We start from the raw sequence: 118760 nt of genomic DNA on the forward strand, positions 1-118760 counted from the left end.
ATAGTAATCTTATGCATGCATGTGTTCATCAATGAAGAAGCAAAGGGTCGGCCGAAGAAGTATATTTCCCAGAAAAGTCGTTGATAAGCACATGATCTACTTCTCCTAAAACACCTCGTTCGCTTGCATAATACATATATATAGCTTCATATGTTCTTTGTTAGACCAAACTATATATAATACTGGTCATGTTGCCAAGTGCCAGCATATATAACGTAGAGATATGAAAAATCATATATATATATATATATAATATATATATTCTTCATTCTTCTATCAGAAGGAGTAGTACATGACATTAGGCCAATTATGCCTATATGCGACACATATGAGGCGACATATGTTGGGTTAAGTATAGTTAGGAGGATTGGAGTAACATATGTTTCTGTATATGTCATCTCAATAGAGTCATAAAGTCAAATTATTTTCGGATGAAGAAGGGGCAAGATTCATGTGACTTATATATGTTGTGAGAGTGTTGCTCTTATTAATTCAAGATAAATTCTAAAGTTGACAAACAAAAAAACACCAATCAGTCGACATTTATATGTCGTCTGATATACAGCCTTCTTTTGCCCAATTTTTGGAGGGATAATTTGACACTTCTCCCTCTCAAACTTGTTGCCTTAGAGTTTCTAGATAAGACGATATATATATCTGTCACTTAATCGTACAAAAAATGGCCCATTTTTTTAGAGGGATATTTCCCTCTCAAACTTGAGCTAATTAGTACAAATGCTTGTTTGTTAGATAGGACAACATATATATGTCACTTAATTGTATAGAAATTGGCCCTGTACGTTTTTTGGAGGGATATTTCCCTCCTAGAGCTTGGTGCCCTAGAGACAAGTTGTTTTAAATAAGTTGTATTAGATAGGACGACATATATATGTCACCTTAATTTGTCTGAAAATTTGACCTAATTTAAATGAAACTAAGGCGCCGCATTCGAATTCACTTTAGTATAAATAGAAAACGGTGAAAACTCTAACTTCATTCTCTTATTCTTCCTTGGCCACACACCTCTCTCTCTCTCTCTCTCTCTCTCTCTCTCTTCTTCCTTCTGCTAGTGCCAAGAACTCTCACTCCAGCCATCATCTCATCAGCTCACTACCATCACCTTATTCTCCATTCAAAACCGAGCCAAGCCCATAATGAATTGAAGACATGCTCCACCTATGAGCATCTCCTCCACACCAGTCCACGGGTTTCATCACCGCCTTCTTAACCTGGTCCCTTGAGCCCACCCCACTCTACCTCTACTCCTCCCACTCATTCTCAGGCCACCTTGCGAAGCTTAAAGACGTGCTCGATCTCTGTGTCACACCCCCAAATTTAAGACCACTATTATATGGAAATATGGTTCCCGAATTAGAAGTGTGATCTTAAAACCAATAAAATTTCCCCAATAAAACTGATAGAAATATATGTCTGAATAGTATTTTTATTAGGAAACAAAATCAGAGTTATTTTACAATACAGCGGATTTAGAACTACTGAAATTTAGCGAAGATACATGAGTCTCGCATTTATTGTCTTGAAATAATAATTGAAGAAAAACCATCATTTTATTAGTAGATTCATCTCATTCCCCAAGCATCTACTCATTACCTGAAAATAAAATTGTGTAGCATCATAAGTAACACATATCTAGTAAGTACATAATATATTCTTATAATAATTTGGCTAATGAGAAATTCAAATATGAATAACCAAGTAAAATGTATCAAGAACCAGATGTATTTGGTCAAACGAATTCTTACTTATGTATATAGATATACATATCAACATCAATATATTCAATCAATTGTGTGAATTTTCAAGAAAACTGGTAATTAATCACAAAGTCACATGTTAGGGTTCACGTTTACCTAAAACACGGATAAACCTCAGCATACCGAGGCCAATACCAAAGTATATGTACTAAAGGTCAATTCTTCTATGAGTATAATAGTGCACTATCTGTAGGGAGTATGGTCCAAGACTAACTCACAAAGCACAATACAATTTTACCAGTAATTCACTTAAGCACGGGGTAGTACTAATCACCCGGCTTCACACTTCCAACTCAATAATGTCAATAGAATATCACAAATTTTAGTAATCAAGACAATATTTAAATAAAAAATAATAATCTTACACCAAGATATAAATACTTATCAATAACTTAATGTATGCATGAAATGAACAGGTTAATAAACTTGAAAGTAAATGTGCAAATAAAATTAATGTACTTTAAATCAAAAGTAATTAGATAATGTTAGTTAGTAGTCAAAGGATTAGTAGTCATTTCTCTCATAATAAGGAAAGATTCTGTCCAAAGTAGCAATTGTCATTCAAATAATACTGTCAAAGTCCGTCAACTTTCCGTATCGATAACTCAATCAATAAACGTCCAAATTAGGCAAGTGAGGAGTCTATGTTCAAGAATTTTTCGTAAGGAATCCAATATGATAAGTCATATAATCCAGTTCAAAGTCATTGAGTCCAAAAAAGTTCAAACACAGTAGCAGTGCAGAAACCGATCATCAAGTTATCATATTCGATGTCTACATATTCTACTTGTAACAAATTTTTTATCATTTCTTCTGAAAACTTTTCATATTAAAAGTAGAGGTCTTATACTTTAATTTGATATAAAGTTTGTGGAAATTGTTAAGAAATGAGTGAGATATGAGTTTTTAAAGTCGTGAGTGCTACAAGAGATTTTCAGTGAGTTTATTAACTCTAACTTTGATTAGTCATAACTTCTCTATTTCTAAACATTTTTGAGTGATTCAAAAGTCTAAATTGAAGCAGTTTTCATTAGGAATTTAATGCTATTGTTACCTTGGATAAACTTAGATATTATAAAATACGAAAATATAGCTCTTACCAAAACATGGTCTTTTCCATTTTATCCTTAGTTATGCACTTTGATAAATCTTAAAAGACAAAAGATTATAAGGATGTAAGATGTACTTACTTTAAAGTTTCAGGGATGAAATAAAGGTTTTGATATGGATCTAAAGTTGGATTATTTTAGTAAAGAATAAACTTGTTTAAGAGAGAAAGAGTGAATGCTAGAATTTTAGGTTGAGAAACATTGGATGGTTGAGTTTTCTATCAACTAAGGAAACTCTAGACTTGCATGATTTCTGATTTTTGAAGTGTGAATAAAATTTGAGGTAGCTCACAAGTATAAATAGGCCAAGAAGTAACACAAAAAATTCAATTCTCACATACCATTCTCAATAATTAATATTGAGTGATGGTCTAGCTAGTTAGTGGGGTTGTTGAAAGAAAAAAGAAAAAAAACAAATAGTGTGATGGAACACAAAAATTCAATTCTCACATACTCTTCTCAATAATTAATATTGAATGATGGTCTAGCTAGTTAGTGTAGTTGTTGACAAAGAAAAAAATATATAGTGTGATAGGGTAAAACATAAAAATAAATCAGCTAACGTACTCAAATTGTGGTCGAATACTTACAAAAAGAAAATTTCTATGTTTGAAAGTATGAACCTTAGCATCATTGGTTTCTAAAGAGAAATATTAGAAGAAAAATAGAATTAATTCTAAATTAATACAACCTTAGAGTACTAAATAGTCAATACTAAATTTCGGGGTATTACACTCTGTACATCTGCGGCTTCACCTCGTCAACCGTCGTGGTTGATAATTTTAGGGCGTATATGCAGATCATAGATGTGGCTTCGATTCTGGGATTGGATTATGATATTTTTTTTTGTTACAAACGGGGCTTAAAAAACCCAAACAAAAAGGAAAAAGAAACTAACTAGAAGAACAAACTCTCCTAGCTCTTGTGACAGCAACAAGATCATCAATGAAGCATTGGGCAGCATGAACAAGGGGGACTCTCAAAGGTGACCAACCCTTTGTCATGGTTAATACTCATTCTAGCCATAGTATCAACAGTCATGTTGGCTTCTCTAAAAATATGGACCAAAGAAACAAACTCCATGGAATTCATGAAATTTTTGCAGCCCTGCAACAATGATCCAAGAGGATGCAAGGAGAACTCATTTTTCTGCACAAGCTGCACAAGAATTGCAGAGTCTGACTCTATTTCCAATCTGTTGATATGCAAACTTGAGGCAATTTTGAGACCAAAAAATAAACCCCAGGCCTCAGCATCTAAAATTTCACCAATGCCAAGGTTAATTTGAAAACCAATGGTCCAGTTACCAAAATGACTGCTGATATTTCAGACCACGTGTTTCAGTTATTTAGTGATTGTTGCTCCACTACTTGCTTGAGAAATTGCAGCGTTTAAGCCCAAGCTACTGCTGCTTTGGTCATAAGGGAGGCCCAAGAGTCCATAACCCTTTAGGTAACTTGATTCTCTTCTTTATTTTTCAGTTATTGTAATTATTGAAGTGATAACTATGTCTGGAATTGTAATTGAGGTTCAATGTGCTATTGTCTTTGTTATTGATTGTGTTGTTATGGATGAATTGCGATTTGTGGTTGCTGGTTAGTGATGAATTGGCGGTTTGAATTTGTAATGTAGGATATTTCAATTGCGTCTAATGTAGCGCAGAAGGAGATTAGTAAGTACATCAAGATACTTGGAGAAACTTTTCAGCTAAGTCAGCCTATTAACAATAATTCCAGATCGGTTCATATGCGGCAGTTCTACACTCCTCCACCTCAATACGTCTACTCAAGTACTTATGTTTTTGTTGATGATTTGGTATTTGAACTATTGGCTGGTTATACATTACTTGAGTTGAGGCTTCTGGCATGAGGCTAGATGTTATTTGGTTAGATGGTTGTTGAAGGAAAGATATATGACATTGATTACGAGTTTCTATATATTTTGCAGACTTAATGAGTATTTTGGGAACTTTTTTTTCGCAAAGTAAAACTATAATTACAATTGCTCAGGCATATTGTTTGCTATATTCTAATCATGATCTGTTACTTCATCTTATTGAAACCAAAATTTAAGTGCAGTTTCTCTTGGTTAAGAAAGAAAGCACAATCTTTAAAAACAATTCAGATACTAGTTTATAAACCACCTTGAGGATGTGTTTGATGAGTCTCTTATTGCCTTATTGTCTTTACTGATATACGCCATCTTTCAATGTATTGGATGAGATTTTAGTCTCCACTTATTGAAGTAGCCTCCAGAATCACTGCATCGGAATCAAAGTCCATTAATAGTAAAAGCTAGTGTATAATTACAATTGCTTCATGTTTCATTAGATTTTTTTTTTGTAAATTTCAAGTTAGTTCTAAGGCTGCATAACCATTCTTCAACAGGCCAGATAAATAATATGTCTGAGGAAGTTCAGAAACAAAAGGAGCCCAAGAAAACTTTACAAATGAGGTGTTGGGATATTGTTGTGAAGCTGGAAAAGTTGCAGCACCAATCCAAAGGCACAGTTTCAATCATGATCTTCTAGCCATGAGGTGATCTTCTAGTTTATCTTTACTTTTCTAATTTTTTAGTATGATAATTTATGGTTTAAAGTGGCAGGTTGCTAGCTAATTGAAATCATATAGCTTGGAAGTTGGGGGGTTTATAATTATAACTGCAAATTCTATGTCTTCTATGGACTGACTTATCTGTACTGCAAAGTAAAAATTTGTATTTCCTCTTTAAAATTTTATATCTTCTCTTTTGCAGGTTTACCCCTAATTTTGTATGGAGCTTGCACGTGCAGAACATGTCATTAACAAAGCTCCAGTCACTACAAGGAAGAAGTCATTAGCCCAGCTCTTTTATATACTTAGTTAATTATGCTTAGACGATGTTGCAACTGCTTTGGCACTATATTTTTTTTTATAGTATTCTAGGTGAAGTCAAGTTTCTTAATGTGTTGATCATGCTTCTTTAGAACAGTTACAAATGTATTTTGCAATGACAGAGCTGATGTTGGTTTTTATATTTATATGAATGAGCAAATTAGATTCTGGCCTTCTAAAATGTGTGATTTTAAAATTTGTGTTTTATGAAACAAGTTGAGACAATAAATATGCGTTGTCTGAAATTGCATAGCATAACCACACCAAAATGTGTGGTATAGACTGCAAAGAAACGATACAAAATCTTGTCTTTCTAAATTTAGGCAAACATATATATGTTGCTTAAATGCCCAAACAACAACATATATATGTCTTTAACTAGCCCAAAAAAAGATTTCTTATAACCTATGCTCTTATGTCACCTCATATTGAAATTCGTTTATGTCGCCCAATAGCCTATCGTCGTTATGGATATTAGGCGACACATATTATATGAAATCCGGCGACATAAAAAAAAAGTCTTATGTCACATGATTGAATTTTGATGACACATAATATGTGTCATCTGATGCCCATAACAGCGACATGCTACTAAGCGACATATTTGATTTTTAATTAACGACACAAGAAATATGCGTTTGAAGGCATAAATGGAGAAGACTGATTTCAATGAGGCAAAGTGGGACCACATTTTATTGGATAGATTTTATCGCGATCTATATGAAAAAAAAACACTTCAGCTCTCCTGTAGAAAGGACACTTAGATCGAATTTGAGACGTACAAATTACAAAATCCAAACAAGAAATTTAAGAAATTGCGCAAACCCGAAAGGATATTGGATTTGTCAGAAATAGATCGTGAGGTGTATATTGTCCATATTAAGATTTAACTTTGAATCTCTTTGCTCATATATAATTTCCGATCGTCATATATTCCATACGTCCAGAGACTCTAGCTACATACAAGCAGCGATTTTAACTTTCTAGTTATTGGCGCCATAAGGGGCACAAGGCCGTTATCAATTTCTTCTTGTCTTTAATGTATATATAGTTCAGTGTACCGACCTGCCAAAAGAAAAGAAACGAATTCGAAAGAATGAATTGATATGAAAGTACTTATGCATGCACTATGTTACAAACATAACAGTTCAATAAAAACTTGCAACTCGATCAAGTTAGTCACATTCCTCAGTTCCATGACTTCCATTTCATCAGAATTATTATTATTTTTGACGGAGTCATCAATATTAATTTTATGCATGCATTCATCCGTTTTAAAAACTAATTATTTAATTAGCAGGAAAATTAAAACATGTATAAAATCAGTCTTCAAAGTAGTCATATTAGTCCTGAAAAGTGACGACATGCATACGTCCTTAAAGTAACTCCTAGTAACTCATAAAAAATTCGGAAATCCGATCAACTCACTTATATTATGGGTAATAAATTACTAACCTCCAATAACTCATAATAATAAAATACTTACTCTCAATAATTATGTTACTGACCCCATTAATTATGTTAATACTCTCTGGTAATAAGTTTATTACCATCTAACAATTCAATGAAGAGGAAGAGTAGTGTGGACCAACATAAACCATGAAGCTATACAATACTCCATGTAAATATCTCTTCGAAAACTACAAGTTATTTAACAATGGTGTTCTAAACTTCTACCATTCCTTACCGTATTTCACCGATCCTAACATGTATGTTTTGGTGCAGGGATCTTTACGCCGAGTACATACTACACACCTTAAGGCGGTAAACATATTTGTATACAGACTATATGCCACCACTTACAATTTCACGCAAAAGCATAGTTTACTAATAATTTACTTTTAACACAAACAAAATAAGCGTTTGCGAGTATCATAACAAGTACCTATCAATCAATACGAAGTGTCCAGTTCCAAATATGCAATAATCTTAGAGAAAGCATATTACATAATGCACATTTCAAGCTATCTAATACAGAACTTGTTCCAATACAGAACGATTCACGTCCTCGCTTACATCAGCGGCTACCTAATTGAAACCGATTCAAAATCATAATTATCAAAAACCAACGGATTCTGATTCACAATCTCCTAATGAACTTGACCAAAACAAACAGAATCAAAACAGAAGTAGGCAATTAAGCTGAGGCTGACAATGAGATTAAGCATAAGAACAAAAATGAAGGAGAGGAAATTTAGACCAGAAAATGAGCGAGGTGGATGATGGTCCAAGCCATGCTGGGAGAGCAAGAGAAGAGGCAGAGGATGATGAGCCAAGAGAAGAAGACGATGAGAATGTAGGTGGTCCAAATGCCAGGGTAGGTGAACCACTCCGTGTTCCGATTCAGATCTGTTGGTCGCGCCGCCGTGACGTACATCTCTTCTTCCGCCGGGGACTGTTTGATTCAGTTTTGATGTGCGGCGGAGATTGGACGAGGAGGAGGAGGAGACCAGAACCCCAAGAACCTAGGCATCCTTCAATGCTCAAAAGGCATACCCATATGTCCCAGCAAAACGAAATTGCTCTCGGTTTCGCTCGTACTCGTATTTCGTTGAATTTAGAGTCTACTGATTGTCCATCTTTGGTATTCTGCAAGTTTGATGCTTGGAGATTCAAAAGTGCACCGCCGAATTCAATCACGCCGGAGATTCGAGATCCGACCAGAAAATACCATACTAATCTCCTCAATGACGGCGACGACGAATTTGGATCCCGTCAGTGACGGCTGGTTCAGAGAGAGAGTGTGTGTGAGAGTGAGAGAGTGAGCTACGATCGGGATGCAGACCTCATTGCCTTCGGAGTTTGGATCTCGCCGGCGTCGGGGTTCAGACCTCGTCAGAGTTGGCATGCGGATCTTGGCGACGTTGCTTAAGGGGAGAGAGAGAGAGAGAGAGGAAAGTGGACAAATTTTTGACTGTTTCTGTTCAAATAGTCAATTACCCTATTTAATTACCTTAGGACATATGCACAGAGTAAGGTAAAAACATTAGCTCGGCGTATATAGCAAATTTATGCATGTGTTAAAATATGATATGATCCAGTTCTCTTTTAAACATCAATGATGTAATTTTTTTTCAAAGTAATTTTTATCTCCATGGGATTCGATCAGGTTGTTTAATTTGCTCTCTATTTTATTCAGAACATTTGTGTAACGTGCCTAACCTAACTCAATTGATCAAATTCTAAACCCCAACCGATTCAAAAAAAGAAAAGAATAAAGAGCGAAATGCAAAAGGCAAAAACACAAATATATGTGTGTCCTAAGAAGGTTACAGTGTTCTAAATATCGGATATATTTATGATATTTAGAAAATGATATGATATCACCCATATCGGTTGAATATATTGGTTAACAATCAAATATCGGTCAAACTCCGATATATCGGTTAAATATCGGTCAAAATTTTATTTAATTTTTTAATTTTTGTTTGATATTTTAATATTCATTTTCTCTCTTTTTTTGAAAAACTTATTTTTTTTTTATTTTTTCATATATATAATTTTTAAATATATAGGATGAATTTCAAGCCTAAATAATCATTCTTAAATACTTATTTTTATTATTAGGTGTCGTTCGTGTATTTTAATTGTCACAAAATCAAGTATTTATTTTCTTTAGTTTATTTAGTACCGTTTTTTAAGTTTATTTGGTATATATTGAAGTATAATTTTATAAATTTTATTAAAAATAAGCAAATTCGATAAAACCGATATATATCGATATATCCCCGATATATGTCTGATATATCGTTTTACTCCTCGACCAATACGATACCGATAAGCGATATATAGACTATTGGTTTTGGGTCAAACCATGAATACTATATATATATATATATATATATATACATTCCCTATCCAGAGTGAAGCTTCACTCTGAAATTACAGAGTGAAGTTCCAATTTTGACACACTTTTCGGTCAAATTTTTTCACTATAAGCGATTCAATATTTAGGTATGTTATTCAAGATCATCTCCACAAAGTTTCATCCAATTTGATAATGGTTTGAGCTTTCAAAAGTGAGATTTGCACGAACGGTTCACGTTGAACAATTTTAATTCATTCATTCATTTAATATAATTTCAATACCTTAGCGATGTCCGAATTGGATGAAATTTTGTAGAGATGATCTTGAATAGAATACCTAAATATTGAATCACTTATGGTGAAAAAATTTGACCGAAAAGTGTGCCAAAATTGGAACTTCATTCTGTAATTTCAGAGTGAAGCTTCACTCTGGATAGGGACTGTATATATATATATATACACACACGTGTGTCCTAATTAATTGATTAATCACCCCTTTTACGGTTCTCATATATTCCAAAATTCAACGTACTAGAAACAAAGAGTCATGATAGCTAGCGATTAAACAAATTAAACAAATCAATATTCAAGAATCCATATGTTTAAGATGTCTAAAGTGAGATCTCGGTTGATACTGAATTGTTCCAGATGTCTCTTCACTGTATACTTGAGATATAATTGAGTAATGTCTTGATCTGTATTTTAGCAATATATAAATTCATCAATCTTTGATTACAGGGGTACGTGTCTAGTCGAATGTATAAGAAATTACTCCATTTCGGCCATGTGGATCAACAATATTCATAGATGATAGAACCTTAATTCATTACCAACCGTGAGCCCATAATTAACCATGAACCTTAATGCACGCTTCTCCGATCTTAATTTTAATTGTTATTTTTGAAAAACTTTCAATTAGTACATGATCGAGTGCCTGCAGCTAGCTTCCACTAGCTAATACAATTTTTTTTTAGAAGTCCACTGATACAATTTTGCTTGCTATTAATTTGACATGTACACGTTTTTGTATTCTTGTTAATTATTTTGGTTTATTCCCTTTCTTCTGGACGGGCGGATTGTGCGACTGAAAATTCTTTGTTTTCTTTCTACTACCGAAGCATAATAAGGCTAGGGCAGAGCGCGCTGAGGTTTTCTTTATCTGAGATTCATTATTCAAGTAGCTAGGCCATGTCATGATTGTCATCCCATAATGTGATCGAGGGATCTTCAGGGAAGTCGATCTAGCCTAATTTTTTTACTTAATTAAACAATAAAATAGTTCATTAGTTGATGTTGTTGATTATGCATGCATGTCTTGCTGTATTCCAAATGATGAAAGTACCTACTGTACGTAAACGTACATTGAGATGATGAAATATGTTCTGAATTAGTTTATAAATTATATTCTCATCATTCTTTGTTTCAATTGCCAAAAGAATTCAAGAATCTGAATTAAACGTACAGAAAAGAAAATGAAAAATTGTTTATGCGTAGTTGCATAGGCCGAATGCACAAAAGCCACCAGCTTCGCACCTATTGTTGCATCCGCCACAGTGACTTCTGTTGAAAGATGGATTCACACATTTTCCTTTGCAACAAACCTCACTGTACTTGCATTTCTTCCCACATTTCCCACAGTTAAGCTTGTCCGTTAAAACATTAACACACTTCTTCTTGCAGCAATGAGGTCCTGGGCTTCCCCTAGTATAACATATCCCGGGGAATTTGTTACAGGTCAACTGCCCCCTATGCGTTCTCATCTTTTGCCTGAGAGAGCGGTCATTTATGTTCAAGAATGAGGAGTTTGATTCAGTTTCATTGTCTGAAGAGCCCAGAGAGTCATCGAGAGCGACTTCTTGATGATCATCTTTATCTTCCTCTACAGTGGGATTTGCTTCAATGTTTATTAGGAGAAGACTAAAGAGGAGAATCAAAATAAGGAAACCATGAGTAATGATGAGCTTCATGGTAAAGAACGAGAGAGCTACTGCTAATATGTTATGTGTAATTTTCTGGGAGGGAAGAAGCTATGAGAATGGTTTGATTAAGGGTGACAAATGGAGGTCGGTTTTTATAGTGAAGTTTACATGCAGATTTTCTCTTTGATGAGTTAGTGGAGTGGTCTACATAGTACATACCAATAAATAATCAACTTTGAATTATGAAAAGTGCAGCTAAGTTAGGTCCTCATTAGTCAATTCTAATGTCAAACATGTTCGATTATATATAATGAGAAGGAACATGTCAAACAATATATTTCGAAAGGAATTGAATATTATGCTGACTTATTCATTATGTGTAAATTAAATTACAGAACCCAGATGCATGACTTGCATGAGTTGCATCTATAACGTGCCTTTTATCAAAAGGCTCTAAATGATCAACAATGATATAATTGTACATAATACAAAACTGACATGCCTAAGACATTAGACCATGAATGACATCATAAGATTAAGCATGATGTGATATATCATATATGAAATATAGATGTTAAAGTCATTGAAGGATTTCGAACTAATTTCGAACTATAGGCACCAGACCGGATAAACTACCTCGGATTTCTTGAAATCCAATTTCGTACCAGATAGTACTAGCTAGAAGCCTAGAAGTTTGGGATATATTCATGTGAACAATGAAGGATTTCGGATATTGACTAGACTTTCTTCTAAACCTTGGCCGCAATCCACACAAATAGAGTCATCCACTATGTTCAATCAACATCTAGCTAGAACTTTATAGAGTTTAGACGATGTAGATTTTCCGCGTTAATCCGAATGAAAGCTTTGACATAACAATCGATCTTCCTCAAGATTTGTTTTACACTTGGCGCCCTGGACCCACATACCGAACCCACCCTTCACAGTTACATGTGCGGCCGAGAATCTCGATCACACTACTCTTATATATGTAATATTGTAGATTTAGGGTTTGATATGCAACTTTTGTGAGAAAATGTTCGAGATAAGGAGGCACCGAATTGACGGGTAGTGTTAGAAAAGAGACCGTGTAAAAAACTGGAGAAAGAAAAGATGCATCTCAACGTGTTGCGAGGCTATGGCGCGCTAGTTAGGTTAAGAATATACTGGGAAGATGAATCTCACATGAAACACGAGCTCTTTTTCTTGCATATATGTATTTTCCTTTCTTCCCTAGTTCCCTACACCACGAGCCAGGAGCTCCTCTATTGCTTCAGTTACATGTTTACACCTGGACCCAAGTTTTGATAAATGTTAGGACTAGGAAACTAGGTGCCCCTTAACCTTTATATATTAATTTCTTCTTTTCCTTACTAGTACGTCGCATTAGCTTTCACCTTTGAGCAGCCATTTTCAATTAGAATTGATATTGTTAAATGTTTATGTATAACACAATGTAACACAATCAAACTATACAACACTAGCCGTTTTCATTAATCATCCATTTGTCTTTGTGTAAATGGATGATGGAGCTTTGAAACCGTCAATCATCCATTTTTGTTTTATCATTACAATTGCTAATATGCTACAAGGAGTATTGTGAGCTGAATTCATGATTTTTTATTTACGAGGAGAGACTAAATTCACTCAACCATATAATACTTGGCGTCACTCATTCATTTGATCATACAATTTGACTTCATTTATAATAAAATATCTTATTAGCTCGGTGAAATGTTAGTAAATTTAATCATAAAAGAGTCATGTATAGAGATACTCTGAAGTAAACATGCTTAAATTATGCTATCAGCTAAGATCGTCTCTAAGAGTTAATTAAACACGTATATTATGCACAATTTGAATTTTCATAAGACTGGCGATAAAACACTTAACAAAACTTGACTGCCAAGTAGATTTAAAAAGGGACAGTATGACCAAGATCGATAGACATAGGCCTCAAGACCGCACAGCGAATTAATAATACTTCATAATGTCAAGACGTAAGGACCCAAGTCTCACTTTAATCGATTGGCTTCCTCATAACTTGATGCCAAAGCGCCAACATTCTCACATCTTGATCTCGAATGATCGGCGACCCTTGAACGCGTACGTCGTCAATGAAAATAACGTTCAGATCCGATCGACTATATATTTAGCGGCGCGGAGAGACTACTAGCTACTATATGAAGGCTAGCCTAGCCTAACTATTTAATTAGAAAGTGGGTACAATATATGAGATGCATCAGCATCACCATGTCAAGGAAGAAAGAAAGGACCGGATCGCGGACGCAGTGAAGACAAGCTGGTAGTCTAGGACTCTAGGGTTTCCTAGTTAATGAGAAAAAAAAAACATTCTAAATCACTTTTCTCGTTTCAAATTGTTCCTAGTTGTAACCCTAGCTTTACCTTCAAGACCTCGAAGGCACATTTCTTGAAGCGTTTTACAAGCATCAACAACCTGATGAGATGGAAGCATAAAGGTGGTCATTTCCACTTTAATATATGTACGTACAGTCCCCTTTTTTTACAGCTAGCAAAAGTGATTGGGGCAATTGCGAAGCTAGCAAATATTCCAATCAAGTAGATCGATTAAAGTACCTGTACGATTGTGACCCAACATGCTGTTAAAAGAGAGTGATTATAGATCAAGAACAACTAGTTCTGGCTTTCTGCTAACTTGTTCCTCAATCTAACTCAATTCGAAGCTAGACCAAAAGGAACAAATATATCTACTCTTCTTATATCAAAGACAAGCATATATCTTAGTATACATACCAAACATAGCTAGCACTCCTAGCAGCTTTGGTTTTTGCAGGTATCTCCTCCAACATGTGGTGTGTATTAATTTTCATATTGATCCTCTTCTCCTCTTCCTTTGACTCCACCACTGCTCATAAGAGAACCAATGCTTGTACTCCCATCAACCCAATGAACATGTCTAACTGCAAGAAACTAATCACTTTAGGAGCTGAACTCGGCTGGAACGTCAACATTAACAACAAATCCCACATTGATATCTTGTTCACCATTCCAATCTCTACAGACGACTCACCAAAATGGGTCGCCTGGGGAGTGCATCCAGGTCGGAAAAGGCCTCATATGGTCGGAACCAGGGCCATCATCGCCATTGCACAGTCGAACGGGACTTTGAAGGTCAGCAAGTACAACATCACCAGTGACACCAAGCGGGGGTGTCGTCTGCAGCCTCTGCAGCCTTCCGAAGATTTCGAGGATGTCGTCGTCCAAAACATGTCAGGTGACGTGAAACCTAACAGATACATGTCAATTTTTGCGACGCTAATTCTGCGTCTAGATTGTCTAGATTCAGATGCGTACGATATTGAAAGGTTCAACCATGTGTGGCAAGTTGGCTATGAAGCTGATGAGGTTCATTTGGAGCCTAAGATGCACCCGACGGCTCTACAGAACGTGGATAGTACAGAGACTACAAACTTGCGCACTCGGAAAGGTATCAGCGTTGGACATCGTCGGCATCATCTTAGAACGGTAACATGCTTTTTTGCATATGTAGTCTTGTCACGAAAGCTTCTTTATGTCCTAATTGACCGGCCAGCAATGCGAAAGATACGCACTAAGATCGAATTAACTTGCATAAATCTAAGATCTTTAACATAACTCGATTCAGTAGATTGACATACATAAATTTGTGTCGACTAGCTAGCATTTTGTGTTGAAGACATTTGGAACATTTCTCTTTCAACAAAATATTTGTAAAAATCAGATATAAACCCATATTACAGTATATAGTAAGCATTCATGAATCCATAGCAGGTAAAATTCCCCAAGAATAGATAGATGCATAACAAGTGCCGTTTCAACCTTTTTCTTTCTAACTTTACAAATTATGACAAACGTTGATGATGATTTGTAATCAGATCCACGTACTAGTGTACTACGGATACTTGCTAACTTGCCTTCTTTCCTTGTCAAATTAATATCTTTGCTTTTCTAACAGGTGCATGGGATTCTGAATATTGTGGGATGGGGAATACTGTTGCCCTTTGGAGTGATTATGGCGAGATACTTCAGAAAATTCCCCTTTCCAATTACAAGATGGTTTTGTTGTCATGTCTCCTGTCAGATCATTGGTTACGTTCTCGGCACAGCTGGTTGGGCAACCGGAATATGGCTCGGACAAGCTTCCAAAGAATATCACTTCCACACCCACAATATTCTCGCCATGAACATCTTTGCATTCACCACGTTACAAGTAATTCACTCTACTCTTCCGATATGCATATATGGTTTTCCATTTGCTTCCAATTGTTATAAACAGTGTTGATTTTACTATGTTGTCCAGATGATTGCTCTGCGTTTAAGGCCCTTGCCGACCGATGATTACCGGAAATACTGGGACATGTACCATCATTTTCTGGGCTATGCACTTCTGGCACTGATCATAGTGAATATATTCCACGGCATTGCCATTTTGAAACCAAACAGAACCTGGCATTGGGCTTATATTGGAATCCTTGCAGTACTTGCTTCGGTCGCTTTGGGATTGGAGGTTTATACTTGGTGTACATACATCAAAGAAAAAGAAAAAGAAGAAAAAGAAGAAAAAGAAAAACTCGAAAAGGAAAAAAAAGAAAAACTCGAAAAAGAAAAAGAAAAAGCAAACACTCCAGTAGAAAATCAACCTAGTAGTACTCAACCAGCTCATACCTCTTGAGGAAGTGAATTTGATATAGCCGACCAGCTAAATTCGGTAAATTTTCGACTTTCGCGACATTATCTACATAGCTCTATAGTATCGCTGCTAATTTATCTTCTTTATTTTCCGAATTATTATTTCACTCTATGTATGTACTTGAAACCTTTCAATAGAACACGATTGTTTATTGTACTTTCAACGATCAATTGTTCAGACGCGATGATATGATATGTACATTGATGATATTAATATTGAAGTAAACATTGACCTACGTACTTACATTAAAATGTATGCGTTCTTAGTTCTTTGTTAATCTGTTGTTTGCACTAATACTACTGTTAGAGGGCGAGTGAAAATAAGTAGACCTATGCAAGTAATGCATGCAATCAATATTCTCACAATATACACTGAGCATTATGGTTTGTTTTAGTCACTCATGTGCTAATAATTTTGTTGGTTTCTCTTCTTGGTCAACATATGTGAATCATTAGCTCGTAAGTCCGTTCATAGAGTTCACTACTACATAAAAGGAATTTGATACTTCGATAATCAAGGTGTTAGCTAGCCAGAGTAATCCGTGCCAACTATAACCGGCCACCAATTCATTATTCATATGAGCTGCTTCAAACCAGAAGTTACAACTTACAAGTACTATTCTTTAACAAATCCAAGGTGTGAGGAAACATGAAAAATAAAATCATGAACTCGATTTCATCGGATGTAACCAAAAAAAGAAAAAGATATCAGAGGTTTCAGCTTATGCATATATAAATTAATGACTTGTTTTTCTATTTATTTTGAGAGTTGGTTGATCGGGAGATTTGAGCTATGAACAAAAAATGTGGTTAGTTTCGTTATCCGCAATGGTGCTAGTGCATGCAAGTAACTAGTAAGTTAAAGCTAGAGAATTATGCATATGGATAGCAAGACAAAGTGATTAGTGATTACAAACAAAACACTACCTTATAGCCAAACGTATATTGTAACATCCATAAATTCAGAACAGTAAAATTTCGAATTTGTGGATGCTAGCACTCTGATATAACTTTAATAAATGAAATTACGTTACAGCAGCTGAATATCTTATCCAAGTTTAACAAAACACTTAGATTTCAAACTGTAACAAAACGTAAATACACTTGTAAGTTGTACAGTAGTCAACTCTCACAAGTCCTCACCAAAATAGGAAAATGAACGGAAGTAGAAACAGCACCCTGCTGTTACACTGCTCACTCCTGCCTCCTCTACTACTGCGAAGTACCTGTAATACTACCTCCTGCACCATTAATGGTACACCAGGATTGTAAACACAAACCTGGTCAGCTACAAAGCTGGTATGAGTAAACTAAAAGAATTACTCAAGGATAATGTAACATATTTCTAAACTCCGAAATATATATAAAACAACATTATCATCACAACACTAACAACGTCAACTCGCAACCAATGCCACAACAACGCCACATATTGTCACACAAGTATAATCACAACTCACAATCACATCGCAACACATGCAGAACATTCTGGGTTAATGCGACCCTCAAGTCGCACCCAGAAGATTGGCAGTAATACTAGAGCTCTAGATGTTCATCCCCACAACCAGCCAAGGAGTGGTTCTGACATATGCCTACGCCACTAAGGCCGCCACACATGCAGAACATTGAAATTCATTTTGCCACTTGGGCCGCCACTAAGGCTAAATCATATGTATTCATTTTCTTTCGCCAAACTGGCCGCCACTAAGGCAGAACTATTCACACAAAGTCTTTTGTCTAAAAAGGCCGCCACAAAGTCAACACCACAACCCACAAAGCTACACACGCAATAATCATACCGGAAGGTACATTTTCTTCCCTTCCGGTAACAACAAAATAATCACAACACAATAACGCCGGAAGGTACATTTTCTTCCCTTCCGGTCACACAACATATAAGCACTTCGACTATACAAATATTCCATCCAAAAACCTCCAATTTACCGAGAGGTACATTTTATTCCCCATCGGTCCCATCCTCCACAATTCAGTGAAAACCAACTAAAAATACACAATATATTTCACAAATATAGTAGTTTTATATACTTAGTGATAAATATATACATATCCTATTACCATTTAGATATACGTATATAATCACTAAATATATATACATTTATATTCAATCACACAACATGTAAAAATATGTAAAATGTAAGTTCACACGTCTAGTTACCGCCAAGGTAACTAGACCAAACGTGAGGTTTACTCACCTTTTCGCTCCCGCAAACAACTTGTAATCCTCAAGTGAGATCACTCGCTTGCTCCTTCAATTACCTAAGTGACAAAACATCACTTAGTAAAAACAGAACTAAAACCACTCAACACAACAAACCCTCTTTTAACATAAGGAAACTCCACACCTTCTTCCTTATGTAACTCTCGGTCTCTCTCTCTTCTTCTCAACTATCCCAAAATAGCAACAAAAATCATAATCAATTAAACCACTTCACAACTAACCACTTAACCAAAACTTCACCCAAAATACAGACACAACTAACTAGCCAAACCAGCAACAAACCCACTGTCCACACCCTCTTAACTTCCCTCAACTCAACCTAACTCAACCTCACTGCCCCAAACACAACCTCACAGCAAAATAAGTCAAGGTAAGAAACTCCTTACCACAAAATATTGACAACAAGGTTGAGGGACTACTAGAGGGCAGTGGCAATTCTCCTCCTCTCCAAACTACTGCTGTGGAACTGAGTTGCTGCCTAATACCACTCCAAAGCCTATGCAGCTGTGAAGTTAACCCCTGAAGTGACCCAAGGCTCTATGCCAACAATGATGCCGCAGCTTGCAGTGGCAATGTCCCCAGATGCAGGTATGTTACTGCTGGAGTTCCTTGGACATGCATGGAGGGGTGTGAATGTTCAGTTGGGTGCAAGGTTGAGTCAGTACAGCTCTAGGATGACTGGTGGTGAAAGATTGGTGGCGGAATGGAGAGTTTGGAGTGAGGGAAGATTTTTCTGAAACAAGGAAGAAATGGAGTCGGTTGATGAAGAAGAGAAATGAGGAGGAAAGAAGAAGAAATGGAAGTCTTGGGCTAGAGAGAGAGAATGAGAAGATGAAACTAAATAGATATTTTCCAATACCTCCTCTCCCTATTTTACTCTTCCCACAACAACTTCCGTAATTAAAATCTCGCTCCTCCAACTTCCGATTACTACGTGTCACATGTCTACAAACTCGTTTTGACGAGCTCTACGACTTTTGTGAAGGAACTTTTCGGAAACGAGCGACGGATCAAAAGTCAACTCTTAAGTCAACCGAATTAAATCGAAAAAAACGACTTAATGGTTCTCGAACCGATTTTTCTACTTCGAATGAAGGTTCTTTAAAAGACGTAGAATATGGATATAACCAAAATATCATTTCATTAATCTTCATGAAATTACAAGACATTAGTAACGAAATTCGGGTTATTACATATATCTTCATTTATTGATTTGTATTTTGTAATGCTACAGGAAATCAAGAATTAATTCGTACCATATTAATGCATGAGAGCAATGGTTAATCATATAAACACTTTGTACTGTTACACTCCAATTCTCCAAAGTCCAAACTTAATTGATTATAAAACGCAAGTCTCTATCTTATTAGAAACCCCGTTCACTAAAAATTAACTAAATAGAATGGTCGACTGCCCCGTTTTCCGGTAAAAATACCATTTTAATTTTCTTTAAAAAGCCAAATAAAATGGAGGGATATTGTATATAGAATTATATTTACAAAGAAATGAGGATAAAATGAAATATTTGAAGTCATGATTGGTCCAAAACTGCAGATAGAGACCAAACACAAAGGAAGGCTAGAAAAGAAAAGAGACAAGAACTGAGAAAGTGAAGAAACAACCGAACTTGGAAAACCAAACGGTCCACATTTTCCCCAAATTTTCCACTGAATGGCTGCTGCAGCGGCCGAAAACGTAGCCGTATCGGCGCTCCGGTCCGTCGTTCTCCGAGTCAGGCAGGCTGCGGAGCGATCGGGCCGGGATCCGAGTCAGGTCAGGCTGGTAGCGGTGTCGAAGACGAAGCCCGTTTCTCTCATCCGGCAAGTTTACGACTTCGGCCACCGTCGTTTCGGCGAGAATTACGTCCAGGAAATCATGGAGAAAGCTCCTCAGGTCTTATCTTTGTCTCCGTTTTAAGTATTGTGGGACTGAAACGCGGTGTTTTGATTGGGGCTCTGTGTGTGTCTGCAGCTTCCTGAAGATATAGAGTGGCATTTTATTGGTCATTTGCAGAGCAACAAAGTCAAGTCGCTTCTGGGTATCACTCTCTTTCTTCGTTCGACTCTTGGGTTTTGATGGTTCATCAAAATATGATATGGGTTCTGTAAAGAAATGATTTTTTTTTGCATCCTGATTATGTTGTAGTAGTCTTGACTCTTGAGAATGTTCACAGCTGCAACAAATCTGTCTAGTAATGAGAGTTAATGAATGTTTTGTGTTTCATCATGTGAGAGTTTGGTGTCTTGTGTGCGGATTCTTAGGTTAGTGATCATGTTGTGAGCTCTAAAAAGTGATTATAATGTTTCAATGCGAGTCTTGTGTAGTTGTGATTGGGTTTGGCTTTTAATTTAGTTACTCTATGCAGCTGGAGTGCCGAATCTGGCATTGGTTGAGGGTGTAGACAATGAGAAGGTACAGACAAGTTCAATATTGTAGTTTGCTAATGTTGGGTATTTATTGAGAATAATGTATACAAAGGAAAATCATATGAATTACTTTTTTAAAATTTCTGGTATCATGCACTGAAAAACTTAAAAAGAGGCTTTCAGTTACAGTCATTGAACTGAAGTTGTGCTTGTTTTGTGAATCACCAAGTTCGTTCATTACTTTCTTTTCATAATTGCAGTTAGCAAATCATCTTGATCGGGCAGTTTCCAATCTCGGAAGAAATCCTTTAAAAGTTCTGGTCCAAGTTAATACCAGTGGAGAAGAATGTAAGTAATTTTAAATCACTGCTTCTTCCTGTACTAATTGTCGCCAACATTAATATGGCCCCGGAGGCATTCAAGTTGAATGAGTCTTTCTGTTCCCTCCTTCACCTTTAATCACCTTTAATATGTGCATTGATCTTTCCCCTCAGTAATGCATCTGTGGTTTTCTTTGGTTACAAGGAAAATATTACCTAAACAAATTTACTCTATATTCTTATGTTTAGTCACCAAGTCATCTCAAATGTTATATCCCCATATCTTAATGTGTCTATAGACTGATCTAAGCAAATTTAAGATGACCTCAACAATTAAAAATAACTCAACTGCTTACTGCAGTAGCTGAAGCTGCTTGCAGCCAGCAAATTAGATATATAGTTTGTCACATGTGGAAAGTTGGTTTATTGGCTTTCTTATCACCAAATTGCCAGAATTGCTTTGCATTGCCAAGTCACCATGCTCATGTATTTTTCTGTCATACGTGCAGCTAAATCCGGTGTAGATCCTTCTGGTTGTGTGGAACTTGCGAAACATATCAAATTGCAGTGCCCAAATCTAGTGCTTTCTGGCCTAATGACAATAGGGATGCGTAACTATACATCAACTCCAGTGAACTTCAGGGTAAACTTATTACGTGCATTAGGTGACCATGGGGTGCTGGTGCGGGGAAAGAGATAGTATTAGTTTATTATTACCCGGGACATTCAGGATATCTGTCTGATTGCCATTATTTTTAGTGCCTCTTTTAGTAGCCATATATATTGATATTGATTCCGTTTCTGGCTTAGTTAGGAGGCAAAAATCTTCTCAATTTAATGTCGTGTTTAATTTACTGAGGTGTTTTGAGGGGCCTCTTCCCAGATATTTTCCTTATAAAGGGGAGGGGATACCAAAACCATCTTTGCGACAGGGGTTGGTGGTATATCCATTTAATAATGGAAGGCCTACTATTGTTGTTGTGTAATGTCATTAGTTTTTTTTTTGTTCTTTCTCTGCCCTTTTAGTTATTGACCCTATTTTATATCTTCTAATTCTACAGATGTTATCAAGGTGTAGAACTGAGGTATGCAAGGAACTTGGTATGGCAGAGGAGAACTTTGAGCTGTCAATGGGCATGTCTGGTGATTTTGAGCAATCGGTATGGAATGCCCCAAGACCCCAAGTCCTCATCTGCAATTTTAATCCCTTAATCTGTGCTTGATAGACATTAGACACCTAATGTTCAACTTGATCCCTGCAGATTGAAATGGGCAGCACCAATGTCAGAGTTGGATCCACCATATTTGGACCAAGGGAGTATCCAAAGAAGCAACCAAATTAGTATGTTGCATTGCATCCCCAACCATTGATGCTTTGTGCGTATCTTTGTAGATCCTGGCAAAGTTTGCTGCAGAACTGCAGAAATGGCCTCCTTTCAGTTGTATAGGATACCATATTGTTCACCATATGTAGCAACCAGGAAATGACTATTATAATTGGAAATTGATATGCTGATATACATGCAACTAAATCATGTACCCCAGAATCTTTGTTCCCAACAGAAAAAAGAATCATGTACCACAGAATCTTCCTGAAATTCAATACCATTTCATTTGTAAGTGTATGTTTGTCCTCCTCAAAGTCGTTCAGAAGTTTTGTTTTTGTTTTGAAAGGGAAGTTTTGCTTAGGGCTGGGCGCGGGTTCACCCGGGCTATTTTTTTCAGGGTCTGGGCTCGGCCCGGTTGTAGTATTACGGGCCGGGCTTTGTTCTTAACAAATCAGGGCCCGGGTCAGTTAATTGCAGGGCCCGGGTAAAACCCGGACCGGTATCATCCGAGCCGAGCCCGCCCGGTATTCCGGGCCTAATTCTGTTTTTTGTTATGTTCCAGTGTCATTGTATCTATTCTATAAGTTTAGGATCACTTACGAAAAGCCAATTACATAATGTCCCGGGTTTCCGGATTTTTTTGTTGTTTAAGGATTTGAAGGCCCAGACATAACAAAGCCCGGCACGTTTATCACATGACAACACACGAAGAAGAAAAAAACCCGACTCGCCCGGACGGGCCCGTCGGTCCGATCATGGTTTTTTTTTTCAAGCTTTTTGCCCGGCCCTAGTTTTGTTAAAAACATAAGCAGGTAGATTATGCGATGTTTACTTCATGGTGCAAGTTAAATATGTAAAATGAACTGTCCTCAGCTCCTAGTGTTCAAATCTATACTTAGTATAGCTCTACATCTAAAAACAATAAGCAGGTAGATTATGCCTTGTTTACTTTATTTTCATTCTATATGTTGCATCATATTTTTCAATTTCTGCTAATTTACCTCCCAGTCAAATTTTAGCAATCACATCAGAATCTTTCGGTCAGTTCCGATAGCATGTAGTGAGGAAATTCCACACAATTCATTCCAACTCGAAGTTTCATGTTCCTTCAACGTCAATAAAGTATTATAAAATCCTTTTTAATTTTCAAGTAACATAGGGTTGAACATCAGATACTCACATACAAGTCACTTTCTGATCATTTTTTCTAGTTATAAACATATAAAGCAATTTAATTGACAATTTGACATGAAAATGTTTAGTTTTGCTATACAATGGGCTACATTTGTTGCTAGAAAGTAGAGCGCATGAAGAGATTATAATTAGGAGAAAGAGGTATGTTAATTCATTCTTCACTAGTCCCCTATATAAAGGTATTGTACCGTCTATACGTTAGAAAAACTTTATGACCTTTTAAATTACTTGGCGATTACTTAAACTACAATAGAAGCACATTAAATTAATACTCGACTAATTAATAATCTCGCTAAAATAATATTGTTTACCGGTCTCGACTCAGGGCTAACGTGCTAAATTAATATTTCACTAAATTTGTAAGATAATATAAATGTGAGAATTCATATAGACCCCATTGAATATATAAATTAATAATGACATATAATAAATCGTACATTTATGAGGATTTCATTGAAGAATTTAGTTGATAAATTAATAAGTTATTAATTAATTGATAAACTAATAGATTATTAATTTATCGATATATTAAAATCTTGCTAAAATAGTAAATTTTCTCAGTCCTGAGCCTATTAATTTATAGAAGTTTTACTGCACTTACTACTTAGTGATCACTCACATGTTATTTTGAGAGCGTCATCAGCGTTAGCTTTCTTTTTACTCACAAGTTATGGTTTGATACTTACAAACATTCTTGATGTTAGCTAGTAAAATTGATCCCATTATACCCATATATATATATATATATATATATATATATATATATACACGCACAGTCAAAATAAAATCTAGGGCGGGGATATATTGGTTCGGTTCGGTTTTTGGTCTAAACTAAAATTAAACCACTTTGATCGGTTTTTCAGAAATTCAAACCATTTACTAAATTAAATTAGCATGAACCGAAACAATCAATTTTAACTGAAATCTGGTTCGGTTTCGGTTCACACCCCACATGCAAAAAATTTAAATTTTTCAAAAGGTGGGACTCGAATTCCTACCTAAAGGTGATGCCACAAATCATTACATCACACACACTTATTTATGTAAAGATTATATTTATTCCCATTTTAATAGATATTTTCAATAAAACATCAAAATGTCAATACTGAGATTCAAACTCCTGAACTAGAATATAACAACCATGCACTCTACCAACTGCGCTAGACAACTTTATATATTTTGTTTCGTTATTTTTTGTATTAATACCATTTTTTTAATCATTAAATTAAATTCGGTCGGTCCGTTTTTTTCATATTCCGAACTACATCTTTTCATTTCAGTTATCCATACCATATTTTCAGTTCAGTTCGGTCGGTTTTTCTTGTTTAATTCGGTTTATACCCATCACTAATTAAACTTTGGGGTAGAGGTGACAAATGGGCCCAAAAGCCTGAGCCCGGCCCGGACCCAACACGTTAAAAATCTGCCCGGCACGGCCTGAGCCCATTAGCAACCCGGCCCGAGCCCGTTATTGTAATGGACCGGGCCATGCCGAGATATTTTGGCTCATGGACCCGACAAGGCCCGAGCCTATTTTTAGCCCGACACGACCCGAACATGATTAATTCATGGGCCGGCCCGTTAAACACATAATTTTATATTACTTATACCAATATTTAAACAATTATCATTACTAAACCTGAATATTATATTTTTTAAATTGAAATATATTAATTATTTCATTATTTTAACTACAATATTTCACAAAAATTATCAAAATACTGAATAAAACGTCATTATTTTGAGATACGCGACGTTTTAAAAATAAGATTATGAAATGTGTTGTAGTATTTTATTTATTTTACTATTCTAAATAGTTATATAAAATAAATATTCAAAGTACATAATATTTTTTTTATTTTAATTGTGTCATATAATGCTAATAGGCCGGGCCGGGTCAATCAGCTTCTTAGCCCGGCACGAGCCCGAGCTTAATATTTTTGTAAATAGTCTGACCCGACACGATAAATAAATGGGGCGGCCGAACATAACACGAGCACACCCCGGCCGGTTTGCCACCTCTACCGCTTGGGGGCTAGGGTGTACAAACAGGAAATCCTGGTGGCCACATAAATCACACGCTTCATAATTCATAAACCTCTCTAATACCCTTGCTGAACTTTCACTGTACCCGCCTTCTTATCCCAACCCTTCTTCTATGCTCTCCCTCACTTGTCTCTTCAACTCTTCACCATCATGCCTTCTCTACTTTCACTCTCAACTCACTTCACTCCATACCCCAACCTCACATTTCTCCAATTTCACTACCCAAACAGACCCCAAAGACTCACCTTTCCCGTCAAGAAGCCAACCCAGATAGGCTGCTCCGCCACAGGTCAACCCCACCAACAACAGAGACCCCCCAAGAAGAAGAAACCCTTTCCCGACGAAAAAGGCGTCGACCCAGTTGGCTTCCTCTCCAAATTTGACATTTCCCACAAGCAATTCGCCCAGTTCCTCCGTGAAAGGTGACCCCTTTCTCACTTCATTGATCATACACGTAGTAAAGTTTGAAGCTTTGATTCAAGTTGATGAAGTCACTGTAGTAAAAGAGGTGCATTTATCTCGTGTTACTGAGAGTTACTGTGAGATGTTGTTTTGAAGTTTATTACATTGGTTTGTATTTGCAGACATAAAGCTATGAAGGACTTGACAGATGAGATATTCAATCGGCATATCAACCTTAGGGACATGTCATCTGGGTTTGTTCTTCCAAACCCAATTTTTCTTTCCGCTTTTTCCTTTCAAGTTTTAATTTTTTATGGTTGTTTTTGCTGACCTCTAGTTTTGATGTTTATTTAGTGCATTGCTCTGATGTTCTAGTTACCTTGTTTATTAAGTCTTTAAGTAAGTAAAGTTCACATTTTGAATGACCAGACGGATTAGTACCGATATATCATTGTGGACTTAGTTTGTCTTGTGTGAATACTGAATAGCTTTTGGTTACTGAAAAGAAAGAATAAAACATCAAATAATAGCTGAGACTGTCTTGCTTGTTTGAGACATGAATTAAAGAATCCAGGTTGTAATTGCTATTGTTATCTTTTTCCTATAGATATGAGATATTGGGTTTGCATCGACACCCAGAACATAGAGAGGATTATATGGAGTGGGCTCCAGGTTTGATATAAGCCTAAACCCTTTCTTGTTTCTTATTCATGGTCTGTGTGATTCTAAATGTTGGTTCCCTTGCCAATTATTTTGGTCAAAATAAAAATAAAAATCAAGAGGAAGCACTGCATTTTGTCTTAACTTTATTTTTCGTTCTACCTCCTTTTCTGTTACAGAATATTCTATTAATTAATATTGTTTCTTTTTCCTGTCTGAACTACATTCTGGCCCTGATGTCTTTGACCAGTCACATCGGGAAGATCATATGTCTAATATTAGCCTGCGAAATGCAGGTGCTCGCTACTGCGCACTGGTTGGTGATTTCAATGGATGGTCTCCCACAGAGAACTGTGCAAAAGAAGGTCATTTTGGACATGATGACTATGGATACTGGTTCATCATTCTTGAAGATAAGTTGAGGAATGGAGAGAAACCAGATGAACTGTACTTTCAACAGTATAACTATGTAGATGATTACGACAAAGGTGACAGTGGCGTTACCATTGAAGAAGTCTTTAAGAAAGCAAATGATGAGTATTGGGAGCCTGGAGAAGACCGGTATCTGAAAAACCGCTTAGAAGTACCCGCAAAGTTGTACGAGCAAATTTTTGGGCCTAATGGACCTCAAACATTGGAGGAACTTGAGGAAATACCAGATGCAGAAACGAGATATAAAGCGTGGAAAGAACAACATAAAGATGACCCACCTAGTAACTTACCTTCTTATGATGTGATTGACAATGGAAAAGAGTATGACATTTACAATATTGTGCTTGATCCAGTATCACAAGAGAAATTTAAAGCAAAGAAGCCTCCCTTGCCATATTGGTTTGAGACACGTAAAGGAAGAAAGGCATGGTTGAAAAAGTATCGGCCGTGCATTCCTCATGGGAGCAAGTACAGGGTCTATTTTAACACTCCTAGTGGGCCACTGGAACGAGTACCAGCTTGGGCAACTTATGTGGAACCAGGTAGTCATTGGTGCCCCCAGCATTGTAGAATTTTTAGAAATTCATATGTGAAATTCATATATATATAGGATATTTATTTCCACAGTATCCTGGCCTACGCCTTATTGTCATTACGAATATCTTGTCGATTAGATTATATATATTTCACTGGCATAGGCCAAGTATTTCTTTATCTGAACCTTGTTTAATACCTTCAGATGCAGACGGAGGACAAGCTTATGCAATCCACTGGGAACCACCCCCAGAACTGGCATACAAATGGAAGAATGCACGCCCTAAAAAGCCAAAGTCCCTGCGTATTTATGAATGCCATGTTGGCATAAGTGGATCACATCCTAAAGTATCTTCTTTCAGTGATTTCACAGAGAAGGCAAATCCTAGTCCTTGATTGTGTAATTAGGGACTTAATTCTAATGCTTATATGGCAGACAAATTTCACATTTTGCACTCTATATTGTTCAGGTTCTTCCTCATGTAAAGAAGGCTGGCTTTAATGCGATTCAGCTGTTTGGTGTTATTGAGCACAAAGATTATTTTACTGTTGGTTATAGAGTGAGTGGTTCCACTTCTCATTCTCAGATTACATATCTTCATAGTCTTTTTGAATTTCATCAGGTTGACACATCTATATCACTGTTATATGGCATTAAGCCAAGTAATTTTGTAATAAAGATTCATATGAAGGTTCCATAAATGTGATCAAGCGGTATTTCGGAATTTCAGGCCACAAATTTATATGCTGTTAGCAGCCGATTTGGCACTCCTGATGATTTTAAGCGGTTGGTTGATGAAGCACATGGTAATCTCTTTATTAATTTAATTTAATCCGTTCAGTAACCAACAAGTTTCTTACTTAATCATTTCTATGTGACTTTGGCAGTTTGGCTTGTGCAGATTATGAGAAAGCTATACTTTTTGTATTGCATCACATACTAAAATTGATCTTGAAAACATCATCACTAAGTTGTAAGGTGCTCATTACATAATACATGGATAATGGATTCATGTCTTGTTTGTATGTTCCGAATAGTTTGTGAAAGAGTGAATCAGAAAATATAGAGTTGTATGTCAATTCACAGCACATTTTGAGTCTGCAACTTTTATAGACAAGGAAAACAGTTAGCAGAACAGATGAAACAGCTTGATGACAGGTTGAAATAAGCCTTGACATAATAATTATTGTGCTTCCATACTCTTTTACTGAATTATGCTCTCTCCTGACTAGTTTGGCATCAATGATGTGTTTCTTCAACATTTTTTCTCATCATGCCCATTGGTTTAGTAAAGCTTATATACTGGACCTACCTTGTTTTGCTTTACAGGACAAGGACTGCTGGTCTTCTTGGAAATTGTTCATTCCTACTCAGCTGCAGATGAGATGGTTGGATTAGCACTTTTTGATGGAACAAATGATTGCTACTTCCACACAGGTATTCTTTACACTAGCTCCTCAGCTTTATTAGTAGAACAGCAACATTAGAACTGGACATTGGTCTGATTGGATATAGCGCCATACTCTGATATGATATGGAACCATATAGAGTCTATTACTCAACATCAAGACTGACTGCAATGGGATTTCGTCGATAGAGACTGAGTTGGATCTGACCAGGTGCTCTGCTGGGTACCAAGACCAGAATATTACCCTTATCTTTGAAATAAGTTCAGAAGATATTACTAGACTCACAAATAAAAGGTTTTAAAAAGGAATGACTACCAGTAGTCTACGAGGAAGATGGATCGCGTATCTTCTCAAGTAAAACTTAAATGGCTTTGGAATTTGGGAATCCATCTAATCAACTTAGTGGCTAATCTATTTCATCATCAGGCACGCCTTAACTTGAAAGTTGGCTCTATATTACATCTGTAACAATTAAATTTGCAGCCCAAATGCTCAACCCAATTGGTGGAATATAATTAGTATCACATATACTTACTACTAGGTGATCATGAACATCCTTAGTCAAGTCTAGGTCGGATAAACAAGTATAATATGGAAGGCTGTGCTTCCTTGATAGTAATGAGTCTGTTAGGGTAGATAAAACTTTACTTTGCTAATGCTCTTTGGAAGATGGCTTGTTGTCCACAATTTAATGTTTCTGCTTGTGACCATAAAGTTCAGTTTCTTTGTCTGATTATTCTTTTCAGTCAAATTACCCAATTAAGCAAGCAGTCAGCACTACCACAAGGCTTTAATATTTTTTTCCCCCCTAAATTCTTAAGCTTGTAACCAATAGAGGAAGCACCCCCTGGAAACCACGCAGCCTACATTCACCTCTCTGAAAAATTGAACACCAGCTAAGAAACATCAAACCTGCAAGCCTATATTATTAGCTGAGTGTTCATTTGATACTTGTACTGGTATTGATGGCAGTTGCTAATCAATTTGGAATTATTCTTGACAACGTTGACATTTGTTCTCATATTCATTTATCATGTGTGTGTGTGTACACACACACACACACATTATCTTCTGAAATAGGCAAAAGGGGACATCACAAGCACTGGGGTACCAGAATGTTTAAATACGGTGATCAGGATGTTTTGCATTTCCTTCTCTCGAATTTGAACTGGTAAGTGTGAAGCTTAATGAACGGTTCAAGTTTTGACATTAGAGGAGTTCTTTCTTTGAACCAATGATCATATACCTGCCTAATGCGGTAAACTAGTACATAACATATGTTTTTCTTTGCTAATTTGAAGTTAATTTTATTATTGAGGATGCTATCTTTGGTTTAATACCGCCAAGTTTTGAACAGGTGGATCACGGAGTACCAAGTTGATGGTTTTCAGTTCCATTCACTCTCATCAATGATGTATACACATAATGGCTTTGCAACGTTTACCGGTGACTTGGAGGAGTAAAGCATCAATCCATCAATTTAAAACTTCAATAATATCATACATAAAATCACATTCATAACTTTTAAAATTGCTAGATTGCTTGTCACTTAACAGAAACATCTTGGGTTCCACAAGTTGCTTAAATTCTTTTCTAATAAAGAATTTTTATAAATCAAACATGTACTTATAACAAGCTTATATAGAATGCGCAATTATATAATTCATTAATCTTGTTTTCTGTTATTTGTTTTTTATGGTTTATATGCATGGGTGGCAGTATTTCATTTGCAAGGAAACTTTTGAAATGATGGGCAGAGCTTAACTGATTTGAAACAAGATGGATTCTTAGAAAATAGAAAATCTGGTGTTTTATGACTAATTCATTGTCATCTTCATAAAAACTATTCTATTTCCACTGGTTTGAGTCTTTAGCACCATATCTCATGGTTAGGGTAACTGCTTTGAGCTTATGATTCTAAGAATCATCCTGCTCTTTTGTCAGGTACTGCAATCAATATGTTGATAGGGACGCGTTGCTATACCTCATGTTGGCAAATGAGATACTTCATGCTCTCCACCCAGATGTAATAACAATTGCTGAAGATGTAAGCAGTTGATATTTTAGTGTTTGTTTAGTAATGGAAACTTATCTTTTTAATTTTTTTTTCTGATTGTGAAATAACAGCATCATTTTGGGCTTGAGATTTCTGATTTCATTATGTTAACTCTAGACAATTAATATTTTTTTAGCATGTATCTATATATAGAGGAAGGTGTTATTTTTTGGATGCCCATATATCTACTAAACTTGCTTTGAAACTGTGCCACCTTACCAAACCCTAGTATCTTTATGATTCGGGAAACTCTAGCTAGCTAGGTAGAGTGAGGGGTTTTGAACCCCAAACAACATGGTAGAAAACTATGGGCTGCAGATGTATTGATACCAGCTAACACTTTGTAATAAAACTTTGGATCTATGTATATATATAAAGTCCCCTTTCATACTATTCATAAATGTATAATGTTATCAAGTTCTTAATTCATGGTGTTCATGATTCTCAGAGTTTATTTAGCATAGTGTATTGTATTTTCTGACTTCTACAAAGATTTAGAGTTTGATTTATTTTCCAGGCAACCTTCTATCCAGGTCTATGTGAACCAATCTCTCAAGGCGGATTGGGCTTTGATTATTGTGTCAATCTTCCTGTGTCAGAGATGTGGTCATCTTTCCTTGAGAATGTTCCAGACCATGATTGGAGCATGAAAAAGGTTGTATGATTTGATTGCATATGACTAATATCTTGAGTGCACATTCATAATGCGAATGTCTTTATTTCCTTGAATTACTCCTTTTCCATGCCATTAAGCGGACATTCATTATGTTCAACCCACCCTGCAGATTGTCAGTACATTAATGGGCAACAAAAACTATGCAGATAAGATGCTCATGTATGCTGAAAATCATAACCAGGTATCAGCCTTTCAGTGTCTTACCCATTTAGCATTCTATTAAAATACTCTAGGCTTACCTGATAAATCTGGCAATTTGGTTTATATTTTGTGTTTGATGTGACACTTGACTCTATGATCTTGGAATCAGTCAATCTCTGGAGGGAGATCCTTTGCTGAGATACTGTTTGGTGAAATCAGGGAGGCCGCTCCTGACAAAGAGAAATTATTGCTCAGAGGTTGTTCCTTGCACAAGGTATGCAATGTACCAACATTTATAAATATATTTCTGTTATCTTGGTAAGCAAATTCTAGTTCCAGAATTTCTCCATTGTTCTATTACACGTGTATATATGCTTGCTATACATTCAACATGTAGTGTATGCATATATGATTGTTGAGATGTACTTTTCAGGACTTTGTTCATTCTTGTCATTATTATTTTAATTTTTATCACTGAAACAGATGATCAGATTAATTACCATGACAACTGGTGGCCGTGCTTATCTCAACTTCATGGGCAATGAATTTGGGCATCCGGGGGTGCGTTTACTGGTCCCTAAAAGTTCAATAATTGTACACATAATCACATATGATTGATGATTGTCTCATTTTTTAGAGGGTTGAGTTCCCGATGCCAAGCAACAATTTCTCATATTCACTAGCCAACCGAAGGTGGGAACTTCTTGCCAATGAGGGGTTGCATCGCGACTTGTTTACCTTTGATAAGGTATCAACTACTAACAATTTCTTTGTATCTTAGTACCTTACATGCTTAATCTTGTGGTTCGGACTCTCTTACTGTGGCATCTGGCATTGTAATTGTTCTAGCTGCTGTTGAAAGTTGCTATGAGCTGTTTAAGTTTCTCATAATTTCTCATAATTGCAGTAATTCTAATAACTCTATCCTCTCTCGGTTGTAAAGTTAATATGTTACTTCAAGATCCTATATTCTAGGGCTTCAAAATATTCCTTGTTTATTTGTAGTGAAGAAACATTTGTTAACAACTTAACATTATTGTAAAATGATTTTCATCTTTCATTTTTCCTAGGACTTGATGAAACTGGATGAAAGTGAAAGAATACTTGCAAGATTTTTACCCAGTATTCACCATGTGAATGACAATAGCATGGTATGGTGACTCTTCCATTCACTTTATGTGATTCTATGCATTGGATAATTTTTTTTTTCATTTACTGATCACGATAGACTTCTGCTAATTACAGGTAATTGCTTACACGAGAGGGCCTTTTCTCTTCATATTTAACTTCCATCCAACAGATTCTTATGAAGGATACCAGATAGGTGTAGAAGAAGCTGGAGAGTATCAAGTGGGTTATGGCAAACAGTATTTAGTACTTAAATACAGTTCCAATATCTTAATTTTTATGTTTATGTTGGTGTGTTGCAAAATCATGGTTATGAATGAAGAAACTAGATAGTCTAGTCTTCACTCCAATGCTTAAATAAAAGGACTTTGTTTGAATTGTTTTTACCACAGCTTGTACTAAATACGGATGAAAGAAAGTACGGAGGTCAGGGGCTTATGAAGGATGACCAATATTCTTTGACAACTACTAGCCAAAGGTGATTACAAACTGTCTTCTCTACCCTGGCAATTTTTTTTTCTTTTTTGCGTTTTACATTTGCATACAGGGACAGAGCCAGAATTTCGAATCAGCCTGGGCTAAACTTCAATTGATAAATTTTTCGTTGATATATGAATGTAAATAAACTAATATTTTGTATACTGTACATTCATGATGAAAAAAAATCTCTAGTTAAAAGGTTCAAAATTATATAAGAACTAAAATTTTTGTTATGTATATCGATCTTTAATCAAGTAGCTGATAGTATCATACAATAGTTGGTTTAACTGTGTTAGGATTGGTGGACTTTACCAATTGAGTTACATAGGTCAACTACTCTTATTAAGTTAAATTTAAGGAAACAAATTTTCCATTGAGTACACCATATTAAGAATATTTTTAATGATTATTGCATGTTAATAAGCTTTTTCTTAATTTATAACCATACACAGATGGAGTTACATCATCAACTAATCAAAATTGATTGACTTTCATTTTGCTTGTTGCACCAGAGACCTGGGCTACCATATATAGGAATGCAAGATCTGTCTAATTAACCCTATTAAATTATTAGAAAATTGAAAAATTACATGGGCTACAGCCCAGGAGGTGTAATACTATCATATTGTTGGTTCCTTTGAACAAATATTTTTGTTTTCAAGTGTAAATTTAAGATCTTTGTGTTTGGTTTTTGCAGAAGTGATGGCCTCCGAAACAGCTTAGAAGTTCCTCTGCCTAGTAGGACTGCCCAGGTCTGTGAATTCTTTTAGTTTTTGTTTATCAAAAGGACCAAAATCTTTGACAAACGCTTGTGATCATGAAGTTATATACTTTGACGTATATTTTTCTTGATCTCTGCTGCAGGTTTACAAATTAAGTCGTATTTTAAGAATATAAGTACTGCACTGTGGAATTACTTGCATGCAGACTTTAAAGAATGAAAGTTAATACCTCACGAAGCTACAGTTACTAAGCGGCATTTCTAGGAAGCTCAAAAGTTGATAAGGAGATTCAGAGTTCAAATTGGAAGGTTGGTTGTTGCTTGATCTATCTAAGCTCTGTGATTGTCATGGTTGTTTTTTTTTTTTGGAAGATTGGGATGTTCTGATTTCGTCCAAACTGCACTAATGGAACTGAGGTATTACAATCAGCAAGATGTTTCGAGTAGGACTTTCAGAAGGAATGAGCACATGAAATGCCTTTGTTGAAGACTTGAAGTGAAATGCGATCTTCGCGAGACTGTTAATGTATGTTTTCAGCAGTAAAAGCAAATGATATGCAAATTGTAGAAATTAGGCAGCTGTTATTTTAAATTAGGCAAATAAATTAGGGAGGCATAAGAACATAGGCGTTGATCATTATGCCCTTCCCCCTTTTTGTATGAAACTGGAAACTGAACAGAAGCAAAATACAACTATGAACACTTATGACCAGCTTAATCAAAAGATTGATAAGTGACCAATTGCCTTTCGTCAATTTGCTCTCAATCCCAGTCGAAGTTTACCATAACCAGAGGTTGATTATTCCTGATAGAATATTGGTTCATTAATCAGTTATCACTATAAAAGAGAATTGAAATCCCTATACACCAGGGCCAAACCTTAGGTTAGGAGACCAGTGGTGAGTTCGAGCTCTCTAATGGTCATACGAATTCTGTGTAAAAAGAGAAGAAAAAAAATGGCTGAAGTGTATTGTTATTGATATTGCACAATGAGCTTTATAGCAGCAGTAGGAATATTGAGACAACTCATATACAACATATTACTACACATAAGAAAGCTTTACAACTCATACACAATCTATTACTACACATTAAGGAAACTTTACAACTCATACACAACCTGTTACAATCAATGACAGATTTGTTTCTCAACACTCCCCCTCAAGTTGGAGAGTGGATGTCTTGCACTCCTAACTTGCGAATCATAGGAATAAAAATGTCTTTCCCTAATGGTTTAGTGAGAACATCAGCTAGTTGATAGACATAACTTACATGTCTTGTGACCACAGAACCATCTAGGATTTTGTCTCGGATATAATGACAGTTAATCTCAATGTGTCTTGTTCGCTCGTGAAAAATAGGATTGGCTGCAATGTGGAGTGCAACCTTGTTGTCACAGAATAAAAAAGCTGACTCATGAAGCAACATGCCCAAATCATTGAGTAAGCAACATAACCAAGTCAACTCACAACATGTGCCTGTCATAGCTCGATATTCAGCCTCTGCTGAAGATAAAGACACTGTCTTTTGGCGCTTAGACTTCCAAGAGACCAAGGAAGATCCAAGAAAGAAAAAGTATCCGGTTGTAGATCTTCTTGTGACCGGACATCCTGCCCAATCAGAATTACAATAGGCTCTCAACCTTAATCACTGATGGAAGAAAAGAATAAACCTTGTCCTGGAGCACCTTTCAAGTAACGTACCACCCTTAATGCTGCTTCCCAATGCGTCTTCCTAGGTTGATTCATGAACCTACTAAGGACATGAACGACGTAGTAATATCAGGACGGGATACAATGAGATATATGAGCCGGCCAATCAACCTCCTGTATTTCTCAGGGTCTTTGAGCAGATCATTACGCTCCGACAATTTCAAACCTCATTCCATGGGAGTATCTGTCGGAACGGCCCCTAATAATCTTGCATCTTCAATAATCTCTAAGGCATATTTACGTTGACTGATAAAGATACCACAATTCGAAGTTGAAACCTTGATGCCAAGAAAATACTTTAAGTCTCCAAGATCCTTGAGATGAAATTGACTATGCAAGAAAGTCTTAAGTGCGGCAATTGTCTTCAAGTCATTCCCAATAATCAATATATCATCAACGTAAATCAAAAGTGCAGTAAATAAATTCAATTTCTTCTTAGTGAACAATGAATAATCAACTTTAGATTGAACATACCCGGCTGACTTTACTGCATCAGAAAACTTCTCAAACCACTGCCTTGAAGCCTGTTTCAAACCATACAGATACTTGTGCAATCGACATACCAGATTCTCCTCCCCCTGTCGCCGAAAACTTGGCGGAGGAGACATATATATTTCCTCCATGAAGAAAAAGCATTATTCACATCCAGTTGGTGTAATTTTCGACGACGAGCAGCTGTTAAAGGTAAGAGACAACGAACAGTAGTAATTTTAGCAGTAGGGGAAAAAGTCTCTTGATAATGCACACCTTCTAACTGAGTGCAACCCTTGGAAACCAACCAGGCTTTATAACGTTCAACAGAACCGTCTGCTTTGTGCTTGATCTTATATACCCTACGACAACCAATGAGAACTTTACCAGCCGGAAGTGTGGTAAGAGCCCATGTGCCATTAGCCTCGAGGGCTTGTAATTCAGAAAACATGGCTTGTTGCCATTCCGGATGAACAACTGCCTCAGAATAGGTATGTGGCTCAATAACATGACTGATCTGAGTCAAGAAAGCCTGATGACGGGGCACACACTGATGGTAAGAGAGATAGCTAGCCAACAGGTAATGAGTTCCTTTAGTCGGACTAGACAACAAGAAGGACGAAAAATCTGAGTGAATGGAGTGAACATTGTAAGTGAGGCAGTCCGGTGGGTGCGACTTGCGGCTGGAGCGACAGAGGGGGATGGGTTCGGTGGTGGGTGGGGCGACTGATGTGAGCGGATCAGATGGAGGCTGGGCAGAGGGTGGTGGACAGCAGGAGTATGTGCAGAACAAAGGTGGTGGAGGCAGAGGTGGTGGCGGGGAAGGTGAGGGAGAGGGCGGAGCTGTTGTGGATGGATAGGGAGGAGAGGGAGGTGGTGAAGGTTGTGGTTCAAGCATGACCATATCAAAAGTGAAGTCATCGATATTAGATGAAGGAAAGACCGGGCCGGGTTCGTGTATTGGAGCAAAACTTGGGCTGGGTTGGTGGCCCAAAGGGTCTAAGGCTGCATAAGGAAAGATATCTTCATGGAATTTAACATCCCGACTGGTAAAAACCTTTTTTGTAGACAAATCATATAGCTAAAGGCCTTTTTTGTATAATAAGCTGAGATTGATTGTTGCTCTTACTTATGGCAAGCTATATCTCGCTGAATCTCAAAAATTCGAGAGGCATTACCTTGTGAAAATCGTTCATGTAAGTCCTCACATACCTCTTGAGCCGAAGAGTAATAGGTGAGACTGTCAGCAATGTCTTGACTGACAGCGTTGGTGATCCATTGATGCACAAAGTCGTTGACCCGAGTCCATGTTTTGTAGCCATCTGGATCAGCCTTTTATGAAGGGGACTCAATTGTGCCATTGATAAAACCAAGCTTGTTTTTGGAATTCAAAGCTCAGAGCATATCCATTTTCCAACCATTGTAGTTGTTCACATCCAAGACTTTAGTAATTAGGACCATGCATGAGTGATTAGAGGGATAAGTATAAAAAGGATATGAGAAGGGAGATTTGGATTTTGATGATTCTGTGGAATTGAGGGGAACTGATTTGCTTGGTGAAAGAACATCATCATCACCAGGCATGACAAATGATAGGAGAGACTGCACGAGAAATTAAGATGCAGCGAGGAAGAAATTAAGATGCTGCCTGCTGCTGCTGAAAGGGTGTTGGTACTGCAGCTTCACAATATCAGAAGTGTTTCCAAACCGGGCATTGGACATATGAATGTAAGAAAAGCAAGAATAAAAATGGTTGAAGTGTATTGTTATTGATGTTGCACTATGAGTTTTATAATAACAGTGGGAATATGGAGACAACTCATATACATCATATTACTACACATAATAAAAGCTTTACAACTCATACACAACCTACTACACATAAGGAAACTTTACAACTCATAAACAACATATTAAAATCAATGACAGATTTGTTTCTCAACATTATGTAAGTATATGCGTTTTTTTTTCTGCAAAGAAAACTCATTCTTTGTGCAAAAATCAGAATAAGCATACTTGGTAGACCTAGTGATGCAGTTTTAATTAGTTCAGGTTCATTGAGTGATTTCCAGAAAGTTAATAAGCCGACTACAACAACATACTAGAAGATGTGAGATTAAAACAAACTTTAACCATGCTTCAATACATATTGCTTGTTGGTGTAATAGGCTTTGGAGTTACTGGGACCCCAAAAATCTAACTTCTAAGGAGGTGACTGCTTTAGGATGCGTTTGGTAAGGCTTATCACCTCGGATGATTATAAGCTAAGCTCCCCATCATGTTTGGTAAATTGGCTTCTCCCTTCCAGCTTCCAAAAGCTGTGCTTTTTTCTCATATAAGCAGAAGCTACTCCCCACCTCTTTTTAGAAACAGAAGCTGATCTTACACGCGGAATACTGTAGCGAAACTTAAATGAAAATTTTAAAATCTCATTGGGTACCCTCAACAAGATGATAGAATTCCATGATGTACCTAACCTCGAAACTCTCTCTCTCTCTTCCTCCACCAGAGTCGTATGTGATGAAACTCTGAAGCCATAACTAAGCGCCTCTCTCTGTATTTCTCTCTCGCTTGCCTCTGTGATTCGCCGCTCTGATGACGCATTTGCCGGAATCGAGGATCCGAAATCCCACTGGGATTAGATCCGTACCAAAAAACTAACAGTCCGGTCGACCTGATCAGATCCTGTTTGGTATACACCTCCCTCTCACCTTTCCAGATTTCTCTCCTCTCTCTTCTCCGTCACTCATCGGATTGTTTTTGTTTATGTTACGCAATTGCGCAGCCTTTGACCGGAGCACTCGTCGATTTCTGGCGTCTACATCCAAACAACCACAACTGCGTTTTTGATTCTAGGCTTCGGATAGTTGATCATTTATTGATATGGTGTCTTTGATAGTGGGTTGTTCTTGTATATTCATTTTGCTTTGACTCAGGGTTTTGAAAATTTGATTTTATTTCGTGTTGGATTATATGCTCATGTATGAATTTTTGTACAGAACCCAATTGGTCAGGCTTTTCTCAACTCAAGATGTATACGCTTGCAACCTCAAGATTGGCTCTTTGTTTCGAGCAGGTTAAATTGGAGATGCTCGCCAAGTGTTCGACCAAATGCCCCAAAGAGACGGGGTCACATGGAACGCTCTCATTACTGGGTACTGAAAAAATGGCCGCTTTTGAGAATCAAAGCGACTATTTGAAATGATGCCTTTTAGGAATGTGGTGTTATGGAACTCAATGGTAGCCGGGTGCATCAAAAATGGGATGGTTGATGAGGCTTTCGACTATTTTAAAGCCATGCCCAAGAGCAACATTGCTTCTTGGAATACTGTGATATCTGGGCTTTTGAAGTGTGATCAAGTGGAGGAAGCTAGTAGGCTTTTTGAGAAGATGCCTTGTAGGGATGTTGTTTCTTATACTGCAATGATTGATGGATATGGGAAGAGAGGAGAGATAGAGAAGGCTAGGGGGTTGTTTGATGTCATGCCGCATAGGAATTAGGTTTCGTGGACTGTGATGATTAGTGGGAATCTAGAGAATGAGAGGTTTGATGAAGCATTGGAATTGTACAAACAGATGCCGGAAAAAAATGTGGTTGTAATGACTTCTATGATAATTGGGTACTGTAATGAGGGTAGTGTGGAAGAAGCTAGAGATTTATTCGACGACATTCAGTTCAAGGATGATGCCTGTTGGAATGCTATGATAACATGTATGCTAGTCCATCAGGAAAACCATCATTCAGTAGTGTGTGTTCATGAGTCATGACGTAGTGATGTCTACTACTCTACTTTAACAAAGTGAACAACTTATAGATCGAGAAACACCAGTATCTAGTTATTGTACTGTTGTTGAGATTTGGATCGAGTACTTGAAAATGTAGTTCAACTATATCTCCAGTGGTTTGATGTATCAAGATATTTTCCATGATTTTGAAAGCATTTACCTAGCACCTTATATGCATACTTGGTTTGACTATAATCATACTCATTTGTCTTGCTCTTTTTATTTGCAGGCTATGCAAAAAAGTGGCAGGGGAGAGGAAGCATTGAAGCTACATTCACAAAAGCTAAAGATCGGTTTGCGTCAGAATAACTGGTCCCTTGTTTATGTTCTTATGGCCTGTTCTATTCTTGCGTCACTGAAGGATGGAAGACAAGATCATCTGCTCATTATAAAAAAACGGCCTCGAATTAAAAGTCTCCTTATGTAATGCTTTGATTACCATGTACTACAGATGTGGTGTGATTTTTGATTCTGAGTTGGCTTTTACAGAAATTGGAGAAAGCTTGCAAGTTGATCTGAGAGATGCCATTTGCAGCAGACTTTGGGATATGGGGTGCTCTTCTTTCAGGGTCTAGTGTTCATTCAAACGTTGTAATAGGGGAACTGGCTGCTAAGAACATGTTAGATTTGGATCCTCTAAATTCTGGGCCTTATGTCATATTGTCCAATATGTATGCAGCTGCCGGAAAGTGGAAAGATGTTGCTAGAGTGAGGAGTTTGATGAGAGAGCGTGGAGTCAAGAAGCAAAATGCATGTAGTTGGACAAAGATTGGGAATAAGTTGCACAATTTCGTTGGAGGGGATATTTCACATCCAGATGTCAATGAGATTCATTTGGTGCTCAAGAAGATCAGCCTGCATATGACTGTTGCTTATAATTTTGCTAACATCAGTGATTTTATGAACTTTTCTTGTTGGCCAATAGAACGACACAATCACAATTATTAAACGTATGAAGAGTACTGTTTGATATGTTGTGTGGACTAGTTGATGACTCGGAAAGGCTCAAACGAGCTTCAGACCAAGTCCAAGAGGCGTAACCAAAATTCAGTTTGGGATGTGTCCATGAATTTTCTTATAACAAAATGATGGTTAGAAGAAGCTTCATCGATAAGTAATATATATAGACTTTGCATTGATAAAGGGGGCACGTTCACTGATGTTTATGCTCAGATTCCGGGTCAGCCTGATGGTTGTGTTTTGAAACTTAATATTTCATTGATTTTCTTTTTGTTAAAATGTTTGTGGTTTTTATTTTAATATTTAGTGAGCATATGAATTGGCGGCTCAATTTGCAAGTTGCAATCAAAGACAATGAATATTTTATATTTTATGTGTTGGGAAAGAAATGACATTTGCGGCCTCTGGTGTTACAAATGTATATAGTAGTTTGAGACCAATGATTCATGTCCAGATTCATATTCACATTTATTTATTGAAAATATATACTAATCTTGAATCAATATCATTTATATATTTGAAAGTTAAAAGAGAATATCATATATGTATTCCTATGTTCTTCATTCTGGATAGGAGTATAATTAATGCAAGTTTGGAAAATTCTGAATATCTCTCTCTCTCATATATATGAGTCCCAAAACTCTTGTGACAAGATCAAAGTACACAAACCGATTATTATGTAGTTACATAATCAAAATCAATTTGTAATGTTAAGAATATATTGAATTAACAAATTTTAAAACTATTCAATATTAATCATATGAAACACTACTTTATAATAAATTCATTTATCTTACAAGTCTAAATTGGTTATTTGACAAATTAAAAGCATAAGCCCATTTGAATTTACCAAACGCTCTGATATGGCTTCTGCTACTAACAGTCACTTATATAAGTCAGTTTGCCAAACAGTTAGCTACTTCACTTATCAGCCACTTATTCCTAGAAATCAGCATAAACTAACTTTTTTTTATAAGCCCAGCTATACTAAACATAGCCTAGCCTCCGTTTATATTTGGGTCTGCCATTCACAACTAGAAATATGTCATAGTCATAACATATCACGTTATTTTAACCGGTTATATCTACTCGATGTCAAAGTATACATCAGATAACATCAATATTCGATAATCAAATCAATGACATTGTTGATTTTTGAAGTACCTCGGGTGCTCTAATGCATGCAATACACTCAAAATCCTGTACCCTGCCATTGCACGCGAGTGTGTTCAAACTTCAGAGACATATCAACTATATGATTTCGGTTCAAACTTCAGAGACATATCAACCATATGATTTCGGATTGCATAGCATGTATCGAAGTATCATAGACAAACTTATTAATTTTGACTAACGTCCAAACGTTAATTCCAAACTTTCAGACAACGCAGGAAAAAAAAAAGGTTAAAAAATATTAGATTATACATAAAAGTGATAAAACAAATAATCGAAACGACAATGGTCAAAATACTCTAGACCCCACCGGCTCACCGTAAGAAAAAATAGCTTTCCCAATCGCTGTCAGTGGCGCGTCGTCGGCACTTCCTCTAGCGGGTAAATGAGGTGTCCCACCTGAACCATCGCCACGCGCATGTTTAAATACGTGGCTCCACACGCGGTCCTACGCATCGTCTCTTTCTCCCTCTTCTCAGAAAACCAAAGAGCAGAGGAAGCAAAACTGGGTGAAAGCTTAAAACCCAGAACATTTTCTCCCTCCGAATTTTCAAAAATGGCGAGACTTCTTCTGCGCTAGTCACTTTCTGCATGTACGCGCCGTTTGGGGGTCCGATTGGTTCTAAACCTAGTGCAGCCGCCGGAGCCCAACCCGACCCGGAAATGGCATCAGCTGAGCACTTGGTTCTCGAGCTCAGCAACCCTGAGCTTCGAGAAAATGCTCTCGTTGAACTCTCCAAGGTATAGTTCCTTTGTCTACATTCAAGTTAGGGTTTTCACTTGCTTAGGGTTTTAATGTTTACATTGTTACTGCCCCAATATTTCTAAATCAAGATTGATACTTGTACTTTGTTGGTATTTGTTTTTATAAGGTATGTGTTTAGTTTACTAGTAACTAGTTTATGTGATCCTTTTTGAGAAACAACTCTCAAGGTTAGTGTGAAAGTGGAAAGCTGGAAAAGCTGTATTGTGTTTCAGGGTATTTGACATATGTCAGTGTAAATATAGCTACTTTTGGTCAGTATTCAATGTATTGGAGGTTAAGGAAATGGTTAATAGATAGAGCAAATGACATGTCGCAGCTATGTAGAAGTTTGAGGTGTCCCTCTTTGAACTGATACAAAGGGAGAGAGGTTATGAAAGGGGTATTAAACTGCAATTGCGGAGGGATCTATTTTTTTTTTTGGTCAGTTGAAGGGGGGACAGAGGGTTTATACAACTTTTTAATTTCACCAAAATTTACTGATGCACAAAACCGATGTCTCATCAATTGACTAACAAATTTTATGGATAGATAAAGGGTGTATTTTGTGACATTGTGAATTCTTCTCAAAGAAAATTAGAGCCTGAGGGATGCTAACCCCTCACTCTTTTTCGCACTGCCTCAGTAACACCTTTTATGATAGTTCTTGCCTTGTCTGATAAGGAATTTCCTGAAATGAAAGTGAAATACTTCTCTGACAATATTTAGAGCCATACCTTGTGAGCAGACAGATTTTATTGTTCTCACCTATGGTGGAACAGTCAGATGATGCCTTGGAGCATTTGATCCCAGATATTTGACTCAGTTTCTTAACTTGTTTTAAGGGGAAATTAAAATCTTCACTATATATAAAAAGAAGAGTTCTTCCCAGTACTTTATAGCTAAAGCTGTAATCTTTCACTACCTTTTTTGTATAAAATTTTAAGTTTTTCCTTCTTTCATTTTGAGAATGTATTGTATATGGCTATCGTTAATGCTCCCTCTGCTTCATTTTCTCACGTGCATTTTTCTAGTGTTCTTTTTGTTCAGTATTTTGTTTTTTTGGGAATGTTGTCTCAAAGTGGTCTTTATAATTGTACAACCGATATATCACACAGGTGTTATAGCTTGATTAAATTTGAAAGTCTAATTGTAAAATTCTGTTTGTGCTGTAAGAAGGACTTGTTTCTGTCATTGGTTTCAATTTAATTGTCATTTGGTAATTCACTGCTAATTTTTTTTTATGTAGCAAGAAAACATGCGTCTTTCATAAATTTGATCATCATATGGATCCTCTGTACATGTATTCCTAGTTAACCTTCTGTTGCCACTTTATTTCAATTTTCAGAAGAGAGAACTGTTTCAAGATTTGGCTCCATTGTTGTGGAATTCTTTCGGTACTGTTGCTGCTCTGTTGCAGGTATGTTGGTAGTACTGGCTATGTATGTTGCATTTTACTTGTTTTACAGATTTGTTTATCCACTTGGTTGACCGTTTGGCATGTGCTTTAACCATGTTTTCAATTAGTTTCTTGTGTGTGAAACATGGGCATTTGCATCTTCATGTAGACTACTGTTGCTTGAAAATCAGTATCAGTGACTCTTGTTTGTTTTGATCCCTGATGATTTGTTCTCACACTGGATTTCTCTGTATGTGCAGGAAATAGTTTCAATATACCCTGTTTTGTCCCCACCCAATCTAACTCCTGCCCAATCAAATCGAGTTTGCAATGCTCTTGCTCTTCTCCAGGTCCAGTGATGTCACCTCTTCAATTAATACCTCATTATTTATGCACTTGTATCATGAAGTAGAACTTATCTTCCATTCAATGGAATTTATCCTATATTTTATACATCCGTTTCCTAATTTATGCTTCATATTTTTTTCTTCTTCCTATAGTGCGTTGCGTCTCACCCAGACACGAGGACGTATTTCCTTAATGGTAAACAACCTTCAGTTTTTTGTACATTCAAATGGTTCAAATTTCTTCCTGGTGTGCTTGTATATAGATACACTTGTACAAGCAGTTCATTGAAGCTAATTCTTTATCGGTTTATTAGAATTCCTAGATAGGGTTCTTTTCTCTGAGATTTTGCCTTCCTTTTGCAGCTCATATACCATTATATTTGTACCCTTTTCTTAATACAACAAGCAAGTCAAGACCGTTTGAGTACTTGAGGCTTACCAGCTTAGGTGTCATTGGCGCCTTGGTGAAGGTAGTGCTACTCTTGATGACTGAATGGAACATATATCTGAGTTTTTCTTTGATAAAAGTGACATATGATGCATGTCATGTCGTTAGTTGAGAAGCTGATGTAGAAGTATAATTTATAGGCCGAATGACATAGACTTTGAGACTTGTAATCAACTTAAGTCCAAACAGAAAAGCCTTAGACCAAATCCTCTTCTGGTGTTTCTGCTTGGATAATTAGACTGGCGAATGAATACAATATGGAAAATTTTCTTTGCTATATGCATCACCAAGTAAAGATAGTGTACCAACCCATTTCAAAAGCCACCTAATACGAGATGCTTTCTAGTTCTTGCGACAGTTTTGAGCGAGTATCTAACACCCAAGGACGGACAAATTTGATGCCCCAGTGGCTCTGTATTTTGCTTGTATTGCATGCTTTTCCAGTATTTTTTCTTCTTAATTTGTTTCTTCATCACATGTGGCCTGCTCCATACACCATTGTCATCCCGCTCTTTCTCTCACTCTTTGTTACACATGCACATCCAATATATAGAGAGGAGAATACTGATATCTTTACTGAGCACACTTTGTAGCAGAAATTTTATGTTAAACTTTAGATTCTATCTAGAAAGTTAATGATTTTGGTTTCTTCCTCTTTTTGGCCAGGTTGATGACACAGAAGTGATTAGCTTCCTTCTCTCCACGGAAATAATTCCCCTGTGCCTGCGCACCATGGAAATGGGAAGTGAGCTGTCAAAAACAGTTGAGTGCGCTCTTTTATCCTATAACATTTTCATTCCTTTTGCTGTTTATTTTATATCTTAATGCATACAGGGATGTTGCATTTGCTCTATTTTTGTTATTACATATATAATTACTGACAAAAAAGATTTTCTTCTGGCAGGTCGCCACATTTATTGTTCAAAAGATTTTGTTGGATGATGTGGGCTTGGATTATATTTGTACTACAGCAGAACGGTTTTTCGCAGTAGGTCGAGTGTTGGGGAATATGGTTGCATCACTTGCTGAACAACATTCATCACGTTTATTGAAACATATTATTCGTTGCTACCTTCGACTATCTGAAAATCCAAGGTTGCTTTGATTGAAGAGTTTATATTTTTCTCTCCTGGAAACTCTCTTGTTGATGATCTTAATAGGGTTTTTTTTTTATGTTTGGTTGTCTTGCAGGGCTTGTGATGCTCTAAGAAGTTGTCTTCCTGACATGTTAAGAGATACTACCTTCAGTGTTTCCCTCCAGGTAAATGCTTCTTCAGTATCTATTTTGCTAATATCATGTTTGATCTTGGAGATGTGAGTAAACTTAGCCTGCTTCATACTCAGATGAGCCTTGATGGTTTGCACATTTTCTCTGGTGCTATGGTGTTTGTATTTCCCATAATAAGCAACTGGAATGTGATCAATCTTGGAAATCCTTGGAAATCCTTGTTTTTGTGCAAATGCGAGACTATTTGATTTTCAGTTATATATTTTTCTACTAGGTTATTGTGAAACGGCTACATGCCAAGGACCTTTGTCTTACTTATATGTGGAATCCGGGTGCAGTTGTTGGTGTCAACAAAAATGAGGGTCTATTATGCATCTGTTTTCCATGGACCAAATGTATAATTTGAAATGTAGGACAATGCCCCTTTTGATTTTTCATTTTTTATTTTTTAATTGGTGACAGTCATGCATAGCTTAGAGACTGTAGTCTTCTACTGAAAAATATATATGGTCTTCTGAGATCCAGTTGGATTTCTCTGGTCTTTTTTGTTTCTGTTTTGAAACTGTACTGGCTCCAGTTACATGCAACTCTTTGCTGTCTAAATCTACTAATTTACGTGGGTTGATTTTTTAACGGGATGGTTCTTCTAATGATTTCAGGAAGACCAAACGACAAGGAGATGGCTTCAGCAGTTGCTTCACAATGTTGGAGTTAGTCGGGTTCTTGGGCTTCAGGCTGGAGCAGGGTTTGATCATATGATGGTGACTCAACAGCATAATTATTAATTATTCGGAGTGCCATCTGATACTTATGCATCAGAAAGGCTACGTAGGTCTAGTTTATCAAGCTAAATGCTAATAGGCAAATTCTGTCGCTCTAATTAACTAATTACAAAATGTTACTTTTGTAACCTGGGCTTGTAAGCTTTGCTCTGCCGATCAGAATGATGAGTTCACAAAGCACATTTCTGGAAGTTGGTTTGCTCCTAACCTGGGCTTTGTAAGCTTTGCTATGCTGATATGTCTACTTTTTGCATTGTTCAGTTTTCTCGGTCTAGATTGTGCTATTATAAATGTGCAAGTACTCTTATGCCGTTCTGCAGTAAGATAAAAGATGGGCGGTGCAGTTGTAAAAGATGAAGACATTTATAGAGAAGATAGAAGCCACGGAGGAACCAGTGTTTTGGTTTCTCATGATCCAATCTATCCCTTTTGAATTATATTATCCGCTGACGATTTTTAAGCCGAGTAATAGCCCAAATCTGCAGAGGCCAGCAGAGTAACCACCACAGCTACAAATAGCACGGAGAGAGACAGAGGATCTGAACCCAAAAAAGAAAAGAAAAGAAAAGAAAAGAACTACTAGCTACTCCCGTGTTTTTCTTTTCCGAGAGATTAATGTGTTCCGGCCAACATTATAAGTTCTGTAGAAGAGTCTTACAGAATTCTCAGCGCGATGCAACTGCAGTCGTATGTGACTGTTGAATTCGAACCAGAAAGCCGCAGCTGATATTGGGCGTCCAGAATTACAGTCATTTAACAAAGGTTAGTTATCTTTACTTTACAAGATATATCATGGCTTATGAATTGTGTTTTTGCTTGAGCTAGTTCATTCACTTCCTTGTGTATAATTCTGGACTTCAAAAGTTTTAAGGGAAGCATAAGTAGCTTCCCTGTAGATTGGAATAAATTGTTATTGACATTGCTGTAGTGTAGACATTGCAGAACATCAGGTGGATCTTGTACGCGGATTTACCGTCGAGTCGAAACCTCAATCTAAGGGTTCATACTTCATACGCATATGAGGTCAGTTCCTTCTGTTGGCTCTGCAAATTTTCATGTTTTAACAAATTACAAGATCACTGCTAGATTTGCAATCAAGGGCAGTCGAAATGGATTACTTTGTCTCCCAAAGTCTAATATATGCCAAAATAAGTGCACCATCAACATTCACTTGATGCTTAGAAAATACTCTACCACTCCTCATTCATCAAAAACTGAATGCAAAGAAAAAGACAAAAAAATCATATACAGTACATGTTAGCATTATACTAGTACCTTGTTTATTTTATTGCTTGCTACATTTGTATAACTATCATATAGATACATCTATTTTATTGCTTGCTTCATTCATACAAGTATACAACATAGATAGAGAACAACAAAACACTAAGACACACTACATGTTGTATATTACAATATCATATGGTAACCATTCCCAATCAATATCTTCTTTGCAAATGAGCTACTTTCAATGCAATGACTAGTGCCACCTTTTCTTTAGTTTTGTCAAAGAATTGAAAATACTTGTACCTCCATGATTTGTTGAGAATCAACGTGCCGCAAACGCCCCAAAAGCCTATGATAAACCCAAGCACAGCGCTGGTATACAAACCAAACTTTTCATTATCTTCATGCTCTCTGCTGTCTTCTTCATGAACCGTGTCAACTTGAGGGCACTTATTCGGAGGGAACCCACATAGCAAGGCATTGCCTCCATAAATAGATGGATCATCGAGTGTTTGTAGTTGGTTGCCTGATGGAATTCTCCCGCTCAAGTTGTTGCTTGACAAATTCAAGTGAGACAGGAAGTTCAAAGAAGATATGCTCTGCGGAATAGCACCAGAAAGATGGTTGTTTGAGAGATCAAGAGATTCCAACTGGGTTAAGTTTCCCATTTCTGATGGAATCTTTCCTGATAGTTGATTCCTTGAGAGGTTCATGGTACTCAATGCAGTGAGACTGCATATTTCTGTAGGTATCCCGCCTTCTAAGTTATTTGATGAAAGATCAATGCTTGTCACATACGCTAGAATCCACTGATTATTAGCAATGCTATATTCGAGTTCTCTTCCTTTTGAGATAATTGTTGTCTCCTCATAGTAATAAGGATTCGCAACCCAACTTGTGGGACCAGTGACTATAGAAGTCAGATTGTTCAAACAAGTGGGAATAGTCCCTGAAAAGTTGTTGTGTCCAATATCAAGGATCCGAAGCTTCTGAAGATTGCACAATTGTCTGGGGATGTGTCCGCTTAAATAGTTGGATGGCAATTTCAGAATTCGCAAATTCAGTAGCTTTGATCCTATCCATATAGGCAGGTTTCCGGTGAGTTTGTTTCCCCCAAGATCAATGTCTGTCAGATAAGAGCAATTTTGCAATGATAAAGGAATTTCACCGACAAAATTGTTGTTGTTCATCTTCAATATACCAAGAGAGCCTGGGATGCTCGGTATATAACCAGACAGACTGTTGTATGAGACATCTACAACCAAGCAATTGTTCCATGAATTCCACCCTGGAGGAAATTCTCCAACTAACTGATTATGTCTTAGGGAAAGGACACTCATATGTTGCATATCACGTATAGTAGGTGGAATAGTACCTTGCACATGATTATCAGAAAGAATCAAGTATGTTAATTCTGGTGCATTACCAGGCAAGAGCTCTAGTGTCCCCTCGAAATGGTTGTGACTAAAATCTAATTCAGTCAGCCGTGGAAACCTGAATTGGAACGGAAGCTTTCCCCGGATTTGGTTGTAAGACAAATCTAAATGCTGGACATGGGGAGATATCTGCATTAACCAAACCTCCGGTATTGGGCTCCGGATTCCGGTATTTGAAGGGTGACATCGACCAGTTGAGTTTGAGATTGAAGCCATAAGGGAAAGGAAGGGCCAACTCGACAATGTTTGATGTAAACTGTGTGGAGCTTGAAAGGAGGAACCCAGTCGTAAGACATGTTGAAAATGAGAGACAGAGGTTGTTCTGTGCCTATTTTGAATGACTAAACTTGTGAGGTTTATGAAATGTGCTTCAGATAAAACTCCTTGCAATCTGTTAGAGTGTTCTTCGGACATTGGCTCGGCATACAAATGAAGGTCAATTAGCTGAGATAGTTGCCCCATACTCTTCGGAATGGAACCGTTCAAATGGTTTTCAGAGAGATCTAGGGTTTTCAAGGATGACAAGTTTCCAATGGAGTCCGGAATTGAGCCACTAAGAGAATTCCAGCTGAGGTCAAGATGTTGCAGGCCTTTTAATCTTCCTACGGAAACGGGTAATTCACTTACGAGCTGACACGAGGAAAAATCTAGCGACTTCATTCTACAATATGAGCAATTTGAGAAATCACTCCAAATTTCTGGACTCGTGGCGGCATCAAAGTCGTTGCTTCTAAGACTCAACGATTTTAACTTGCACAAATTGCGGACAAATTTTGTAAGCCGACCTCTGAGATTACATTGAGATAAATCAAGGTGTTCCAGAGACATGAGGTTTGTGATATTCAAAAGCCAGTTGGGAGATTCAAGTCTTTCAACATGACCGTTAAAATTGTATGACATGTCCAGAACCATAAGTGATGTGAAATTAATAAATTGCAGGGAGTGTGGAATACGGTTTTGAATATGGCAACCAGACAAATGCAACTCTAAAAGTGAAGGAAGCATGTTGACATCATGTAGCCACCTTATTCCTGTCCTGTTAAGGTCCACACCTCCAAGATTGAGGTACTTTAGGGAAGAGAGATGAGAGACCATCATATATGTTAGCAGCATACAAGTACATTTTTTATTTATTGCTTGCAAGTACTCGTATAACAATATAACTAGCATAGATACATCTATTATTCATTCATACAAGTATACAACATAGATAGCGAACAACAAACACACACAACATGTATTTTACAATATCATATGATAACCATTCCCAATCAATATCTTCTTTGCAAATGAGCTACTTTCAATGCAATGCAATGCAATGAATAGTGCTATCTTATCTTCAGTTTTGTCAAAGAATTGAAATACATGTACCTCCATGACCTGTTTAGAATCAATGTGCTGAAAACGCCCCAAAAGCCGATGATAAACCCGACCACAGCGCTGGTATATATACAAACCAAACTTTTCGTAATCATCTTCATGATCTATGTTGTCTTCATCATGAACTGTGTCATCTTGATGGCACTTATTCAGAGGAAACCCACATAGCAAGAACTTGCAATCAAGTTGCTCATAGGTTTGCTAGTATTATGTTATGAGTATATGACAATACAAGAATGGTATGTTTTACCATCGTATATTAAGGATGTTTTCTAATATGATGGTAACCCTTGATTTGTTGAATGAAAGTACCTTTTGATGAAAAAAAAAGATTGAATAGTTTCAATTAATTAATTAATTAATATAGCTATGATATATTAACAATTACTAAATGAGGTGAAAAATGTATATGAGACTAGATGAAGAGTGATGGTTTGAAAAATATAGGTGACTCAATACACAATTGTTCTCCTAGAGAGATATCGAAAAAGGAGTGGTTCCCTGGTCCCGACAAAGAATATTTGTACAAGGGGTGAGGGTACGTTTCATATGTCTTGCGCAAAATATCACACTTTTATGGACTAACATGCATCTTATTTCCAAGCATATACATTTATTTCTAGTACTATATGAAGTTAATGTTCAAGGTTGGCCCTGGAGCTAGGCCCAATCAATGGCTGTTTAGAGCCCCCAACCCAGGTTGGCCCCCGAAAAAAACAATTAGGCCCGTATATATTTCAGATAATAATAATATTATTTTTATATATGTGAAATAGAGAGAAAAAATTTAGAAAACCCAGATTTTCTCTTTGCGACTTTGCGGTTGTGTTCTTTCAATGAAGTAGAGGGTTATATAGATTAGGTTTAGTTTCCAGCAGATTTGAGAATTGGACAATAGAGAAAGAACAATTTCAATTCAACTTGTGGTTAAGTCTTGTCTATTAGCAATTTTTTTAGTCAAGTCTGTTTATGGTTTTTCTTAATTTGTAGTGTATTTGTTGTTAATTGATCAACGATTTGCAGATTGTGTCTTTGTGTGATAGTATGAATCATCGTTATTCTTTAGTTGTCATATTTTCTTATCTGATTCATCATTTTATAATTTTTTTATTTGGATGAATTTGTGATTGCTATATATAGTTATGATACTAGTAGCTTTATGTTGTTGGCAGCTTTTATTCATACCTCCCAAAATGGTATTTACACCTCTTTTTTTCTTCAAATCAACCTAGACAAAGTCAACACATGTGAAAGGATAAAAAAGATTAAGAGTACAAATATAAAATAAAATAAAATAAATCTCAACTCTTTTTTCACGTACATATGACATAAATTTTAAACAAGAGAAAAATATCCAATCGATGATTAAGTAAAATTTTAATATCTAAGAACAATATATCCAGAACCATTCACAATTAATATTGAAGTAAAATTTTATGTCAATTTCAAAGGTTATGTAATCTGTAGATATTATCTTCTCGAAATATAATATGTACACTGTATTGATATTAATATTTTGATTTTTAGCTTCTGTTTACAATGACTTTATTTTTTGGTTCCAATGTAATTATCATAACCAATGATGATGTTAAAAAACTTATTAATAAATAAATTTGGTAATGTACTGTAACTTTGAACAAACAAGTTAGCTATGAATCTAGACAAAACTAAAAACTTATTGAACAAACAAAAAATATCAGTGTGATAGAGGTCTGATTAAATGAGGTATAATTAACAATTGTGGAACTATGGATAATATTTTATTAATTTAATTAGACAATGGGTATATTAGAAAAAAATATAGACGTCTAAATAGCATTTTGTTTTTTTGTAAAAGCACATCGGAGGTCAATTGATTAAAGAAGTGTATGTGTCATTTTGGAAGGTATGAATAGAAACTTCCTATATTGTTTAACACTTGCGTTCGTAGAAAAAATATTTGTGACTATTTTTTTTCAATAAGGAGGCCCCACTTTAATTTCTCCTATAACCCTGAAAATAAGGCTGGTCCTATTAATGTTTGTCTTAGCTTATATGCAAATTCAATAAAATAAATAAATATCCCCTTTACAAAAAAAAATTTATTGCTTGATATTCCATATACATATATGATATATCTAATATCTCACTTTTTAAAAAGTCCGATTAATGTAAGAATACTGATACTTCAAACCTTGGTCACCACCAGCAACTGTTCAATCAGAATCTCAGATACCACCGGCCTCTGTCCAACCAGTAATCCAGACATCACCATCGACACCATCTCTACCACTTGCAAGGCCAACACCATTTGGTTATTTGCTTCTAATGAATCTTTTGTCGCCTGTGGTTTGTCCGACTCCCGATCACTCACTACCACCATGATGAAAGAGCCCTCACGCCAAATGTAGCCATGGCACTCCTCAAGGTGCACATTCAGATCCACCAACACCAACTTCGAAAAATCAAAGATCTCGTTAACATCCGCCGTCGGACGTACCTCATGCGCAATTTGAATTTGTTAAACAACCTCCTTCCAAACAAAAAAGTACCATCCATGAAATAGATGTTCAATTTTTATGATTGTGGTAATTATTTTCATATACTAAATTACTTTGTCCAAATTTATCTGGGAATAAAAAAAGTTTGGAATCCTATATACAACAACCAAGCTACGCTTAAGTCAGGCGAGCTTTAATGGTAATACCTTAGTTCTTTGTTTTGCGCTAATATGAAAGCATAATTGTAAAGAAGCCTAGAAGGCATGTGTGAGCAGGTCCACGAAGGCTAGTGCTAAGAAAGAGAAAACATGCTTTTAGTAATCCTCATCCAACACAAACCGATAGAATCCGGGACCAAAAAGAACATCATGAGTTCATTACCCAAAAAAGGGCGGGTGATGCATAATTGAAGACAACCTTCATTTCTTGATATGACCAACAGACCAACAAAATGCAGGTGTTGGTTATATCACTTCTTTGAGTTTTTTCACTTCCCATTTTTCCTTCGTTGACAAAAACAATATATATACTTCTTTGAGTTTTTTCACTTCCCATTTTTACTTTGTTAACAAAAACAATATATATATATATATATATATTCTCGCACTTCCCAAAAGGCCCCAACTTAATTTGTAGTAGTTTTATACTAAACGTTTTCCAAATCACAAGTTTCAATCTTCTCGGATTCAAAACCTTCGAACTCATCAAACCCACCATTCTTTCCAGCATGAACATCTTCACCCCAACAACAGCACACGCTTCACCACCATCCTCGAAGGAAATGAACCAAGCAGTGGTGGACGTGGAGATGATTGTAGGCTATGCATTCAAGACCAAGAGGCTTCTTGAGGAGGCTCTCACCCACCCTTCACACTCCGACGCCGTGTCGTATCAGCGGCTCGAGTTCGTTGGCGATGCCGTTCTTAGCCTCGCTGTAAGCAACCACCTCTTTCTTGCTTACCCCAGAATAGACCAAGGCAACCTCTCTATGTTACGGTCCGCTAATGTCAGCACTGAGAAGCTCGCACGTGTCGCCGTACGACACGAGCTTTTTCGCTTCCTTCGCCACTCTGCACCTGTTCTCAATCATAAGGTCAATCTTGCAATTTGATTTGGATATATATTGTCTCTGTGTCTTCGACTCTTCATTGTGGTAAGAGTTCAGTTTTTTTTTTGGAAGAATCAAAGTGTTTAACATATGTCTTTGTTCGATGTCTCTATGATTAACAGGTTAGGGAGTTCACTGAAGTGGTCAGTAAAGAAGAGGACACGCCACTTGTATATAGAGGGTCTGTAAAAGCCCCTAAAGTTCTTGCAGATATTGTGGAGTCTATAGCTGCTGCTATATATGTCGACTTGAACTTTGATCTGGAAAAGCTTTGGATGGTATGTACACGAGCTTGTAGCTTCCCCTTGATATAAGAAGATTAAGAGTTTGTCATTGGTAAGTTTCAAAGTCCTTTGGATTATAATCTGTTAGTTGTATGTGTTCATGGAATGATGGACATTTGCAGATCTTTCGGCATGTTTTGGAGCCTATAGTTACTCCTGAAGACTTACAGCAACAACCTCAACCTGTGACAAAGTTGTTTGAGGTTTGCCAAAAGCACGGGAAGCATGTCGATATCAAGTATTGGAGAAACGAGATGAAAAGTATTGCGAGTGTGCATGTTGATGGAAAGTTTGTTGCTTCAGGTTCTTCTGAACAAAAAGAAGTTGCCAAGGTGAATGCTGTTGCGATTGCTCTACGGAAGTTGTCGAAATCGATGCGCCTGGATGATACTTCGTTTGAAGTTATTACTGGGTCATTTCATATTGAAGGAGCAAAAGATAAGTTGCATCAGTTATGTGGCAAGAAGAAGTGGCATAAACCAGTCTACAAGTATAAATCTTTACTTTGATGAATTAATTTTGTTATTTTTTTTTCCTTGCTATTTTTTTCGAACCTCATTAACAATAATCTTGCTTAGTCTTGAAAATAGATGGTGTAGCATTGTAGCCAATGCACTAGCTTTTATTGGTTTTTAAAGAGGTTAGAGTAGCAAACACAGGGGAGTAGTAGCTTGGTGGATAGAGAATTATTTCTGTATGGTTTTAGAAAACAGAGTGCAAAAGCAGAGTACTATTGCTGATCCTTCTTTCTTTTCGTAAGCTGAAGATATTCTTTTTGATGTGTCTTGGTTTTGCTCTTGTTGGGACCTTCAATTCATCCCTGGTTGAACCATCTGCGTCGTCAATTCATTTCTTCTAATCTTCACCCGTATAGGTCTGTGATATTCTAGGTATGTAGAAAGGGTTTTCTAGGTCGTGTTTGGGTTTGAGCTAGTGCATTTCTTCAGTGTGCTTGACTACTTGGACAGGATTTGTTTCACAACGTACTTAAATATTTTTACTGTAGTTTCTTTGGTTATGTAGAGACCTAACTTTGCTAAAGTAGTTCCCTTGTCTATTTTTCTATTGCAGCATCAAGCAAGATGAAGGCTCTTCACATGTGAAGAAGTTTGTATCAACGGTACAAATCGCAACCATCGATGGTGTGCTTTGTATGACCGGAGATGAAATGTCCAGAGTAAAAGATGCAGAGAATTCTGCAGCTTCTTTGATGATCCGTGCTTTGCAAGAGTCTGATTATATATGACACACTGTCATACACCCATGTGGGCGAAACACAACCATTTCCCATAGTTCATCGCCTTTTTAGTTTTTAGACTGCTACGTCTAAAGCCAGTCTCACAGTTCGATCAATCCAATCAGAAGGGTCTGCCGTTGAACATCAGCTCAACATGGAAGGAAAAAGATTTACCATCAGAAACCTTGACCTCTACTCACCACGGCCGTCACGGCCGGCATTACTTAAATTGGTGTTTCATTTCTGGTAATAATGTGGCAGTGGCACACTGCAGTTGATAACATCGTGAAATGATGGGGTGAATGTGATACTTACTCATGACGGGTGCTCTAACTTTAAATGTAAATCTAGACGAAATTTTTTACAAAGAACAGTGATGAAGTAATAGAGATTATGGTGGGAAATTGCTATGTCAATTTCATTAGTGAGTGCTAGGATTCGGGCGTGTCATGGCAAAAACTGTACGTAGTCCGGGACAGGAATTTCTCGCTATCTTCCTCGAAGCAGCCATGAAGGAACGTACAAGATTCACAAGAATACCTAACAATTTTAAGAAACAAAAGAGTGGGGCAGCTAGGAAGACCATCATTGTTGGATAAAATATGATCAGTCACTATTTGCTTTTGTTTTCTATATAGATATTTTAGAAGATCTCATCGACCAAAGTCGTTTTGCAATATGAGCCCCCGATCAAACACGAAATCTGTGGCTGGTGCTATTTTTGTTGACTTAAATTTTGATCTTGAAAACTTTGGATGGTAAATATGCTGTTGAGCTTTTATCGAGTTATTACATTTAGAGGTTGTTTTTGGATTGTAGCCCATGAGTGTTGGTCACTGATGTGCATTTGCAGATTTTAAGCATGTTTTGGAGCCTCTAGTTGCTCTAGAAGATTGCAGCAACAACCTCACCCGGTGACGGAGTTGAATAATCTCTGCCAGAAGCAAGGGAAGCATGTAAGTATTAAGTATGAGAGGCAGAACGGTAGTACTGCTATTGTGTGTGTTGATGGCGAGTTTGTTGCCTCGAGTTCGAGTGAACAGCAACAAATTGCTAAGGTCAGTGCTGCTGAGATGGCTCTGTGTAACTTGAGCCTAGTTGAAGTTGTTGATGGAATCGACGGCTCATTTCTTATTGAAAATGCAACAGAGGAGTTGCATAATCTTTGTGTCAAAAAGAAGTGGCCTAAACCAAAATACACGTATGGATCTTTACTTGAGCGCGAGTTTCAGTTTGTGATATTGTTACTTGCTCACTAATTTGTACATTTGTTGCATCTCCAATCAGATTAAATTTGACATATGTCCTCATATAACCTTTATATATAGCTTAGCTTACACTCAAAGATATATATGTTGTTTAGCTCATGCATACTAGAACTGTACCATACTGAAAACATAATTCGTCAGTAAGGATTCGGAGAATTATAGTTGGGTCTATGCTTCTGTAATGCTTGTTGGTACGTGATGACTGTTAATCTGTTATATAATAATATTGCATAATAGATTACGTACTTTGCTGATTCACAGATGTTTTGTTTAGTAAATCCTTCTCTCTTTTTCCTAATACAGCATTGAGCATGAAGAAGGTCCTCCACATGTGAAGAAGTTTGTATTCAATGTAACAATAGATGGTGTCCTATGTGTAACAGTAGACAAGAAGTCGAGGGCGAGACAGGCGAAGAATTCTGCTGCTACTGTGATGATCCACTGTCTGCAAAACTCTGATACATCTAAAGGTTGAGAAACACTGCGAACCCATCTGAGAGGCAAACCAATAAACACCACCAGTTCAACATGAAAGTTTCACTCTAACAGCTCTTGAGCTCTATGCACCACGGCCATCACCTGAATGAGTGTTTCATCTATGGTAATGGCGGTGATACACAGAGGGCGAGGATTGTTAAGTTGAAAATATTCATTTTGAATTGACGGTGTTTATTCAGTTGAAGACATTCACTCTTACTATCCTAATAGTATCCAAGAAAACTGCTGTTCTGTAAACCTTTTCTTTTTTTCCCTTTCTTTGTGTGTGTGTGCAACAGAGATTTTCCTCTGGCATCAAAGACTGCATCAAGCTATAGCATCGAGAGATGCAAGAAATGCGTTAAGAAGTTGCTCAACTTCTTAAATTTAAGATACAATAAATTTAAGATGTCAAACCACTTTACAAGCTGATAGAATTGCTGCACTCTAGAATGAGTTCTGTTTTTAGGTCTATATATATCATACCGCATTTTCGCAAACAATATTCAAGAGAACTTGAGGTGCTACTTGCCAAGAGATTCTGGTTGCATTTGCATAGTTCGACTCTTGATCTCCTCTTTCCTGCATCAAACAATTACCATGATAAATGGCAGGAACAAGGTACAATATGAATAGGACTAAAATCAGGAACACTGTTGAGTGTTGATATGTATACGACATTACATATAGCAAATACTGATAGCAGCAACATAAGTATAATTTGCTTCAAAACACCGAGATAGTAAACTTAACATTTTAAACCAAAACTTGGTTGTCTCATAACAAATAACCAAATCAATATGCCAAGACGAATGTTGGTTGCTTTTGTGGATTTACACTGTTTAATTCTATGATAATTTAGGCATTATTGAAACTGCATGCTAAGAAATGAAATTTAACTACAGTAGGCAAGGAGTCCATAAACACTTGTCTGTGTACTTCTGGTAAGTAACTCAAAAGCTTTTCAATGTTAAAATTCTTAACAGTATATATTTTAAAAATAAAATTCAAGTTTCTACTGATACACTGAACAAGCATGCGTTGACTTCATGTTAAAAAGCAACCACTTAAACAGAATGACGTCAAATGCAGCATATGACACAAGAGCAAAGACATCAGATTGATATGGTATTGAAGAACATTGCAAAGTGCAAACATATGTACTGCAGGTATCAATAGAAGGTAATTAGCATACAAGTCAAAGGACAAACATAGTTTTACCCAGATTTTTTAATGAGAGGATTCTTTCACTTGCCTTTTCCCAAATCTTATATCAAGGGAAATATGCTTTTATCATGCCAACTACCATTTCAAGCCTGTGAAGCCTAGCTTTGAGCTCTGACTCAGATGAAAAACTGCTGCCAGCACATTGAGAGTCCATGATGCTTAACACATCATTATCTGAAAAATTTCTTGAAGATGCTGTATGTTCAACTTGGCCAGACACTTTCTCACTGTACTGCCTCCCCCAATCTTCCCAAGATTTGCATCCTTTCTACTTCTTTCCAATATTTCTGTAATGGTAAAGTGGTCTTCTTCAGTATGATCGCCCACTTCCATCCTATTACATTCAGGAGGAAGTTCCGGAAGAAAATGGGAGTCATTAGTCATTACCATCATTTCTTCCTTCTGAATTTTGGACCAACTTCATTGAGTCCTTTAAGCCATCTAGTTTCTTTCTTCTTTTTGAACCCATTACAGCTTTCTCTGCTTTCGTTTTTCGTGGCACAGGAGCCTTACTTTCTTCTTTAAGGACTGATACTGATTCTTTCCACCACTCCATGTTTTTTGTACTGACATCTGCCTCAGAAAGCCTGAATGGAATATACAAACTTGCTTTCCCTATTTCCTTGATGTAATGATTCCAAGCTATATCAGAACTCTGATTGGATCGAGCGACGACACATGGAATGTTTTGATCAAATCCAAACTGCATTGATACTCTATGGGGAAGGTACTGCTCAATAGTACCAAATCCAGACAGCTCACTAGCCCTCAAGCATCTGAAAAATGAATGCAACTCGTTGTCTAAACCAGAACAATCTAGGAAATGCATTTCCTCTTCAGGATAATACTTGGGCAGTTGCCAGTTTTGCATGCTCAAGGTATAAGGACGCCACTTGAAATCATCTCCGGCAGAGTCTAAGAGCCTCCTCAAGTTTTTAACTTCCACACCATTTACTTTGTCCCATCGAGCCAATCTTGGCTGCCCAAAATTGATCGCTTCAGGGCAAGGACTCAGCGCCCCAAATCTCTCCCATGCCCACAGCTGAACATATTGAAATGGTGGCTGATGCTCACATTTATAGCACCATCACAACCTGTCTTTAATTTCCTCGAATCCACAATGGCACATTTCAATGAACTCAAGTCTTTGTAAATACTAGAAAGAACAGCGGGTGCGAGTGCAATACGGGTGCCCCTAGCTAAATGAATTGCAATGGAAAAAAACATGATTTTGTATTGTTGTATAAGTATCAGGAAAAACAAACTTGGACGACCACATCACATGAAATGTTTCAGGCTCCAATTTGCAGCCACTGTTCATGAACTTCTTCAACCATAAACTTGTGTAAGCTTTCTTAGACGCACTCTTGAGGATTTGTGATCGCATTTCATTTAGCTTGAGCTCTATTTCTTTCAGTTCTGTACTTTCAAGAAGGCTGAAAACAGGGTCTCCAAGAACAGAATAACCTCCTAAAACCATGCTCCTCTAATGTGATTGTTGCTTCACCCATTGAAGGATGAATGTATTGGTCTCAGAACACCATCTCTCTGCAACAGCATATACCAAATCATTGTTCCTTCTAATTTCATAAACTGAATTGAAGATCTTCATATATGCCAGCTTTCTTTCACATGGATTGGTGAAGTGAATGTTGGGGAATGCGAAAAATGAACTGTAGAATGAAAATCGAAATAACTCACAAGCACAAGCGGAAAATAAAAATAATAGAGAACACCGAGATTTAACGTGATTCGGTAAAGTGCCTACACTCACGGGTAGCAACAATAAAGAACTTTCACTATACGAATAAAGGTTACACCGAGAGAAACACAACTTCAATACTCACACTTAAAGGGATACACTCTCACACACTTTATTTTGTTACACACATAAAACTCTCTATTTGGAGTTTTCTCTCTATCTCTTACTTTTGATCACACACAAGATGATCTCTCTCTTATTGTTCTTTTCTATTTATTGCACCATTTCTCATGCCTTTATATAGGCAAACATCTTTGTGCAATTCATGTATTTGCATGTAACATGCATGGAAGCAAAATCAATCTTCTTTCTTAATTCATGCTCAATGTTGGCATGCTCAACAATGCATTCTTTTTTTTTTGTCAAACAAATCAGCCACATACCACCATAAGGTTGTAGATTTGTTTCTTACTTTCAACAAATGTTACTCCAAGTTTCAACAAAATTAACTCTATCAATTAATGAGTCACCAAAGTAATAGTTGTGCTTGCTTTACTCATGTGAACATCACATAGTTTTGATAATTCTCTGCTACGCCATTATGTTGCGGGGTGCCAGGAATTGTCTTCTTATGTCTGATGCCATGCTTTGCACAATAATCTCTAAATTCGTGCCCTATGTACTCTCCGCCATTATTATGACGAAGGCATTTCAATTTTCTTCCAATTTCCCTTTCCACCATTGCGTGGAAAATTGTAAATGTCTGGAATACCTGGTCTTTGAATTTCAACAAATAAACCCAAACCTTTCGTGAAACATCATCAATATAAGTAACAAAGTACTTATGCATACCTAATGATTCTTCTTCCATCGGGCCACACACATCTGAATGTACAAGATCTAGAATATTTCTTGCTTAGTGAAAGTCTTTGAAAAACAAATTTTCTTATGCTTACCAAAACAATAATCACAAAAGTCTAGTGAGTTACCTTTGGCAACATGAATTAGCGACTTCTTTGCCAACAACTGCAGTCCTTTCTCACTCATGTGGCCAAGACGTCTATGCCACAAACTTAAAGAAGATTCCTCGACCGCATTCAGCTCACTCTTGCATATCTTTCCATAGGTCTTGTAGAGTGTGCAACACATTTTTCCTCTGGCAACTACAAGAGATCCCTTGGTAAGTTTCCACTTTCCACTTTTCATCACCACCATGATGATGAAAGCCTTGTCAATCAAGTACACCAGTTGACATAAGATTGAGACGTAGACCAGGAACATGTCTCACATCTTTCAACAATAACTGACAGCTCACATCTGTTTGCAAGCAAATATCTCCAATCCCAGCAATATTGGAGTAGCTGTCATTGCTCATCTTCACTTTACCAAAGTCACATGCTTTGTACGTAGTGAAGAACTCTATGTGAGAGGTGGCATGAAATGAGGCTCTGGAATCAACGATCCATTGAACTCCAGGATTATCTACTAGTAGAAATTCATCTCTAAGTGACAGGAACTCACACTCATCATGAGAGACCGCAGCAACAACATTGTTTGTGTCCTCCTTTTGTTGATGAGTAGCGTCTTCTCTCGCTTCATTGAATTCTCGCTTCAATTTGTTACAATTTTTCTTCACGTGGCCTGGAAGACCACAATGATGACACTTTCCGTTGAACCTTGTTCTGGATTTGCTCATACTCCTTTCGTGACCTCTAGGTCCTTTGCTCTTAGTCCTTCCTCTCCTCTCCGTAACGAAGAATTGACCATTTTCTGAACTTGATGAAGAACTCCTTCTTGTTTATTCGTTCAACATATTATTTTTAATATTTTTCATAGATAATACACCATTAGGAGCAGAGTTACTTACAGTGACAACAAATGTCTCCCAGTTATCTGGTAACGACTCGAGCATCATCAACGCTTGTAACTCATCATCATTCTTCATGCTCATTGTGGCTAATTGATTGAGTATACTCTGAAAGTTGTTGAGGTGCTATGTCACTCGAACGCCTACCTAATACTTCATGTTGACGAGCTCTTTATTGAGAAAAGCTTTCTTGGCAGTAGTACTCTCTTTTCAGTTTCCATATAATATTCAGGAAAACTCCAATTCTCCGGCTGAGTTCATAACCCTCCTCAAGTCTACATCTTTTATTAGGGGTGGACACGGGTCCATCCGGTTCGATTTTGGACAAAACCCATAACCCAACCCAAATTTTAAATTCGGTTCGGTTCAGTTCAGTTTTTCTATTTTAGAGACTGTGACCCACAACCCAACCCAACCCGTACAGTTTGGTTCGGTATTTTTTCGGTTTTACCCGTATGTAAAATATGTAATATTATATATTAATTTTAAAAGTATAAAATTTAACATAAAGATGAAAAACTAATGGTCTAATGATTATTCCATACCTAATTGACTTATGCCTCATCATTTAGCCCGTGGATCTGAAAAGCTCGCCGAGTCTCGCAAGCCCGATAGGCTTTTACCCGAAAACAACACTAATATGTCATAAGGGAAGACCCATTACCAAAATGCGAACACCAAAAGCCGTTTGCATATATGAAATCACCTAATTTTTGTCACCGATTGTGTGCGGTCGCACCAAAAAAACCCATTTGGCAAAGCCCCAGTTAATGAGTATTTTAATATGTCAAAACGCCTATTTTTTGTTGACCAAAGGTACGAACAGTCAAACCATGTCCAAAACGAATGAAATTTTTACGGGGTCCCTAAATATATATACCAATCACATCTGCTGGTGTCGATCGATAATATTTCGAATTAGAGTTGACGATCACGTAAGTGTCAACTAATGTATTAATAAGCGCACTTTGTGCGACGTTCTTAACATATTTTTATCTCCATTTGTACTTTGCTTAGCTCTTATTATTGTAGTATAGAGTCATTGAGTCGAATTAGGAGTCTTTAGTGACGTTAGTTGCCTTTTGGTGCTAAAACGGGTGTAAAATGCAGAAATTGTCAAGAGTACATAGAGTAGTATTCCTTATCAAACTAGGAAACCTAGTTGGGTTAGGATTTTTATTATTCGACATTTCTGTAACATTTGTGATTTATATTTATTATTTTCTTTCTTTATTTCAGAATTAAATGAGAGATAATGGCTTGGAAATTATGGAAAGAAAGAGGAGAAGAAGGAAACAAAAGGAGAAAAAGGAAAGAAGTAATTTAGTTTCTGAATAAGATGAAAAGGAAGAAGTATGCAGCCTTAAAGGAGGGAAGGTTCATCCGGCCATTAAATGGAAAGAATAAGAAAAGAAGGAAACAAAAGAAGAAAAAGGAATGAGAGAACAAATAGATAATTCTGAAGAATGCATGTGGTCTAGAAGAAGGGAGAATGCATGTGACCAACAAAGATGATCATCATTCAATCGAGAAGGAAAGAAAAGAAAAAAAAGGAAATATATGGATCAGCCCATTCAAAACCCTAGCAGCCCCTCCTCTCTTCCTTCCTCTATAAAAGGCATGGCCTCCCTCACAATTCATCATCTCCATTCTCTCACAAAACAAGCCGAAATTCTGCCCAAATATCCAGAAAATTACAAGCCAAAAACTTCATCCATCTCCACCAAGCCGTGCTCATCTTCTTGCCTCTCCAAATCCGAAATCATCCTTGCATCATCCTTCAAGGTTTCTAATGTGTATTCATCCATGGCTTGTAATCTTTCTTTTTATTTTCTGCAATTTTCGAATTTATTGAATGAATTATTGGATGTTATTTTGGGTTTCATATATGAAGAATATAATTTCAGACTTCTTTGGTTTTATGTTTTGATTGTATGAACTCATGAGATTTGTATGTTTGGTGTGTATAATGACTTAGGGCAGTAGGGTTTCGAAATTAATTTAGGTTTTATTTCAATTAATTCCTTGAATTTGTACATCTAAATCAATACTTGAGGAAGCCAAGGCCATGGTTCTCCTAGGGTTGCAATTTAATTCACCAAAGTGTGCATTGATTGAATATGCGCTTCGTGTTTCAATTATGGATACTTATATAGGGCTGTGATAGTTCTAGGAATTTACATGTTTAATCAAGATGAGTGACGCCATGCTTGCTTACATGTCTCCAATTCGACTTAATGTGCTTATGTGCTACTTTGTTGTTCAATTAGTACGCTTCGTTATGTTGAACTCTCTTTAGCATATGTTTAGGATTGAACGCTTCGTTGATTCTAAATAATTAAGAAGTCTTAACGATTAGATGAACCGCTTCGGACTCTAATTAGAATTGGAATTGAAATGTACTTAGAAAGAATCGAAAATACTTGCTGCCTATATGTTGTTCTATGCGTGTCATACATGTTAAATGAATCGAATTTGTGTTTTGGTTATGTGATGAATGGTTGATCAATTGTATATAAGTAATTTAGGATTTATTTTAAGTTGTAGTTTTAGAATCCAAATCAAATCCCCCAATAACATGATAGGTGTTGAGGCCCTTTTGATTCCCCGGACTGAACGATCCCTGCTTATTCTATACTAACGATGATGTTTTTCAGGGTATTTTATAGACGTTCTAACCCAACGCTATATCATGTATCATAACCTTTATATTAGGTTTAAAATAAAACTATCGCATTATGAAGCGACTATATGAAGAAAAATTCTAGGGATCGATCGACACCAGCCAATGTGATCGGTATATATATTTAGTGACCCTATAAAAATTTCATCTAATTCAGACCTCATTTGACTGTTGGAATTTTCGGTAAATCAAAAACACCACTATTATGCCCTAAGGGAGGATCCATTACAAAGATGCGAACGCCGAAAGCCGAAAGCCATTTGCATATCTGAAGTCACCTAATTTTTGTTACCTATCGTGCGCGGTCACACTTAAGAAATATATTTGGTAAAACCCCGGTCAATGAGATTTTTTTTATGTGAAAACGCCTCTTTTTTTGTTGACCGTAGGTACGAACGGTCAAACCATGTCCAAAACGGACGAAATTTTTACGGGGTCCCTAAAGATATATATCGATCACATATGCTGGTGTCGATCGACCATATTTCGAATTAGAGTTGACGATCACCTAAGTGTCAACTAATGTCTCATAACCTTTATATTAGGTTTAAAATAAAACTATCGCATTATGAAGCGACTATATGAAGAAAACTTCTAGGGATCGATCGACACCAGCCGATGTGATCGGTATATATATTTAGTGACCCTATAAAAATTTCATCCAATTCAGACCTTATTTGACCGTCGGAATTTTCGGTAAATCGAAAACACCACTATTATGCCCTAAAGGAGGATCCATTATAAAGATGCGAACGCCGAAAGCCGTTTGCATATCTGAAGTCACCTAATTTTTGTTACCTATCATGCGCGGTCGCACTGAAGAAATATATTTGGCAAAACCCCGGTCAATGAGGTTTTATTATGTGAAAACGCCTCTTTTTTGTTTGACCGTAGGTACGAACGGTCAAACCATGTCCAAAACGGACGAAATTTTTACGGGGTCCCAAAATATATATGCCGATTACATCTGCTAGTGTCGATCGACCATATTTCGAATTAGAGTTGACGATCACCTAAGTGCCAACTAATGTATCATAACCTTTATATTAAGTTTAAAATAAAACTATCGCATTATGAAGCGACTATATGAGAAAACTTATAGCGATCGATCGACACCAGCAGATGTGATCGGTATATATATTTAGTGACCCTATAAAAATTTCATCCAATTCAGACCTCATTTGACCGTCGGAATTTTCGGTAAATCGAAACACCACTATTATGTCATAAGGGATGACCTATTACAAATATGCGAACGCTGAAAGCCGTTTGCATATCTGAAATCACCTAATTTTTGTTACCTATCGTGCGCGGTCGCACTGAAGAAATCTATTTGGCGAAACCCCGGTCAATGGGGTTTCAATATGTCAAAACGCCTCTTTTTTAGTTAACCGTAGGTACGAACGGTCAAACCATGTCCAAAACGGATGAAATTTTTACGTGGTCCCTAAATATATATACCGATCACATCTGCCGGTGTCGATCGACCATATTTCGAATTAGAGTTGGCGATTGCCTAAGTGTCAACTAATGTATCATAACTTTTATATTAGGTTTAAAATAAAACTATCGCATTATGAAGCGACTATATGAGGGAAGCAAGACGGCTAAATAATGCACCTCTTATACATTAGGTTAATTAGGTTAGAAATTAGGCGCGGCTGTGAGGCCGACTACATTATTATTTTTATTTAAAATAATAATAATAATGTAAAATTATAAATATGACAAAATGATGTCGTTTTGTAACGTTGATCATTGACTTCGGGTTTTTCAGGTCGGTTCGGTTTCTAAGGGACTGAACCCAGAACCCAACCCAAACAGAATCGGTTCGGTTCAATTTTTTTATTTTCGGTTCGGTTTTATTCGGATTTCGGTTTTTTCGGGTTCGGTTTGAGTTCGGGTCCGGTTTTTTCCGGTTTTCGGGTCAGTTTGTCCACCCCTATCTTTTTTACCATGCACTTTATTCCATCGAGACAATCTCGACTCAGAAATTTTCATACCATTTGGCCTTGGCCTAAGTTCCAGAAACCTCTCCCGATCCCAAACCTGAACTAACTGCAAAGGTGACTTGAGGTTGAGGTTTAGGTCACCATCTCCAAGCTTCAATTCATTTGAAGCTACAATTGCCTTCTTCAACAAACTCATATCAGCAAGAACGGGATGCGCAAGTGCGATTCGACTCTCCCTAGACAAATGGATTGCAATGGGGAAAACACGCTTTTGTATAGACCTCTCAAGATCATGAACGACATACCTTGACAACCAAAATGCAAGAAATGCTTCGTGCTCCAACTCACTCCTACTGTTCATGAACTTCTTTAACCACACACTCGGCTGAGCACGATCAACTTCTTTCCTTGCCTCCACCAATTTCTCGTCAACTTGTTTCAGATCAATGCTTTTAAGTGGGCTGAAAATGAAGTCACCCAAAACAGAGAAGCCTCCCAAAACCATTAGATCCTCCAACGTAAGAGTTGCTTCACCCCAATGAAAGATGAATGTCAGTCTCAGGACACCATTTCTCAGCAAGGCCAAATACAACATCACCAGTCTTTTTCCTGATTTGGTACTTGGTGCTGATGATGGCATCAAATACACCAGCTTTCTTCCATATAGAATAGTAAAGAGAGGCCAGGAAGTCGACCCAAGAACTCCAAACGTCTTGAAGTTCACACCAGCCATGGAATTGAACCTCTAGAGACCACTTGTTTGGCTCGAAACGGGAAGGGAGGGATGAAGAACAGAGAGGGAGCTTCAGATGAGGTTTAGTAATGGAGGAACTAGGGAGAGTTGGTTTAAGAAAATAGGTTTTTTTGCGAAATGGGTGTCCTCCCCCAGTTGGTGAGACCATGAGAGCATCGTCTTTCTCTTGAATGAGACTCTTCCATCAATAAAGAACAAGGTCATAGCACAAGACATGAGATTTTTAGAGAGAGAGAGAGAGAGAGAGAGAGAGAGAGAGAGAGAGAGAGAGAGAGAGAGAGAGAGAGAGTATTGAGATTTCGGAGTTGAGGAGGAAGGTTGACCACGGTCAAACTGTTTTCCAAAGCTGAGGTCATGCCAATTAAATCAATAATGGGCAATAAACGCTGAAGCAATGTCAATTATTCGGTGTACTCAGCTAATCATATTATATTATGGTATAATTAACATGCACGCGGTGAAAATAACAAAGTTTATTTACATATAATAACAAATCAGAAACAATCACAGTAAAAAATAGACCAATAACATAAAGGATGTACGTCACGTGTGATATGTGGCGGGTACATATAATAATTTCTTAGTCTACGAGTTTCATACTTTTCAGGAATTCATGTAGGTTGAACACTCAAATTGCCAAAATTTGTGATCAGATTTACGAGTTTAGGTAGTCAGAGGCCCAGAGTTGTACATGTTTAAATGCAAAGTTGTCACTATGTAGCCACAGAGATATTTGAAGGGGATCAGAGAAACTTTCATAATTGTTCTTTCACATGATTACTTTTTCCACTCTCTCATCTCATAAATTATCATGTAATTTTTGGGTGCAAGATCATATAAGTGAGCTTAATGTTCTAAGCCAATGGCACAATTGTCCCTAGTACGAATTAGGGACCATGTAATGTGACACTCTGGCATGAGCCCTATATGAATAAATGTCAGATCGATCATCTTCAACATAGAGAAAAGAATGCAATAATCCTCACCATGTCATATGTAATTAATCTTCAATTTTCAGGAGTAGAGTTGTTGAGAAGTTTCATGGCTTGGACAAGGGTTTTCCTGAACCATACCAAGTGTCACGACCCGGACCGCTCCGCCGTAACACGATATTGTCCGCTTTGGGCATAGCCCTCACGGTTTTGTTTTTGGGAGCTCAGAAGCACCTTCCCAGTGGGTCACCCATCCTGGGATTGCCCTGGGCCAAGCATGCTTAACTTCGGAGTTCTCCTCTCCTCCGAAGCCGTTGAGCCCCCAAAAGGCCTCGCGTTAGATAGAGGTGGGTATGTACATATAAGACGCATCACCCCCTCTCCGTTGGCCGATGTGGGATATTACAATCCACCCCCCTTGGGAGTCCGACGCCCTCGTCGGCACACTCGCACCACACGGCAGAGTGGCTCTGATACCAAATGTCACGACCCGGACCGCTCCGCCGTAACACGATATTGTCCGCTTTAGGCATAGCCCTCACGGTTTTGTTTTTGGGAGCTCAGAAGCACCTTCCCAGCGGGTCACCCATCCTGGGATTGCCTTGGGCCAATCATGCTTAACTTCGGAGTTCTCCTCTCCTCCGAAGCCATTGAGCCCCCAAAAGGCCTCGCGTTAGATAGAGGTGGGCATGTACATATAAGACGCATCACCCCCTCTCCGTTGGCCGATGTGAGATATTACAATACTGTAACGACCCTAAAATTTCGAGCTTCAAAACTCAAAATCTTAGAATCGTTAAACACAAAAATAATCTCAATGAAATCGAAATCATTTTAATGTCGCAGCGGATCACATCTGAGTTTAAAATATAACTCAGTCAAGCCGATTATTACAAACCCAAATGATAATTCAACATATAACAAATGGAATTGTATAATCCTCACAACAACCTCACAAATAAAATCACACCAAATCTCACACACAATCCACGCTGGAACCTCACCACGACTGGATGCGATCGACTTCGAGTTTTCGGAGTCGTCACTCAATCACCACTACTCAGCACCTGCGGAAGTATTCCCTACACCATTGAAATTGGTGCACCGGGATTGCAACACAAACCCGGTAAGCTTTACAGCTCGTATGAGTAAAATATTAAAATAACTCAAGTCTCATAAAAGACACAACTCCACATCAACACAGTATAATGAAAAATCATGAGAAAACGAGCAACCCATCTGGTTACTCTAATACTTTCACAAAATGGTATCTAATGAGCGCTGGTACACATCCGTTACCCCTCACTTAGTATACCGCTGATGTTGGGTAACCACCCGCCACCCAACATCCAAAACAAGCTGAGTACCCATGATCAGATAACCACCCGTTACCTCATGCAGTACTATGGCAGACAGACTAGAGCTCTAACTGTATCGTAACCTTCGCCCGGCCAAAGGCTAGGTTCCGACTTGCCTCACATGTACAATAATCTCACATCATATTGTACCACACATCACGTCCGAAGACAAATCACAATATTTCACATTTTCCGTGATAAATCATGTACAATAATCACACATCATATTGTACGTTTTAAAACTTTCACGATATATCCACAATAAAAATCATAACAGTATATTATATAGCAAACTATATATATTCGTACTTATTTACCATTTATACAATATATACATAGTCCACTATATCCTATACATGTCATATTTTATAAACACCTGAAAATTACGTACGATAATCTCACATCATATCGCACCATTTAAATCACACACATGCACAATTTTTCTGTCACTGAAATGACTATTTTTAATGAATTAATAACAGTATGTAATTTAATGAACTATATATATATATGTACTTATTACCATTATACTGTATATATGTAGTCCACAAAATTATATACATGTTGTAATTCATCTGATAAACACACTTGTAAAAATGTTGAATCACCACGAGGGTAGATTCGTAATTCAGTGAGATTTTACTCACCTTATTGACTTGAGCGTAATTCCACAATTCGCGATGCTAATTCCTTTCCTCGATTTAACGATCACCTTAAAAGAATAAGAAAAGAATTTAGAATCGTTTCGTAAACCTTTAAATGCCGAAACAGTAATAATCGGTTACTGTTCAGCAATTTTGGTTTATACGAAGTTACTGTTCACTGTTCACTATTCACGGTTACTGTACAATACTCAATTAATACGTATTTCTGTACGTATAATTATTAATACGTATTTCTGTACGTATAATTATTAATACGTATTTCTGTACGTATAAATATTAAATACGTATTACTGTACGTATAAATATTAATACGTATTTCTGTACGTATAAATATTAATACGTATTTCTGTACGTATAAATATTAAATACGTATTACTGTACGTATAAATATTAAATACGTATTTCTGTACGTATAAATATTAATACGTATTTCTGTACGTATAAATATTAATACGTATTTCTGTACGTATAAATATTAAATACGTATTTATGTACGTATAAATATTAATACGTATTTCTGTACGTATAAATATTAATACGTATTTCTGTACGTATACGTACGATTTAATGTAAATACAAATTCAGTAAATAAAAATTTACTAAATTACCCTTTTTACAATTTACTTTTTTTACATTTACTGAAAGTAAATTATAATTACATTTACCGTAGGTAAAACTTAATTACATTTACCATACGTAAATAAAATTTACATTTACATTTACCGTTACACAGTAAATTACCAAAATACCCTTTCAGTCGAAACTATTTACACCGCCTCACACGGCGGCGCGTGTGGCACACGCGCCACCTCCGGCCGGCCGCGCGTGGGGCCCACGCGCCGAGGCTAACCACGGAGCGTGTGACGCCACCGCCGTGCCTAAACTCTCCCCCTCCTCCCCCTCTTCCTTCCTACGGCCTTCAACCACCCCTAGGCTACCCCTAACACCCTCACGCGCCGCCTAGAGGCGGCGGTATCTCCTCCTTCTTCTCCTCCGTTTCCCCTCTCCGATCCATCACCACGCCTCACAATTCAACAAAACAACCACACAGATCGATCAACCATTCAAAACCCTTACCTCGACGAGCTGGAGCACCACCGGAGGTCGTTGGAGGCGGAGATCGACTGTGGCGACAGGCGCGGCCTCGGGTTGAAGCGTGAAGGCTCACGACGGCGCAAGGAGGTGCGTCGCTCCAGGGGTCGACTGCGGAGGGCCGTGCGGTGCTTCCTGGGCAGGCGGTGCAGGCCACGGAGAGGCGGAGCCGGAGATCGAGGAGAGAGAGTGAAGATCGGGGAAAGAGAGAGAGAGAGAGAGAAACGAGAGAAGGGGGAGGCGGGCCGAGTGAGGGGTTTCCAATTATGGAAACCCTAATCTCATAAATGCTCTATTTATACTAGTTTCCAAATCGGAAACTAACTTCCGACGTTAATAACTTTTACATCCGACGTCCGCTTCGAACGTGTCACATATTCCCGAACTCGTATCGACGAGCTCTACAACTTTCGTGAAGAAAGTTTTCGCAACCGATCGACGGAATAAAAGTCGATAATTACGTTCGGAAACGTAACGTTTTTCTTAATAAACGTTCCGAAAACGTTTCCGTTTTTCGTTTCGAAACATCGCAAACAATCACATTCATTTAAACTAAAATTCAAGTCTTTATAGAACTCAAATTAACTCAAATAATGTATTTGAAATTTAGGGTTATTACAATCTATCCCCCTTAAAGGAATTTCGCCCCGAAATTCAAGCTCACTCAACAAATAACTGTGGATATCTGATCATCATGTCTGACTCTAGCTCCCAAGATGCATCACCCTCATCATGGTGACTCCACAACACCTTGACTAGCCCAACTTCTCTCCTCCGTAGCTTCTTAGTGGATCTATCCAGGATACGAACCGGCTCGACCACAAAGGTGGCTTTTTCTTTCACCTCAATGGTGTTATGATCGATCACATATGCGACACATCAGGATCATACTTCCTCAACATGGAAATGTAGAAAACATTGTAAACGCCCGACATGCTAGTAAGCAAGGCTAGTTTTCCCACCTTCTCGAGAATCTCAAAGGCCCGACATACCTCCGCCAACTTTTCTTTCTTGCCGAATCTCACTACACCTCTCATAGGTGCAACTTTCAAGAGCACATGATCACCGATCTCAAATTCCACATGTCTCCTCTTCAAGTCTGCATAGCTCTTCTGTCTACTCTAAGCGGTCCGGATTCTATCTCGAATAATCGAGATCTTCTCCGTGGTTTCCTGAACCACCTCTGGGCCCATCAGTGCCTCATCACCAACTTCGGCCCATCAGATCGGAGATCGACATGGCCTACCATAAAGTGCCTCATAGGGTACCATGCCGATGCTGGAATGGTAACTGTCGTGCATGATACCCACCCAAGTACCCTATTTGTATCGGCAACACGATAAGGAAATCTTAACTCATCGAGTTCACCACCAGCACCACAGAATCACCACCTTGGACTAAGAATTACTCTCAAACAGTTCACCAGAGAATTGACTAATATACGCAAAAAGGTTGTAGAAAATTCTACCACCACCATAAGAGAGAGATGCATCACGCATCCTACCCCTCTCATCAAAACTTACCGTCGAAAATTAATTTCAGCTTCTTGCTTTCCTGAGTGGTGTGCCACAATTTACAAGTCAGACCAAAATGGTATTTATCCCACAACGGTGGAACATGAAAATTAAGCGAATTTACAGCGCAAAATCCTACAAGACCGCGACCGCGATATACTTTACCCCCTAGTTCATACATGCCTCAAATTCATGACATACGATCCCACACAAACGCCCCAGTGGCATTATCTAACATATTGATTTCCCCCACCGTCGTAGTACTAATAAGTTCTGCAATTGATTCAACAACAGAAGCTGGTTATTGGTTCTATTGTCTCCTCAAAATCAACCCAAAAATGGTTGCTACACCACCACTCTAAACAGTTGTTTCTTTACTTTCATTAAGAACTCTCATGGCCAACGCATTCGGCCAAAATAACTTCTCTGCAAGCAGTGATATAATTGATTACTCTTTATTGTAAAATTTATCCCTTGTTGAACACTTCAGTCAACTTCTCCCTATCCAACAATAAACAATCTGATGTATAGAGGAAAAGAACCTCTAAGTCTCCAACATTAACGCCACTTGCACTTGAAAAGAAAATTTAGTCCCCAACCATTTCTTTACCAGTTAGAAGGTACTTGTCACGACCAAATCGTTAAAACATCATTAAGCTAAGGTCATCTCATACCTTACCTTCGATAGAGTCACTTCACCGCCATTGCGTCTCATTTGGACCTGTGGCATTGTGAAGTTCCAATCCCCAACACCAAAATATTTAAATCCTGAAAGATCAGCATTCTCAATTAAATGCTCATCTAGCAAAATAATTAATTCGTGACGTCAAAATGAAATCTCTTTAACACATTAGATTTCTTGCTCAGCCAAGAACAATGTGTAACTTCAATTGTCAAAGTCCGAAACAAAACGAGTTAGAACGTAACAACGACGTAATGTGAATCTCAGTTTAATAATTGTATCACCACCTTAAGGACGTATCACACACATCATCAATCCTAGGTAAATGATACATAGTCTTGATGGTCACCCTAATCATTCCCCTTTACTTCACACTCAACCGCATGAGACTTCTTTCTTATTCACGAATAACACCGGCACCACTCAAGCTGAGACACTAGGTTTGATGAACCCTAGGTCTAATATGTCATCTATCTGCTCTTTCAATTCTTTAAACTCGTTCTTTCCCAATCCCATAAGGCGCCTTTGTTACAGATGCTATACCAAGCACATCATCAATAAAGAATTCAACAACTCTCGAAGAAGGTAACTCGGTATCTCCTGAAACACCTCACTATACTCGAATAGTAGAACAATGTTTGTGATAGCTGCTTCAGATCCACATATTCGACATATGCCATGACTCAAGCTCTCATGGCATTATCCGCCTCGAGTCAAAGATACGAAACTCTGGTTTCCTGGGTCTACGAAGGAACTCACCATGTCAAAACAATCAATCACCGCGTACTGCGGCTTCAACCAATCGATTCCTCAGATCACATCATAGTGTGGTCCGGAATCACTATCAAATAAGCAGAGAACTCTCTACTTCCAATCACAATAGGATAAGCCTTTCATTGTCTCCAATTTCGAGGAACACTCCAAAAGCGAAGTGACACATAAAGAGTTTCCCATAGGCGTAGGAATCAATCCTAACCCCTCCACTGCCAACTATCAATAAATGAATGTGGCCATCATCGTCTTCTCTAACTCAGAGTACTCAATCATTACCAAGTAAGTCCCAATACTCTCGATCCAATGGTCGGCTACCATATGATCCAAGCGTCATGAAATGACAGCACTAGCAGCTCACTCATGTCTGTGATCAACCTCAACACACGACTATCGTCTCTAATGATAGCAACAAGATCAACTTGTCTTTCCAGTGGAGCAGCCTCCTAATAAAGGTTCTATACATTGCGGACTCGGCCTGCAGCCCTAATTCGGCCTCGACCTCTCGTCCGTCCCCGGCCCTGTCCACGGCCATTTTCCAAATTCATCACCATTCAACAATTAACACTCAGTCATACATGTTAAGTCTCGAATTCGACAAAATAGATCCAACCAATATCAATTATGAAATTTCAGAAGAAGGTGAATCATCGGAGTATCGTCACAATACTCTCTACAGGACCAAACCATAAGGTATGGCTCCTAACACTCTCGCGTACCCGACGACATATCAATACCGAGGAGCATGTGATGGGGGCCCGCCTGCAGTCGGATCATCGCTCCCGGATGATATTGATAATCGCCAAATACACACTTAGGCTCTGATACCAACTGTAACGACCCTAAAATTTCGAGCTTCAAAACTCAAAATCTTAGAATCGTTAAACACAAAAATAATCTCAATGAAATCGAAATCATTTTAATGTCGCAGCGGATCACATCTGAGTTTAAAATATAACTCAGTCAAGCCGATTATTACAAACCCAAATGATAATTCAACATATAACAAATGGAATTGTATAATCCTCACAACAACCTCACAAATAAAATCACACCAAATCTCACACACAATCCACGCTGGAACCTCACCACGACTGGATGCGATCGACTTCGAGTTTTCGGAGTCGTCACTCAATCACCACTACTCAGCACCTGCGGAAGTATTCCCTACACCATTGAAATTGGTGCACCGGGATTGCAACACAAACCCGGTAAGCTTTACAGCTCGTATGAGTAAAATATTAAAATAACTCAAGTCTCATAAAAGACACAACTCCACATCAACACAGTATAATGAAAAATCATGAGAAAACGAGCAACCCATCTGGTTACTCTAATACTTTCACAAAATGGTATCTAATGAGCGCTGGTACACATCCGTTACCCCTCACTTAGTATACCGCTGATGTTGGGTAACCACCCGCCACCCAACATCCAAAACAAGCTGAGTACCCATGATCAGATAACCACCCGTTACCTCATGCAGTACTATGGCAGACAGACTAGAGCTCTAACTGTATCGTAACCTTCGCCCGGCCAAAGGCTAGGTTCCGACTTGCCTCACATGTACAATAATCTCACATCATATTGTACCACACATCACGTCCGAAGACAAATCACAATATTTCACATTTTCCGTGATAAATCATGTACAATAATCACACATCATATTGTACGTTTTAAAACTTTCACGATATATCCACAATAAAAATCATAACAGTATATTATATAGCAAACTATATATATTCGTACTTATTTACCATTTATACAATATATACATAGTCCACTATATCCTATACATGTCATATTTTATAAACACCTGAAAATTACGTACGATAATCTCACATCATATCGCACCATTTAAATCACACACATGCACAATTTTTCTGTCACTGAAATGACTATTTTTAATGAATTAATAACAGTATGTAATTTAATGAACTATATATATATATGTACTTATTACCATTATACTGTATATATGTAGTCCACAAAATTATATACATGTTGTAATTCATCTGATAAACACACTTGTAAAAATGTTGAATCACCACGAGGGTAGATTCGTAATTCAGTGAGATTTTACTCACCTTATTGACTTGAGCGTAATTCCACAATTCGCGATGCTAATTCCTTTCCTCGATTTAACGATCACCTTAAAAGAATAAGAAAAGAATTTAGAATCGTTTCGTAAACCTTTAAATGCCGAAACAGTAATAATCGGTTACTGTTCAGCAATTTTGGTTTATACGAAGTTACTGTTCACTGTTCACTATTCACGGTTACTGTACAATACTCAATTAATACGTATTTCTGTACGTATAATTATTAATACGTATTTCTGTACGTATAAATATTAAATACGTATTACTGTACGTATAAATATTAATACGTATTTCTGTACGTATAAATATTAATACGTATTTCTGTACGTATAAATATTAAATACGTATTACTGTACGTATAAATATTAAATACGTATTTCTGTACGTATAAATATTAATACGTATTTCTGTACGTATAAATATTAATACGTATTTCTGTACGTATAAATATTAAATACGTATTTCTGTACGTATAAATATTAATACGTATTTCTGTACGTATACGTACGATTTAATGTAAATACAAATTCAGTAAATAAAAATTTACTAAATTACCCTTTTTACAATTTACTTTTTTTACATTTACTGAAAGTAAATTATAATTACATTTACCGTAGGTAAAACTTAATTACATTTACCATACGTAAATAAAATTTACATTTACATTTACCGTTACACAGTAAATTACCAAAATACCCTTTCAGTCGAAACTATTTACACCGCCTCACACGGCGGCGCGTGTGGCACACGCGCCACCTCCGGCCGGCCGCGCGTGGGGCCCACGCGCCGAGGCTAACCACGGAGCGTGTGACGCCACCGCCGTGCCTAAACTCTCCCCCTCCTCCCCCTCTTCCTTCCTACGGCCTTCAACCACCCCTAGGCTACCCCTAACACCCTCACGCGCCGCCTAGAGGCGGCGGTATCTCCTCCTTCTTCTCCTCCGTTTCCCCTCTCCGATCCATCACCACGCCTCACAATTCAACAAAACAACCACACAGATCGATCAACCATTCAAAACCCTTACCTCGACGAGCTGGAGCACCACCGGAGGTCGTTGGAGGCGGAGATCGACTGTGGCGACAGGCGCGGCCTCGGGTTGAAGCGTGAAGGCTCACGACGGCGCAAGGAGGTGCGTCGCTCCAGGGGTCGACTGCGGAGGGCCGTGCGGTGCTTCCTGGGCAGGCGGTGCAGGCCACGGAGAGGCGGAGCCGGAGATCGAGGAGAGAGAGTGAAGATCGGGGAAAGAGAGAGAGAGAGAGAAACGAGAGAAGGGGGAGGCGGGCCGAGTGAGGGGTTTCCAATTATGGAAACCCTAATCTCATAAATGCTCTATTTATACTAGTTTCCAAATCGGAAACTAACTTCCGACGTTAATAACTTTTACATCCGACGTCCGCTTCGAACGTGTCACATATTCCCGAACTCGTATCGACGAGCTCTACAACTTTCGTGAAGAAAGTTTTCGCAACCGATCGACGGAATAAAAGTCTATAATTACGTTCGGAAACGTAACGTTTTTCTTAATAAACGTTCCGAAAACGTTTCCGTTTTTCGTTTCGAAACATCGCAAACAATCACATTCATTTAAACTAAAATTCAAGTCTTTATAGAACTCAAATTAACTCAAATAATGTATTTGAAATTTAGGGTTATTACATGTCACGACCCGGACCGCTCCGCCGTAACACGATATTGTCCGCTTTAGGCATAGCCCTCACGGTTTTGTTTTTGGGAGCTCAGAAGCACCTTCCCAGCGGGTCACCCATCCTGGGATTGCCTTGGGCCAATCATGCTTAACTTCGGAGTTCTCCTCTCCTCCGAAGCCATTGAGCCCCCAAAAGGCCTCGCGTTAGATAGAGGTGGGCATGTACATATAAGACGCATCACCCCCTCTCCGTTGGCCGATGTGAGATATTACAATCCACCCCCCTTGGGAGTCCGACGCCCTCGTCGGCACACTCGCACCACACGGCAGAGTGGCTCTGATACCAAATGTCACGACCCGGACCGCTCCGCCGTAACACGATATTGTCCGCTTTGGGCATAGCCCTCACGGTTTTGTTTTTGGGAGCTCAGAAGCACCTTCCCAGTGGGTCACCCATCCTGGGATTGCCCTGGGCCAAGCATGCTTAACTTCGGAGTTCTCCTCTCCTCCGAAGCCGTTGAGCCCCCAAAAGGCCTCGCGTTAGATAGAGGTGGGTATGTACATATAAGACGCATCACCCCCTCTCCGTTGGCCGATGTGGGATATTACACCAAGTTAATTGTGACATTCTGGCCATCAACATACACAGCCCTGGCAGCCTCATAGCCTTTGCAAATACAGACGTGGGATTAGTAATGACTGGGTGATCCGGACCATAGACATCAATGAGTGAACTTTCCTCTGCTCTTATCTTGTACTCCAAGTATTCCAACCCCAATCCACCTGCTAATGTTTCACCATAATAGGCAGCCGCAGCCCAATCTAACCCCAAAGGTACCACTTGAACTGTCACTGCCTTGGTTGGCAAGAACACTGCATTTGTAAGGCCAGCACCATGAGCTCCAACAATGACACTGCACGAGTTCACTAAGCCGGAAAAAGTGTCTAAATTTGACGTCTTGTTTGGTGTTACAGCGATGACTTGAAAGCCTAATGCTTCCATCATTTCCACCATTTTATTTTCATTCAGAAACTCCCTTGTTCCGCGGCGAGATAGAAGCATTAGCACCGGTCTTTGCCTTTTCATCTCTGAGATATGCTTCATTTTCAGCATAAATGACTGTCTTAGGAATTGCTTGAAGTCAAGCATGGAGTACCCTCCTGGAATTTCTGTATAGTTCAGAGCTAAATTGTCATGATATCTCAACCGGATTTATAACATCGTGGCTGGACAAATGGGAAAGAACTCTACTGTACTTCTCCACCCACCAAGGCTTGAAGTCAGTTATGACAAATACAATGTGGGATCGAAAGTGGTGGCAATTGAGAAACAAGGGGATGATGATCTCATTAAATTCATGAAATACGTTTCCTGTAAAGCCACCTGAGGAGAAGAACACTGCCGGAACATTATCAATAAAATCGCAGGCTGGTGGATTAATGTTACCATGTAGTATTCGAACTGGTGTGACAAGCTTCATTGCAGTCTCATCCTCTCTTCTAGAATATGGTTTGAGCTTGTATTCAGATATGGCTTCATTGGAATGTATATAAACTGTCGATGCATTCTTGTCAATGACGACCGGTTTATTGGCCAAACACTGTTCAAAGTGAAGGTCAGAGTGTACACTGTTCAAACCGGTTTATTGCTCATATTAATCTTACACCGAAAAAGTCATATAAATAACCCTATAAAATGTACAATTATTCTATCTCCACTAATCACTCCTTAAATCTCTCCTTCAATTACTCTCCTTCAATCACGCTCACGCTAACAAGTATCAACTCTCAGTTCCTCACATAAATAACAAAACTGTACTACTTAAGATTACGTACGTGACACGTATTTGAAAGCAAGTATACCTCTAACTAGGGCTGGACCTTTTAACACCGAAAAAACCGAAACCGGCCATAACCGAACCGCACCGAAACCGAGAAATCGGAACCGAACGGAATCACCGCGTCGGTGTCGAAAACCAAACCGAACTGAATAATTGGTGCCGGTTATCGGTTTCATGCTTTCAAAAAACCGGTGGAAACCGAACCGAACCGAGAATTGACATTTAAGGTTATAACTTGTATTTGATGAACATATGTAATCGATTGGGTGCTTATGCAAAACATAGATTTGGTAATAAATATATACACGTATAGATATATGATTTTGTACAAGGTAATATATGATTTTGATTTTTGTATGTGTACAATTATGCATGCAGAGATCTAATGTAATGTTTTTGGGTTTTGTCAACTATCCATCATGTTAAGACAAGTCTGAACATCCGGTGATGAAACTCATGGGGTTTAATGTTTATTTTGGTTAACTTGTTGTGTTTCAGCAAAACACTATTTTTGTTTACTTAATATTTGAGTTCTTGATATTTGGTGAATATAACTTAATTAAAGTATTGAACTTGTAGCTTACTCCTTCACTTTTAATCTTTTTATTTTCACTAGTCAAGTACGAAATGTCAATAAGGATATTAGGTTTTGTAACCGAAACAAAACCGAAACCGAACCGAATTATAGGTTAACCGAAACCGCGGTTTCTATGTATATTTTTCGGTTTCGGTTTTGGAAAACATGAAACCGAAAATTCGGTGTCGGTTTTCGGTTAGTGCTCATAAACCGAACCGTTGGCACCGAGTCCAGCCCTACCTCTAACTAGCCTTCTGAAGAGAAGTCTCAGAGGTTCTTTCCCTCCAACGCTTTTACCGTCCCAATTAGATAGTTCGTGCTTCCCTTCAATTTCAAATTGAAATTAGTGAATTCATTGGCCAGAGAAGGAGGGATAAAACTGCAATGTCACATAAATTGGCTTAATTAGAGAAATGATCGATCTGCATACTTACATGTCTCGTAGGGGTTTATGGTCAGTGAAGCATAGAGCAAACCAATTGTAAGAAGGCAAATCATGATTGAACTTGCACCAAGCATCAGTGTTTAACTCTTTGGCCATCCTTCATTAACATGAAATTCCTTTTCCAAGACTTTAAGTTGTGTCTAACATGATGAACAAGAATGTCTTCAAACATACTAAACTGTTCTATAGTTCAACAAATTTAGCGCCTACAAAGACTTTGCATGCCAATCGTCCTTTGTTCCACATCGTTAACATGCGGCCATCAAGTTTCCTGATTGTTCATGATAATAAATATGATACGCAACATGAGATACATTTCCTAAACAATTTGTTGTTGCTTTAGCTGGAGTAGATTGCATGAATTCGTAGTTTGTTATTGTGTTGCCTATTGATTCACTCAGCTTCATAGGCATCTTTTTACTTCTTGTTTAGTTCTTCGTCAACTAATACTCGTAATCCAAAAATTAAATGGCGTTTAAACTTTGTGGATAGTTTCAATACCTTACATGCCACAACTAGAATGACAAAATGATTCTCCAACGACCTTTAATAGATCGAACAGTAATAGTAAACGGATCGGTAATGAACGATTAACAACAAGCAAATATATGCGATTACTTCAACATGTCATTGATGACCAAATCCATATATACCATAGGCCGAAATTTAACCAATCTTAAAAGCTAATGGCAATGCATATGGTAGATCGATCGAGGAGGAAGTAAGTAAACCTTGATATAGAAGGGAGATACAAGGTTGGTGCTAATCCATATTGCTCCATCAATCTCCATCAGAGAACAGATTGGTGCATTTCCGCATCGTTCTCTAGAGAGATACACTCAATGGCTCCAGACATCCACATTGTATCGTCAATAGCCTTGAAGATTCTTTTCAAGTCCTTGAGAACGATGGTTTTCTCGATTACTAGTAACCCTATTTTGCCGAAATGACCAGGTTCTATTATTGTCGTTTGGGTTCGGAAATCTTTTTTAGTGTTCGGTGTTCCTATCACAAGGCTCTTAAGCTTAATGAGCCCAACGGACATCAATTTCTTTTTTCAAAGAAAAGAGAGCATGTGAGTTTGTAAATCTTTTAATTTTTAGCTAAAGGTAAGTCTCTAAAAGGCAAAAAGATTTTTTTTTTTGATGTGTTTCTTAGACGAGTAATAAGTCTCTATATTAGTTGTATACACCTAGGCAGGCTTTGTGCATGTGTGCACTCCTCAAGTTAGGCGGCCGATTGTATACACCTGCCGAAAATATATAGTTAGAAAGCTTGATTAAAGATATTAGGATAAGTAACCAAGTTACATGTCAGAGTGATTTTTTAACTATATCATTACCATATAAAAGTAAACAGAGTCGAAATTAGTAGTGTAGAGTACTATTCACAAATTACTGCTTGAAAAACTTTGTAGAGTTCTTTAGATATTATTTGTGGTTTTTCTCAAATGTTTGTTGTAATTAAGGTATAAGCTTCTAATATCCCCCCCCCCCCCCCCACCCCCCAAATAAATAAATAAACCCCCTTTGTATTTGACAATTTCGTATTTTAATTATTTCTCATTAACTTTTTAATTATTGAGCTTGTATGTGCGATTTGAACTCATATATAACCCTCTGTTTAAAATAGTGCTCCTTGAGGCTTAGGCGTGGCAAGGCTTTGTCATTTCGCAAGGCTGTCTTTAAAAGGTTTTTTTTTACACAAAAGGCGACAGAAATGCACGTCTTTTGTGCCTCAAAACACCTTTATGTCGCCTTTTTTTTTTCTAAAACGCTAAAAGCGGCACCATATAGTCTTTTTTCCAGTCAAAATGACGTAGTTTTGGACTTAGGTTACATATAAAATGTAAAAGAGAGAAAATGGTTACTTCATTCAAAGACTTTCTCTCCATTTTGAGCTAAATTTCAATCTAATATGTATAAAATGTACTTACAGTAAAACCTCTAAAAATTAATAGGCTCGGAACTGAGAAAATTTATGATTTTAGCGAGATATTAATATATTAATAATTTAATAATCTATTAATTTATAGATTAATTAATAACTTATTAATTTACTTTTTTTAAAGAAGAAAGTTTTACTTTTTATTCATGCACCACATTGTTAGATTTATCAAAGATATCGTTGTTCAAAATAATATATTGTCCGATGTATTGTATTATTTTATTTGATGATAATGAAATTAACTAAGTTCTTTAATGAAATATTCATAAATGTAAAATTTATTATATGTCATTATTAATTTATATATTCAATGGGGTCTATATGAATTCCCAAATTTCTATTATCTTCCAAATATACTAAAATATTAATTTAGCACGTTAGCCCTGAGTCGCGACCGGCAAAAAATATTATTTTAAGGTGGTTATTAATTAATCGAGTATTAATTTGACGATATTCTACTGTATTATAATTTTTCTTTTATGATTTATTTATTTTATTTAACATATTAAAAAACATGAAAGACTTCGCATCGACGCTTAGACTTTCAAGGCTTGAGGCATGTATAAAACACCTCGCCTTGCGCTTTGGCCATTTTAATCAGCGATATAACCTTAACGAGGTCAACTAATTAAACTAGCTAAACAACATGCTGATCACGGCTCAACCCGTACATTTCTTGTAGCCCTCTTTTTGGTAATTAAGAGATTGGTGAAAAGGTTTATGCTAAGGAGCATGTTATGCAGTTGTACTAGTTTAAACCGAAGAGAAATTCAGTTAGATAACCTGGCCATCCTTATCATGTACGTGGGTAACAAGCTTAGAAAGTAAGAGGATACGAGATGACTTAATTCATGATGACATCATAGCGGCCGTGTACTCGGTACGATACGGCACGCAGTTATACATTGACCAAAAAAACTACCCTAGAAACTTTACATAAGCGCTTATGCATAGCCATTTAGGTGAATGTACTTGTTTAAATCATGTTGGAGAAACCAGGAAGCATAATTTTTTATATAGGTTTCCCAGAAACACGAACATATATGTCATGCATATCTTACTATCAACTAGAATTATAATACACATGATATATCTTGCTGTATATACCTAATTTTGTCATTTATGTAACGTGTAAGAATTATGCATGGTCAAATTATAACCCAGCTAGGTAGAGAAACATATCACTTCATATATATCATGCATGTTAGGTAGAAGCATGATGCAATACTTGGGTAACTTTTCAAGAACAAGAAAGATGGATTCCTGTATATATACAATCCTAAGGTTTCCAAATGCAAATGAATCTTGGTTTATTTTTAGGTTTGAACGTTCATTTACGCATTTGGTTTTTCCATCCATATGTGTTTTGAGTAATAGAAGTTCCAAGCTAGGGCTAGAGCAGTAGAGCTTGAAAGTGTCAAATGGTCCAGTCTCTGCGTATGGGGAGACGGATTCTTTAGGACCATGATCTGCAAAATATTCGAATGACGACTGTTCTTGTTCTTGTTACATCCACACACAAAAAAAAAATAGACATGCAGAAAAGGGTTTCGATTTATTTTGGTTTGAAAAAAGGATTCAACTTTTATAGGCAGAAAGGAAATGATGATAATTTAAACATAGAGATTAAGAGAGATATATAATTAAGATCTTGGACAACTTGGATAGCAAGTTCATTCCCAGTCATACAACACTCCAAGAGCAGGTAGAAATAAATTACTAGTTATTTGAGACATAACTTGCTAGCTTTGCCAATGGCTGTGTCCATCTTTCTTTACAGGAAGAAGAAGAAGAAGCAGCATGTTAAATTAACTTCTGGTAGGGCTGCCACTTGTCTCCTAACTATGATGGTATGATTCTTCCAAGTTTGTAACAACGATCGATTTTATATATTTTTAATGGAAGTGCAGCTATTGTAACCCACATTTTTATATTTTTAAATTATTTTATTTATCCTATTATAATATTTAAATTACCCATTTTTCGATAATATTTTGTTCACCTAACATAATTTTTTCAATTTTGAGCTTGTTTTGCTTACCCTACATTCATTTCTTACATTAAATTTTTTTTCAATTCTAAATTTACTTTGTTTAGATTTTATTTAATATTTTTTTTGACAATCTCTATTAAGAAAAAAGTTTGCAATTACTACTACATGTAACTAGGTTTTATAAATATAAAATAATATTATGTACTGTAGTTTTCTCCTTTGTACGTATATCAATAGTATAATTTAGTTAATTCAAAATATCAGCTAAGAAAACAAATTTGATTACATTGAAGTCTAAATCCCAACAAAAAAAAAAGAATACGCTCTTCAATTTAACAATATTACATAAGTATAAGGGTTTCGATATTTTAATTAGTTTCAATTTTAACTATTTATATATATATATATATATATTAATCAATGTGTGTTTTGTGAAATAAATAATTATAAATTGAAAATTTAAACAACTTATGTCTACAATAATTTTACATTAGGATATTACAGTCTTTTAATAAAATAATAGGTTGTGGGGTAAACAAAGTGGATTGTGGTGTGACAATAGATGCACCCTTTTAATGGCAAAAAATGTAGATCTTCTAAACTAATAACTGTTAAGAAAGGCAAGAGATATCATTACAAATGATTCTTTTGTGTCTCTTGAAGGCCAATGATCCTTTAAAGAATAGATAAGGATCCTCTCCTTGGCTAGTCTCTCTCCTTAATTAATTGTCCTTGACTTCTAATCTTGTCCATTCATTCAAAATCTAATGGTTATTTAGTTATTCACCTCAACTTCTGACTCTCGGATAATCAAAGGTTGGGTTTTTAATGCTAACGACGTTTTTCCTTCCGTTAAACTTTGAGAAGAATATATATGGGAAAGTATGATTCATGTGAAGCTTGGATTTGTAGGCTCTCCTTGGCTCGATCATCTCTGAATCTTACATTTTAATTGAAATAAAGAGAAAAAAGAATAGTGGAAGATGAAGGATTCAAACGTGAACGGTGAAGAGAAGACGAGATTCACAGGAAGATGCAAAGAAAGAGAAGGATTTTAGATGACGTTAAGCTCTGTCAAGAATAAAATTCTAAAATTGTGCATTTAATATATTTCGCTGATGTGGCATCTTTTTATCCTTTAGATATCTTGTGTACGGCCGAGATTAAAAGCTGAGGAAAACTAAGGACAATAGATAGCTATTACAACCTTAGTGCCTAATAGGCTGGACATGGCATGGGCCTTGGACCATGCCTCGGCAAGGCACACACACATGTAAAGGAAAAGCATGCAAGAAGCAAGGCAGATAAGTTGCAAATGTATTAGCCTCGCTAGCACGTTGGTTGGTTGGTTGAATATTAGCCTCACTAGTAGGAGCCTCATAAGCACAGAGTCAAGTGCCAAGCAATGCAATGGAATGTAGAGTTATTAGTCTAGACATATGCAACCATATTAGCCTTGTTAGCATGCAAGGAATATGCAAAGACAAGTGCAAGGGTAGATGCATACATATTAGTCTCGCCAGTAAGGAAGTTGGCAGATCTGACATTGTAGGGACATTAGCCTCGCTAGCAGACCTTGGCAAGCACTAGGCAGGCAGTTGGCCAAATATTAGCCTCACTAGCACGGAGCAGACAAACTTGTAGGCTAGAGATTAGCCCCGCTGACACTGATCATGGGAATGTGGCAGATAAACATAAGCAATAAGCAAGCAGGTATGCGCACGCGACGTGTAGGGTTGTCGATAAGAGGCGATACATGGTGTCCAAAGGATGCAAGACAGCAAGTTCACAAGTAGTGGGCGGTTATCAAGTATGCAAGGAAGTTACCAAGGAGTGGAAAGTTATTCGAGGTAGTTATCAAGTAGTATGAAATTATCCATGCTTGGTAGCTACTAATGCTTGAAGATATGACCAACGGTTACTTGAGCAAGGTAGTGGGGTTAGTGGGCTGTGTCATGGAAGTTAATTGCTTGACAAGCATGCATGCTGCCATATAATCCTAGGGCAGTTGGGGGTGTCAACCGCCATGCACAATTGTAGTGCAACATAAACCTAGACCAATGGGGTTGTCATTGGTAGGTGAGAACCAATACAAGCAATAAGAGAGCAGGTATGGGTGAGGGAAAAACAATTGAGAGCTAGGCAGAAGGAACATAGGAAGTGTTAAGGCTATAAGCCTTATTGTACCCTTAGATTGAGTGATTAGTGTAGATGCACTAAGTGAGTTGCTAGGCAGATTGGGTTTAGGTGAACTAAGGCTGAAAGCACTCTTTGTACTCGTTGTAATCTTCTTGATCATTTAATAGAGTTAAAGGTTGAGAGCGGACTCCCATAAACACTTGTGTCTTGTGTGTGATTATAGCTTGTATACTCATTGTCGTTGATTTAATAGTTTTTGTTGTGCAATAGACAATTAAGTGAGAGATTGTAGGCTAGTTAGATAGTGTAGGCTGCTTAATTAGCTCCACCACATAGAGAAAAAGTTTTGGTATCGACTTTGCCCATGTGACAATAGCCAAGGAGAGGATCCTAATCCTTAAGAATTAGGGTTACATAAGATGAAATTAGTCTTTGAATTAGTTAGTTTCCACATCAAAAAGGATAGTGCTTTAAGTCTGATTGTATTAATTAGTTTGATAATATTTCTTAGCCTCGCATTTAAACAATCAAATTGATGACCAGGTTGGGGTACGTACCATTTGGTAAACTTGTAATAACCCTCGTTTTCAAAACATTATTTGAATTGAATTAAATTCTATTAAGTTGTGAAATTTGATTTAAACCGAATATGATTACTTGCAAACGTTACGAAACGGGAACGGAAACGTTCCGAGAACGTTTAATAAGAAAACGTTACGTTTCCGCAACGTATATATCGACTTTTATTCCGTCGATCGGTTGCGGAAACGTTCTTCACGGAAGTTGTAGAGCTCGTCGATACGAGTTCGTGAGTATGTGACACGTTCGAAACGGACATCGTACGTAAAAGTTATTAACGTCGGAAGTTAGTTTCCGATTTGGAAACTAGTATAAATAGAGCATTTAAGAGATTAGGGTTTCCATAATTGGAAACCCCTCATTCGGCCGCCTCCCTTCTCTTTCTCTCTCTCTTCCCTCTCGTTTTCTCTCCCTCTCACCCGAACTCTCCTCTCTCTCTCGGATTCCACCTTCGATCTCTCTCCCCCGAGGGAGGTGTTCCTCACCGCCGACTCCAAGGTGCTTAGCAGCCCGAGGCGACGTCCCACCGAGCATGGCACGAGCTACAGTGTCGTCGTGAAGTACCGCCGAACGTCACCGAGCCCAGCAGCGATGGGTTCCAGCCCTCCGCCGGTGCGAGCGCACGATCCACACCCCTATCCACCCTCTGACGCCACCACGAGCAGCCCTAATCAAGCCATCACACGCCTCCCACAAGAAATCGACACGATCGGCGATTGTTTCTCTCCGACGATTCTCGAAGCCTCCACCGTTCGATCTAGGTATGAGATGATGATTTGATGCTTATGTGTGTTTGTGTGGTGATTTGAATTGATTTGGGGAAGATTGGATGAGGATCGGAGGTAGAGGTGGAGTGTGGAACACCGCCGCCTTAGGCGGCGCGTGTGAGCGCGTGCAGTAGCCTAGGGGCGGTGTGAGGCCGTGGGAAGGGCGGAGGAGGGAAGGGGGAGAGTTTTGGGGCAGCGGTGGCGTGATACGCGCCGTGGTTAGCCTCGGCGCGTGGGCCCCACCCGCGGCCGGCCGGAGGTGGCGCGTGTGCCACACGCGCCGCCGTGTGAGGCGGTGTAATTAGTTTTGACTGAAAGGGTAATTTGGTAATTTACTGTGTAACGGTAAATGTAAATTTTATTTACGTATGGTAAATGTAATTAAGTTTTACCTACGGTAAATGTAATTATAAATTACTTTCAGTAAATGTAAAAAAGTAATTTGTAAAAGGGTAATTTAGTAAATTTTATTTACTGAGTTGTATTTACATTTAAATCGTACGTATACGTACAGAAATACGTATTAATACTTATACGTACAGAAATACGTATTAATACTTATACGTACAGAAATACGTATTAATATTGATACGTACAGAAATACGTATTAATATTGATACGTACAGAAATACGTATATAGTATTTATACGTACAGAAATACGTATATAGTACTTATACGTACAGAAATACGTATTAATTGAGTATTGCACAGTAACCGTGAATAGTGAACCGTGAAGAGTAATTTCGTAAAACCAAAAATTGCTGAACAGTAACCAATTAATACTGTTACGGCATTTAAAGGTTTACGAAACGATTCTAAATTCTTTTCTTATTCTTTTAAGGTGATCATTAATCGAGGAAAGGAATTATATTCGGGAATTGTGGAATTACGCTCAAGTCAATAAGGTGAGTAAAATCTCACTGAATTACGAATCTACCCTCGTGGTGATTCAACATTTTTGCAAGTGTGTTTATCAAATGAATTATAACATGTATATAATTTAGTGGACTACATATATACAGTATAATGGTAATAAGTACATATTATATATATCGTTCATTAAATTACGTACTGTTATTAATTCATTAAAAATAGTCATTTCGGTGACGGAAAATTGAGCATGAGTATGTGAGAATATTGTACGTAATTCTTCAGGTGTTTATGAAATATAACATGTATAGGATATAGTGGACTATGTATATATTGTATAAATGGTAATAAATACGAATATATATAGTTTGCTATATAGTATACTGTTGTGATTTTTATTGTGGTGATATCATGAAAGTTTTAAAGCGTACAATATGATGAGTGATTATTGTACATGATTTTATCACGGAGAATGTAATAAAATTGTGAGTTGTCTTCGGACGTGATGTGTGGTACAATATGATGTGTGATTATTGTACGTGTTTTTAACATTGAGGTTGTTAAAATGTGATTTGTCTTCGGACGTGATTTTTGGTACAATATGATGTGAGATTATTGTACGTGTGTGGCAAGTCGGAACCTAGCCTTTGGCCGGGCGAAAGTTACGATACAGTTAGAGCTCTAGTCTGTCTGCCTTAGTACTGCATGCGAGGTAACGGGTGGTTATCTGCTCATGGGTACTCGGTGTATTTTGGATGTTGGGTAGCGGGTGGCTATCCAATATCAACGGTGTATTACGAGAGGGGTAACAGATGTGTACCAGCGTTCTTGGTACCCGTATTATAAATGCATTGGGTAACCAGAAGGGTTACTTAATTTCCCCATGAGCTTTTTATTTCATATTTCTTTGGGTCAACCAGATGGGCTGACCATTGGCTCATGGGGGCATTTATATTTGTTGTTTTGTGATCTTTCGTATATATTGATATGCGAACTGCATTGTGATTTTACTCATACGAGCTATAAGCTTACCGGGTTTGTGTTTACAATCCCGGTGCACCAATTCGATGGTGTAGGGGATAACTCTGCAGGTGCTGATTAGTGGAGGTTGAGTGACGACTACAGAGGCTCGAAGTCGTTCGGATCCTACTTGCGGTGAGATTTTAGCATGGATTCGTGTGTGAGGTTTTGTGTATTTTCAATTGTGAGATTCGTGAGTGATTTGTGAGAATTATTACATTTCCATTTTGTGTATGGATTATAATTTGGGTTGTAATAATTGGTTGTCTGAGTTGTATTGAGAACTCAGAATTGATCCGCTGTTACACTTAAATGATTTCGGTTTATTTGAGATTTTTGTGTTTAACGACTTTAAAATTTTGAGTTTTTAGGCTCGAAATTTTGGGGTCGTTACAAAACTAGTCACGTTACCATGTAGTAGCTTTATTTGGTCACTCGTTTAAGGAAGTAAAGTGACTCAATGTGAGCTGTACATTCGTCCAGTTCCGTAATTCATATTACAGATGCAACTACTTATGAACCTGTAATGTAAATATCTTACCACTTCAAATATCTTCTTTCTTCATTTTTGAATGCAAAGTTGGTAGTAATAGTATAATAGATAATCCCGCATGAAATATTTATCATCTGGACCTGTTTGGCATATACAGAAACACCTTTACAGATGATGGAAATAATGCCAATGCAATAACTGCCTCTGATATCAAAATATTTCAATCAATGATAATTTGAACTGCTCTTGGATTACAGGTTAGGCAACACTACCAACTGAAATTTCTAGCTTCTGAAACAAAAAAGATTATGAAGCAGTTTGGATCTAAGAATAATAAAAGGACATCAATAATAACTTATATTCATAAATTAGCAGAAAGATAATCATTCAATACAAGAAATCTTATATCTGACCAATAACCCTAGCCTTTGTTCTTGTTGCCAAGCTAGTCCCCCTGTTATGAAAAGCAGGAATAATCTAGCATATATAACACCCTAAATAAAATCCTGTACAAAAACCAATATTTGACATGAACCATAAGAGTTGAATGATATGGTTCCCTATTGACCAATCATAACTCCAAATTAAAACCAATGACCCTAAGGGATAAAGAAGAAAAATATATCAATGATATGAATGTAGAGCAGCTAGCTACCTACCTAGCTAGAGGTCAGGGCCGGCCTTTGGCCTGTGCCGGTCATGCGGCGGCCATGTGCCGCCAATCCGCAGAGGCAACAAATTTTTTTTTCATATATACTAAATTACTTATGTTAATAAAAAAGCATGTAAGTGAATAACTTCTGATTTTGTAGAGTTAGTAAGTATTGGTGTTCCAATCCCAGCAGCTCGATTTTTTTAGCGGTTTTCCCTTATTTTTTGTAATTTCTTTTAGGTTTTAATTAAAAATTTCTTAGAATCTTTTTGTCTCTTTATTTAGCGGTTTTTTCTTTTTTTTCTTTTTATTTCTTCCACGTGTTATTTGTGTGAAGCATGAATAGGAATCACACCATTTACACCAGTTATTTGTCAATAGAATTAAAATGTTAAAGTCATTTGAGATCTTTTTTGTTAAAATATAATGATTTTATGTAATTGTGTTTAATACAAAGAGTATTTGTAGAATGCTGGTTTTATAAAAGATTTGTCTTTTACAATTTTAACCCTCATTGATATATATGTTATTTGGCAAATCACATTTTTACATGGATAATATAGGGAGTTCAATTTTTTGGTAAAGTTGTTGACACTAAAGTCAAACTTTCAGTTATAGTAATGAGGATAAAAATAAGAGAAAATTAGAGATAAACCCGATTTTGAAGACTCCATTTTCAAATTAAACCCACTATGCATTTTTCTATAGATTTACACCCAACTCAAATATATAATTACCATTTTTATTATTCATTTTTTTTCATTTTTTTCTACATTCACATTTTTGCCCTTCAGATTGTATAAAGTTAAATTTGGTATTTTCTCAATCTCAGCATAAATTTGAATTTCAAATGCTAAACTAAAATTTAGCTATAACTAATTGCATCATAATCAATTGCATTCTTACTTTCTTAATTTTGTACTATGACTGTATATATATGCTCTTCATAGAAACATTCTATTTATATGGTTTTGTATTTCCTATTGTATAGGTACCTTGACATACAAAATTTCAGATTTTATATATAGTGCAAAGTCTCATTTCATTTGAATTATGAAAATGAACTTTCTACTTGCTTCAAAGAAAGGGAAGCATACAACCATAGCTGGTTTTTCTTGTATGTGCTTCAATAGATTAATTGATGATCGAAGAACTATTCTAAAGAAAAGAAAAAAGGGTTGGAGAATGGGAAGAAATAAGACAAAGAGTTTTGTTTTTGTGAATTGGATTGCATTTTCACTCTTAAACTCACATTTGGTGTCGTTCGATCTACATACACGAATGATATTTATATGTAAGGTACATGGCGATCTTATATTTTGACAAACTTGTCTCTTCTTATTTTTTAGGTATATTATTATGTTCGAGAGAACTTTTTACTCATGGCTATTTACATTTTTAATTAATTTACCGGTTAAGTAGACTAGCTTGAGAAATATAACCTTGAAATTCAAATTAATTAAAACATAGGTATAATATAGAGAGACACCTAACGAAAAGTGTAAAATCTAAATTGGAGTCTAATATAGAGGTATTAGTGAAAAGAAACATAAAATAAATTTCCTATATACTAGGTGAGTTTAAAACACTAAAGTACTACATGTATTTTCTTAGGGTCTGATATCATACATTCAAGTTACCTATATATCATATTTATTATTCTACCTTGTCTATAGAAAATTAGTTCATTTTCACCTAATTTTTTCATAAATTTATAGAAATATTCCATGATTTTCTCAATAATTATGAAATTGATTGAAACAACATAATAGTTAGTATTAAAGAAAAAATCACATAATTAAGGTGTTTAAGACTTAGAGTCAATTAAGCTCATTTATTATATTGATGTTATATTTCAATGGTGGCAATATGTGTAAATTATACAAAAACTGGGAAATAATATATAGTAAAATTTATTTATTTAAGTGTCTATCTTATAAGATTAAATCAGTGGGTTTAATTTCAAATGGGCATAGATGTTTGAGTGTATAATGAAATATTTTTGTCTTAAGAACTTATTATATGAGTTTTTTTTCCTCAGTCTATACTCTTGCATTACTCTTCGATTTTTATTTTGAGAATTAAAATAATATGTTTCCTTATTATTGACAAAATAATTTAACAACATTATATATATACATACATACACACAAAGGCCGCACAAAAAAATTCGCACAGGGCCTCTTATGACACAGGACCGACCCTGCTAGAGGTTACTAGTTATTAGAAGGCTTTGTGATAAATCCCATGAATCCTTTTCCATGACTCTTCTCTCTGCATCTTCAACTGTTTGTAGAAGTTCCCGATAAAATTCTCTGCTTTGATCAAAAGCTCTTGACCACTAAGATCTGCTACCTCATCTTCTTCCTCTATCTGACGGAAGTTCTCAAGAACAACATCATCATCATCACTCTGATCTCCTTCAGTCTCAGTCTCTCCACCACCTATAAAAAAAAGGCTAGGCATGGAAGGACACTTTCTCACACACTCCATTTTCACAGCGCCAGTAATCTTCTGCGACTTGCTCTTTGCAGGCATCTTATTAGCAGCATTCTTTTCAGAACATTCAGAAGAAGCCCTTCGATCTTCATCATTCTGGGGAGTAACCCTTTCCTGAGTTGTCTCAGTAGAGGCTACTTCTGAGGGTACCACCAACACAGCTTTCTGAGGAGCAGAAAGTACTGGTTTCTTCTTCTCATGATCTATAGGCTTGGAGAGGGATCTGAGAAGACCGGCCTGTGCTCCAAGGGAAATGATGAGAAGGTTAGTGATTATGTACAGGTAGGTAGTCCTTACTGAAGAGGATAAAAGGGGTGTGACGATGAGAAGAACAATTATTAGAGAAAGCATGAAGATCTGCGATTTTTGACAGTTCTTCATCATGGTGCCTGTGGCTGATGAGGGACTTGAAAGGTGGTGGGGTAGAATGGTGGATGTTAGGGAGGAATGAGAGGAATGAGAGGAATGGAGTACAAATAAAACAAAGCCTGTGGCCATATTTATAGGGAGAGCGAGGGACATGTACGTAACTTGTCTTGGATTAAGGATGATATTGCTGCTATTATATTATCTCTAGATTAGTCAACACAAGTACAAAGAAATTCATTGGGAATAAGCTCCTTAATCACTACACAATTTCATCTTTTCCTGCATGTCATTTTCACGATCGATTAAATTACGCAAAAGTAAAAAACATAATGCAGAGATGCAGATTCTTGGAAAAGGGCAAGAAAAGAGGATGTTTTCTCTCATGTAATGAAAAGAATTTGGAGGAAACGACTTGGGTTCGATCATCAGTCCAAAAATTAAGTACAGTATTGTTACCTCTAGCCTCTAGATAAGAATCGAGTTGGGTTTAATCATTTTTATACTGAAATAAGTCGAATATATGCGGGCTATAATTCTTTGTGATTGTTAGACATGGTTATGTTTATTTACTCAAAGGAATGAGTATAGAAATCAAGATGAAGAATTATGATGCATGAGTTTACATTCAAAAAGTAGCTTGCAAAGCGATCGAGTACGAGTGCGTGACCGGTTCATAATTTCTTCAAGTTCATTATTCAATGTTTTGTATTACCAAGTATGTAAATATGCGCCGAGGGATTAAATCGTAAGCCTAGAAAGCAATTAGATTACCCTAACTTAATAAACAAAGTGAGTAAACATGCTTAACGTAGGTATAATTTGAGATTTACAAACACTACCCCATACAGGGGACAATAATCAAATTCTTAAAGGAAGTCATCTGAGTTTTTAAACCATGCATTACTTTGTTTATCTAGTGTAAATGATTCAAGATTATTTTGTTACATATTATCGACACGCGAAAGCTCCGATTTCTGGTCCTGGAAGTTCTATTGTTGCTTCGTGAGAAAAACAAAACGATCTTATTCACTAGATGAAATGTTAGTCGACCTGAAAACAGGCTCAAGTTGATACTTGATCGTTAAACGTTTAGAAAGAAAGAGTAGAGCAAGACACGAGAACAGAATCAGAATATGCAAGAGGGGCAGAAAGATTTGTATACAATTGGACAATGTTTTGATAAGGGTCGGTGGAAAGCGTAAGATTCTCACGCTTAATGAACTAATTAGCACCAGATATTTTTTGGGGTCTAATTTACGTTTATCACCAACTTCATGTCTTAATCATCCCACTTGATCTTCTTGTACTAGTGCGCTCCTCTATTGTGGTCCTCCATAAGGATCCTCAAACTTTTTCCTTTCCTCTAATTTTGTACACCAAGAATTTGCCAGATTATGAAGCAAACGTGTCATATTGTTGGTCGTATTTTTCGTATACGGAGTGATGTATCGGAATGTGATCGGAAAACATGATACCAAGGACACTATCATAGCTTTGCTTTCCGAACAAGGATGCATTTAGAAGTTATAGCGAGTTCAGCCCTCTCACTAAAACGTTCAACAATTTGAGAAATCAAGTCAAAAGTCGGCACAAGAAACAAACTGCACATCTTGCTCCTAAGAAAAAATGTAACCGTATTGGTTTGAATTTTATACCAACCAATTTTCTTTTGGGCTTTATATGTCCCTTTCTCTTATATATCCTCCAATTCAAAGAAAAATAAATTCAAAGGTCCCAAAAAAAAAGGTGGATAAAGAAAATGATGTTTGCACATGATTTTACTATTCAAAATTTTTCTACTTGTCACCCTATGTCTCCAAAAACAAGAGATATGGCACTATGGCAATCCTTTTCAACCTGGACATAAAGTTTATCCACAATTTAGCAATAGCATATAGTCTCCTTTTCTTTTCACATGTAAAATTTGATAGAGTTTTTTTCACCAATAGTCCTTCAACTCTGGTGTACCTACCAATGTGATACCTCAACTCTTAATCGTACCAATGTGATACCCAGACTCTAATATTGCTATCATTGAAGTACTTCCGTTAGTTTTTTTAAACTTTTCCGTTATCTTGGTGATGTGGCAGGTACGTGAGGCCCACAAAGAGGGTTAAAAGACAAAATTAACCTCATCTGAGAGGAGCAATGTTTTTCCCGCCCTTTACCTTGAGAAAGACACCCAACAATTCCAATTTTGGCGCCAATTTTCCCTCTCTACTCCTTAATTTGTGTCTCTTATCTAAACTAAAGAACTACTGCCAACCAGTCGACCATAATCTGATAAAACCTAGATCAATCTCATTTTCTATTTTTACCCTAGCACTTATTAAACTAACAGAATAAATATATAAATTTATATGGAACATCTCATTTCCACAATCTCATAAGAATATAAAAACACATAACTTAACGAAATTCAAATACATGTTTAAGTACCATTAGTTGCCACCTTTTATGTTGATCTGCCATGATTTTTGCTTGTAAGAACTAATGGTACATGTAGTTGAATTTCGTTAAGTTATGTGTTTCTATATTCTTATGAGATTGTGGAAATGAGATGTTCCATATAAATTTATATATTTATTCTGTTAGTTTAACAAGTGCTAGGGTAAAAATAGAAAATGAGATTGATCTAGGTTTTATCAGATTGTGGTCGACTGGTTGGCGGTAGTTCTTTAGTTTAGATATTAGACACAAATTAAGGAGTAGGGAGTGAAAATTGGCGCCAAAATTGGAATTGTTGTGTGTCTCTCTCAAGGTAAAGGACGGGAAAAACATTGCTCCTCTCAGATGAGGTTAATTTTGTCTTTTAACCCTCTTTATGGGCCTCACGTACCTGCCACGTCACCAAGATAACGGAAAAGATTAAAAAAACTAACGGAAGTACTTCAATGATAGCAATACTAGAGTCTGGGTATCACATTGGTACGATTAAGAGTTGAGGTATCACATTGGTAGATACACCAGAGTTGAGGGACTGTTGGTGAAAAAAACTCAATTTGATATAACCCTTTTTTTTTCAAAGTTCTTTGATCACTAAATCCATCATTAATCCAGTCAATTACACTACTGTAGAGAGATAAGGGGCCCAGATCAGATAGCCTCTCTAATGCAGACAAAGCATCCAACCAAAAATAACTCAAACAAAAGTATTCTCCCCATGTTCCTTGTCTGAATATAATTTGGCTAGTTTCGTTATATGATTATGTCTTTCTCAGTCACTTTCTAGGTTATAGGATTCACTTTTGCTGGGAATAGATCGGAGGCTCGACCATTTCACTTTTCTGGGTTAGAAACAGATATGAGGCTCAAATTAGAAAGCTCATAAAAGCAAAGTTCAAACGTGCATTGCACCATCATATCTTTTGCCAACAAACTTGATACCCCCTTATCCTTTAGATATACAACTAAGCAACAGATAATTGACAACCATAATTAGTCATGTACTGGCTGCAAAATGCCTTTTGATTTGAGAGCTTAACAGAGATAGATAGCTATAGCGGATTTAATTGGTCCGATAAGACTAACCTAGCTCGCTTAAAGAGAGCTTATCCTTGAGCACCTTCTCAAATTCAACAATTGACTAAAATACATGGTTAGAAGTTCTTGAAAACTAGGTGGTTAGATAAAAAGTTAATGGCTAAAAGGCAAAATCAAACAAAAGGCAGTACAGGAAGCAACTTATGGCCGAAAGAGATATTTCATATCGTACTCATAACAGGAACATTGAACAGCATATACTACACAAGCTGGATAAGATTAAGCAATGTTAAGTGGCATGCCAACTATATAGACAAATGCATGCAACAAAATGTGCGGATCAAGAAGGCTCAGAGAGGCTTACACTGCTTTCGCAGAAGCTGAGACCCAGCCAACTTGCATACGACGAAGATATGCCACCGTCAAATGTCTGCATACATAATATATACACTGCATCTTCGGCTATGTTGAAGAATGGACCACTCCATCGGATGAGTTAAAACAAGAAGGAAGATGAATGCTCAAGTCATCTAAACTGGGTAAGTCATGTATAGTTAGCCCATGCTCGTTAGCCAAATGCAAAAGGCAGATGAAACACAAATGGGGCGATATATCCTCAGGCATTGCAGCTTGGTAGTTGACAGGAAAAGTGGACAGTACACCTTTGAAAGATACAGCGTCTTTCGACCCCTATTGGAACAAAATATAAAATTTACATTCAATAACAAACTTCTTAATAAACTTGCAGTAAATATGAAAACACAACATTTGACTTGAATGGAAGTTCACTGAAGAGATTGCATAGCATAATAGTAGAAGGATCAAGCAAGCAAAAATGTATGTAGGTTTTTCTACACAGATATAAGAGCTAAACTTTCAGAGTTATTGATTGAAAGCTGGAACTTCTGAAAAAAAACATTATGAAAAATAAAGTATCAAGAGTTAACTGAATGTGCTCACCAGTTCAGGACCTTTGGCAGATTCTTGCATTTGATCCCAAAGAGTTGTTTTCAGTGCATGAAGATCAATTCGTTTTGAAATTCTGTCATATTGGAATTCAACTCTGGTTACCTGAAATGTCGGAAGTCAGAACAGACTCAAGGAAAAATTCATGATCCATAAACATCAAATAAAAATCCTCTGGAATATCTCCTTAAACACTTCAAGATAAAGATGATGCAGACCCCAAAAAAAAAACTGACTCAAGGAAAAATTCATGATGCATAAACATCAAATAAAAATCCCCTGGAATATCTCCTTAAACACTTCAAGATAAAGATAATGTTTAAAAAAAAACAGAGAGAGAGAGAGAGAGAGAGAGAGAGAGAGAGAAGATATCATTTAAGCTGGATCATTCAATTCAAAGAAAAAACTGGGGGAAAAAAAAGCAATTTATTTTAGCAAAGATTCCAAAGCTAATACTTGACTTTACAGCTTGTAACAGAAATTAAACTTCAATTCACCCAATTAATGGGAACACGTACCACCCAATCTAAATGAGAATAGAGATTGATATTTTAAGTCCACGAATAAAGAAATGGAACAAACCTGTCGAGGTTGAGAGACTAGTGTATCCAAATCATCCACACTGCTATGAGCACATCCATCATCATACTGATCACTAGCCACACTCTCATCGCAGTCATTGCCCCATGATGGCAAAGCTTCATCACAATTACTTCTTTGTTCCCACAAGTTATCATCAGAAAAGAAAATACTATGATCTTTAGTTCCCAAATCTCCCAGACGTACTTTTTATGGTACATAAACATTAACAAAGACCACAAAAGTAGTCACACTTCATGAGACGTTAGATAAAAATTACGCCACCAGATAATACACACGCAAATAGAGAGAGAGAGAGAGAGAGAGAGAGAGAACATGCATGAATATGATAAAGATTCAACATTCATAAAGTCTGAGAGGATGCATTCAGTTAGATTCTACAAGGAACAGAAAATATACAAGGAAAAAAGTTGATACCTCTATAATGACGTTTTCTCTTCCCAAGCAACTACCATCAAAACTTAAATAGTTAACCACAACAAGAAATAGAGGTATTCAATCACAACTACAAATTCTACACAAGAACATGAGAAAATTGATAAAGGTGGAGATTAATTGGGGAGCCTAAGCATTTGGGTGTCTTTTCAACCAAACCAGCACTATATGATATTATTATTTACCCCTAGTACTAAGTTAAGATTAGGTTGTCTAAATTTATGCTTGACTGCTACCATAAACAGTGCCCACTTTCATATGAAACTGAGGATGTTCGTAGACTGTACATCACATGTTTTTTTTACAATTAAACATGTTTGAGCAGTATCGAGTTAAGGTACATATTATTAATCAATTCATTTCTTTAACTAGCATACCATAGTTTTGCGTTTAATTATGTTGTGGCCATCACTAAAGAACTCTAGTATGCTTAACATAGACCTCCAAATTTATAAATCAAGTGGGATCATGATTGCATCAAAATGTGCCAATTAATATACAAATTGACAAGAACATACATACATTTTATTAGTAGGACAGGAACAAGTATTACCAGAACATTATGAAGAAGAAACAACTTGATAAGACCATCAGTTGGATAATGCCAATCTTCTGGAAGCTTTTGACTTGGTACTCTATTTGCAGGTAAGAGTAAGAACTTCAAACTTTTTGGGGGACAAAATATATCTGGAAATTCTTTGTATTGATGTTGTGAAATCAAGGTCAACTTCTGTATGGTTCTTGTATGATCTCTTATTAGTTGGTCAACATGGAGCGGCAGGAGCATCCCTTGAACCTATAGAACAGATACCAAAGGATTGGTATACCCAAAACAGAGAAAACTAATAAAGGCCTTTCGTTAAAATACCAACCCTTAGGTCTCCAATATTTCCAGTGAACAGGACCAGCCCATGCATTTTTCTTAGAAGCAAATCCTTGGAACAAAAATGCAGAAACTTCCTCAAATCTGTCATCCTTATCAGGTTCAAGTGACTTACACCAGTTATTGTCCTGTACGAATTAGCAAACTTCTTAGATATCTGTTCCTACCAAAAAAAATGTATCAGGCTATCAGCATATAGCAAATTAGCTATATAAAATACCTCCTGATCATATTGATATGACTTTCCGAAATTTGCATCCTCATGACCAACAATTATATCATCAGCATGATCAATGGTCGTTGTACTATAACTCCCAGTTGAGAAGTCTAACCCAACTTCGTTATCATAATAAGCAATGTTTTAAAAGGCTAAGGCGTAGCCGAGACGTTTTCGGAAGAGCCTCACCAAGGCGTAAGCCTTGAGGCAAAAGGCGCAAGCCTTATGTATGAATTCATATACTTGTGCATTGATTAGTCTTATATATAGTTTACATATAACATGATTTATAACCAAAATAGACATGATAAATGGTTATTCCTTCATTACAAATACATATCAAAACCATGCAATTAATCAAATCGATATATTAAAGTACTAACTAGTCTTGAAATAAATAAATAAAGAACAATGTTTGGACTAGCTTCAAGCTTCAAAATCGTCATCATCATCAATTAGAATATCACTATTTAGATCATCATCCAAATGTCATCATCACCATCACCTAGGCCTCATCATTTAGCATGCAGATCCGAAAAGCCTGCGGAGGCCCGCAAGCCTGACGGGTTCCCTAAATATATATACTGATCACATATGCTGTGTTGTTCGACCATATTTCGAACTGGAGTTATTGATCGCCGAAGCGTCCACTAATGTATCATAACCTTTATATTAGGTTTATAATAAAACTATTGCATTATGAAGCGACTATATGAAAGAAACTTCATAGGATCGATCGACACCAGCCGATGTGATTGGTATATATATTTTTAGTGACCCTGTAAAAATTTCATCCAATTCGGACTTTGTTTGACCGTCGGAATTTTCGGTAAATCGAAAACACCACTAATATGCCCTAAGGGAGGACTTATTACAAATATACGAATGCCGAAATCCGTTTGCATATCTGAAATCACCAAATTTTTGTTACATATCGTGCGCGGTCGAACTAAAGAAATCTATTTAGCAAATTCCCGGTTAATGGGGTTTCAATATGTTAAAACACATTTTTTTAGTTGACCGTTGGTACGAACGGTCAAACCATGTACAAAATGGACAAAAAATTTACGGGTTCCCTAAATATATATACTGATCACATCTACTAGTGTTGATCGACCATATTTCGAACTGGAGTTGTCGATCGCCGAAGTGTCAACTAATGTATTATAATATTTATATTAGGTTTATAATAAAACTATCACATTATTATGCGATTATATGAAGGAAACTTCTCGGAATCGATCAACACCATTCGATGTGATCAGTATATATATTTAGGGATCATTAAAAAAATTTATCCAATCCGGACCTCGTTTGACCGTCAGAATTTCCGGTAAACCAAAGACAACACTAATATACCCTAAGGGGAGATCCATTACCAATATGCGAATGCGGAAAGATATTTACATATTTGAAATCACCTAATTTTTGTCACCGATCGTGCGTGGTCGCAACGAGAAAATCCATTTGGCAAAGCCCGGTCAATTGGGTTTTATTATGTGAAAACGTCTTTTTTTTTGTTGACAGAAAATTTCGATGGTCAAACGAGGTCCGAATTGGATGAAATTTTTACAGGATCCCTAAATATATATATATCGATCACATCTATTGGTGTCGATCGATAATATTTCGAAACTAGAATTTATTTGTGACTTTTTTTAGAATGTTTTCTAATAATTCTTTTATTGTTTCAAACTCTTAAATTAGAGTATTATATTTTTTTCTAATACAACCCCGGCACGGCCCGCAAAAGTTCGTAAGGCCCGCTTTAGGTGGGCGGGTTTGGATCTTCGTATTTATGAAAATACCCGGCACGCTACTTATTTAAATTTATTAAGGCCTGGCCCCTTGACGAGCCCTACCATCACCTCCAACAACATCATCTCCAACACCAACATAGGTTTGGTAGAGGGGATCGGTAGAGGTGGTCTTTCTAAAGTCTCAATCTAAAAACCTAAAAGACCCCGTAAAAAAATAGTTTTTAAATAAAAAAATTGTCTATTCAAAAAAAATCTTGAACTAATTTTTTTTTTAGGCTTTCGCCTTTCGCGCTTCAAAACGCGCCTTGATACGCCTTTCGCGCCTTGGTGTGCGCTTTTTGCGCCTCGGTACCTAGGCAACTAAGGCTAAGGCCTTTTAGCCTACGCCTTGCGCCTTTTACGCCTTAAGGCTCGCCTTAGGCTCGCTTTTTAAAACACTGATAATAAGCATGTAGGAAGATCTGAGTTCTGGCTTGTATTAAAAAATTGTGCTGATTGCTGATTATCTTTATCAAAATGGCATAATATCTCATTTAAAGTAGGAGAAATTTCTTTTTATCCAAGCATGTTCACCACTATCTGCTGCACAAAATCTACAATGAAACCAAAAGCAGTGTGGGCATAAGGAATTGTTCTTGTTTAGCACATAAACCAAAGACATCATACTGTAAAAATATAAACACACCATTCATCTTGCTATTTGGGCACTTCAATAGTAATCCACTTTTACAGCATGTGTTTATAGGAAGCTATCTGAGCCAATTCGCTATTCGAGCCAATTCATGAGCTGCTTTATTAGCAGATCCCTTAAGAAATTGTAATGAAACAAAAGGAATACTAGGAAGCAACTCTCTGATATAAGAAAACCCAACTCTGTATGATCAAGAAAAGCATTACATAGAGCATTCACAAGAACCTGGCAGTCAGATTCGATGACTAGAGGATGCAATGCATTAGCAATGGCAAGACACCCCAGGAGTATATCGGTTGAAATTTGAAAACGATCAAAGATTCGATTTGTGTTTTGGATGCCAGGCATGGATTTTTCACCAAAATTGTTTGAGGGCCAGAGGAGGGAGTATTTCCTTCCCTCACCGAGAAGTTATAATTTATAATGGTCTCAGTTGAAGAGAAATGCTACACCAATCCCATGTTAGAATTGGGACATTTAGAAAAGATGCACACTAACACCATTGAATAATATGCCGGAGCAGGGTTTCGATTATCAATGTCACAACTAAATTCATAATGGTGTAATCATCAAACACTACCAGTGATTCAAACACTTAAAAGTATGGCACTGGTACTGCTTGAGCACATGAGCATATTTATATATATTGTCAAACTGTTAGAAGTTTCAGTGTTTCACTCTTTCTAACTATTCACAGTTGAATTGTGAGTACAAACTTGGCAGACATTTTTGCTCAGTCTCTTTTCCTATTGACAGAACGGCAGACTTGGAGACTAGGGAAGTCTCCTGTTGAATAATCGCACGACCTCAACAGCCTGTTGAATGAACACTTGTCAGGTCATAAACAATCACTGGATTACCCACTGCTAACTGGAACTCATTAGATATGCCACTATACACCCCAACACTGCACCTGCAAAAACCTGCAACCATATGAACAAAACAAAAATCATTCAAATATAACAAATGAAAGTGTCTGTGGGTGACAGAGTCCCAGGCTTGAATGAAAAACTCACTCCAAAAAGATTAGCAGACAGAATTATGAACCTATGATCATTCACGGATGAGTTTCTGACCATCGGTCATTTCCATTTAATGTCAAGTGTGCGAATGAACATAAACATGAAAATGCAGCAAACCTGCAATGGAGTATGACCAAGTGAATCCCGTAGAGGCCTAACACTAGAAACCGGGTGCTCTGGAGGTAGCTCACACACTATTTGATTTAATAACTGCAATAATATATATTAAACTACATTAGAAAATAAAACATTTAAAAAACACACCAACATATACAGAAACTTACGTGTTGTATGAAACTAGGATACCTTTAACAACAACCAAATAAAAATAAAGTAAACGAATATCACCATATAAAAATTAGACATCAAAGAGAAAAAACATACGATGTGTGAATAAAATACGAAGATTCATAAGTTCGACAACAGTGAGAGCTTACAAAACACAAATATTAAACTATGATCGCACTGGAAAGATAGAGATAAAGGCAATGATACACGCTGCAGTAAAGCAGACCTGTTGCTTCTCAGGTAAAAGGTATAGCGAATTTGCAGCGTTCAGGGGCTTGTCCCGATCTTCTGATAAAACTTTAACATTAATGCAAGAGCCTGTGGCTATTTATGATTTAATGCAAATTTAGTTGGAAGTAAGTTAGAGCTAAGCATCTCTTCATAATTTCATTAATGGATTTCCCTGCTATGTATCGCCAGGAGGAGGAACAACGTGTTAACATTCGGTTTGACGTGCGGGATAGAATTCGAACTTGGATGTTGTTTGAAGCTTCCGACTCTCTGAACATAGAATTGTCTCTGGTGTTTGAAAAGATCAAGGGTTTTTTGCAAAGCTTGTGGGCTATTTTAACATGAGAACGTGCGGAGTTGATGCAGGGATTGTCTCTTAACTTGGCGGGGTTGTCTATTAACTCTGGGTCTCCTAACCCAAAATCCCAATTGGTGAAGGATGGTGCTAGCGCCTCGGAGCCGACGTCGAAGATGGGATTGGAAATTGTAACTGTGGATCTGAGGTCGACTATTGCGGGGCCCACTGAGGCAGAGGCAAAGTTGGGCAAATATTTGGCTCTGGCGCTGTACCAAGTTGCACCGCTGGTGGAGCCAAGTGGCAAGGTATGGGGTTACAAACCCTTTTGGTGATACACATGTCCAATTGGGTGGTGTGAGACCAACTGCTTTCAAATCGGTGGCTCTGATTCTTGTTTTGGTGAACCATTTGAAGAGATTAGCAACAACTGAGCTTGGACGTCCAAGGAAGAAATACATTCAGTCTAATGTTATTTCGGTCGAATAGAATATGGCGATTGTTGTTCAGTATAAGGATGGGAAATTGTGGGTCTCTCCTGAAGGCTAAGCGCAAGTTTAGTCGTCCTAAGGGTAGTAGGAACAAGCCTAGGGCTGCAAGGGAGTTAAAATTGGGGGCTCATGAAAAGACCGAGAACAAAGCTTCAACTTGGAAGAAGGCGGCAAAGAAAAACAAGACTGCGGTCCTTGAGGAGGTGCATGATGCATGCGGAGTATGTATTTTTTTTTTAATTTAAGGGCAAGTTCAAGTTGGTGTGGTTGGTACATTTTAATCTTTCTTCTACATTAGTTTGAGTTTGTTATTTAAAGTATTGTAATCGGTTTTGAAAAGTGGGTGAGTCGTGGTGATATTGACTAGTTTTGTCGGCTTTATGGTATTTTATCTTAATTCTGCTTATTAAATAATATTTCCTGATTTTTTGATTAAAAAAAAAGCATTGGCTTTTTAGAAAAAAAAACAATCTATAAGGTGTTAATTTGATTGTTGTTTGCTCAGCTTACATTCAGGCCATGTTTGTTTCAATAAAACTATGGCATGGGAAATGAAAATGTTTCTTTTCCTTTGTTTAGGAGCTCAAGAAAAAAAGAGGGAAAGGAAATCGGTTCCAAAATGATTGGAAAATAGGGGGAAAGTGATTCCCTCCCCACCCTCTATGGAATCATTTTCTCAACTAAAATCCACAATCATTATTAAAATTTTAGATTAAATTACCCTGCTTTATTTACCATATATGAGGTATTATAAGAAAATATACTGAATGTTTGATTCTTCTCCCCATCAACACTAAACATTGGAAGAGAAACTTGACAAGAAATTAATATTCCACAAATTTCTTTCCATTACATGAACCAAACACAGCCTTATATATAAACAGCTTAAAGATAGGGCTGGGACCGGTACGGTTCGGTTCGGGATTCGGCTGATACCGATACCGATACCGATACCGATAATTTATTCGGTTTCGGTTCGGGATCATAAATTTGAAACTTAATACCGAACCGAACCTGTACATATCGATTCAGGATGGGTTCGGTTCGGTAAAATTGTACACTTTTGCATATATTTCTATCTATTTATAACTATTAGCTAATGTAAATTAACATTCTAAGTCTTTAAAAGTACAATGTAGACCTAAAAAATTAAAAACAATATTGAAAATGCATATATTTAATATATTTTATACATTCGGTACGAATTATACATATACCGAACCGTATCGTTTATAAAATTTCGGTATTAAATTCGGTACGGAATGAAGACATTTTACCGATTTGTCCCGACCCGTGGGTATTTAGCACGAGACGGTCGATTCCCGTACCATTTTTTCGGTACCAACTCCCACCCCTACTTAAAGATATCCTCAGTGGTATAAATTGAACTTTATTTGACGATTTTACTGCATTTCATATGTTTTTAAAGCAATTTAAATTTGATTAACTAAAAACAATTGACTTGGGGGAAGGAGTTAACTAATAGATTAGAATCTTGTTAAGAGTGGACAGCTGGCACAATTAGAATGGCAGAGTTAACGTTCGGTTGTAAAAGAGGCCATTATATGTATGAGCTGGGTGCCTGGGTCTCTCATTCGGTTTTACTTTAGCTCTCTGAGATTCAAATTTGAATTTCAAAGTATCGGTTTTCCACCGCCACCACCAGGTAAAATCGTCCCTTTCTTTCTCTTTCGTTTCATTCATCTCAGTTTCGGTAATCGTTTTCTCAATTCCACTAAATCTCACACTGAGTTACTTTCTATTCAATTCCATACATAGGGCTTTGATTATGTTTTATCTTTGATTTAATTTCAGTTATGTTCGCGGCCGTGGGTTTCAATTGTTGCCATTCGATTATTATTTTGACCCTTAATCAGATTTGTCTCGGTAAATTTAGGAGGAGAAAAACCCAGTAACTTTGAGACATGCGTGAAATTCGAATTTGAACTATTGGTGCTCCCTCTTTGTTTTTTGAGGTTGAGGAATCATGTTTGATTGGGTTTCGTGCTACTCAAATTCTGAGGGGTTTCTCCTCTCGTCGGTCCCATTATTGTTGTCAAACAAAGTAACAATTGTACTAAGGTTGCCTTTTGAGTTTTGACCCTATCGAAATCAGTCGGAAATAGTCCCTAAAAAAGTTGCCTCCGAGATTTATAGCATGCTGAAAATTTGTTGCCATACTAGTCGGATTTTTAACACACTATTGATTATAATCCCAACACTTGCGGTAGTGTTGGGGGGAGGAGACTGAAAGTGTTGCTTGTCGGTTTACGATGATGAAAATGTTGCCACCCAAGTGATTTTTGCCCAGCTTGAGGTGGCCACATACAAGTCATTGAGGCAGTAGTGCAATGATTTGCCGCCTATTGATACCTACTGAGATTTGCTGCCTTCTATATTTATGTTGATACGATTGTTGCCTTATCTGTTTTAGTAAAGACACTCACATTGGACTCAGATGGATGCTTATGTGATAGAGATCAGAGGTTGCATTTAGCTCCACCACAACCATTTCATCTTGCAAGGATGTCTGCAGACTATTGTTTGGCTTAAGAAATCGTGAGGGTTCAAGTCTTTCTATCCCCAAATACACTTGGTTGCCTCCCTCCTCTTTTCATTTATCTCTTTACTCAGGTACCACGTTCAGAAAATAAGCTCCATTTTTCATTTCATGCTATGTGGATGCCTTTTGATACTTACGATGAACCAGTTTCTGAAAATTGAGTAAAGAGATTGGATTTTCAATATACTAGTTTGAAATGGTTCCTTAAAGGTTGCCTTTGAGATTAAAAGCGTGCCGTATCCATGTTGCCTTACTAGGAATTTAAACACTCTTTAGGGGAGAAAACTGAAAGTGTTGCTTGTGGGTTTATGTTAATGAAATTGTTGCCATTCTGAATAGTTTTTGCCCAAACTTGAGGTCGCAACAATGAGCCAGTAGCGCAATGACTTGTCACCTGTCGATACCGCTGAGATTTTCTGCCTTTCTAAGTTTATGCTGCTGAAAAGTGTTGATAAAATTGTTGCCTTATAAGTTTTAACAAAGAAACAAGCAGTGGGACTTGTCGCCTATTGATAGTGATCGAAGATGGCATTTTCCTCCACCACTAATATTTCATCTCGTATGGAGGTCCAAGACCGTTGTCGACTTAAAAAATCATGTGGGTTCAAGTCTTTCTATTCCCAAATTCACCTGGTTGCCTCCCTCCTATTTTGATCTGTCTCTTTACCCAAGTACATCATTGAAGAACTAAAACACCATTTTTGATTTCATAATATGTGGATGCCTTTTAATGTGGATGCCTTTTGAAAATTGCTTAAGAGCAGAAATTTTAAGGCTTCTCTGGTGTTGCTTTCTCATATGAGACTCAATTTTATTCAACCGGACAGGTGCAAAGATACAAGGCATGTCCAACTCTTGAAATGCAATGATTGAGCTGTTTGGAAAATTACAGATATATGGTACTGAAAATAAGTATTTTAATTTGGAACACCGATGTTAAAAATTTCTTAAGAGCAGAATCTAGAGTTGCTTGCTTATATGAGACTCAGTTTTATTCAACTGGATAGGTGCAAAGATATTAGACATGCCCAACTTTGTTGCAATTGGTAGAAGATATATAGGATAATGCTAAATTGGAGCTCCATGATTTCTGGTTATTTCCAATAGGGGTTTCTACTCTCGTTAGTCCCCCCATTTTTATTCTTACAAAGTAAGAATTGTAATCAGGTTGCCTTTTGACCTTATCGAAATCAGTCGCAAATTGTCCTTTTAAGTTGCATCCGAGATTTATAGCACGCTAAAAATTGGTTGCCATATTAGTCGGAATTTCAACACTCAATTGATTATAATCCCAACACTCATTGATGCACTAGTTTTGGGGAGGGATACTGATGTTGCTTGTTAGTTTGTGATAATGAAAATATTGCCACTCAAGTGATTTTTGTCCTAACTTCAGGTCATGACATACAAATTATTGAGGCAGTAGTGCAATGATTTGTTGCCTATTGATACCGCTGACGTTTGCTGCCTTTTGAGTTTATGTTTAAACGATTGTTGCCTTATTGGTTTTTAGCAAAGAATGTCTACAGACTCAGAGATAGATGCTTCTGTGATAATCATCGGAGGTCGCCTTTTCCTCTACCACAACTATTTCATCTAGCAAGGATGTCTACAGACCATTGTCGGTTTAACAAATCGTGAGGGTTCAAGTCTTTCCATTCCCAAAAACACCTGGTTGCCTCCCTCTTTTTTAAAAGTTTTTTCTCTTTACTCAGGTACCACATTCAAGAACTAAGCTCTTTTTTTAATTTCATGCTATGTGGATACCTTTTGAAACTTAAAATGAACATGTTTCTGAAAAATGAGTAAAGAGATTGAATTTTCGAAATACTAGTTGGAAATGGTCTCTAAAAGGTTGTCTTTGAAGATTAATAGCACGCTTCATACATGTTGCCTTGGAATTTTAACACTTTCGGGAAGAAAACTGAAAGTGTTGCTTGTGGGTTTATGTTATTGAAATTGTTGCCATTCTAATATTTTTTTTTTTTTGCGCAGCTTGGGGTCGTAATAAACAAGTCATTGAGAGCAATAGTTCAATGGCTTGTCGCCTATTGATACCACTGAGATTTTCTGCCTTCTAAGTTTCAAAAGGTTTAACAAAGAAACTCGCAGTGGACTTGTCTTGTATTGATAGTGATCAGAGATGGCATCTTGGTTCTTCCACCACTAATATTTCATATCGATTCAAGTCTTTCTATTCCCGAAAGCACCTGGTTGCCTCCCTCTTTTGATTACTCTCTTTATCCAGGTATACCATTCATTACCTAAACCCCATTTTTGATTTCATAATATGTGGATGCCTTTTGATACTTACCATGAACATGGTTTTGATAATTGAGTAAAGAGACTGAATTGTTGGTGCATAATTCACCTTTGTCCATGGATGTATGGAAAGTTTTGGCAAAAATCTGTGTTGCTCGTTAGTCGGTTGACAAAATGCCCCAAGAGAATGTGAAAAACTCTTGAAATGCAATAATTGAGCTGTTTGCAACTTTACAGATATATGGTACTGAAAATAAGTATTTTAACTTGGAATACCAAAGCTGAAAATTGCTCGAGAGCAGAAATTTTAAGGCTGTTCTAGAGTTGCTTGCTCATATGAGACTCAGTTTCATTCAACTGGAGGCATTTCTAACTTTGTTGTAATTCGTAGAAGATAGATAGATTAAAGTTAAATTAGAGCTCCATGATTTCTGGTTATTTCCAATGGATGGAGAGGAGAAAACCTCATTCGTATTTACTCCAATTACGTTGCAATTGACAGATCCATTGGCAATCCTCTCAAAGGAAGGAATTTTACTGCAACTCATGCTTAATTGCTATTCCATAATCTTATGGACATGTATAGTAGATCAATCCAGGGTTATAGAAGCTAAATGGGTATTTGATTCAATGAATAAGTACAGGGGGAGGGAAAAGTTGCATTCAAGTGAATCTGAAGAGATGAATAGTTCAAACATCAAACCACATCATGTAACCATGGTTTCCATTTTATCAGCATGTAGCCATCAGGGCTTTGTAATCCACGATCAAATTATATTCAAAAGGTTGGTGAGTATGTATGTCAAAAACTACTGATTTGGAGCACTATGCTTGCATGGTTGATCTATGTGGGAGGACTGGTCCATGGAAAAGATAATGCAAAATATATTATTAAATGGATGCCGTACAAGCGATTTTCTAGCCCACTCTGATTGGATCATGTACCTAGGGTCCATGGAAATACAGAGATATGCGAATGAGCAGCAGAGATTCTATTTTATAGATGAGACTTGAGAATTCTAAGTACTATGTGCTTATTTACTTGTGGAGCCTTTATCTGAAGCTGTTATCATGGTAATTTGATTGATCTAACGATTTGCCTATGATTTACATGCTGTTATCATGGTAATTTTATGCATCTGTTTTCATAGGTCTGTATAAGCGGTCCTTGGTTACATTTTACAAGCTCTGTTTGCACTTTGTATTTTACTAAAACAGTTTTTGGTATTTGAAGTCATAAGAAGAGAGAATTTATGAAGAAAGCGAGATTTTGGAAACTTATTTTGTAAGTAAATTTAAATGTAGGCTTGATTTCTCAGCTGCTGAGGAGAGGAATTTTTCTATCAGGTGCTTGATTATATATATGTATATAAGAAACCTGACTCACTTAAGAATTTAATGTGAATACCATTCTTGAGTCTACAATTATATGAACCAAAAACCAGTTGTGTTCATTCAATCATATATAAGAAATCTGATTTACTTTGTTAAAATTATAGTGTGAACTCCATTCTTGATTATACAATTTTAGAAACAAAAAACCAGTTGTGTTCATTCTATTCTATAGTCAAGCTGCTACTCCACTGTTTGATACATTATCCAATTCCATTCTTGAGGTCTTTATTGATATTTAGTGATGTCATGTTGAACAGGTAAATCAAGCTGTTTATGGCATTCATGGTGTAGATGTGCAGTTTGCTGGATTTATTTTGCTGGAATCTCTGGTATATCTCTCTTTCAACCGACTATCTCTGAATGGTGTTTGTTGTAGCGTCTAGGATGTTATCTGATGTAAGGCTAATGGTTTTATTTGTTTTAGGTGTCCGAATTTTCTTCATTTACTTCTACAGCAATGGGTCTACCTTGCATGTTTGATGAGCATTGCAGGAAGTCATTAGGGCTAGACCACTTGAAGGTATAATCACTCTCATTTTCATCCTGACTAGAATTACATTTAAGATCAAGAAAGTGGCTATCTTTTGGTCATGTTAATCGGTTCGATTACTCGATATCAATATTTAACCATATAAGCATCGTAAGTAGTATAAAATAAGAGGGTATCGTTCACAAACCGAAGATCCAACCAGGGCATAGAATCACAAACATTTAACAACGAATTCATTAAGATATAAAAGAGTTTGAGATATAGGTTCGGCATTCAAAGATAACAACATAAAATAAAACCTAAACTAATATATACATGTGATCAATCAACCCATACACAAATCATCACCAAAACAAATCATACAAAGAAACTGAAAACAAATTCTAGTCCTCCTTTTAAAATCATGCCGAGACTTACTCATGAACAACTAAGGTTGGATCATGCAATTAGGGTTCTAAGCAGTAGTCTAAGCACATAGACACTTAACACATTTTATTCTTACCAAGCAGTCATCATCGAAACAATGTGAAAACGAACAAAGGCTAAAGTATAACATTATTAAGTCTTCAACAAATACATCACAACTCCAAATTCACTAAAACAACATGTTGATGCCGTGACATCTTTTCATTCTTTTTTTTTTTTTTCAAGCCGTGTATATATCTTTTTCTTTCACGGCATCAATCCATTTTTCTCATACTTTCATACGACACAACATTCATACAATAGCATAACCCCAAATTTGAATCAAATCATCACTCCATATTAACTCCAAGAATCAACTCTGTCAAGCCTTACAGACAAGGTAAAGATATAACTATACTAAGCAAGGGTATAACATGTTGGTAATGAAAGAAAAGGCTTAACGTAGGCTCAAATGGTTAACACTAAGGTGTCACAAGCAAGGCACAAATAGGGAATACAGCTTTTGGCTTAAGTGGTGGGAATCCTAAAAAGATCCAACAATCATTTTCAAAATCATAGTATATTATGAAATAAAGTTTCGAAAGTTTCACAAAGTAAGTTCTATCATTCTCTAGTTCATTGTAATTTTATGACATATGAATTGATCAAAATACATATAATGAGATTATAAAGCCAAGAAACGATAGAATAAAACGCTTCAAAGAAAGACACATATATGGCTCGAAACTCACATAGGTTACATGAATCCAAACATGTAAGAAACATGCTCATTCTGTACTTAAGTTTCAAAATCCTCATCTACTACATGTTCGTATAATCTCTACACATCGATTAACCATCAAATAACAACTAAGTTCAATTCAATATCATGATCATCTATTAACCATAAATTTAAAGATCAACTTATCCTAAACAGTTAAAGACATACCTAGGACTCAAACAAAAACAAAACACTAAAAATTGAAAAACAAAACCGAAAATAACACTAAAAATAGAAAATCAAAGCAACAAAATCGAAACACGTAAACATCAAATAATAAAATACAACGAATGATGTATACCCCACCCCACACTTAAAACTTACATTGCCCTCAATGTACAATATGATAAGCAACGAAAATTCAAAAGAGATAAAGGATAAGAAAATGTAAACACTCGTTGATGGCTCCTTTATTGGCCTAAGTTTAGAGTCTATAGCCTAGACTATCTCAAAAAGATCACTTGCTTGCCGTAGGATCAAGGAGAGAAGCCTCATCCACGTCATGCTCCACAAAATTCTCATAATACGGTTTCAAGCGATGTCCATTGACCGTGAATCCTTTCCATGCACCATATTTTTGATATGAATAGCACCAGAATGAAAAACATTAGTAACAACAAACGGGTCAAGCCACCTAGAACGGAGCTTGCCCAGAAATAATCTAAGTCGATAATTAAACAAAAGAACTTTCTACCCAACGACGAAGTGTTTCTTCCTAATCATACGGTCATAGAACGTTTTAGTCTTTTCCTTGTAAATCATTGCCGAATCATAGGCTTTATTCTTAATCTCTTCAAGCTCAGGCAATTACAACTTCCTATGCAATCCGGCCTCATCAATGTCCATGTTAAAATTCTTCACAGTCCACCATGCACGATGTTCAAGTTCCATAGGAAGATGACACACCTTGTCATAGACTAACCGAAATGGTGACATGCCAAGATGAGTCTTGTATGTCGTCCTATAGCCCAAAGAGCAGCATCCAATCATTAAGACCAATCTTTGCATGATGGTCCAACAAACTTCTCCAAAATTCTCTTGATCTCACGATTAGATAGCTCGACGTATCAACTTGTTTGGGGGTGATAAGGCATAGCAACCTTATGCTTGATTCCATACTTCAATAACGCCTCAATGGTCTGGTTGCAAAAGTGAGATCTTCCATTACTAATGATAACTCTCGACATACCGAACCTAGATAAAATGTTAGACTGAAGGAAATCTGCAACAACTCGAGAATCATTAGTACGGGTGGCTTTTGCTTCCACCTATTTCGAAACATAATTAACACAAACGAGTATGTACGAGAAACCATTCGAGTTAGGAAAATGTCTCATGAAATCAATACCCCAACAATCAAATATTTCGACATATATAATCGATGTCATAGGCATTTAATCCCTAGATCCTAAATTTCTCATGTGTTGGCATCTATCACAAGTCATGCAAAAATGATATGCATCTTTGAAAATCGTAGGCCAAAAGAAACCACATTCTAACACCTTAAGAGTAATTAACCATAAATTTAAAGATCAACTTATCCTAAACAGTTAAAGGCATACCTAGGACTCAAAACAAAAATAAAACACTAAAAATTGAAAAACAAAACCGAAAATAACACTAAAAAAGAAAATCAAAGCAACAAAATCGAAACACGTAAACATCAAATAATAAAATACAACGAATGATGTATACCCCACCCCACACTTAAAACTTACATTGCCCTCAATGTACAATATGATAAGCAACGAAAATTCAAAAGAGATAAAGGATAAGAAAATGTAAACACTATACTAATTTCGAAATATTATTATCCAAATTGCATGATGATGAAGCTTAACGAGTAAGAAATGGAAGGAAGAAGAATTTATCAGGAAAAAAAACGAGTTTTAAACCTGTTTGTAAGGGGATTCGAACCACATCTAAGGAGGATAGCGAATTGGACTACCAACCAATTGAACCAAAGCTACTTTTGCAAACTCTGTGTACCTATATACTATAAATATCTAAAATTATGTATAGGCTTAAGCCCTGACAGCCTACCACATTCATCCATCACTGCACTGATGGCCATATTGGTTGGCACCTGAACTTTATATGCGATATTGAGATGGAAGTTTCTTGTGATTTGTATTTGCTTGACTTCCCTGATGTACATTTCTGCTCCTAATTAAGGGTGTCTTATGCATCAAATGATTTAGGGGAGTAAACTTTACACATCTTAAATTATAATCCACGGATTGTGACCCATTTTTATAAAATAATTATAAAAGAAATGTGCCTATTTCTCTTCAAATTTCAAAATAGAGACATATTGGACATTTTCGTAAAAAATGAATGATGGTAGTGGCAGACCTATTCAAGAGGCTACATGGGCTGCAACCCGGACAACATTCATGACTTTTTACTAGATTTTGTGTGCTCTATATAATTGGAGTGTGGTAGTTATGTTGGTAAGTACCTCAACATACAATCCAAGCTTCTTAGATTCGAATCCCAATGCTGGTTTTCTTCTCTCTTACTTAACTTTTTCTTATTTTCTTTTCCACATTTTTTTTTGTAATTTAGTTCTTTCTAGCCATGTATTATCTTACTTTTTACTCATTCTTAATAAAATAGAGTTTAATGACAATGATTATATAGTCATTGACACTAAGTTAAGTATCTTGAGCTATCATGTATTTATCTCCTCTCTCATGCACTCATACTTGTGCATGCACAGATTACCAAAAAAAAAAAAAATTGGCATTTGCCCAAGAATCTTGCATGAATTAGCTTACCTCATTTTTCAATCATGGATCCGCTCCGCCTCTGGATAAGGGTGTGAGGTTTGTAATTTAGATGTGAAATTTCAGTATCCATAATTTATAGTGGCCATTTCTAAAGAAAGTGAACATTGACAATCCATTTTCGTGCATGGTAAGTTGGTAATCAATGATGAAGCACGACGGCATGAGGCATGGTCATGAGGCATGCAAGAAGGCCCGATGCATGCTCGACAGCCCGAGTTATGAGATATATGATGCATGCATGAGTCACGAGCATGAGGCACGCGACGGAGCTCTCCGCTCTCGAGTCTGGATAAACTAAAGAGGATAAGCCGATAAGGGGACTTGGTACATGTCCTGTATATTTGGATGGAACCTGTAGGCCTTGTATCAATGCAACAGAAATAGACAGCAACGTGGCACACATGAGTAATGCCGATACATTATTGGCCCTTTATAGTGTTACATCGGAAAATAAGAAAGTTTGATCATTCAAACAAAGCATTGTAAAATGTAAATTAGGCCACAATAACTAAAGTCTGAACTACTCCCAAAATAAATAAATAACTACAATGACTTAAATCCAGGGCCGGTCCAAAATTTTCAAAAGTCCGGTACGAAAAGAAAAATTGGCATTTCGTATTCATATAAAAAAATAACGTTTAAAAATAATAAAAAATGATTTATGAAAGTAATTTCATTAGAAGTATACAAATCTTGTTTATTTATTGAATATTACGATTCTAATCTCATCAAAATAAAATTTTACAAATATATTATCCTTTCGGTTTTTATGTTTACAAACATATAAAAGATATATAAGATATTTTTTTAAGAGTTTTTTTCACCAACAGTCCCTCAACTCTGGTGTACCTACCAATGTGATACCTCAACTCTTAATCGTACCAATGTGATACCCAGACTCTAGTATTGCTATCATTGAAGTATTTCCGTTAGTTTTTTTAACTTTTCCGTTATCTTGGTGACGTGGCAGGTACGTGAGTCCCACAAAGAGGGTTAAAAGACAAAATTAACCTCATCTGAGAGGAGCAATGTTTTTCCCGCCCTTTACCTTGAGAAAGACACCCAACAATTCCAATTTTGGCGCCAATTTTCCCTCCCTACTCCTTAATTTGTGTCTCTTATCTAAACTAAAGAACTACCGCCAACCAGTCGACCACAATCTGATAAAACCTAGATCAATCTCATTTTCTATTTTTACCCTAGCACTTGTTAAACTAACAGAATAAATATAGAAATTTATATGGAACATCTCATTTCCACAATCTCATAAGAATATAAAAACACATAACTTAACGAAA

The 118760-nt window shown here is 37.0% G+C and overlaps 7 protein-coding genes, 1 long non-coding RNA gene and 3 pseudogenes across 12 annotated transcripts; 7 read left to right on the forward strand and 4 right to left on the reverse strand.

Annotated features, from left to right (window-relative positions):
• Window positions 1–11048: 11048 nt before the first annotated feature.
• On the reverse strand, window positions 11049–11531 carry LOC126787140 (stigma-specific STIG1-like protein 1). Its single transcript, XM_050513067.1, has one exon. It carries the CDS (start codon window positions 11529–11531, stop codon window positions 11049–11051), a length of 483 nt encoding a protein of 160 aa, XP_050369024.1.
• A 2781-nt stretch (window positions 11532–14312) lies between these two features.
• On the forward strand, window positions 14313–19169 carry LOC126787141 (cytochrome b561 and DOMON domain-containing protein At5g35735-like). Its single transcript, XM_050513069.1, has 4 exons — window positions 14313–14990; window positions 15460–15714; window positions 15805–16024; window positions 18928–19169. Exons 1-4 carry the CDS (start codon window positions 14313–14315, stop codon window positions 19167–19169), a joined length of 1395 nt encoding a protein of 464 aa, XP_050369026.1.
• Window positions 19170–19991: 822 nt separating this feature from the next.
• On the forward strand, window positions 19992–22743 carry LOC126787809 (uncharacterized). The gene is made up of 7 exons (XM_050513716.1): window positions 19992–20325; window positions 20404–20470; window positions 20798–20844; window positions 21059–21146; window positions 21628–21761; window positions 22180–22278; window positions 22381–22743. The coding sequence occupies exons 1-7, from the start codon at window positions 20104–20106 to the stop codon at window positions 22459–22461; spliced, it is 738 nt and encodes a 245-aa protein (XP_050369673.1). The 5' UTR covers window positions 19992–20103; the 3' UTR covers window positions 22462–22743.
• A 3039-nt stretch (window positions 22744–25782) lies between these two features.
• Window positions 25783–35069, forward strand: LOC126789584 (1,4-alpha-glucan-branching enzyme 3, chloroplastic/amyloplastic). Of its 3 annotated transcripts, XR_007671539.1 has the most exons (22): window positions 25783–26108; window positions 26271–26342; window positions 26696–26760; window positions 27045–27722; window positions 27920–28092; window positions 28185–28274; window positions 28446–28521; window positions 29045–29152; window positions 30205–30295; window positions 30482–30583; window positions 31069–31171; window positions 31698–31835; window positions 31966–32037; window positions 32167–32271; window positions 32481–32558; window positions 32635–32745; window positions 33068–33148; window positions 33243–33347; window positions 33518–33603; window positions 34303–34357; window positions 34470–34635; window positions 34757–35069. XR_007671539.1 is itself a non-coding variant. In XM_050515782.1 (21 exons), exons 1-21 carry the CDS (start codon window positions 25837–25839, stop codon window positions 34500–34502), a joined length of 2694 nt encoding a protein of 897 aa, XP_050371739.1. In that variant the 5' UTR covers window positions 25783–25836; the 3' UTR covers window positions 34503–35069. The 3 variants fall into 3 exon arrangements, 2 of the variants coding, with proteins under 2 accessions (XP_050371739.1, XP_050371740.1); XM_050515782.1 differs by having other exon boundaries at window positions 34470–35069; XM_050515783.1 differs by lacking the exon at window positions 26696–26760 and having other exon boundaries at window positions 25966–26108; window positions 34470–35069.
• A 3924-nt stretch (window positions 35070–38993) lies between these two features.
• LOC126788323 (pentatricopeptide repeat-containing protein At2g35030, mitochondrial-like) lies at window positions 38994–41586 on the forward strand (annotated as a pseudogene).
• Window positions 41587–42918: 1332 nt separating this feature from the next.
• LOC126786851 (uncharacterized) lies at window positions 42919–48693 on the forward strand. Of its 3 annotated transcripts, XM_050512812.1 has the most exons (11): window positions 42919–43169; window positions 44519–44590; window positions 44830–44919; window positions 45070–45112; window positions 45280–45386; window positions 46031–46126; window positions 46269–46459; window positions 46556–46625; window positions 47252–47591; window positions 47695–48136; window positions 48308–48692. In XM_050512812.1, the coding sequence occupies exons 1-9, from the start codon at window positions 43020–43022 to the stop codon at window positions 47375–47377; spliced, it is 945 nt and encodes a 314-aa protein (XP_050368769.1). In that variant the 5' UTR covers window positions 42919–43019; the 3' UTR covers window positions 47378–47591; window positions 47695–48136; window positions 48308–48692. The 3 variants fall into 3 exon arrangements, with proteins under 3 accessions (XP_050368769.1, XP_050368768.1, XP_050368767.1); XM_050512811.1 differs by having other exon boundaries at window positions 47252–48136; window positions 48303–48693; XM_050512810.1 differs by having other exon boundaries at window positions 47252–48136; window positions 48308–48693.
• On the reverse strand, window positions 47831–53779 carry LOC126787142 (receptor-like protein 46). Its single transcript, XM_050513070.1, has 4 exons — window positions 53591–53779; window positions 51300–51618; window positions 48987–51215; window positions 47831–47913 (listed from the first exon to the last, which is right to left on the reverse strand). Exons 1-4 carry the CDS (start codon window positions 53777–53779, stop codon window positions 47831–47833), a joined length of 2820 nt encoding a protein of 939 aa, XP_050369027.1.
• A 738-nt stretch (window positions 53780–54517) lies between these two features.
• Window positions 54518–56767, forward strand: LOC126788312 (ribonuclease 3-like protein 2). The gene is made up of 4 exons (XM_050514289.1): window positions 54518–54990; window positions 55128–55283; window positions 55412–55779; window positions 56361–56767. Exons 1-4 carry the CDS (start codon window positions 54625–54627, stop codon window positions 56533–56535), a joined length of 1065 nt encoding a protein of 354 aa, XP_050370246.1. The 5' UTR covers window positions 54518–54624; the 3' UTR covers window positions 56536–56767.
• A 208-nt stretch (window positions 56768–56975) lies between these two features.
• Window positions 56976–58667, forward strand: LOC126787143 (ribonuclease 3-like protein 2; annotated as a pseudogene).
• Window positions 58668–99255: 40588 nt separating this feature from the next.
• LOC126787144 (condensin complex subunit 2-like) lies at window positions 99256–104448 on the reverse strand (annotated as a pseudogene).
• Window positions 104449–105063: 615 nt separating this feature from the next.
• On the reverse strand, window positions 105064–105713 carry LOC126788809 (uncharacterized). Its single transcript, XR_007671430.1, has 2 exons — window positions 105587–105713; window positions 105064–105370 (listed from the first exon to the last, which is right to left on the reverse strand). It is a non-coding gene; the product is annotated as an uncharacterized LOC126788809 (long non-coding RNA).
• Window positions 105714–118760: the final 13047 nt, after the last annotated feature.

This window comes from Argentina anserina, chromosome 3, assembly GCF_933775445.1.
Source record: "Argentina anserina chromosome 3, drPotAnse1.1, whole genome shotgun sequence".
Taxonomy (NCBI): domain Eukaryota; kingdom Viridiplantae; phylum Streptophyta; class Magnoliopsida; order Rosales; family Rosaceae; genus Argentina; species Argentina anserina.

Bases quoted from the DNA above. Each gene is read 5' to 3' on its own strand.
- LOC126786851 (XM_050512811.1), top strand. From the start codon at position 43,020: ATGTACGCGCCGTTTGGGGGTCCGATTGGTTCTAAACCTAGTGCAGCC. The intron at 44,920-45,069 runs GTCCAGTGATGT...TTCTTCCTATAG, and splicing joins ATGCTCTTGCTCTTCTCCAG to TGCGTTGCGTCTCACCCAGA. The intron at 45,387-46,030 runs GTAGTGCTACTC...CTTTTTGGCCAG, and splicing joins TCATTGGCGCCTTGGTGAAG to GTTGATGACACAGAAGTGAT.
- LOC126787141 (XM_050513069.1), top strand. From the start codon at position 14,313: ATGTGGTGTGTATTAATTTTCATATTGATCCTCTTCTCCTCTTCCTTT. The intron at 15,715-15,804 runs GTAATTCACTCT...TATGTTGTCCAG, and splicing joins TTGCATTCACCACGTTACAA to ATGATTGCTCTGCGTTTAAG. The intron at 16,025-18,927 runs GTACATACATCA...ACCACTCCAAAG, and splicing joins ATTGGAGGTTTATACTTGGT to CCTATGCAGCTGTGAAGTTA.
- LOC126787140 (XM_050513067.1), bottom strand. From the start codon at position 11,531: ATGAAGCTCATCATTACTCATGGTTTCCTTATTTTGATTCTCCTCTTT.
- LOC126787809 (XM_050513716.1), top strand. From the start codon at position 20,104: ATGGCTGCTGCAGCGGCCGAAAACGTAGCCGTATCGGCGCTCCGGTCC. The intron at 20,326-20,403 runs GTCTTATCTTTG...GTGTGTCTGCAG, and splicing joins TCATGGAGAAAGCTCCTCAG to CTTCCTGAAGATATAGAGTG. The intron at 20,845-21,058 runs GTACAGACAAGT...TCATAATTGCAG, and splicing joins AGGGTGTAGACAATGAGAAG to TTAGCAAATCATCTTGATCG.
- LOC126788312 (XM_050514289.1), top strand. From the start codon at position 54,625: ATGAACATCTTCACCCCAACAACAGCACACGCTTCACCACCATCCTCG. The intron at 54,991-55,127 runs GTCAATCTTGCA...TATGATTAACAG, and splicing joins CACCTGTTCTCAATCATAAG to GTTAGGGAGTTCACTGAAGT. The intron at 55,780-56,360 runs GTATAAATCTTT...TTTCTATTGCAG, and splicing joins TGGCATAAACCAGTCTACAA to CATCAAGCAAGATGAAGGCT.
- LOC126787142 (XM_050513070.1), bottom strand. From the start codon at position 53,779: ATGGTGGTAGTGAGTGATCGGGAGTCGGACAAACCACAGGCGACAAAA. The intron at 51,619-53,590 runs GTTTGAAGTATC...ACATAATACTAG, and splicing joins AGTTGCTGGTGGTGACCAAG to CAAACCTATGAGCAACTTGA. The intron at 47,914-48,986 runs GTTTGTATACCA...TTTTGGGTTCAG, and splicing joins TGAAGATAATGAAAAGTTTG to ATCCTCTGTCTCTCTCCGTG.
- LOC126789584 (XM_050515782.1), top strand. From the start codon at position 25,837: ATGCCTTCTCTACTTTCACTCTCAACTCACTTCACTCCATACCCCAAC. The intron at 26,109-26,270 runs GTGACCCCTTTC...TTGTATTTGCAG, and splicing joins GCCCAGTTCCTCCGTGAAAG to ACATAAAGCTATGAAGGACT. The intron at 33,149-33,242 runs GTATGGTGACTC...TGCTAATTACAG, and splicing joins ATGTGAATGACAATAGCATG to GTAATTGCTTACACGAGAGG.